General features: G+C 37.2%; 2 long non-coding RNA genes across 6 annotated transcripts; one reads left to right on the forward strand and one right to left on the reverse strand.

Annotated features, from left to right (window-relative positions):
* Nucleotides 1-13,179: 13,179 nt before the first annotated feature.
* LOC137210234 (uncharacterized) lies at nt 13,180-119,982 on the reverse strand. Of its 5 annotated transcripts, XR_010936391.1 has the most exons (7): nt 119,748-119,976; nt 54,181-54,307; nt 44,087-44,140; nt 41,189-41,294; nt 31,039-31,511; nt 26,447-26,547; nt 13,180-14,480 (listed from the first exon to the last, which is right to left on the reverse strand). It is a non-coding gene; the product is annotated as an uncharacterized lncRNA (long non-coding RNA). The 5 variants fall into 5 exon arrangements; XR_010936390.1 differs by lacking the exon at nt 26,447-26,547 and having other exon boundaries at nt 119,748-119,973; XR_010936392.1 differs by lacking the exons at nt 13,180-14,480; nt 26,447-26,547 and adding an exon at nt 41,549-41,684 and having other exon boundaries at nt 30,933-31,511; nt 119,748-119,982.
* A 7,595-nt stretch (nt 119,983-127,577) lies between these two features.
* LOC137210740 (uncharacterized) lies at nt 127,578-132,724 on the forward strand. The gene is made up of 3 exons (XR_010936689.1): nt 127,578-127,703; nt 131,509-131,600; nt 131,733-132,724. It is a non-coding gene; the product is annotated as an uncharacterized lncRNA (long non-coding RNA).
* Nucleotides 132,725-144,179: the final 11,455 nt, after the last annotated feature.

The following is a 144,179-nucleotide window of genomic DNA, read 5'->3' on the forward strand; positions in this document are numbered from 1 at the left end:
ATACACAGAGGGGCTCTAAAGGGCTACGGGCCTGGATGTTGCTTAGTAGACCCAGGTGGGCCTGGGGGTACTCAGTGTTCCTGCCGGGAGCAGGGTGCCCATGGTAGCCTCCTAGGTGTCCAGAAAAGTGTGCTGCCGTAGAAGTTACCCAGAGCAGAGGCCACCGCCTCATGGAAACTGCTGCACGCCTCCGCTTCTGCACGGCAAATCAGAGCCTTACTTCCAGGCATCTGTTCAGGCTGGGTGTGCCGTTAGCGACACCGCATAGTGAGATGCTGACTTTCTCCTCAGGCAGAGTGACTTCGGGTACGAGGTTCTCGAAGTACTCAAAGCACACTGTTTTCTCACGGAAGCTCACACAAGGGCCATGACAAAGTCGGAGTCGCCAGAAATGTTGTCCTGAGGCTGTTCGAGGACTCTGGAATGTAGCTCTCCTCAAGGAACTTACAGGGTGTTGCCCATCACTCAGCATACACAGAGGGCCTCCGAAGGATCAACCAACGGGTCTCGATGTGGCTCAGCAGGCCCACGGGCTCTGGAGGTACTCAGTGAACTTGGAGGAAAGTGATGCATACCCGAGAGGCCTACAAGTCCTCAAAAGTGTACTTCCTTTCACATAAAGCATGTAATCGACTAAGAACTGATGGAAACAGCTGCCTGCCTCCCTTTCTGCACGGCTACTAGAGACCTAACCTGGAGGCACGTTTTCACGTTGAGATTCCCTATAGCGCTAGAGCTTGTCAGGCGGACCACAACCGCGGCTGCAGAAGCACCTGGTTCAAACAGAACAGACTCATACTTTTTCCCGAGGCATTCTTACAGGGTTGACAGGCCTGTCAAGAGCAGGGAATGTCAGGTAGCTTCAAAGCAGCATGAATGCAGCCTTCAAAATGGGAACGCAAGGCTAGTTCCAGCAGGCCCCCGTTTCCATGGGCACACTCAGCATACACCCCTGTGGTTTCTACCAAGTCTAAAGACACACAGGTTACCCTGTGTTTCCTCCCCTGAATCAATTCCTCGAAGTAGTGTGTTCTGCATCAAGCGAACTGCCTCAACCAAGGAACGCCGCAGCTGCTCCTCTGGGCCTGTGGCTATTCCAAAGCCTGCAGTGTCACAGGAAGAGCAGGACTTAGATAAATGGCAGTTAGAACGCACGCCGACTATCTCTGGGAGTCACGGTGACTTCAGGCAGGAGCTCCTAGATGGAATGCGAAGCCGAGGGTTACTCGGAGTTCAGCTCAGACCAAGGCAATGCGTCAGACTTCGACGCCATGAGGGACGTGCCACAACGGTGTTCGTGAACGTGTGCGAGTGCTGAGGAAGTTAAGCTGCTCCCAAAGAGAGTGCAGTGCGTTTCCCTACGCTCGGCATACACAGAGGGGCTCTAAAGGGCTACGGGCCTGGATGTTGCTTAGCAGACCCAGGTGGGCCTGGGGGTACTCAGTGTTCCTGCCGGGAGCCGGGTGCCCACGCTAGCCTCCTAGGTGTCCAGAAAACTGTGCTGCCATGGAAGTTACCCAGAGCAGAGGCCACCGCCTCATGGAAACTGCTGCACGCCTCCGCTTCTGCACGGCAGGTCAGGGCCTTACTTCCAGGCATCTGTTCATGCTGGGTGTGCCGTTAGCGATACCGCAACGTAAGATGCTGACTTTCTCCTCGAGCAGAGGGACTTCGGGTACGAGGTCCTCGAAGTATTCAAAGCACACTGTTTTCTCATGGCAGCTCACACAAGGGCCATGACAAAGTCGGACTCACCGGAAATGTTGTCCTGAGGCTTTTCCAGGACTCTGGAAATGTAGCTCTCCTCAAGGAACGTACAGTGTGTTGCCCAGCACTCGGCAGGCACAGAGTGCCTCCGAGGGATCAAGCAACGGGTCTCGAAGTGGCTCAGCCGGCCCACGGGGGTCTGGAGGTACTCAGTGAACTTGGAGCGAAAGTGATGCATACCGGAGATGCCTAAGAGTCCTCAAAAGTGTACTTCCTTTCACATCAAGCATATAAGCGACTAAGAACTCATGGAAACAGCTGCCCGCTTCCCTTTCTGCACGGCTACTAGGGGCCTAACCTGGAGGCAAGTTTTCACGTTGAGATTCCCTATAGCGCTAGAGCTTGTCAGGCAGACCACAACCGCGGCCACGGAAGCACCTGGTAAGAAAAAGAATTTCATTCTTTTACATTTACCTGTCCAGTTTTCCCAGCAGCACATATTGAAGAGGCTGTCTTATCTCCATTGTATATTCTCACCTCCTTTATCAAAAATAAGTTGACCATATGTATGTGCGTTTATCTCTGGGCTTTCTATGCTGTTCCATTGATCTATATTTCTGTTTTTGTGCCAGTACCACACTGTCTTGATTATGGTAGCTTTGTAGTATGATCTGAAGTCCGGGAGCCTGATTCCTCCATCTTCATTTTTCTTTATCAAGATTGCTTTGGCTATTCGGGGTCTTTTGTGTTTCTGTACATATTGTGAATTTTTTTGTTCTAGTTCAGTGAAAAATGTCATTTACAGTTTCATAGGGATTGCATTGAATCTGTATATTGCTTTGGGCAGTATCGTCATTTTCAGAATGTTCATTCTTCCACTCCAAGAACGTGGTATATCTCTCCATCACTCAGCTTTAATTTCTTTCACCAGTGTCTTATAGTTTTCTGCATACAGGTCTTTTGTCTCCTTAGGTAGGTTTATTCCTAGGTATTTTATTCTTTTTGTTGCAATGGTAAATGGGAGTGTTTCCTTAATTTCTCTTTCAGATTTTTCATCATTAGAGGCTAGGAATGCAAGAGATTTCTGTGCATTAAGTTTGTAACCTGCTAATTTACCAAATTCATTGATTAGCTCTAGTAGTTTTCTGGTAGCATCTTTAGGATTCTCTATGTATAATATCATGTCATCTGCAAACAGTGCAAGCTTTACTTCTTATTTTCCTATTTGGATTCCTTTCATTTATTTTTCCTCTCTGATTGCTGTGGCTAAAACTTCCAAAAGTATGTTGAATAATAGTGGTAATAGTGGACAATCTTGTCTTGTGTCTGATCTTAGTGGAAATGGTTTCACTTTTTCACCATTGAGAATGATGTTGGCTGTGGGTTTGTCATATGTGGCCTTTATTATGTTCAGGTAAGGTCCCTCTATGCCTACTTTCTGGAGGGTTTTTATCATAAATATGTTTTGAATTTTTTCAAAAGTTTTTTTTTGCATCTATTAAGATGATCATATGGCTTTTCTCCTTCAATTTGTTAACGTGGTTTATCACTGATTGATTTGTATATATTGAAGAATCCTTGCATTCCTGGGATAAACCCTACTTGATCATAGTGTATGATCCTTTTGATGGGCTGTTGGATTCTGTTTGCTAATATTTTGTTATGTTTTTTGCATCTATGTTCATCAGTGATATTGGCCTTTAGTTTTCTTTGTGACATCTTTATCTGGTTTTCATATTAGGGTGATGGTGACATTCTAGAATGAGTTTGGGAGTGTTCCTCCCTCTGCTATATTTTGGAAGAGTTTGAGAAGGATAGGTGTTAGCTCTTCTCTAAATGTTTGATAGTATTTGCCTAGGAAGCCATCTGGCCCTGGGCTTTTGTTTGTTGGAAGATTTTTAATCACAGTCTCCAATTCAGTGCTTGTGATTGGTCTGTTTATATTTCCTATTTCTTTGTGGTTCAGTCTCGGAAGGTGGTGCTTTTCCAAGAATTTCGAAGTCCATTTCTTCCAGGTTGTCTAATTTATTGTCATATAGTTGCTTGTAGCAATCTCTCATGATCCTTTGTATTTCTGCAGTGTCAGTTGTTACTTCTTCATTTTCATTTCTAATTCTATTGATTTGAGTCTTCTTTTTTTTCTTGTTGAGTCTGGCTAATGGTTTATCAATTTTGTTTATCTTCTCAAAGAAGCAGCTTTTAGTTTTATTGATTTTGCTACTGTTTCCTTCATTTCTTTAACATTTATTTCTGATCTGATCTTTATGATTTCTTTCTTCCTGCTAACTTTGGGACTTTTTTGTTTCTCTTTCTCTAATTGCTTTAGGTGTAAGGTTAGGTTGCTTATTTGAGATGTTTCTTGTTCCTTGAGATAGCACTGTATTGCTATAAACTTCCCTCTTAAAACTGCTCTTGCGGCATCCCATAGGTTTTGGGTCTTCATGTTTTCATTGTCATTTGTTTCTAGGTATTTTTTTATTTCCTGTTTGGTTTCTTCAGTGATCTCTTGGTTATTAAGTAGTGTATTGTTTAGCCTCCATGTTTTTGCATTTTTTACAAATTTTTTCCTGAAATTGATATCTAGTCTCATAGTGTTGTGGTCGGAAAAGATACTTGATACGATTTCAATTTCCTTAAATTTACCTAGGCTTGATTTGTGACCCAAGATATGATCTGTCCTGGAGAATGTTCCATGAGGCTTGAGAAAAATATGTATTCTGTTGTTTTTGGATGGAATGTCCTATAAATATCAATTAAGTCCATCTTGTTTAATGTATCATTTAAAGCTTGTGTTTCCTTACTTATTTTCATTTTGGAATATCTGTCCATTGGTGAAAGTGGGGTGTTAAATTCCCCTACTCTGATTGTGTTACTGTTGATTTCCCCTTTTATGACTGTTAGTGTTTGCCTTATGTATTGAGGTGCTCCTATGTTGGGTGCAAAAATATTTACAGTTGTTATATTTTCTTTTTGGATTGATCCCTTGATCATTATGTAATGTCCTTCTTTATCTCTTGTAATTGTCTTTATTTTAAAGTCTATTTTGTCTGATACAAGAATTGCTACTCCTGCTTTCTTTTGATTTCCATTTGCATGGAATATCTTTTTCCATGCCCTCACTTTCAGTCTTTATGTGTCCCTAGGCCTGAAGTGGGTCTCTTGTAGACAGCATATATATGGGTCTTGTTTTTGTATCCATTCAGCCAGTCCATGTCTTTTGGTTGGAGCATTTAATCTATTTACATTTAAGGTAATTATAGATATGTATATTCGTATTCCCATTTTCTAAATTGTTTTGGGTTTGTCATTGTAGGTCTTTCCTTCTCTTGTGTTTCCTACATAGAGAAGTTCCTTTAGCATTCATTGTAAAGCTGGTTTTGTGGTGCTGTGTTCTCTTAGCTTTTACTTGTCTGTAAAGATTTTAGTTTCTCCATTGAATCTGAATGAGATCCGTGCTGGGTAGACTAAATTTGGTTGTAGTTTCTTCCATTTCATCACTTTAAGTATGTCCTGCCACTCCATTCTGGCTTGTAGAGTTTCTGCTGAAAGATCAGCTGTTAACCTTATGGGGATTCTCTTGTATGTTATTTGTTGTTTTTCCCTTGATGCTTTTTTTTTTTAACATCTTTATTGGGGTATAATTGCTTTACAATGGTGTGTTACTTTCTGCTTTATAAAAAAGTGAATCAGTTATACATATACATATGTTCCCATATCTCTTCCCTCTTGCATCTCCCTCCCTCCCACCCTCCCTATCACACCCCTCCAGGCAGTCACAAAGCACCGAGCCGATATCCCTGTGCCATGCGGCTGCTTCCCACTAGCTATCTACCTTACGTTTGTTAGTGTGTATATGTCCATGACTCTCTTTCGCCCTGTCACAGCTCACCCTTCCCCTCCCCATATCCTCAAGTTTGTTCTCCAGTAGGTCTGTGTCTTTATTCCTGTCTTACCCCTGGGTTCTTCATGACATTTTTTTTTCTTCTTAAATTCCATATATATATGTGTTAGCATACAGTATTTGTCTTTCTCTTTCTGACTTACTTCACTCTGTATGACAGACTCTAGGTCTATCCACCTCATTACAAATAGCTCAATTTCGTTTCTTTTTATGGCTGAGTAATATTCCATTGTATATATGTGCCACATCTTCTTTATCCATTCATCCGATGATGGGCACTTAGGTTGTTTCCATCTCTGGGCTATTGTAAATAGAGCTGCAATGAACATTTTGGTACATGACTCTTTTTGAATTTTGGTTTTCTCAGGGTATATGCCCAGTAGTGGGATTGCTGGGTCATATGGTAGTTCTATTTGTAGTTTTTTAAGGAACCTCCATACTGTTCTCCATAGTGGCTGAACCAATTCACATTCCCACCAGCAGTGCAAGAGTGTTCCCTTTTCTCCACACCCTCTCCAGCATTTATTGTTTCTAGATTTTTTGATGATGGCCATTCTGACTGGTGTGAGATGATATCTCATTGCAGTTTTGATTTGCATTTCTCTAATGATTAATGATGTTGAGCATTCTTTCATGTGTTTATTGGCAGTTTTCCCTTGATGCTTTTAATATTTTCTCTTTGCATTTAATTTTTGATAGTTTGAATCATATGTGTCTTGTATTTCTCCTTGGATTTATCTTGTATGGGACTCTCTGCGCTTCCTGGACTTGATTAACTATTTCCTTTCCCATATTAGGGAAATTTTCAGCTATAATCTCTTCAAATATTTTCTCAGTCCCTTTCTTTTTCTCTACTTCTTCTGGAACCCCTATAATTCGAATGTTGGTGCCTTTAATGTTGTCCCAGAGGTCTCTGAGACTGTCCTCAGTTCTTTTCATTCTTTTTTCTTTATTCTTCTCTGCGGTTGTTATTTCCACTATTTTATCTCCCAGGTCACTTATCCATTCTTCTGCCTCATTTATTTCACTATTGATTCCTTCTAGAGCATTTTTAATTTCATTTATTGTGTTGTTCATCATTGTTTGTTCTTCTTTAGTTCTTCTTGGTCCTTGTTGAACATTTTTTGAATTTTCTCCATTGTATTTCCAAGATTTTGGATCATCTTTACTATCATTACTCTGAATTCTTTTTCAGGTAGACTGCCTATTTCCTCTTCATTTGTTTGGTCTGATGGGTTTTTACCTTGCTCCTTCATCTGCTGTGTGTTTCTCTGTCTTCTCAGTTTGCTTAACTTATTGTGTTCGGAGTCTCCTTTTTGCAGGCTGCAGGTTCGGAGTTCCCATGGGTTTTGGTGTCTGCCCCCAGTGACCAAGATTGGTTTAGTGAGTTTTGTAGGCTTCCTGGTGGAGGGGACTGGTGCCTGTGTTCTGTTGGATGAGGCTGGATCTTGTCTTTCTGGTGGGTAGGTCTGTGCCTGGTGGTGTGTTTTGGGGTGTCTGTAACATTATTATAATTTTAGGTTGCCTTTCTCTAATGGGTGGGGTTGTGTTCCTGTATTGCTAGTTGTTTGCATAGGGTGTCCAGCACTGTAGCTTGCTGGTCGTTGAGTGGAGCTGGGTCATAGCATTGAGATGGAGATCTCTGGGAAAGCTTTCGCCATTTGTTATTATGTGGAGCTGGGAGGTCTCTGGTGGCCCAATGTCCTGAACTTGGCTCCCCTACCTCAGAGGCACAGGCCTGACACCCTGCCAGAGCATGATGACCCTGTCAGCCACACAGCTCAGAAGGGAGAAAAAAGGAAGAAGGAAAGAAAGAAAGAAAAATAGAAAAAAAAGAAAGAAAGAGAGAAAGATAAAATAAAAAATAAAATAAAATAAAATAATTAAAAAGTAATAAGAAAAAGAATGAAAGAAGAGAGCAACCAAACCAGCAATGATAACAAGTGCTAAAAATTAAATTAAAAGAAAAAAAACAAGAAATGGTCAGACAGAACCCTAGGACAAATCATAAAAGCAAAGCTATACAGACAAAATCATAGAAAGAAACATACACATACAAACTCACAGACAAAACACACAAAGCAGCATACACATATACACTCAGAAAAACAGATACAGAAATACACACACACACACACATACAGACACACACACACACACACACACACACACACACATATATATATATAATAAAGGCAGAGAGCAGCCTAATCAATAATCAAATCTACATACTATAATAAATTTTAAATACTAAACTAAGATGAACATAATACCAGAAACAAATTAGATGCAGAAAACAAACCCCAATTCTACAGTGGCTCTCAAAGTCCACCTCCTCAATTTGGAATTGTTTGTTTATTCATGTATTCCACAGATGCAGGGTACATCAAGTTGATTGTGGAGATTTAATCCACTGCTCCTGAGGCTGCTGGGAGAGATTTCCCTTTCTCTTCTTTGTTCACACAGCTCCTTGTGTTCAGCTTTGGATTTGGCCCCGCCTCTGTGTGTAGGTCGCCTGAGGGCGTCTTTCGGGAAGTCTGAGGTCTTATGCCAGCATTCAGTAGGTGTTCTGTAGGAGCTGTTCCACATGTAGATGTATTTCTGATGTATTTGTAGGGAGGAAGGTGATCTCCACGTCTTACTCCTCCACCATCTTGGAAGTCCTCTTCTATCTTATTTTTTTGTCTAGTTGAATGGTTGCAAGTAAAAAAAGTATTAATTTCTGACAAAAGGGTTATTTATATAAATCTGTCTTTTTTTCTAATTGACTCTTTATGTAAAACATGGAGTCATTACTATTATGCATTTATTAGTACCTACAACTTTTTATTATGAAGTTATTCACTTAATTTTATCTAATAAATTGTGCTTTGTATTTTTACATTTTAGACAACACTTTTGTCACTCATTCCTAATTTTGTAGTTGTTCCTTTTATCTTTCTCAAGAAAAATTCCTGAATTTCTCTCAAACAAAAGATGTATACTAGTCAGTGTTCTCCAGAGAAACAGGACCAATATATGTCACTTCTCTCTATATTAATCTAAAGGTGGAAGACGGAAAAAAACCTTTACAGACACACCCATAAATAGTATTTAATTAGCTATGTGTGCATCCCTTGGCCCAGACAAGTTGACACAAAATTAACCATCATAGACATACTGTGAGCATATATGTGCATTGAAATCCAAAATGGAAATCCTTTACAGCAGAGGTTCACAGGGGTTTTCTGTAAAACTACAAAAAAAAAAAAAAAAAACCCAAAACAAACCACTTTTTTTTCTGTTCAGTATTTAAGGTTTTGCAGAAAGAATTCAAAATTGAAGATGATATTTATGTATTTATGTAAGAGAGAAAATAAATTTCCTCAAAATTTAATAAAAGTTGAATAAAATTTTGTAATACAAGTTTACTAATGAGAAGAGTTCTTTTCTTAGGGGATAGCATTCCTTGAATTTGGACTCAGAGTTAACGATCCCTATCATCAAAATCATTTGCAAACTGCAAAATTTAATGATGATCTTTTATAAGATTTTACACCTTTCATCTTCGAATATATGTGTCCTGTCACACATCATGCCTAAAAACACTGAGTTTTAACTGCATCTCATCAATTTGCAGTGCACCAAGCATCAGTGCAAAGCGATGCAATCAACACACACACACAAACACACACAAAGTCTCTGAGGCAAATATTCAACCAATGTAGCATAGAAACAACCATAGACAATCCATAAACAAATGGGTATGCCTATGTTCTAATAACTTCATTTATGGACACTGAAATTGGAATTTTATATATTTTAATTCATGACTAAATATTATTATTTTGATTTTTAAATTATTAAAACTGCAAAAAAATTACTTATTTGTGAGTAGTACAAAAAAAGGGGGATGGCTGTATGTGGCCAGTGGGCTGTAGGTTACTGACCCCTGATTTAGAAATAGAGGAATTTCTAATGAATGCCTAATTTTTAAAATCTCTTGTGGGTCATTTGCTATTTTTCTCATATCTCTGCTTCTCTCTGATTTTCATTTCCTGATTCTGTCTACTTATCCAACTCCTCATCCCCTCCTCAAAATCTTTTCCCTTTCCCTCCACTTCCTTCTTAATTTCCTGATTTCCTGTCCTTCATGTTACCTATGCAGTGTACGTTTCATTATGACCTTGCCCCTACTCTTCTTCATAGAACCTTTTTAGCTTTATTGCCCCATTAACTCATTTTTTTCTAGGTCAATATACCAAGAGAGAGAATTTGATTGATCTCATTGATGATTTCATCATACCCATGTCATTCATAAGCCACACATTTGCCTGAGAACTGATTGCCCTTGGATCTAGAATACATCCTCAATTCAACCAGACATGCGGAAATGGTGATGGGGGTCCTGCACCCCTAAATATGTCCATTTCTTGAACATGGACATGTGCTGGACATGTCTGCTTAGAAGGAACCTCATAGTGAGACACACATTTTGAAGCTTGATTCGTCCTAAGAGCCTTTTTGTTTCTTTATACTTACATGTTAAATCTGAGTATGTACTTTCATTTTAAATGATCTACATCACTTTGATTTTAAGTGGGATTTTTCAAATATTTGATGGCTTAATTCAATCTTAGTATTTTTGTCTTTTAATGGATTTTCTGACTTGAGTCTTAGGTCTATTATTTACTCTTGCAGACGAATTTTATAATCATCTTGTTAACTCTCATGAAATTTCATACTGTGATTTTAATTGTAATTGTTTTTAATGTTTTTAGAGTAATTTAGAGAGAAGTGAAATTTCTTACGAAATTTTATCTTCTCATCCGGAAACATAATAGAACTTTTTATTAAAGGCTTTTAAAATACATTTCACCAAAACTTTGTATTTTTTTATATTGGGTACGATTCTGTGGTTTATTTTGATTGTTATTTCTATTTTAAACATGAGGTTTTAACTATAATTTTCAAAATTATTTACAAATTATATATATGAATTGCCATATACATATATGTATGGATTTATATTTTTTCTAGTCATAATAGTCTAAGACCTCCAGAGTAACATGTAATAATAGTAGTGTAACATGCCTCTTATATTTTTTTCACTTTAATAGGAATGCTTTTTATGTTCATTCATTTTTTTATTATTATTCAACAAAAACTTTTGATGTTTGCTATATACTAGAAAATGTCCAAGATTCTTGGGATATATCAGTGAACAATACAGACAAACAGCTTTGAGCTTTTTTTTTTTTTTTTTTTTTTGCTGTACGCGGGCCTCTCACTGTTGTGGCCTCTCCCGTTGCAGAGCACAGGCTCTGGACGTGCAGGCTCAGCGGCCATGGCTCACAGGCCCAGCCGCTCCATGGCACATGGGATCCTCTCGGACCGGGGCACGAACTCACGTCTCCCGCATCAGCAGGTGGACTCTCAACCACTGTGCCACCAGGGAAGCCCTAGCTTTGAGCTTTTGATACTACACTCTAGTGAGGGAGACAGTCAACAACAAGCATAATAAATAGGTAAGCAGTATAGTATCTTAGACATTGATAAATACTGCTGAAGAGAATTAAAAGTAGGGCAAGGTCTAGGGGTTTGAGAAAGAGGAAATGAGTAGAGGGGCTACAGTTTTAAATAGTGGTCACAGTAGATCTGGTGGAGGAGGGATTTTAGTAGAGGCATAAAGTACAATTTCTAACATATTTTCTATAGTCATTGGTCTATTCTGGTTTCTCAATTTGACCTAATTTGATTTCAGCATTTATGTGTGTCTGAAATTTTTTTCATATAATATTATCTTTCAAATTTATTCACAGCAGATTATAATTAGTAGCCGCATGGTTTCTCAGTCTCTTTCAAATCACAAAACTAATAGCCTTTATAAAAACCTGGTTTACATAGAATGTATCTTTGGTCCCTTTAAAGCACTGGATTTAGTTTTCTTATATTGTTTCTTATATATATAATTCTCAATTATAAATATTTTATATTTGGTTAATTGTTATCTTTATTATTAATTACTTTAAACACTTTTCATGCCTGTCATTTTTTTCCAGCTACTTGAATGGTTTACGTAGTTTATTTTTTCTAAAATATTTATTTAAATATAGAGTAGAAGCTCTTAATAATCAATATGAGAACAAAACTAATATGATAGCATTGGATTTTACCCTTTAGAATAAAATATATATCCATGAGTCCATACTGATATAAATTATCAAATAAGAAATTCACACATATTTTCCAAGAAGTATCATTTGGCCACATCTCTCAGGTTTACATATAAAAATATCTCTTATTGTTCTTTAGTTTTGTTTTTCTTTTTTTTGAAACTGAAACTCTGAAAATATTGCTAGATTTATTTGGCTAAAATGTTTTTCTGTAGCTATTTTCATTTTAGTTTAACTGAAAGTTTGTCTTCTTAGAGTTCTCTTCCCTTATAACCAGGCTTTATTTTCAGGCTCTATAAGTCTTTGGGAAAAGTCCAGATCTTTTCTGACCACTTTATGCAAGGCATATTACCGAATTCATAATCATTTTTTTATGGTCCCAATCCCCTGCTGCAACCAGTGACATAAGTTTAAACTGATATTTCTCTCACATCACTGAAGAACAGAATTGGCTCTAAATGCTGACATATCCTGTATAAGAAAAAAAGAAGTAAGCAAGTAGAATCCCAGAAGGAAGAAATAATTAAAACCCATAGACCTACATAGTAAGTTACTTCAGTCACAACAACAATTTACTGTGTTTCTTTCCGTTTTTTTGTTCACATGTTCGCGTGTGAACAGAGTAAAAGGCCACCCATTTCTGCTGCACCACATTTACTCACAGCTTAACTGAAGACAAGATTAATTCTGTAGCAAGGTGGTGATATCACCATTAACAGAAGGTACACAAATTCTTTAAGCACTATAACAAAAATATCAATAAATACTAGTGTCTGAGGCATGTAGGACTGAACAGATTTGTCAAAAAAACAAAAAAATGATAAATAATTTTTCTCAATTTTTACAGACTATTTTCATCAACAACTGTGAGGCCAAAGTGGCCAGAAAATTCACTAAAATAAACTGAAAATCAACTGGGAATCAAATGTGTTGTTAGAATACGTGTAAACAATAGAAAGATTAGTTAAATAACTCTGTGAGACATTTTGTAAACGTGTGAGACAGTTTGTAAATTTAGTCTTAATATTCACAGGGGTCTTCAATAAACATTTTTTGTTGTTATTAAATTAGGGCAAATAACCAAGTCATCAAGAAAGTAGAGAAGGCATTATACTAAGTGAAATAAATCAGAGAAAGACAAACAGTGTATGGCCTCAATTAAATGGAATCTGAAAAGAAAAAACTCATAAAAAGGCATCAAATCAGTGGTTGCCACATGTGGGAGCTGGGGTGTAGGGGAAATATTTGAAGGTGGTCAAAGGGCACAAACTTTTAATTATAAAATAAAAAGTCTTAGGGATGTAATGCACAGCATAATGATTAAAGTTAACAATACTGTTTTGTATATTTGAAAATTGCTAAGAGAGTAAATCTTAAAAGTTCTCTTCACAAAAAAAATGTTGCAACTATGTGAGGTGACAGATGTTAACTAAATTTATTGTGGTAATCATTTCACATTATATGCATGTATCAAATCATTATGTTGTACTCTTTAAACTTATACAATGTTATAGTCAACCACAACTCAGTAAAATTGGGGAGGGAGGGAGTAGAGAAAATACAGAAGCTATCACACTATACCCCCCCAAGAATCAGTGATACAATTAAAAAAGGATTGAGACATTCATTCCCTCTATTCTCTTTTTGGGTGGCTTTTTTTTCCTTTAAATTATATGCAGGAAATGTAAGAAAACATAAGATATCCACTTAACAGAGTTGTATATGAAACAGAAAAAAGATGATCCTTCTCCCATGAATGCATGTTAAATGTGCTTGAGACAAATGCAGATTTTTAGGTCCAAAAATTATCTTATGATCAATTTTCCTTAAGAAATAGTGATATCTAATTTGTCAGAGTTTTACGTTGTTAGGGATAGTAATGATTCTGCATTTGTACAAGCTGGGGGTTAATCCATGCATTTTAATTGTTAGGACAAATAAAAATTTGTATTTATTACACTCATTTCAGAAAACAAATTAACAGTTGAAACAAAATGAAATATTTTAAGCAAAGGATTTACTTACATCAACTAGAGAAACGCAATTATATTTAAACAATAATAGAATTAATGTGAAAATAGTGCTAAAGAAGTATCTTTGCAACTAATCTAGGTAGGTTTGAGTATTGTAATCACTGCAACTGTGTGTCCTTGTGTCTTTGGAGCCCTTCTAGAATGTAGACTTCCACCAGTTCGGGCTTGGCTTCATTCTGACTGGCCCACACGCTTGAGATCTTTCTGTATACACAGGATAGATTCAAAAGAAGTTGTACCAAGAGGAAAACACACTGTGGAAAACCTCTACTTGCAATTGTTAATGTACTAAAGTGACAGAAGTACAAAGGAGAAACAGTTCATAGATTGACACATAATTCAGTAGGAATGGAGAACATGATGTGAAAAGAAGTAAGCATCTAATATATGCAAATGGAGCCCTTGAAATGTTTCAAGGAGAATGTAGAATACAATGGCACATTTTGAGATGAAAAACAATCTCCGCGTATACCTCCCTCTTTTCAACCCCACTTCTTTGCTCTCTGCTTCATGATCCTCTGTCGGATGCCTTCTCTGCACCATCAGGTCTCTTTCAGGGGTTCATCTGCATTCCTATGATTCTCCCAGGAGCACCCTGAGAGCCCAGAGCTGGCAGGTGGCAGGGGACTGAAGCCAGAACTGTTCCACATGCAGCTAGCTGGAAAAGGGGTTAGCATTCATCTCCTGTGTTAAGGGAAACAGAAGGCCAACAGCTAAATATGGTCTGGGTTTGCCTAAGCCTGTGATCACCTGTGGCAAGGAAACAGTCTGAAAAGGCAAAAAACAGTGAGGTTCATCACTACTTGGCCTAACAATGTACATATTCATAATAAAATCAATTTAAAATTCAATGCTCCTTGATAAAGTTTCACGCATACTAAAATTTAACCAGTGCTGGATAGCACTTTACAGTTTTACAAACACATTCACTTATTTTATGGGTCATCATTATTAACCTACTTAAAGATGTAAGTGAAGTTCAGCCCCAGGCAGTAAACCACAATGTACTTGAGAAGCAGTCATTCAGCTTCCTTGTCACCTCACTTCTCGTGTGATTTGTTACCTGCTTACCATGTGATGGTCCTCTGTCACATGCAAGGAATTCAGGGACAGATAAAACACAGCCCTTTTTCCTTGAAGAGTTTACAGTGCCCCAGGGAAAAGAAGAGACGTTGACAGTACTTTAGAATACTGTGTAATATGAAGCTGGCCCAGACAGAGGGGAAGGAAGCTCAGGCACTATCAGAGGACAGATGTTACTCATAGCAGAGTGCATGTGTCTCCAGGAGCAAGGCTTCAATGAAGAAGTGTTACTTGACCTGAATATTAAAAGGCGATTAAAAATTAATAGGTGTGGGCTTCCCTGGTGATGCAGTGTTTGAGAGTCCGCCTGCCGATGCAGGGGACACGGGTTCGTGCGCCGGTCTGGGAAGATCCCACATGCCACGGAGTGGCTAGGCCTGTGATCCATGGCCGCTGAGCCTGTGCGTCCGGAGCCTGTGCTCTGCAACGGGAGAGACCACAACAGTGAGAGGCCCACGTACCACAAAAAAAAAAAATAATAATTAATAGGTGAATGAGAAGGATTGACAGGACAGGGAGATGATGAACCTATAAACATATGCACTGGTGTGTGCTGTAAGACACCCAATTCCTGGCCACAAGAGCACAATAGCAATTGTAGGTTTGGGATGAAGTTGGAAGGAAGGAACAGGTAAGATCAAAGAGGGTCCTATCACAGCTAGCAAGGATTTCAGGTTCGAATCAATATGAACAGACTACTTCTCATTTTAGAAAGACACCTTATATTTTATTTATTTATTTTTTTAGTACTCAGTACTTAATTTTTTTATTTTTCAAAATTTTTATTGAAGCTGATTTGCCATGTTGTGTTAGTTCCAGGTATACAGTAAAGTGATTCAGTGATAAATATTTATACATATATTCTTTTCCATTATAGGTTATTACAAGATATTGAGGATGGTTCCCTGTGCTATACAGTAGGTCCTTGTTGTTTATCTATTTTATATACAGTAATGTGTATCTGTTAATCCCAAACTCCTAATTTATTCCAACTCTCTCATTTTTCTTTGGTAACCATAAATTGGTTTTATGTCTGTGAGTCTATTTCTGTTTTGTAAATGAGTTCATTTGTAGCATTTTTTTAGATTCCACATATAAGCTATATCATATAATATTTCTCTTTGTCTGACTTGCTTCACTTAGTATGATAATATCTAGGTCCATCTGTGTTGCTGCAAATGACATTATTTCACTCTGTTTTTATGGCTGAGTAATATTCCACTGTATATATGTACCACATCTCCTTATAATTTAAAAGAAGGATGGCTTTTAGTGAGATAAGACTCCTCATAGTCTTACAATGAAAGTTAGCATTAAAAGGACTACAGGGGTTAAAAGAAGACATATCCTTTGGTCCCAAGCAATTTACATTTGATTTAAAAAGCAATTTATGTATTTGTACATGCAAGCACACAATCTAGAACAAGAGCAAAAGTAGTATTAAATCTATTAAGTGCTATTAAACTTGTCTGAAATCATTAAAGAAAGCTTCAGAGAGGAGTTCAGCTATAAATGTTGCTAGGATTGTCACTGAAGAGACGAGAGAAAGAATATTTCAGAGGGCAGTATAGACTATAAAAAGCATAGAGTGGAAAATAGAAATTAGATACTTGTAACAAAAGCCCAGGACCAGATGGCTTCACAGGAGAATTCTATCAAACATTTAGAGAAGAGCTAACACCTATCCTTCTCAAACTCTTCCAAAATAGAGCAGAGGGCGGACCATTCCCAAACTCATTCTATGAGTCCACCATCACCCTGATACCAAAATCAGACAAAGATATCACAAAAAAAGAAAACTACAGGCCAATATCACTGATGAATATAGGTGCAAAACTCATCAACAAAATACTAGCAATCAGAATCCAACAGCACATTAAAAGGATCATACAACATGATCAAGTAGAGTTTATCCCAGGAATGCAAGGATTCTTCAATATATGCAAATCAATCAATGTGATAAACCATATTAACAAATTGAAGGAGAAAAACCATATGTTCATCTGGATAGATGCAGAAAAAGCTTTTGACAAAATTCAACACCGATTTATGATAAAAACCCTCCAGGAATCCAAATTGGAAAAGAAGAAGTAAAGCTGTCACTGTTTGCAGAGGACATGATACTATACATAGAGAATTCTAAAGATGCTACCAGAAAACTACTAGAGCTAATCAATGAATTTGGTAAAGCAGCAGGATAAAAAATTAATGCACAGAAATCTCTGGCATTCCTATACACTAATGATGAAAAATCTGAAAGTGAAATCAAGAAAACACTCCCATTGACCATTGCAACAAAAAGAATAAAATATCTAGGAATAATCCTACCTAAGGAGACAAAAGACCTGTATGCAGAAAATTATAAGACACTGATGAAAGAAATTAAAGACGATACAAATAGATGGAGAGATATACCATGTTCTTGGATTGGAAGAATCAACATTGTGAAAATGACTCTACTACCCAAAGCAATCTACAGATTCAATGCAATCCCTATCAAACTACCACTGGCATTTTTCACAGAACTAGAACCAAAAATTTCACAATTTGTATGGAAACACAAAAGACCCCAAATACCCAAAGCAATCTTGAGAACGAAAAACGGAGCTGGAGGAATCAGGCTCCCTGACTTCAGACTATACTACAAAGCTACAGTAATCAAGACAGTATGGTACTGGCACAAAAACAGAAAGATAGATCAATGGAACAGGATAGAAAACCCAGAAACAAACCCATTTCCATAGGGTCACCTTATCTTTGATAAAGGAGGCAGGAATGTACAGTGGAGAAAGGACAGCCTCTTCAATAAGTGGTGCCGGGAAAACTGGACAGGTACATGTCAAAGTATGAGACTAGATCACTCCCTAACACCATGCACAAAAATAAGCTCAAAATGGATTAAAGACCTAAATGTAAGGCCAGAAACTATCAAACTCTTGAGGAAAACATAGGCAGAACACTCTATGACATAAATCACAGCAAGATCCTTTTTGACCTACCTCCTAGAGAAATGGAAATAAAAACAAAAATAAACAAATGGGACCTAATGAAACTTCAAAGCTTTTGCACAGCAAAGGAAACCATAAACAAGACCAAAAGACAACCCTCAGAATGGGAGAAAATATTTGCAAATGAAGCAACTGACAAAGAATTAACCTCCAAAATTTACAAGCAGCTCATGCAGCTCAATAACAAAAAAACAAAACAACCCAATCCAAAAATGGTCAGAAGACCTAAATAGACATTTCTCCAAAGAAGATATACAGAGTGCCAACAAAAACATGAAAGAATGCTCAACATCATTAATCATTAGAGAAATGCAAATCAAAACTACAATGAGATATCATCTCACACCAGTCAGAATGGCCATCATGAAAAAATCTAGAAACAATAAATGCTGGAGAGGGTGTGGAGAAAAGAGAACACTCTTGCACTGCTGTTGGGAATGTGAATTGGTACAGCGACTATGGAGAACAGTATGGAGGTTCCTTAAAAAACTACAAATAAAACTACCATATGACCCAGCAATCCCACTACTGGGCATATACCCTGAGAAAACCATAATTCAGAAAGAGTCATGTACCAAAATGTTCATTGCAGCTCTATTTACAGTAGCCAGGAGATGGAAACAACCTAAGTGTCCATCATAGGATGAATGGATAAAGAAGATGTGGCACATATATACAATGGAATATTAGCCATAAAAAGAAATGAAATTGAGTTATTTGTAGTGAGGTGGATGGACCTAGAGTCTGTCATGGAGAGTGTCATAGAGAGAGTGAAGTCAGAAAGACAAAGACAAATACCGTATACTAACACATATATATGGAATCTAAGAATAAAAAATGTCATGAAGAACCTAAGGGTAAGACGGGAATAAAGTCACAGACCCACTAGAGAATGGACTTGAGGATATGGGGAGGGGGAAGGGTAAGCTGTGACAAAGTGAGAGAGTGGCATGGATATATATACACTACCAAATGTAAAATAGATAGCTAGTGGGAAGCAGCCGCATAGCACATGTAGATCAGCTTGGTGCTTTGGGAGCACCTGGATGGGTGGGATAGGGAGGGTGGGAGGGAGGGAAATGCAAGAGGGAGGAGATATGGGCACATATGTATATGTATAACTGATTCACTTTGTCATAAAGCAGAAACTAACACACCATTGTAAAGCAATTATACTCCAATAAAGATGTAAAAAATAAAAAACAAAAAAACCCTCCAGGAAGTAGGCATAGAGGGAAATTACCTCAACATAATAAAGACCATGTATGACAAACCCATATGCAACATCGTTCTCAACGGTGAAAAATTGAAACCATTTCCATTAAGATCAGACACAAGACAAAATTGCCCACTCTCACTACTATTATTCAACGTAGTTTTGGAATTTTAGCCACAGCAATCAGAGAAGAAAAAGAAATAAAAGGAAACCAAATCAGAAAAGAAGAAGTAAAACTCTCACTGTTTGCAGATGACATGATACTATACAAAGAGATTCCTAAGGATGCTACCAAAAAACTACTAGAGCTAATCAATGAATTTTGTAAATTAGCAGGATACAAAATTAACACACAGAAATCTCTTGCATTCCTATACCCTAATGATGAAAAATCTGAAAGAGAAATTAAGGAAACACTCCCATTTACCATTGCAACAAAAAGAGTAAAATACCTAGGAATAAACCTACCTAGGGATACAAAAGACCTGTATGCAGAAAACTAGAAGACACTGCTGAAAGAAATTAAAGATGATACATGCAGATGGAGAGATATACTGTGTTCTTGGATTGGAAGAATCAACATTGTGAAAATGACTCTACTACCTCAAGCAATCTACAGATTCAATGAAATCCCCATCAAACTACCAATGGCATTTTTCACAGAATTAGAACAAAAAAATTCACAATTTGTATAGAAACACAAAAGACCCCGAATAGCCAAAGCAATTTTTCAGAAAGGAAAACAAAGCTGGAGGAATCAGGCTGGCTGACTTCAGACTATGCTACAAAGCTACAGTAATCAAGACAGTATGGTACTGGCACAAAAACGGAAATATAGATCAATGGAACAGCATAGAAAGCTCAGACATAAACCCACGTACATATGGTCACCTTATCTTTGATAAAGGAGGTGAGAATATACAATGGAGAAGAGATAGCCTCTTCAATAAGTGGTGCTGGGAAAACTGGACAGCTACATGTAAAAGAATGAAATTAGAACAATACCTAATGCCATACAACATAATAAACTCAAAATGGATTAAAGACTTAACTGTAAGGCCAGATACTATACAACTCTTATAGGAAAACATAGGCAGAACACTCTATGACATAAATCACAGCAAGATCCTTTTTGACCCACCTCCTAGAGAAATGGAAATAAAAACAAAAATAAATGGGACCTAATGAAACTTTAAAGCTTAGGCACAGCAAAGGAAACCATAAACAAGACGAAAAGCCAATGCTCAGGATGGGAGAAAATATTTGAAAACGAAGCAACCGACAAAGGATTAATCTCCAAAATTTACAAGCAGCTCATGCAGCTCAGTATCAAAAAAACAAACAACCCAATCAAAAAATGGGCAGAAGACCTAAAGAGACATTTATCCAAAGAAGATATACAGATTGCCAACAAATAAATGAAAGGATACTCAACATCACTAATCATTAGAGAAATGCAAATCAAAACTACAATGAGGTATCATCTCACACCAGTCAGAATGGCCATCATGAAAAAATCTAGAAACAATAAATGCTGGAGAGGGTGTGGAGAAAAGGAAACTCTCTTGCACTGCTGGTGGGAGTGTAAATTGATACAGCCACTATGGAGAACAGTATGGAGCGTCCTTCAAAAACTAAAAATAGTACTACCATATGACCCAGCAATCCCACTACTGGGCATATACCCTGAGAAAACCATAATTCAAAAAGAGTCATGTACCACAATGTTCATTGCAGCTCTATTTACAGTAGCCAGGACATGGAAGCAAACTAAGTGTCCATTGACAGATGAATGGATAAAGAAGATGTGGCACATGTATACAATGGAATATTACTGGGCCATAAAAAGAAATGAAATTGAGTTATTTGTAGTGAGGTAGATGGACCTAGAGTCTGTCATACAGAGTGAAGCAAGTCAGAAGGAGAATAACAAATAGCGTATGCTAACACATATATATGGAATCTAAAAAAAAAAAAATGGTTTTGACGAACTTAGGGGCAGGATAGGAATAAAGTCGCAGATGTAGAGAATGGACTTGAGGACACGGGGAGGGGGAAGAGTAAGCTGGGATGAAGTGAGAGAGTGGCATGGACATATATACACTACCAAATGTAAAATAGATAACTAGTGGGAAACAGCCACATAGCACAGGGAGATAGTTCAGTTCGCTGCTTTTTGTCTACCTACAGGGTGGGATAGGGAGTGTGGGAGGGAGATGCAAGAGGGAGGAGATATGCGGATATATGTATATGTATAGCTGCTTCACTTTGTTATAAAGCAGAAATTAACACACCATTGTAAAGCAATTGTACTCCAATAAAGATGTTTAAAAAAATACATTGTTGTGCTTGCAACCATGAGAAAATCATTGCAGCTGGAAAGATAAGCGACAGATAGGTGCAAACCCTGCTTGGTTGTCATAATAGGACCCCAAATTTCTCACCAATAGGAACTGCAATGTTAGCCTGTCTGTGAGAAAGACATGTATTTCTTCAATATTTCATGAAAATATTATCGATATTTTTAGGCATGATCATTACAGTCAAAATTAAATTCAAAAAAAAGAGAGAAAGATAAGGATAAAGATTAAAAAAATTACGAACGCTTTTTATTTTAGAGTGGACGTGACGTACAAAGCAGGTACTATAGCAGTTAACTGATACTTATAACTCTAAGACCATTCAGGATATATGAGGAATGATGGGAAATAGGCATAGGCAAATGTTTGGCAAAGATGTTTCTTCAAATTCTCTGCCTCCAAACTGATGATTCCTCCCCTGTGAAGACATTGTTTACATGCAAAGCCAGAGGTCGTAACAAAGGTCAACTGTGTGCCGTGCAGTTATTCAGATTTTATATTCTTTCTCGCTCAGTAGCAATACCACTGGCTGGATATAGGGATAGAAATGTGCCTGAGGTTTTGATTGACAGGTTTGGAGCTTGGTTTCCCTTGAGGAATTCTCTTCCTATAAGTCTTTGTTTTCCTGGCATTTTACACATTATACCATAATGCTCATCAGAAAATTCATATCAGATCTAACTACTGGCACTTGACTGTAAAGTTTTATATTTAAAAGATGCTGTTTGGCTGTTTACAATATACAAATGCCAGTTTATTTCTCTGGGAAGGGTCACAGAGAAAAAAACAGTAATTTTCTTTCACTGACATCAGGGGAAACTGCTTCCTGCTAGATCAATGCATAAAAATTCAGTTTTAATGACTTTGTAGTACCTTAGCCCTGACATCTGTATATTTAGAAATGAGTGTGCAAAACCTTCAGCATTTTAAAAATGAAAAGAAAAAAGTGATTTAATTATGAGTAGTGTATACAATATTATGATTATTATTGCTAGAGATAATAACACCAAGAGATGGTCCAAAGACAAATGAATACATATTTTTCCAATTTTTATGTTAATAAGGTAATTTAAGTAAATTCAAACCTGGTATTCTCTGCAGAGCAGTACATTATTCTCTATACACACAAATAATTATGAAAGGATTAGTCAGTTGTAGGAATTTATTACGTATAGTATTCTGCCTTGATTTATCATTCAATGAAGTATTAAAAGGCAGCTTATGGAGAAAGGAATATTTCAAATTATGGACTTATAAATACTCTGCAAACCATTGCTTTTGATGAACTGATTTCCTGATCAGAGCAATCTTGTATAAATTTTGATCATTTTATATTTTTTCCGTCTGTATTTCTTTCAAGTTCAAGTCTGGATAGCTTGAGTTTGTTGCTTGTCCCCCATTAAATTGCCTGAACTCTATCTCAAAGCCCGAACCATGCTTATGTTACATAACACCCAAGGGGAAATGTGTTTCCTGTGGGGACTCAGTTAAAAAGATGCCTTTTCCACATAAAGATCTTTAATATTTCTGAAATCACATTTTCCCTGAATGTTAAAATCTGCTTTCCATTACACTCTAATGGTAAAAGTTTTTGCATGGGCATCTGTGGTCCAAAGGTTGCCTCAGCAGGGTCACATACAGTCTCTCAAAGTAAACCTGAGGAGCCGCTCACGAGGCCGGCCCACCAAGCCACCCTCCGCAGAGGCAGTAGCAAGCTGGGCTGATCAACCACCGGCACAGATCAAACCACCAGCATAGGAGTTCTCACTGCGCTGCAGCACTTCTTAGCAAATGGTTTGTAAGTAAGTCCACATTCCCAAAGACAACACATTGAAAAATGTATATGTTTAGGAGTGAAAGGTGAAGAAAAGAAAGCCAGTACATGAGGTACCTAGAGCTGTCAAATGCATAGAGCAGAAGGAAGGAGAATGGTTTGCAGAGGTTGGAATCAGGAGGGAAGAAGGGAGAAATATTGTTGACCGGGTACAAGACGGGACGCTGAAAAGAAATCTGGAGATGGATAGTGGTGACTTGCACAACCATGTGCAAACTTTATGTTATATACATCTCGCCACAATTTTTTTTAAAGACTTGTTAAAAACAACAAAAAAGAAGAAAGCAAATAAGAGATAGTCATAATGATTGCACTCGATCAACTGCTTAATTTGTATCTTACCCAAATCTAAAATGTTATTCTTTTGTTTGTTTTTCATAATTGTCCAAGTTGGTTCCCCTTCTGAGGTGAGAAAAATAGTGAATTTGCTAATGATTTCTCTCATAGGCATCTATATCTTCTGCATTTTTGAGAACCTTTTACAAGTCCCTAAGTTGCTCGCACAACCCTCAGACACTGTGATGCTTCAGGCCCTAGAGAAGGATGCTAAGTGTCTACCATGTTTGCGGTCTCAAGGTACCATTCCTTATAAAAGCTCAGGAAATAGCTAGGTGGCTTGCAGAACTAACCACCATGACGGTTCTCTCTGGTTGAGGGGTTGGCACTTTAATTTCCTATGGTGACAGTTTCCTTTGCTGAGAGCTGCAAGGTGTCAGGACCTATGGTTTCTAAAACCTGGAGGACTGGGCTATGGCATATGCAGTGGAAATGCTGCTCCACAATCCAGATAAGTAGACCCACTTCTTCCTGAGTGATGTTAGCTGTCTACACCACAAATGGAGCCATTGAAATAGTTAGATATTATCTGAACTCATTAATATTCTGCTATGAAGTTTGTTACTAGGCAATTATGATTAAAACAGACAAATCTTCAGTCTCTTGAAAACTATGCTTAATGACACTTGCAAGTAGAAATTTGTTTCTTCTATTTATGGACAAATATTAAAACCAGACCTTCTGATTTTCAAAGAAAATCAGCCATAATGCAATCACACATATGTAAATATTAAACATATACATAAACCAGAAAGACAATTCATGTTTGATTGTGGCAGGAATGGATTATGATTCTTTTGTAATCTTTCCTTGGAAAAAATGATTATCCAAAGAATAAATTCACAAGTTCTAATTTTAGTTCCTCTTCATCATCAAGAGAAAAGGTGATTAACTATTTAGCATTCAGAGCTCCCTATGGCGTAGTTATCATGCCCATTACTAAATGAGGAAAAATCACTCAGAAGGATTAAATAAAATTGCCTAAGCACAGCTAGACAGGAGCACAAACAGGATTCACGCTTGTGTCCGACTTAAAACATATTCTCTTTTACTTCCTTATGTTTCCTCTCAATCAATAATTATTAAGATTGTATTATATGAAGGATACTGTAAAGGGCCTTCATAGGCTAGAAACAAACATAAGCTCCTGTCTTTCTGTGGATTAACTGATAGAGCAAATGTACTGATATAGTGATGCAGTCTTTATATATGTAGAAGAGGCCTGATCATTAAGACTAGAATGTTCCAGGGAAGTCTTCAAGTGAAACTAGGAAAGGAGCAGGTGAATAACTCCTGACTGGAGAGAGCATGTTCATAGCTGAGCAGGTCAGAGAGCTGCTGCCTTGCATCCTTCAGAATCATCACAGACACAAGAAACACAATCTTACATGGAGTGGATAATAAGTAGATAGTTATTGAATTAATGGACAAGAGGACTAATTAATAAAGTCATTTGGCTGGAGTAAAAGTTTTATGTAGAAAAATAAAAGCAAAGATAAAATTAGGAGGATAAAGAAAGGGAGCATGTAGAATGGTTTCACGGCAAGAATATGGGCTTTGAACTCTATCCTCTAGAAAATGGGAGAGGTCACATAAATGGGATGATAAAAGACAGAGTGGATATGTTGTCTAGGAAGAATTGGAAGGGGAGAGATTGGTGAGAAATAGACAATAGCCCAGGTGTGAGATAATGAGAACCTGGGCTGGGGGGATGGGCAGTGGGGAATTTACAGGATTATCTTTACTTGTGAATAATGGAAACCTATTTCAAGAATAAGTATGGCAAATATATTCCAACAAAATGGATAAATCACTGTTAACAAATTTCTCTTACAATTGAAGATAAAAAAAAATACTGGTGTGAATAAATTTATTTAAATTTTAAGATGTATATTTTAAAGCAGTTTCATTATTTGACTGATATTTACCATTCAAATAATTAGTTGTCCATATCATTTTGCATATACAATAACTCATACCCAATCTGCTGACAAAACCTTATGGAGTCTACACTGAAAAACTGCATCAGCCTTTTCAATTAATTTAATAAGGCACTTGCTCTTCACATTTTAAAGAAAAAAATATAACAAAACCCTAGCCCAAGAAAATAATCTTTTGCTTGGGCATTTGTAAAATAAAAATTAAAAAAAAATAATGAACATCTTTTGGCTTTCTCTAACTCTTTTTTACTTTGAAAGAGAACAATAAGAAAAGTCCAGAATTGTAAGTTCATCCATTATTTGGACTGAATATAATTTCATCCTTAAGTGAGTATTGTTATTAATCCTGGCCTCCTACTATAATCAAAATAAAGCATATTGGTTACCTGCTAGGAGTCAAGTCTGACGCCACAGTACAAGTGCACTGGATTGTTCTTTGGGCACCCAGGGTAAACTAACACCCAAAAGTCATCCCAAGTTGCCCTTCAAAATCACTTGCAGCTATTCGTTATTTAATCCCCACAGCAATGCTTTTGTGACAAAGGTCAGGATCTCTTTGTAGGCAACCAGGTGGCTGAGGCAAGTGACACAAATGTCAGAGTTTTAGGGCTTCATCCAGCAGCTCAATTTTCATCTCTCTGTTTATTAGACCAAAGTAATAAGGCTTAACCCAACTATGTATTCAAAATGCATCATCTTAAAAGATAGATGTCTTGACTGCAATAAATTTTTTTAAAACCAAAAAATAAATAAAGTGATGTTTCATACAGCTGGGGAGTTTGAGTTTATAGAAAAGTATTTGTTAACACAATAGCGATCTTAGCATTAAGAGCTTATATTTCTTAAAAGCTCTTCAGAGCTTAGAATACTCACCAATACACTGGGACGGATCGCGTATAAACGAGCCTACTTCCTACTTTGTTCATCTTTTGTTTTAAATGTTAATCCACAAAAGAAGCAGAGTGAAGTGTTTTCTATGAGAAAAGTATAAAAGCTGAGTTTATGAATATAAAAAATAAAGACTAGTATAACAACCAGCCCTGAAATAATGGGAAATGGACTGCTGTCAAAAGAACAAGAAAAAAATTAGGAGAAAAGACTGGATTTTTCTACTTTTGATGTGAAAAGGAAAGGGCTGCTTATTTTCATCTGTTTACCCCTGGACTCACCTCTCCCCAGATACGTCGATTCTGAGTTTGAATATTAAATGTCTATCAATGTAGTAGAAATAATGAGATCTATTTGTCTATCTATTTATCTGTCTGTACATATACATTTATATTCAAAACATACTATCATTTGATACAATCATTTTTTGAAATGTCAGTGTTTCATTTTATATAAAAAGAGATACAAAAAATTAAGTAAATTAAAGAAGGGTCAGAAATAATGTGACACGATAATAGTGACACAAAGGACCCCTGGGAGCCATAAAGAACCTTTATCTGTTTCTAAGAAGCCTGCGGCTTGGTTATTTAAGATAAATACTTGTCTCTGCTCTCTTGATCTGCACATTCACAAAGCAACAGACTGGGAAGCAACACGCCAACTATCAAGTTCTTTCTTTGCTGCTTAGTAACAGTATACCTTTTGCACAGCCATTGAAATTTTCTGTACCTCAGTTTAGTCATAGGGAAAATCATGCTATAAACTTTCATTTGTCTTCCATCTTTAAGAGTAAGGGAGAATAAACTAAAATTAAAGAGATTTTTCTTTTCTTAAGTTGAATTCAGGAATTTTTCTCATAGCTAATAAATATATTTTCAAGCACAAAGGCCAAACTCCAATGGCAAACACATTATCTAACCTTGTATGCATTGTCAGATATTTCCAAGGAGAAATGCAAGCATGTGTGTCTACTGTGTGTGTGTGTGTGTGAGCGTGCATCTGTGGTATTTGTCCACACCGACATATACCTGTGAATACAAACTAATATTACAGCATATTGAATACTATAGGAGTAAAAAATCTATACCTCTCATATAAATATTAAGTGTCTTAATTCTATGGGATATTCTATTGGGCTTATAAAATGTATAAGATGTAAATCACAGAATTTCTCGAAATGCAATAGTTCTAATTTGAAAGTGGTTAAAGTCAAAACTTTACAAATGGGCCTGGTCTTACTCTACAACAAATGGATTACGCAAAGACATTTAAGCTCATAGCCTAAGGGTATAATCATCCTATTGAGAATAATATCTTTTTAAAGTTGACTGTCCATGACTTGATCTATTTAGCATTGGGAGGAGAGATAAATTAGGAGTTTGGGATTAATATATACACACTACTATATGTAAAATAGATTACCAAAAAGGACCTACTGTATAACACAGGAAACTCTACTCAATATTTTGTAATAACCTATAAGGGAAAAGAATCTAAAATATATATAGATATAGATATAGATATAGATATAGATATAGATATATGTATAACTGAATCACTTTGCTGTACACCTGAAACTAACACAACATTGTAAATCAAATGTACTTCAATAAGAAAAAAAGATATAGAGGTGTCTGTCCCATCACATATTGTGAGTTTTACAGCATTACAGAATCCTGGGTGGTGCCAGGGCCTAGCGGGCAGAGTCACAATAATTTCCGAATTACTTAGATTTGAAATTCCAGAAATTCTATTAAGTCAGAAGTGAGAAATGTGTGAGTCCTCTTGACCACAAAAGTATTCAATGAAATATATCACAGTATTTAAGAGAGAAGGTCCTAAGCCTGCTTGCCTTAGTTTCAATGCCAACTCTGACACTTTCTGACCAAGTGCCTTGGACAAGTTATTTAATATTTCTGTACCTTGGAAGTCCTTGGTCACTATTGAAAAGGAGATGACGGTAGTCTTTACCTCATAAAGTTTGAATCTTCTATGTGTTCAGGAAAAAAAATCACTAGCACAGAGGAAGCGTATGAAGAATGTCTGATGTCTGTTTTTCCACTGAGTGTCCTTCAACAGCCTCTGGACAGTCCTGAGAACAAATAGCTAAAGCTCTTCTCTTTGATGTTGTGTTTTATGGACACTACTTTCTACCTCTTTAGTCTGTAGTTTTCTGTGACAAGCTGAGACTTGATAAGATTTCCAGGGCTTTATTTTTCTCCACTTGTGATGAGGGAATTAACTCATTTGATAAAAGTTTAATGAATAAATACTATGTGCCTGAAACTATGGTAGGTACTGTGGATGTATGAATGCTGTATCAGGTGAAGTTACATGCTACAAAGAAAAACTGCAAAAGTTAGGGAGTGTCAGTTTTCCAATGAGTTAACATTTGAGAAGAGACCTACAGGAAGAGAGCGAATAATCCATGGGCGTATTTGAGCCCTGAGTGTTTGAAGGAAAAATAACAGTAAGTGCAAATACCCTGTAGCAAAGTCATGCTTGGTGTGTAGGGCATTGCAGAAGCCAGTATGTCTAGAGCAAAATGAGGAAAGAAGAATGATTGTGAAGCTCCAAGACATGGGATCATGCAGGCTTTTGTAAGAAATGTGGCTTTTACTCTCAGCGCATTGAGAGCATTGAAGAACTGGAGTAGAGAAATATCATCAAACATGGTTTACAAAAAGTGTCTTTGATGTGTTGCAAATAGATTGAAAGAGGGCAAGAGCCAATGCAATTAGAAGGCTGTTGCAATAATCCAGGCAAGAAATGATAATATCTTGGATGAGGATAGTAATGATTAAGATGGTAAAAGAATTTGTATTCTGAGTATACAGTCCTTAGGGACAGAAACAAGGGTGTTTGTTCATAGACTGGATATGGGTTTGAGAGAAACAAGGAGGTTATGGACAACTGCAGTGTTTTTGGTATGAGTATAAGGGAGGATGGAGTTGACTTTAATGAGCTGGCAAAATTGTGGGATGGGTGGGGTTTGGGGAATCAGAGAGAATCAGAAATCTCACTGTGAATTTGTTTAAATGTGAGATGACTATTAGATACTTAGTGGGAGTATCAAGGAAGCAGTGAGGTACACTGTCAAGATTTGGTTACTCTGGGAATAAGATCCAAGGGGTAGACTCATCATTGTCATGATGTTTTGGATGTGCCCATGACTTTCATACATTGACAACATACTGCTGGTCATTTGTCTTGTACAAGTTAGCATGATGATAAATAACAGAAATACCTTTATGTCCACCCCATCCAACAAGGCATCAATAGAGTTATAAGAGATCATCTCTGAAAGTATGATGGGCAGCTGCATGGTGTGAAGCAAAGGGACAGCCTTACCAATTCTTGGTACCACTTTCCACCACCTCTCCACATTTAGACATTGTTTGCCTTACATTGTATCTCTGAATCCACAGCTCACTGAATTTCAATCTCAAACACAATAAGATGTATGGAGTGATTACTGACTCCAAGCAGAAGGAAAAAAATGACAAGTTTTGACTATTCAGTTTAGTTAGAATAGTAAGTGAAGTATGAATGAAGTATTTTAAACTACATACTACAAGATGAAGTATTTTAAACTACATACATTTTGTCCGTCTAAATGTGTTTCTTCCATTACCAGTTCTTACTTTTTTCCTCTGACCTACCTTTGCTTTTAATGTTTTTCTAGTATGTTTTAAGTACATTTAACTATATGGGAATGGAACTGTGTTTCCTCCTGAGAATTCTGATGCCTCATTAGCTGGGTTGATTTCATACACTGCATTAATGTGCTTGTTATTACAAACTATAAGATAAAAGCATGTTTTCGTTTTTATTTAAAAGTTCTTTCTAAATATATACACACATTCATATGCAGCACCTGCAAGCATTAGAATTGCTACACTTCGTATTTCATACATTTTCCTTTTTTCTGGTGTACCTGTTCTTTGTCTCATTTCATTCTATACCATTTATTTTTAATTAAGGATTCCTCTTTCTACTCTAGATGGCTGACTCTAAATTCTTCAACTTTTCAAAACCCACTGAACATTTACTAGTACACTGGGATCCATTCTTTGGAATGTTTCTAAAACAAGGCATGTTCTATGCACCAAATCAAAATACGCATGCCACTGTCCCTGTACCTCCAAACCTGTTTCTGATTACTGATCAAAATTCCCCTGTTCTTCATTAAAGGCTGAGATTCTTTTTAAATGCTTATTTATGGCTGCCTGGTCCACAGGGGCAGACTATGGATTTAATTGCCTACAGCACCAAATCTCTTTTAACATTTGGCCAACTGAGCATTAGGTACCTTGTTGGCTGGGGGACAACACGTTCCTACTTAGTGTTTGGAGAAGGCAGCCTCAATCCAATATTCTTCATTTATTTCCAAGAACTATTAACGCTAATGAGCATTACATCCACACATCAAGAAAAGATACAAAATAGAGTCACTGCTTCTCAGACTTCATTAAGCTCGGTATTGCTTTATTCAAGGGGCAGGTGTCTAATTTTACAATGTTCCGTAAAGACAGATGAAAACAAATACACTGTAATTATTAAAAAGTATTGCTTACCTCTTTAGTTGGTAGCCCCTATTCAGATACAGCTGTGAGTTTGAAAAGATACTTCTTGGGGTTACAGGAAGAGATAATTAAGTGTGCTACAACAGAAAGCAATTCATTAAATGACAATGAATTTTATTTTCTCCTGATACAAGTAAAACAAGCAGGTGTCCACATTAATTTTGTATCTTCTTTTGTGACTGCAACATACCACAAAAGGTTTTCACTTAAATTTAACTTTTGTTACATGATTCATATTATATTGCTTGCTGTATGTGTTTAAATGCTTTAAGCTCTGCATCTACAATATAAAACTTAAAAAAAGCTTTTCCTCTTGGAAATGTCAGAGTTTTTTTTCCCCCCTAAATCCAGAGTATGTTTTCAAGGTCTCTTCTAAAATGATAACCTTCATATGAGTCACAGGAAGCTAAGAACATCTCTGGATTAGTCTGGCTTCAGTGAGGTTAAACGCAGCAACAGTATGCCTACAAAGAGATACGATAAGCAGTTATAATGGGTATCACTGAATACAGCACCAAATATAAATCAAAACTAACAAATGCCCACCCCCACAAACGCTCTCAAGTTCAGTTCCTTGAATTTAATTATTATAGCAAATGGTAATATAACAAGAGTGTCTACTGTCAGGAAAAAAAAATGTTTAAAACAGATGTGAACCATACAAAGCATATGTAAAACACATGTGATCCACAGCGAGGTCACAGGACCCACTGACAGAACACATGTGGAGTACATGAACCACATATGGACACATGTTGCAAAATCACGTTTCTGTTCAATGCCGAGACTCATATCGTATTCTAAAGAAATCAGGGGCTCTTAAATAAACTTTGTACTTCTTAAGGTAAATGGATACATTTTTGTTTAAAATCCCTTAGTGTAGGCAGACAAGGGTCCTCAAATCTAATACTGGGCTTGAAAGTACTCAAATCCTTGTTTCACTCCTGTTTTCCTATCCCAGGGTGATTCAGTTGATTATTCTCAGGGAATGAAGATTTCTTCCTTGCGCACAGCTAATTCTTTGAGGATGCCATAGCTTATAATGAAACCTAAGCAAACAGAGCCTAAGTGTGTGAACTAGGAGCAACTGTGGTTTGAATGGGCTTTTTCTTTCCTAAAACACTCAAACTAGCAAGGCATTGCTGCCTTATCTTATGTATCTGGAATAGAATTAAAATCTTCTATACTTACAAAAAATCATCAGCATAAAAATTCCAGAATAACATTTATTTTATATTATAATTTGGGGGAATAAAATATTAACCATATAATTTAAAGTGAATATGAAAAGTCTCATATATACATGGAAATAAGCACAAGTATATCATTTTCTAGTGTGAAAACAGTAACAGTGCCTTATGCATAGGCATTAATTTAATTAGACTCAATATATTATTTCATTTGGTCCTCCTCACAGCCCTGAAGAAATGTAGTGCAACTAGAATTCAGTAAGGCAACTACATGGTATTTAAAAAGAACCTAAGAGAGTGGCATGAACATATATACACCACCAAATGTAAAATAGATAGCTAGTGGGAAGCAGCCGCATAGCACAGGAAGATCAGCTCGGTGCTTTGTGACCACCTAGAGGGTGGGATAGGGAGGGTGGGAGGGAGAGGCAAGATCCCCCATATATGGGGATATATGTATATGTATAGCTGATCCACTTTGTTATACAGCAGAAACTAACACACCATTGTAAAGCAATTATACTCCAATAAAGATGTTAAAAAAAAAAGAACCTAAGATATAAGAACAAATGAGAGAAGTAAAAATTCTTCTCCCTGAGCTGTTAAACTGTGGCTTCCAACAAGTGATACACTTTTTTTGAGGTTCAGTTTTTAATACAGAAACATGGGGATTATACAATTGCTAACTTAATATGCTTGTTGTAAATTACCCAACTATTATATGCAAAATCATATTGTAAATGCAAAGATATTACATGTATAGGTGTTAGCTACTTCCGCTGACAATTTACATATGAGAAACACTGAGATTCAGAAAGGTAAGCTGATTGTCACATGACTAGTAATTAGTAGGCCTAAGATAAGAAAATAGATAGTTTTGCTTAAGAGTCCCCCATTCTCTTCCAAAAGGCAAAGCTAAGCAGAATATATTTCTCATTAACAGGACATTCATTCTACTTCTACCTCAATAGACAAGCATTGATATCACAGATAATCATTACTATAATAATGCCACATTCACATTTATAGCATTTTACATTTTCAATGTAAAGCATGATCCAGTGAGCATTTGTCTCTTCCATTTCAGGGAAATTACCTCCTTTCTAAAGATTACTAAATTAAGGTTCTAAGAACACAGTAAATAGGTTGCTTGAATTTGTATGCTTGTTAAGAAACAACATTAAGAATCTAATTCAAGAGATGAAATTCGAAGTCCAGTAATTATTTTCCATTAAACTAAAATTTTAAATATATAATTGGCAGGCTCTCAATATTGTGTTTTTGTATAATTATATCCAAAACAGTGTTTCTATTGATGCTGCTATTAAAAATGAGTGTATGATGGAAGAAAATCATGGCATTAAGGAGGAGAAATTTTACCACTGAATGAAATGAAAGATTTTACTTTCTTATTGATTTTGGCAAAATGCAGTAGACTATCCAGCATGGCCTGAAAAGACAGAGCTCCAAGCTGCTTACTGATTTCAGATGTATCCGTTACCTACTGTTTATCGTTGTTTTTGAAAGTGTCATTCTATTATACCTTAAGATTTTATAAATATGTTTCTTAGTTACATTTTTTAGCTGTAATTTCTTTGTTAGCATGACTTTCCCCTTTAAACCTGGCTCACTGCCATCCACACTTCAAGACAGAATTCTGATATCACTTCTGTGAACCCTTCCTGGAGGATCCTAGACAGAATTGTTTCCATCTTTCCATTGTACTTGCTGCATTGTGTTACAGTCGATTGTTTGCATGTCTATGTTTTATCTCTGCTAGTCTGAAAATTCCTCAAGAGTGGAGTCATTATTTTTATTAACTTTGTATCCACAGTGCTTTGTAAAGCTATTTAAAATGGCAATTCTGAGGAAGTAGAAAATAAGTGAATGAATGAATGAATAATATATTGCTGCTTTTCCTTTTTGGAATTAGTTGACTTAGAGGCTTACACACTCAGTTCAGGTGCAATGTCTTGGCCAGCCACATACCGTACTAAACTATTTCCACCCTAAAAGAAAATATTATAATTCAAATAGCCACTGGAGTTTTGTTCATTCCTATTAAATTGTCTATTTATGAAACATCCCTTCAAATAATCAGCGAAGTAGTGTGCCTCTTCTTTTAGATGATTCTATATTACACGTATTATAATTTTTCATGAGACACTCCCCCTGACACTAGAAAGAATCTTTATGTCAGACTAACATAGAGAATTGTAGACAATATCACTAAACTGGGTCTGGAATTATTTTTCTGGATTTTGACACTAGATTATACACACACTTTTATCATACGCTGCATCTCCATTGGAAATACAAAAAAAAGGGGTAATATTTTGTCATTCCAATTTGCCACCAGCCATTGACATTTCTCTATTAGAGATGTGGAGCTGAAAATGTGAGTCTCACCCCTTTTTGTCTTATCTTAATGAACCACAGGAATGAGAATCACTCAATATTTTGGCTGTACACTCTCTACCATGTGCAAGGCAGACACAGTGTCAGCCAGCCCTCCAAAGGGTATGCAGATCTCGCATGCTTTCACATTTGATCAATACAAATCTGACAGTCTGCTACTTAGTTTCTTTCAAGGCTGAGTCTCACACATGAAAACAGGAGTAAGGTTCTCAACTCAATCAAAACTGATTGTTCTATTCCTCTCTTCCCATCTAATCCTCTACCCATCTACGCACATCCACGAGACACAAATATGACAAATATGTTTTAAAACCCTTTCTTGTATGTAAGGTGAGGTCCAAACTACTTTTGTACACAGACATGGTTTGTTCAATCTAGACTCTTACCTATCTCATCATGGTTACCTTTAACCACTTTTTTTCTGCCCCTTGTTATTCACCTTTATTCTCCAGCCACATGAAGTTCTTACAGCTTTTGAAACGTGATATCTACGTGATTTGCCTGACTTGTCCTATCTCTACCTCTGCTTGTAAAAATTCTTACTGATCCTTCAAAAATCAACTGAAATATCATAGAATATCTTCCTTTTCATGCTTTCAGAGGACATTTTACTACTCCTCTGGAAGAAATTGTCACTTTGTAATAAAATTATTTGCTTATGCACCCTATTTTGCACAAGATTGGTGAATTTATGAAGGTAATATCATATGCATATTTCCTATACCTCTACATTCATCCACTGGTTAAAATAGTATATGGTAAGAGCTTGAAAGATTAAAAGAAGCAATGGAGGGGAGGGAGTAGATGATCTTATTTCAAAAGGAGCCATTAATGCACACATCTCAAAACAGGCTTCGAAATCAAATATAGAATTTGTCCTTCTTAATCTTTAGGGATTCTTTTTTAGATAAGGATGCACCTGAAGACAAGGAATATACTGTGGATTCTGAATGTCTGTTTCCATCTTATAGAGCAGTTGCTTATAGAGCATCTTATAGAGCAGTTTCCCCTTATAGAGGGGTTTTAGGTACCCCGGTTACTGCAACAGTTAATGATTCTTAACTTCTATTTTTATTATGACATGATCAGCTCCCAATATTAGACCAACTACTAAAGCCAATAATACTTGTATTTATCATTTTTCTTTGTGTTCTTTATTATCAAAGCTGATTTATCACTGAATTTTGGTTTCCTTATGCAATCAGGAGGGTGGACCCCATGAACACATCTTGGGATGATATCAGCCAAATCTAGCATAACATGCAGTCACATCACGTATCTAATAAAAAAAAAGAAAAATCAGGGGCTTCCCTGGTGGCGCAGTGGTTGAGAGTCTGCCTGCCTATGCAGGGGACACGGGTTTGTGCCCCGGTCCGTGAAGACCCCACATGCCGCGGAGCGGCTGGGCCCGTGAGCCATGGCCGCTGAGCCTGCGCGTCCAGAGCCTGTGCTCCGCAACGGGAGACGCCACAACAGTGAGAGGCCCGTGTACCACAAAAAAAAAAAAAAAAAAAAAAGAAAAATCAATACTGAGCACGTGAAATATACAAGTTGCCCTGGAAAAGAGTAACTGTCGGAACAACTGTGAGATCTTAATTAGTATAAGGAAATCTTGAAGAACACTTACGAATAGTTAAAGATTTATTTGTGTTATGGTTTTCTAATGATGTGGATGCAAAATATAGTGTGAATGTGAAACAGTTTTGATCTCTGAGGACCTCGCAAAGATAGGACTATCCTCCTAAAGAGACAGAATAGTGTGTAGTCTCCATACTGCGTGTTACATCTCAAGAGAACTTTCCAATGTGCCCCAAATAACACATGCATACATACATACACACATACACATACACACACACACACACACACACACACACACACACACACACACGTACACACTCACTTGGACACTCCCTTTATTTCTGAAAGTCACTTTGAGGTTTTAGTTTAAGCCAAATAGGCTAAGTGCATTTCTTAAAATCTCAAAAGCCCAGAGGAGAAGTGACCTTTAGTCCCTGGAAGGATGAATGAATTTATGTTTCAGAGACAATTCTGCTTAGGGAGCAGGGCTGAGAAAGGGCATAACAGGGATGGAGGAAGAACAGGTGAGTGGCAACTCCGTGTACCTCTATGTAGACCAGGTGGCACGTCACCCTTGTCACAGTTTTGTCATTGGTAGAAGGAGCACTCTCCTCTATTTAGAATTATCAACCCTGAGAATAACAGGAGAATAGAAAATATCACAGTCAAAAAGTCTTTTCTCCAAATCTTCCCAGCAAGAAGTTGGGGGATAATGATTTTCATACAAGTCCTATAGGTGTTACAGAATTAAATCTTCTTTCAATGTGTCATTCTTTCTCTTATGGTGACTAACTGCCCTCTTTCTTGACTGAAAACAAATATTTATGGCCCTTCCATTACTAACAGAAATATTTTTAAATTACAAATACAGCTCTACTAATGGTCTGTTGAAGGCCATACCACATGCCAGTATAATAAAATTTCCATTTTAAGTCAAATAAGACTTGTTAGAATGTGAGAAAGTTGTATTTCTCATGATGGCATACAAAACAATTTATTATTAATCATCAGATGCTACAGAACGAAGATCACAGAAGAAAATGATTTATTATAGGGGTAATATATTTGGTTTTATTTTTTTCTTCTTGTTAGTTTTTCTGATGGCGCCCCTTACCAAGGGCATCTAAAAATGTCTTTTCACTACTGAGAGTGGTACTATTCTTATTTACTTATTAACAATTTTACAAAGTTAAGTGAACATGGGAAAGTATTGTTTTAAAGCAATTTGTGACAGAAACTTTTGTCCTTACATTATTCAATGAGCTTAATCCATTTGGTTTATCTCTCTCAAAAGAAAATGCATGTCTTTGGGTATTTGGAAACTGTGTCTAAAAATTGCCTTGTGTTTAATTTTTTTTATTTTCTTTTAAAACTATCTATAAAACTTATCATGTGATTTAATTTCACTGGAATTTATTTGTGAAGAAATACCAGACTTCTTAAAACAAACCTGAACTCCCTTTTCTCCAACACACACACACACAGAAACACACACATTTGATAATATAAACTTTTTGATTTTGAAATCTACTCTGTTATAAATCAAAGTACACTGAATAGTGCACAGAGTGAAGTAGGTCAGAAAGAGAAAAACAAATACCGTATGCTAACATATATATGGAATCTAAAAAAAAAAAAAAGGTTCTGAAAAACCTAGGGGCAGGACAGGAAGAAGACACAGACGTAGAGAATGGACTTGAGGACGCGGGGAGGGGGAAGGGTAAGCTGGGACGAAGTGAGAGAGCGGCATTTACATACATGCACTACCAAATGTAAAATAGATAGCTAGTGGGAAGCAGCCGCATAGCACAGGGAGATCAGCTAGGCACTTTGTGACCACCTAGAGGGGTGGGATAGGGAGTGTGGGAGGGAGAAGCAAGAAGGAGGGGATATGGGGATATAAATATACACATCGCTGATCCACTTTGTTATGCAGCAGAAACTAATACCACAATGTAAAGCAATTATACTCCAATAAAGATGTTAAAAAAAAAAACTACATGTGCATTTAATTGTGCCTCAAATGTGAGACTTGTCCCCCCCACACACACCTAAGTCTGCTGCCCTATATTGTGAAATACATAAACAAAAGATTTAAATCACTTAGACTATATCTGGCCTTGTATCTACATTGTTGCACAACACATTCCTAAAACCAGGAAACACTAGTTTGTGAAAACACCGCTTGTTGTAGTATTGTTGCCTTTTAATAACCTCGGCAGTCTTCAAAGGATGTTCATTGGGTCTAAAATTAAAATTGATTCACTTGGCTAAAGTCTGTTCTCTTGGAACACACTGGAGTGTTCCTGATGCCTGTGTGTATATCTAAACCTATTTATAATGTAAGAGGATGAGCACGTAGCAACAGAAGTTTTATCTTGATATCATTTGATGCTACCATGGTTTGTTCAAAAGTATTCTCATAAAAGAAGTTGCAAGAATTATTTTCAGGACCGTGCATGGAAATGAGGCACATAATTCTGACTACAGTAGTGGGAGTGGTGTGTTTAATTCCACCCACACACCCTTATTAACTGAAAGCATTATTTCCAAGCTGCAAGACTTCAAAATCCTGGTTCCAGCAGCTATGCTGTCTGCCAGTATCCCAAAAAACTTTATTTCCCTAAGGTTTCCACAGTATGACATATTTGGATCATGTTCAGTTCTTACCTTCCCCTGTGTACATTTGTTTCATGTATTTTAATTGTTCTCTTATCTGCACATAGATATTAATTCCAGAATGTACAAATAGGCACCATTGTGATTTCCCCACCACACTTTATATGATAACATCACTTATGAATGCTATTTACAAGTTTCCAGGCAGACATGGGGTTGATCTAAACTTGTGGGACAACAGCATGCAGATATCTGCTTTCAGTTTGTGTGCATGTTTCCCCCTGTTATTTTCCCTTTTTTATGACTGTATTAATTGTTAGCAGAAGTCTCTATGCAATGACTGAGCAATCCAGCAATGGAATGTAGCAGGTGAGAAATTATTGTTTTGCTTCATCTGAGAAACGTGTCGATACAGCCTAATTCTTATGTCTTGGGACATTTGTGTAGTGATTCGCCACTTAATTCTCAGCATGTGGGCACTAGCTGACCACCGGGACATGAACTGTCCTAACATTGATGTTTTATCGACCTATTTGACACGATACTTGCAGAAATGATGAATCAAAAACTAACCCATCACTAAGGGAAACGGGACATGTGGGAATTGGTATGTTGCACCTCACTGAGTCTTAAGGCATTAAGGCTAAGGATTAATCCAAAGAGGCCGTGAAGGGCATCAAAGCCATACCCTAGCCTCATGCCTCAGTGAGTTAGCAGCAGAATGGAGAGCAAAGGGCCCTGCGGTCTAATCCAGAGCATTGACTTACTATTTGGTCAGGTTTATTTCCATAAATTTCTTTTGACACACAATGCGATACTTCTTTCATTGAAAAAGAGAACTTTAAAAAAGTATAAATAAAATTACTAACCACTTAAGAATATGGTTTCAAAGGATATGAATAAAAGCCATAATTTTTAAAGCCTGTAACCATGAGTAATCTAGGCTGAAAGACCCTGACAGAGTTACAGTGAGACCAACACTGAGGCTTTGAATGTAGTCAATTAAAGGAGATGGCATGGGTCTTTAGACTGAGATAAAGTGTAACGTGAACTAGTCGATGAAGAAATAACATGACAAGGAAATGCCTCTGAACCCTTCCTAGTGCAACATAATTGCTACTGTCACCTCTGCAAACAGTTCAGGTGAATATACAACTTTCCACTGATCTAGAAAATGGATGGAATATTCAGTTTCTCTCTCTCTCTCTCTTTCTCTCTCTCTCCCTCTCTCTCTCTCTCTCTTTTACATGTTACCAATTGTTTTAATCCTAATTGCATTTTAGAAACATCCAAGAAAGTTTTAAAAATACTAATGCCTAGACTCATCCAGAGAAATTGAGGCAGAGTCTCTAGAGGTGTGGTTGAGGCATGGGTATTTTTAAAACTCCCCATGTGACACCAATGAGTATCCAAACTTGAGAGAATTTTGGAGGTTCTAATCAATAGCTTACTCAGTGTAAACAGCAGCATGAGATACATGAGTATGTTATGTATCTATGAACAAATTCCCAGAGTAGATTACAAGCTCCCCCCAAATAATTTGTTCCGTAGTAATATTAAACAGTCACTGCAAACTGCTTAGTAACTGTTTGGGGTTTTTATTTTGCCTTCTTTCGTTTTCCTTTTCTTCTCAACCAAATCAGAGGGAAAATCCCTTATGCTTTCTAAAAACAAGAAAAAACCAGATTGATTGACAATACTACACTTATGTGTACATTTATTTATAGGGAAATGTTTCTGCATTATGCTACTAAGTGACAAATGATTGTCCACACGGGTCAATCTTCTTTCCTTTATAGAATACAACTCTCAGCATCCATCTATAGAGTCAACTGCTATCTTCACTCACTGTTAAAATAAAGAGTCGTTCTTTTTCTTGCCTCTGTCCATACAGGCTGGCTACATTTACTTAGTACAAAAGATGAAAATATAGTAATGTAGCAAGAGCAATAAATGATGGCTGCTAATCTTTGGCCTCATGCACACTCCCACAAATGTTCACTCAGAAAGTGTTTAAGAAATGTTTCCTGAGTGCCATCAGGTGCATAAGAGAAGATCATGTTGGATTCCCTGGAGCTTCTCCATAAATTTATACTCTGAGTAATTTTGCATTTGTGGAAAGCAGATGGTAAGAAGGGATCAGACTTGCAAGAGATCTGTTAACACCTAGGAGCTTGAGAAAGAAAGGAGAACCTTCAAAACATGATGTAGATCTGATATCCATGGAAGGACAGAGGAAAGGAAGGTAGAATGAATAAGAAGAGTCTCAGACTACATTGCAGTTCCAAGAAAGGTTTGGCAAAGCCATTGGGGCATCCTAGAGCCAAACTCACCTGTTGGGGCAGTCTTGTATTCACAGGAATGGCCCGCTTTCTTGGCCACACCAGGCTCTGTCCTGTGCTGGTAACAGTAACTGGAGCCATCAGTCAATCATGATCCCTGTAATAGGAGATCTGAGTGTCATGTTTCTAAGGTTACCCCAGTCCATCCCTGTGCTACATATATCCATTTCTCCATGATGCTTGGTGGCTCAGCTCCACCGTGGTTCGTATGGGCTTATCTTCCCAAAGAGAACCTTAAAAGTGGAAGGTTAGTGAGATGAATAACAGTCCCTCTCTTTGCAAGTGGTCTCAGGGCTACAACTGGTACTCATCCTTGCCCTTTCTCCAGTACCAGTTCTAAATACAACTGACCTGATAAAATGGATCAGAGATCATCTGAATGTGCAGAAGTTGCACTACAGGAAAGGAACTTTGAAAGGATGAGACTTGGAGCTTATGTAGGGTGGCTGGCACTTCTGATGTTCCTCCTCTCTGAGAGGTGGAGCAACTGAGAGAGAGAGAGAAAGAGATGAGAGACTTGGACTGTACAGCATAAACAAGTCCCCTTTATGCTGCTTCTAACTGTAATCAAATGGCTCTGCTCTGGGGGAGATAAAAAAGTGGAGTCCAGATTTATTACATTAGAATGCAAGCAAATGGCACTTGAGCAATGCATAATCTGTAATTCCCAAAGCCTGTTTACCATCCAATTATCCTTCCAGTGGTCCCCAACCTTTTTGGCACTAGGGACCGGTTTCGTGGAGGACCATTTTTCCACAGATGGGGGGGGGGGTCAGGCAGTAATGCGAGCGATGGGGAGATGGGGAGATGGGAAGAGCAGATGAAGCTTCGCTCCTGCTGTGAGGCCTGGTTCCTAACAGCTGCGGACCAATGCCAGTCCATGGCCCGGGGGTTGGAGACCCCTGCTTTACACAGATTTCTGGTAATCTTTGCTTGGAAAGCTGTGACACTGCAGAAAAATGGAACTATTCACAAAGCCTTGTTTCGCACCATCACTTCATCTTGACAAGGTGACTCAAACTTTCATTTCTGAGGTTCTGAGCTCTTGTCAATTAGACAGCTCTTAGGCCAAGTCTTCAGAGTATGTTTGGACACTATTACCATGGGTCCAGGGAGTATCAAGGGGTGTTCAAGTATGTCACCTGTGTTCCATATGGTTTCCTCCTTGACTGCATATTGTAAAAACAGCCCTAATCCCTCTTACTGATCAAGATTGATTACTCCTACCATTATGGTGACTTTTCTGTACACCTACTGATCGTCCCAATTTTCCTGGAACTACTGGGGACATGGTGCCATATAAAGCATGTGCTCTGATTTAGTGCAAACACTACATCTGGAAGGACAGCATTCTGTCCATTCAGAGTTTGCCTCCAAGGTGGTGATTTATCCATGTCTTTAGAAAGCCATTCTAAAGCCAGAAATTGTGTTTCCAAGTCAATGGGTCATGACTTAGCCAGTCTTAAACTCCAGACTCCTTGATCAACACCATTAAAATCCAATTCCAGGGTTGCTTCCTTGACTCCTTCTTGTACTCACTAGCTATTTTTGCAATTTCTCCAATATGTAATCTCTTTTCTCTTTTATCAGACCTTGTACATCCTTAGCCAAGTTATGCTGAGATTTAAACTAGTCCTCAGCTTGTGGGCCAGCAAAAGTGGTATTGGAAGCTACTGAAAGGTCACAAGTCCCTTATGGTAGACAAGCTTTTGCAACGTCTTCCAAAAGGAGAAGTGCTAGCTTTGGATGAAAAAATGTGGGACATCTCTTTAAACTCATAGTGTTCAGGAGTCTGCAGAGTCATATTCTCAGACATTCCTCCAGAAGTTCCATCCCTACTTTCAGGTTCAAAGGTGTTAAGATCTGCCTTGTCAGGGTATTCAAATATCTCTTGATCTCCACTCTGACAGATCTTTGGTATACTGCTCAGCCTTTACTGTTGGAGGTAAGGGCTGTTTTGTAAGTTACTAAAGAGGTCTCTAACTGCTTGCTAATTGCCCTTTGTTTCTCATTATCCCTCCACAAAGAGTCAATACAGATTAGCAGTAACAAACAACTCTGCTCTATTTATAGTCATAGTTCCCACCATATCTTACAAACGCCAGAATCACTTACAACTTCAAGGATATTTCCCTCCACAAATTTATTTCCCTGCATCTTAAACAGGGAAATATTTAGTTAGTGGGTAATCATCTTGTGTTTGGAACTGTCTATGCCCCAAAACTAGTCAGAATGATGTACTTTTCACCAGCACAGTAGATAGTGAATCAATCTCAAATCCTCACTTTACCACCAGTTTTCTTGAACTATTCTATTTTCCATTTACATTAGTGTGGGTTCTCCAAGATGCTGAAGTCAATATGGGATTAGAGATGAAAGTGGGATGGAGGGGCAGCAGAAGAAAGGGGAAAGAATCTTCAGCTTATGATATAAATATCAATCTCGTGTAAGAAAATGGTGATTGGAATGAAGGTTATTGTAGGACATGTCGCAGATTACAGTACAATTTGAAGAATGCTGGGGTTGGGTAGCTGAGTGCTCTCAAGACAAAGTTGTGCCTTGGAAGAGCCCTGCTTTTCACTGAAATGGGTGCACCTTAGGACTTCCTCTGTGCTCGGTCATTGGCTAGGAACAGGACATAGAATATATGGTCTCAGTGTTAGTGCAGTGGTGAATCCACAGGGGCAGCAACTAGTATCATTGGACAGTTATGTTCCTCAGAGCATGAGATCTGACTGGTCTATTTTCATAAACACCTCTACATGTAAGTCTAAGTAAATTGTATTCAGGTAGGTTCCTGTTACCAAAACCAAAGAAGGAAATTCAAAAGATGCCAAGTAGACCCTAATATTGATTTATACAGGAGAACTCCATGGGAAATCAACTTACCTCTTGCACTGAGAAGAATCAACACCATCTCTTGGTGAGACTTCTGGGATCACACTTAAAAAAGAGAGAGAAAGAGAAGAATTTCACTTGACACATATTGGGTTCAAGGTACTGGTGGGAATCTGAAAAATATTGAAAATGTCCAAAAGAGTTGGGAAAGTAGAATGCAAGCTGGATAGACAATTTAGGAAAAGTAATTCCAATTTTTATCCTCTAGGTGCTTTAGTGGAATGCATAGTAGATATAAAGACACAGAAGAATGATGTAAATATAGTGTGTGTGTGTGTGTGTGTGTGTGTGTTTAAGGCATGATTTAGCATCACTAATTTAATCTCATGAATGCCAATAAATTAAAAGTTGAGATGCAGAAAGTGGCTTGAGAATACAAAAATAACACTATAGTTTATTTTTTAGTTCCATGAATTGCTTATATGTGGAATCCTAAAATAAACTGTGTTTTCAAGATGCCCTCAGGCTACATCCCTCAATGAACATATTTTCAAAGAGAACAGATACAGAAGTATCACTTTTAAATTCTGATCTTGACAAAACATTGTGAGTAAACATAGGTAAAACATACCCAGTATTTCTGTTTTAAGACAGCAAATTCTCTTTATAAGACATGGACACACATATATGCAGATATAGATTTATCTAGATCTCTCTCTATATATATAAGAAATTATTAAATAAAATTATACATTTGAAATAAGAGCATTAATTCATGAAAATCATGCCAAATACATGAATACAAAGCTTTTCAAAACTTTTTCAGTCTTAGAGCAAATGTAAACTTCAAAAGTTTCAGGTATATAAATGAAAACAGCCAAGCTAAAAGGAAAAAAAAAGAAGCCGGTTAAAAGTATCTTCTCAAACATTCTAGGGTGCCCCAGGATGAACCATTTAGAAAGCCAAGATCAGAGCAGATCTCTGAATGTAGATCAAGTTTTATCAAAGCCAACTACTTGGTCTGCAAGTGGAACAAAAGACATAGTTTAACAAATGCAGAAATAATGAGGGTTTCAGATTTCTAACCGAGGCTCCAAAAGATATACTCCAGTCTAAAATATCAAAGCATGGGAGTTCACAACTGAAACTACTATTGCCACATAGAATTTCTGCATACCATAGGCAGAATTTATAAAAGCAAAAATTTCAGTCACTTCCTCTTTGTATTTCTCGAATGAGAAGAAAATATATGCTAGATCTAGCCTACAAGAAATTTGCAAATTTCAGTATTTATGTTGGTTGACCAAAGAAATCTGTTGATTCTATGGAAAATTAAAGTCATTACTCTCCCACAGATTCTCAAGATGCTAAATTTCAAAATACTGGCACCAGTCACCAAAAGACCATATTTCAAGGTTGCAAATTTGAAGTTGTGTCTTGGGTGATGGTAATACGTTACAATGAAATATAAAAATGCATATAAATAATAAGGATAACTTAATTAATTATGCAAAACTTTTTTTTGAGATCTCAAAATAACTTCAATCACTTTCTTGTCCATCTGGTTCCAAGCATATGAAATAGAATCAGATCTATATCATCATGAATTCATGTGCTTGATCTTCTATTTGTTATCTAGGTGAGTTAATTCATATAAATCTCAATTTCCACATATTAACATTGAGAATACTATTATTACTCACCTTGTAGTTAAGATGCAATAATAAAACTAAACCACAGTGGCTTACTGGATGCCTTAAAAATGTAGTCAGTACTATATTGTTATTAATACCTTCACATTAAGTATGTAACAATTTGAATGTTCAAATAATTATATAATTACTTCTTTATTAAATAAATATGCATTTTCAATGTATTTCCATTATGTTGTCTTTTGATTGCTGAATTTTTCTTTTTTAACAATTAAAGCAATAGTTGCCCAGATTGGTTCCAGATGGTGGAGTAGAAGGATATGCACTCACTCCCTCTTGCAAGAGCACCAAAATCACAACTAAATGCTGAACAGTCATCAACAGGAAGGCACTGGAACTCACCAAAAAAGACACCCCACATCCAAAGACAAAGGAGAAGCTGCAGTGAGACGGTAGGATGGGCACAATTACAATAAAATCAAATCCCATAACTGCTGGGTGAGTGACTCACAAACTGGAGAACAATTATACCACAGAAGTCAACCCACTGGAATGAGGGTTCTGAGCCCCCATGTGAGGCTTCCCAAACTGGGGGTCTGGCAATGGGAGGAGGAGTTCCCAAAATATCAGACTTTGAAGTCTAGAGGGATTTGATTGCAGACTTCAACAGGACTGAGAGAAACAGTGGCTCCACTCTTGGAGGGCACACACAAAGTAGTGTGTGCATCAGGACCCAGGGGGAAGGAGTAGTGACCCTATAGGAGACTGAACCAGACCTACTTGCTAGTGTTGGAGGGTTTCCTGCAGAGGCAGGGGTGGCTGTGGCTCACCACGGGGACAAGGACACTGGCAGCAGAAGTTCTGGGAAGTACTCCTTGGCATGAGCCCTCCTGGAGTCCATCATTAGCCCAACCAAAGAGCGTGTAGCCTCCAGCACTAGGTCACCTGAAGCCAGAAACCCAACAGGGAGGGAACTCAGCCTGATCCAACAGCAGACAAGCAGATTAAAGTTTTACTGAGCCCTGCCCATCAGAGGAACAACCAGCTATACCCACCACCAGTCTCTCACAACAGGAAGCTTCCACAAGCCTCTTAGATAGCCTTATCCACCAGAGGGCAGACACCAGAAGCAAGAAGAACTACAATCTTTCAGCCTGTGGAACGAAAACCACACTCACAGAAAGACAGACAAAATGAAAAGGCAGAGAACTAAGTACCAGATGAAGGAACAAAATGAAACCCGAGAAAAACAACTAAATGAAGTGGAGCTAGGCAACTTCCAGAAAAAGATTTCAGAATAACGATAGTGAAGATGATCCAAGACCTCAAAAAGAATGGAGGCAAAGATCAAGAAGATGCAAGAATTGTTGAAAAAAGACCTAGAAGAATTAAAGTACAAACACCTAGAATAATTAAAGAACAAAAAAACAGATGGACAATACAATAACTGAAATGAAAAATACACTAGAAGGAATCAATAGCAGAATAACTGAGTCAGAGGCATGGATAAGTGACCTGGAACACAGAATGGTGGAATTCACAGCAATGGAACAGAATAAAGAAAAAACAATGAAAAGAAATTAAGACAGCCTAAGAGACCACTGGGACAACATTAAACGTACCAACATTCTCATTATAGGGGTCTCAGAAGGAGAAGAGAGAGAAAGGACCCAAGAAAATATTTGAAGAGATTATAGTCGAAAAATACCCTAACATGGGAAAGGAAATAACTACCCAAATACAGGAAGTGAAGAGAGTCCCAGGCAGGATAAACCCAAGGAGAAACATGCTGAGACACACAGTAATCAAACTGACAAAAATTAAAGACAAAGGAAAGTTATTAAAAGTAACAAGAGAAAAACAACAAATAACATACAAGGGAACTTCCATAAGGTTAACAGCTGATTTCTCAGCAGAGACTCTAGAATCTAGAAGGGAATGGCATGATATATTTAAAGTGATGAAAGGGAAGAACCTACAACCAAGATTACTCTACCAGCAAGGATCTCATTCAGATTCGATGGAGAAATCAAAAACTTTACACACAAGCAAAAGCTAAGAAAATTCAGCACCACCAAACCAGCCCTACAACAAATGCTAAAGGAACTTCTCTAAGTGGGAAACACACAGAAAAAAAGGACCTACAAAAGCAAACCAAAAACAATTAAGAAAATTGTAATAGGAACATACGTATCAATAATTACCTTAAATGTGAATGGATTAAATGCTCCAACCAAAAGACACAGTCTCGCTGAATGGATACAAAAACAAGACCCATATATATGCTGTCTACAAGAGACCCATTTAAGACCTAAGGACACATACAGACTGAAAGTGAGGGGATGGAGAAAGATATTTCATGCAAATGGAAATCAAAAGAAACCTGGAGTAGCAATACTCATATCAGACAAAACAGACTTTAAAATAAAGAATGTTACAAGAGATAAGGAAGGACACTATGTAATGATCAAGGGATCAATCCAAGAAGAAGATATTACAATTATAAATATATATGCACCTAACATAGAAGCAGGTCAATACATAAGGCAAATGCTAACAGCCATAAAAGAGGAAATCAACAGTAACACAATAATAGTGGGTGACTTTAACACTTCACTTACAGGAATGGACAGATCTTCCAGACAGAAAATTAAAGAAACACAAGCTTTAAATGACACAATAGATCAGAAAGATTTAATTGATATTTATAGGACATTCCATCCCAAAACAGCAGATTAAATTCTTCTCAAGTGTACATGGAACATTCTCCGGGATAGATTACATCTTGGGTCACAAATCAAGCCTCAGTAAATTTAAGAAAATCGCAATCATATCAAGCATCTTTTCTGATCAAAACACTATGAGATTAGAAATAAATAACAGGGGAAAAAAGTAAAAAAACACAAACACTTGGAGGCTAAACAATATGTTACTAAATAACCAAGAAATAACTGAAAAAATCAAAGAGGAAATCAAAAAATACCTAGAGACAAATCACAACAAAAACATGATGATCTAAAACCTAGAGGATGGGAAGTTTGTAGCAATACAATCCTACCTCAAGGAACAAGAAAAATCTCAAATAAAAAACCTAAACTTACATCAAAAGGAACTGAAGAAATAAATGCAATAGAAACAGAGAAAACAATAGCAAAGATAATAAAACAAAAAGCTGGTTCTTTGAGAGGACAAACAAAATTGATAAACCTTTAGCCAGATGCATCAAGAAAAAGAGGGAGAGGACCCAAATCAATGAAATTAGAAATGAAAAAGGAAAAGTTACAATGGACACTGCAGAAATACAAAACATCATAAGAGACTACTACAAGCAATTTTATGCCAAGGACAACCTGGAAGAAATAGACAAATTCTTAGAAAGGTATAACCTTCCAAGACTGAACCAGGAAGAAATAGAAAATATGAACAGACCAAACACAAGTGCTGAAATTGAAAATGTGACTAAAAATCTTCCAACAAACCAAAGTCCACGACCAGATGGCTTCACAGGTGAATTCTACCCAACATTTAGAGAAGAGCTAACACCTATATTTCTCAAACTCTTCCAAAAACTTGCAGAGGAAGAAGCACTCCCAAACTCATTCTACGAGGCCACCATCAACCTGATACCAAAACCAGACAAACATACTACAGAAAAAGAAAATTACAGACCAATATCACTGATGAACATAGATGCAAAAATCCTCAACAATATACTAGCAAACAGAATCAAACAACACATTAAAAGGATCATACACCATGATCAAGTGGGAGTGGGATTTATCCAAGGGATACAAGAATTATTCAAAATATGCAAATCAACCAATGTGATATACCATGTTAACAAGTTGAAGAATAAAAACCATATGATCATCTCAATAGATGCAGAAAAAGCTTTTGACAAAATTCAACACCAATTTATGATGAAAAACTCTCTGGAAAGTGGGCATAGAGGGAACCTACCTCAACATAATAAAGGCCATATATAACAAACCCACAGCAAACATCATTCTCGACGGTGAAAAACTGAAAACATTTCCTCTAAGATCAGGAACAAGACGAGGATGACCACTCTTGCCACTATTATTCAACATAGTTTTGGAAGTCCTAGCCAGAGCCATCAGAGAAGAAAAACAAATAAAAGGAATACAAATTTGGCAAGAAGTAAAAGTGTCACTGTTTGCAGGTGACATGATACTATACATAGATAATCCTAAAGATGCCACCAGAAAACTAATAGAGCTAATCAATGAATTTGGTAAAGTAGCAGGATACAAAATTAATGCACAGAAATCTCTTGTATTCCTGCACACTAACAATGAAAGAACAAAAAGAGAAATTAAGGAGCAATTCCATTCACTATTGCAACAAAAAGAATAAAATACCTAGGAATAAACCTACCTAAGAAGGTAAAAGACCTGTGCTCAGAAAACTATAAGACACTGATGAAAGAAATCAACGATGGCACAAACAGATGGAGAGATATACCATGTTCTCAGATTGGAAGAATCAATATTGTGAAAATGACTATACTACCCAAAGCAATCTACAGATTCAATGCAATCCCTATCAAATTACCAACGGCAGTTTTCAAAGAACGAGAACAATAAATCTTAAAATTTGTATGGAGACACAAAAGACCCCGAATAGCCAAAGCAATCTTGAGGGAAAAAACGGAGCTGGAGGAATCAGGCTGGCTGACTTCAGACTATACTACAAAGCTAGAGTAATCAAGACAGTATGGTACTGGCACAAAAACATAAATATAGATCAGTGGAACAGGATAGAAAGTCAAGAGATAAACCCACGCACGTGTGGTCAACTAATCTATGACAAAGAAGGCAAGGATATACAATGGAGAAAAGACAGTCTCTTCAATAAGTGGTGCTGGGATAACTGAACAGCAGCTACATGTAAAAGGATGAAATTAGAACACTCCCTAACACCATACACAAAAATAAACTGAAAATGGTTAAAAGACCTAAATGTAAGACTGGATACTATAAAACTCTTAGAAGAAAACATAGGCAGAGCACTCTTTGACATAAATCACAGCAAGATCTTTTTTGTCCTACCTCGTAGAGTAATGGAAATTAAAACAAAAAATAAACAAACGGGACCTAATGAAACTTAAAAGCTTTTGCACAGTAAAGGAAACTGTAAAGAAGACAAAAAGACAACCCACAGAATGGGAGAAATATCTGCAAATGAATCAATGGACAAAGGATTATTCTCCAAAATATATAAACAACTCATGCAGCTCAATATTAAAAAAAAGAAACAACCCAATCCCAAAATGGGCAGAAGACCTAAATAGACATTTCTGCAAAGAAGACATACTGATGGCCAAGAGGCACATGAAAAGCTGCTCAACATCACTAATTATTAGAGAAATGCAGATCAAGACTACAATGAGCAATCACCGCACACCAGTCAGAATGGCCATCATAAAAAAATCTACAAACAATAAATGCTGGAGAGCGTGTGGAGAAAAGGGAACCCTTGTACACTGTTAATGGGAATGTAAGTTGATACAGCCACTATGGAAAACAGTATGGAGGTTCCTTAAAAAACTAAAAATAGAGCTATCATATGACCCAGCAATCCCACTACTGGGTGTTTACCTAGAGAAAACTATAATTCAAAAAGACACATGCACCCCAATGTTCCTGGCAGCACGGTTTACAATAGCCAGGTCATGGAAGCAATGTAAATGCCCATCAACAGATGAATGGATAAAGAAGATGTGGTACAATGGAATATTACTAGTCATAAAAAGCAATGAAATTGGGTCATTTGTAGGGATGTGGCTGGACCTAGAGACTGTCAGACAGGGTGAAGTAAGCCAGAAAGAGAAAAACAAATATTGAATATTAACACATATATGTGGAATCTAGAAAATAGTACAGATGAAACAGTTTGCAAGGCAGAAGTAGAGCCATATATGTAGAGAATAAAATGTAAGGACACCAAGGAGGGTGGGTGGGATGAACTGGGAGACTGGGATTGACATATATACACTAATATGTATAAAATAGATAAATAATTAAAACCTGCTGTATAAAAAAATAAAATTCAAAAATTCAAATTAAAAAAAGATGAAGAAATCCTTTAAAATAAATAAATAAAGCAATAGTTGCCCAATATTAATGTGAGTAAGAGCTTGTAAAAACATGGATTTTGCATCTGTGAACCTGCATTTTAATGAAGCACCACAGATAATTTTATATAGGTTCATTTTGGACAATACTGACATAATGATTTCTAGGAATAATTTACATGTAGTGCTATAAGTGGTGTTCAATTTCAAATGAAAAGCTTTTTGGATTTTGCAATAAAATAAATCTGTTAAGGAAAGAATGTTTGTATCCCCCCCGAATTCATATGTTGAAGCACTAACCTCCAACACGATGGTATTAAATGGTAGGGTCTTTGGAAGGTAATTAGCTCTATATGAAGTCATAAGGATGGAGCCCCCATGATAGGATTAATGCTCTTCTAGAAATTGGACAGGCACAGAGCTTCCACAGTGTGAGGACACACTGTGAGAATTTGGTTATCTGTAAGCCAGGAAGATGGTCATCACCAGAACCCAACCATACTGGCACCATGATCTCAGACTTTCAGCCTCAAGAAGTGTGAGAAATTAAATTCATGTTTTTTAAGTCTCCTAGGATATTTTGTTATGACAACAAACTGAATAATACAAACCCAAATCATCCCAAGCATTTATTTGACTTAAACCATGCCCTCACAATGAGATATTACTTCACACTTGTCCCAACAGCTAATCATCAAAAGGTCTACAAACAACAAATGTTGGTGAGGATGTGGAGAAAAGGGAACCCTCTTACACTGTTGGTGGGAATGTAAACTGGTGCAGCCACTATGGAAAACAGTACGGAGGTCCACAAAAAACTAAAAATGGAAGTACCATATGATCCAGCAATTCAACTGCTGGATATATATCTGAAGAAAAAAAAATACTAATTCAAAAAGATACATGCATCCCAAAGTTCATGACAGCATTATTTACAATAGTTAAGATATGAAAGCAAAATAAGTGTCCATCAACTGATGAGTGGATAAAGAAGATGTGGTGTATGTATAAAATGGAATACTACTCAGTCATGAAAACAGAATGTAATTCTGCCATTTGCAACAATGTTAATGGACCTAGAGGGTATTATGCTTAGTAAAATAAATCAGACAGAGAGAGACAAATACTGTATGTTGACACTTATATGTGGACTCTAAAAAATAAAACAAATGAATATGTATAAAAGGAAATAGAAACGTATTCACAGATATAGACAAACTAGTAGATACCAGTGGGGCGAAGGAAGGAAGGAGGGGAAAGATAAAGGTATGGATTTAAGAGCTACAAACTACTACATATAAAGTAAATGTGCATCAAGGATATATTGTACAGCACAGGAAAATATAGCTATTATTTTGTAATAACTTTAAATGGAGTATAATCTATAAAATATTGAATCTCTATGTTGTATACCTGAAATTAATGTAATCATCTATACTTAAATAAAAAATAATAAAAAAGGATGTGACAATATATAAAACATGAAATACTTATGACAGAATAATATAAAATGTATACTCATTTCTGACATATTAATTTGGTTTATCTGTCTCCATATCTTTACTGCATGGTTTTTTTTCATTTTTTTTTTTGCGGTACGCGGGCCTCTCACTTCTGTGGTCTCTCCCATTGCGGAGCACAGGCTCTGGACGCACAGGCCCAGCGGCCACAGCTCACGGGCCTAGCCGCTGCACGGCATGTGGGATCTTCCTGGACCGTGGCAGTAACCCATGTCCCCTGCATCGGCAGGCAGACTCTCAACCACTGCGCCACCAGGGAAGCCCTACCCTAAGATTTTATCACAAATTGCTAATGAAAATAAAGCTGTTAGTGGAGTTTCAACATGCATAGGTAAATGAGAACACAGAACTCCCCTTTCGCATGCCCCATTCTCCTCCTTCTAACTCCCTATGTGAACTCACTTTGTGCCAAGACCAAGAAGCTGTGCCCCAATAAGAACCAAGCTGATTTCCTCACACTGACTGGGGCTATTGCTCACTTAGAAGACTTGATGCTTAATTTTGATAAGCAACTAGAAGACCATGGAGACAACGTATAAAAATGATTTGTCTTGGGAGAAAATACTAAAGAGGGTTAATGTGCTGTTCCACATGTCTAACCTCCTGGGATTAAACCACAGACACCAAGATCACCAAGTGTACTTGGCAACAATGCGCTAAAAATGAAAAAAAAGAAGCATCATACTGTTATTGTATTCATTTTCCCCCAAGGCACTCTCTGAGAAACACCACACCCTCTAAGGGAATTGAGAACAGCTTCCTTGTGGGGTAGGTTATATAATATATATGCATCTTTTTCCAAGCAGTTAAATCATATCCAGCTATCAGCACACCTTACTTAAGATGATTGTAATGTATGAGATTAAATGTTCCTACCTGATTGGAAACCTTCTTGTCCTCAATTCATTGGCTGTACTGGAGTTTTTTTCTTGGGTCAGACCTTCAGACTTCTACCAGAAATCATTCCTTTGGGGAAACCAGGCCTTCCCAGAAACTCAGGAAACTGAAATGGAGACAGCAAGAGAGAAGGAAATTATTTGGACACATAGACCTCAATGGTTTGGTTTTAAGTAAACGTCCAAGCAAACATCTTCTAAATGGTATAATAACTTTAGGGAAGTTCACGGTTTGTAAGTTTGTGTGCTCATGAACTGAACATATTATGATAAGAGTGCAGGCTGCATTTTGTGTCTTCAACTCAAGCAAAGGCTTCAAAAAAGGCCCAGTTATCCTTTGTTCATCAAGACACAAAGAGAGGGCAAGAAGGGCAAGTTTCTAAGTCTTTTTCTTTACAATTTACTTCCTTTCTTCAGTCTTCATCAAGATCTTCAGGAAATTAAAAAAAAAAAAAAAAAGATCTTCAGGAAATTAATTTTACTAAAGTTAATTATTCATAAAATAAACATAGGAACCTGCAGAAGACTATTTCACAGAGACCTGTAATGTACAATATCCATTGCATACATGCACCATGAGCTTGTCTTTTCTAGCACTGGCATACACAAAACTCTGTGTGTGTGTGTGTGTGTGCGTGCGCGCACATGTGTGTCTTTTTTTGTGATGGAGCCATAGGGAGAAAATAAATCTATTGGCTGCAATTCAGTGATGTAGAAAGATTTAAGGGTAAAGGAAAAGGCTACATCAAGTGAAACAATAAAGTCATGAGGTTGTGGTTCCATAATAATAACAATAGCAGTCTTCTGTAACCAAGGGAGCAGGCTCCTCAAATTATAGTCACACCTGTTAGACCATCTGCCCATAAATTACACACTATCATTAATGGAAAGCAAATGGCACTGTCTCTCCTTCCCTTTATCCATTGGCCATCCTCATATAAACTCTTTTTCTCTTCAAGGTCATGCTCTTTCCTATCTGTTTAAAAATATTAGGATTTAGGAGGAGTGATACGTAATGTGCCGTGCCTTGGTACTTGTACCAGTGACGGCTCTGTAAGGAGCACTGGGTCGTTAGGAGGCTATCAATTGAATTCCCCTAGAAGTAGAACCTGAGGAAATAATTTGAATGCAAACTGTTCATCTGGGAGGTGCTTCCAGAAAACTCAGAAGTGGAGTGGGAACTGAATATGGAGGCATGGAAGGAAGCCAACAGAGGTGCATTACTGAATAAATTACTCCTGCAGGGAACTGCTGCCAGTACTTCAGGGGAGTTCTGTGAAACTCTACAGAACATGTCTCAGAGTTATCCCAAGAATCGGTGAGAAACTTGAAGTATTTATCTTCCAGTCCCCTCTGTCCTTGGTTGAAAGCTACACCCAGATACATTAACTCCTGCACACTTCTGGCCTGCTCTAAGGTGGATAATTGCAGGTGGCAGCATGATCCTATCAGCATATACTGGAATGATGAGTGCTGGGGAGATATGAGTGGAGCATTGAAACCATCTAATACAGTCGGGGCAGGAGATATTAATTATTGGCTTGAAAGTCCAAATGGATAACCTTAAATTCCTGGGTTTATGGTTTTACTTTGAGGTATTTAAGCATGATGTATGAGTAAAAATTTCCTCTATTAAATCAAGTTTAAGATCCTAAGTCCCTAATCTTCTGGAAAACTGTGGGTATCTTGTAACGGATTTTTGAAAAGTAACATTCTTAAGAGTTCAAATTGACCATTCATTCATTCAAACATTCATTCATTCAACAAACATTTATTGAACACCTGAAGTATGTTATGGGTTAAACTAGGCACCAGTGTTACTGTTACTAAAATCATTATCGTGCCACCTAGAATTCAATGTATTGTGACACTCAAATAAGAAAATCCATAGTTACTGTAAAAATTATTACAGAGTGCTATAGGAAGACACGGTAAGACCTTAATTCATGCTGTGGACAGTAGTATATGGGCGATATCAGTAGGGCTTCCTGTAGAAGGCAATTGAAATGGATATGTAATATGAATGAAGGGTGAATTTTTGAGGAAAAGAGAAGATAAATTCATGGTTGCCAGAAAATGAATGGTTAAGGATCAGTGCAGAAAGGAGTTCCATTCATAATCAGTATAAGAAATGCTCACTGGGGCTTACCTGGTGGCCCAGTGGTTGAGAGTAAACCTGCCGATGCAGGGGACACGGGTTCGTGCCCTGGTCCGGGAAGATCCCACATGCCGCGGAGCAGCTAGGCCCCGTGAGCCATGGCTGCTGAGCCTGCGCGTCCAGAGCCTGTGCTCCGCAACGGGAGAGGCCACAACAGTGAGACGCCCGCGTACCGCAAAAAAAAAAAGAAAAAAAAAAGGAAATGCTCACTGGATTGTAAGAAAAGAAGACAATGGAGAGGGTGGTAGAAGCCAGATCATGCATGGTCCATGTATGTATAGTGAGTGCTATGGTCTAGTCTTTGTGTTCCCCTCCAAATTCATACGTTGAAATCTTAATTTCTGTAGCTGATAGTATTAGTAGGTGGGGCCTTTTGGAAATGATTTTGGTATTAGTGCTCTTATTAAAGAGACCCCACAGAGCTCCCTAAGCTCTTCTGCCATGTGAGGATACAATGAGAAGTCTGTGATTCAGAAGAGGGTCCTCATCTGACCATACTGGCACCCTATTCTTGAACTTGCAACCTCCGGAACCGTGAGAAAAAAAATTCCTGTTGTTTATGAGCCACCCAACCTGCAGGATAATCTTACAGCAGCCCAAAAGGACAAAGAGAGTTTGGATGTGAGATTTTACTCCAAGAAAGATGGGAATCCGTTGAAGGATTTTACCTGGTAACTTAGAAGAGAGAAAAGTTTCATAACACAATCAGGTATTTTTATAAGAAAAATTTGTTTCTTTTTTAGAAAGATCACTCTGGAAATACAGTGACTAGATTTTTGGAGAAGTGTGATGGCAGGCCCGGATATAGAAAGATGAGTTAGTAGTCCATTAATATAAGTCAAACAAGAAAGTGGATATAAAAAGTGTGAATTTGTGGCTGAGAGTTCTTTTCTTTTAGTACTTGAAAAATGTTATGTCAATGCTTCTGACTCCATAGTTTTAGACAAGAAATATGCTGTCATTGGAATTGGTTTCTCAATAAGTGATGCATTGTTTCTGCCTGTGCACTTTCGAGATTTTTTTTGTCTCTACTTTTCAGAAGTTTAATTATGACGCGTCTTGACAAGGATACCTTTGCGTTATTCCTCTTTTGGGTTTGCTCAGATTCTTGAATTTGTGCTTATGTCTTCTAAAATATTGGGAACTTTTTAGTCATTATTTCTTTGAATACTTTGTCAGTCCTACTTGCTCTCTTCTTTCATTCTGGAACTTTGATGATATGAATGTTAGTGCTTTTGTTACTGTTTACAGGTTCTTGAGATCCTGTTTTTTCTCCCATCTCTACCTCTCAGTCTATTTTTCTCTGTACATTTGGGACATTTTATTGATCTCTTCTAAGTTCATGATTCTATGCTTTGTAATCTCCACTCTACTCTTGAGCAAAGTTTTTTGATTGTTGTATTTTTCAGTTCTACTGTTCTCATTTGTTTTTATTCTTATAACTTCTAGTTCTTTGTTTACATTTTCTATTTTTCCCATTTCTGTCAAGGAACACATAATTGCTAATTGAAGCATTTATGTGACAGCTTATTTAAAATCCTTGTCTGATAATTTCAATAGATGTTTTATCTCAGTGCTGGTGTAGGTTTATTGTCTTTTCTCATTTATTCTGTGACTTCCTGGTTCTTGGTGCCATGAGTATTTTTCAATTGTATTCTAAACATTGTGAGTTATTATATGACTCTGTATCCCATTTAATTTATTATTACTTTTTAGAAGGAAGTCATCCTACTGGAGGTGTAGTATGAGGACTGAGGGGTTACATACAGATTTCCATTGGGCCCTACTGTCAATACCCCAGCAAAAGTGGGCACTTACATTACCTCACTGAAGACAGATCAAGTAGAAGTTCAGCTATCCTATTGGCCCTTCTGACACCTTCCCCCCAAAAGTGGGAACATTAATATCATTGTGTTGCCTTTTAGTAGGAGTGGAAGTTCATCTCCCCAGTACATTTCTTGACACCAGGGGAGGGGAGAAGTGAAGTGTTTGCTGTCCTTCCTCCCACTTCATTCCTTCTTGTTGATGCCGGATGTGGGTAGAGGGTCAGCTACCTGCTGGCCCCACTGACACCAGGGTAAGAGGAAGAGAACTGCCAACTAGCCCTGCTTGTGCCATCTCATTCTGTCTTACTGCCTCAGGACGGTTATGGGGATTCAGCACCCCATTGGGTCTCACTGACACCATGTGTTGGGGGTTAGTGGGGTGCCTACTCCCTCCAACCTGTAACATCCTTTTCTTATTGATGTCGGGGAGAGACAGAGGCTAAGTCCCACCATTGGACCCCACGACTGTGTGAGGGCAGCCCAGTGTTAACTAGCCTGTCAGGCACCACCTTTGAAAGTCTCTTTGCTAATGCAAAGGGGTGGAGGCTCAGCTCACCATTGCACCACACTGAAACAGCCCTGGTGGCGAATCAGAGCGCTGCCTCTTCTGGAGGGCAGGAGTGGGGTAGTGTGGAAGATCAAATCCTAGCTTGGCCCAACTGAAACCACAGGACATAGGGGACGGGTGCAATATTCCACTGGCACTTGGCTCGAGTAGTGTGTATATTATTGCCCAAATGGTTTTCTGTCTTTGGCAACCCCTTTCCTCATACCTTGGCTAGGGGGAACGGGGGTTTTGTGTTTTCTTTTTTGAAGCGTTCTTGTCTGTTGTTCTGTTGGTGGTTATTGATTGGGGGTTCCTGTAATACCCTCTCCAGGATGTATGGGAAGCAACAGGAAACACAGGGGACTCATCACCATGTTATTCCTCAAGTCCCAAAGTCCCTAGTTAAGTCTGCCTTCTCATTTCCACCTTTCAGTGTCTTCCTATGTTTGTTTGTTGTTATGTTCAGGGTTTTAGTTTTAAGTGGAAGAGCCTGGGAGAAATGGGCTACTTCATCTTCTTGGAAGCAGAGGTCTGGAGGCCTACTGATGTTACAAAGCACTGCTGACTGTAAATTAAAATTTGATGATATACACCTTGTCCTTTAAGAATTATTCTGCTAGATGATGTGGCTTCCCAAAGTAGCTACAATTTGATTTTCATACTTCTAAAAGTCAAGTGTTTTGCTGGAGTTGAAAGTTAAAGATAAGCAAGAGATGAGGCTAAGATGATCTATGTGGTAACAGATTAAAGTTGGAAACATCAATATACATTCATGTTTAGCTTAATATTGCTTCATATTACCTTAATACACATGGTTATGTAGAGAGATACTTATAGATATGTGCATATACATGGGTAATGTACACACATACTATCTCTTTGCTCTGTCAGCTGAGAAGACCTAGAAGCAATGACATCCGGGCAGCAATTAGCACACCCCACACCCAGATCCTGCTGTCTAATACTGTTCTCCACTGAAAAGACCTAGTTATCCTTGAAGAAATAGCTGATTCTAGGACTGGGGCAGTAAATATACAAGATTTATATACAAGACCATCTTATAGTGTCAGAAAGTTAGGAAGTTCCAAAAAAATATATAGGATGGGGATACCTCAGAGTGGCACACGAGCCACTGAACTGAAGAGTTCACAAGGGTCAGGACTAGAGCAATTTGAGGAACAAAGTAACTAATGTAGAATTAGATTATAACCCAAAGTATGAAATAAAAATCCATGAGTTCTTCTGATATAAATAAATAATTGGATACATAAATAAATGCGGGAGAATAGATAAATCTCCAGTGCAAAAGAATTCCAAATAGTTTATGTAGTACTCCACCTTAAGCATAACTCCCTATTCCTTAGTTGTGGGCTGAGCATATTGACTTCCTTCCAAAAAGTACAATATGGAGAAGGGAAAACAGTCATTTTACAATGGAGAAACCTGAAAAACACTACCTCAGCCTGGTGATCAAGGCCGACCTCAGCATTCATAATGCATATTGATACTTTGTACACTTGATGTGATCTGACAAAATAACCCTTCTACTCTTGTGGTCTTCCTCCCCAAAACACATAATCCCAATATTATCATGAAAAAGGCATCAAACAAATTCTAGTAGTGGGCATCCTACACAAACCTAACTATTCAAAATTGCCAAGGTCATGCAAGGAAAATCTGAGAAGCTATCAAACCCAAGAGGAGCCTAAGAAAACATGGCAACTAAATGCAATATGATGTTTTGGATGAAATCCTGGAATAGAAAAAGGACATTAGGTGAAAACTAAGGAACTGGACTAATGTATGGACTATAGTAAACAATAATGTATCAATATTTGTTCATTGATTGTAACAATGTAACATACTAATATAAGTTGATCATCATAGAGGGAAATGGGTATAGTGTATATAGAAACACTTTATACTATCTTCTCAATTTTTCTGTAAAATTAAAACACTTCTAAAAAATAAAGTCTACAAAAATGTTGTATTTTCTTGTTTTATGATTATGTGCCTGTATTTCCTAATAAGTATGTAAATTTGCTTTGCCTTCCTTGATACTGATATTAAAGAAAATACTAAGTAACTCTGAAAGAATTTGTAACTCCAATTTAACAAGCAATAATTCTTGGTATTAACTTTTTAGGAGAACCCACTGAATAAATCAAAGCAAATTGTCTTTAAAGGCTGAATTTCTTTTCAGTGTTTAATCTTTTATATGATTAATGCATACCACAAGCATGGTTCTGTTTCAAAGGGCAGAAAACATTGATTGTAGACAATGTCTAAAATACAGTGAAATATTAATGTATGATGCTATAACAACTTTAATGTATTTTATGTTTTCAAAATGATGAATTGTTATTTCAGTCAATAAAGTATTCACTTTTATACATTTCCTACCCACCTTTTCCCAGAACACCCACAAGGAAATGATACTATCATCTGATATTAGGTTCATCAATTTAAATTGGAGTTTTTGGTAGCTGTGGTTGCCAATGGTACTGGAACGTGTGATATTTTTACAAATCCTCTCCATGGCAAAATCTGATCTTCACAAGGTAAATCACAGTAGATGCCTAAAGCCAAATGACATATAGCTTTGTAGCTAGATTACCATGCACTTTACTTAGAGGCACAAGAGAATGTAGAAAAGGCCATTTCTCCTTCTGTCTTTTTCTGCTCAAAGGTCACTCACCATCTTACTTTTTTTCAGCCATCTCAGAAGTTTTCCATAAATTTAGACTATATAATGTCACTTAATGTGAATGTAGCTCAACATTCTGTTTTAGTACAGCTAATCTCACATTATTTTATTGGTCCTAAATATGTAAATCATCAGCAAATTTTTGTAGTTAACTTTTTTTTTTTTGATGTGGACCACTTTTTAAAGTCTTTATTGAATTTGTTACAATACTGCTTCTGTTTTATGTTTTGGTTTTTTGGCTGTGAGGCATGTGGGACCATAGCTCCCCGACTGGGGATTGAACCCACACCTCCTGCATTGGAAGGCGAAGTCTTAACCACTGGACCGCCAGGGAAGTCCCTGTACTTAACTTTTAAAAATAATTAAAATAAGCTATTCAACACATTTTTCCTTAAAAAAAAAAAAAAAAACAATTCTTCTTAGGCTGGCCCTGGGCACATACATGACTTTGACATTTTTTCCATGGACTATTTTCTTATCTGTTCTACTGTGTCACATTTGTTCTACCTTCTCAAAAAGAAGCATTTAAAAATTCATCTACGTGTTCATGCATCGATACATTTATTAAATAAATCTATTGAACACCTACATACGGCACAGAAGAAAAGGCAGAAAACTAATCTGGGTTGCACAGAAAGTAATGAACTCAGTTAAACTTTTTTGTGAAAACAGGTGTTACTCAATCTACTGGAAATTACATTTCATTATGGGGACTCACAGACTCAAGGAAAACCAAGACCTAAATAATAATAAAGTAATAAAAGCACTAGCCATTTACTTAGTGCCTGCTTGTACCTGACTCTGAAACTCTAAAATCATTACGGATGTTTTGAGGATTGTCTGATATAATTGTAATCTCTATTTTACAGATGAAAATAACAAGGTTCAGAGACATTAGGTTACTTGCCTAAAGTGAGGTGGCCCAGACACTACAGAATTGGAAATTGAACCTTAGACTTCATGATGCCAAAGTCTGTGCTTTTAATCACAATGTGTGTGTGTGTGTGTGTGTGTGTGTGTGTGTGTGTGTGTGTGTGTGTGTGTGTGAGAGAGAGAGAGAGAGAGAGAGAGAGAGAGAGAGAAAGAGAGAGAATGTGTTTAATAGAGAACTTCTGAGAAATGGCAAGAAAACTGCCAGGTATCCATAAAACAATAATTTAGGAGCTTCTTACTATACAAATAATTGTTAATCATATGGCTGAACTAAGGATCTCTCTCACTTTTGAACTAAGAAATCAAAAGCTTCCAGAAGTTGAGTCTAAATTTTACACTTACATAAGATACTTCATACAGAATGCTAAAGTATAATAACAAAAGAGCTCTGAAAATACTGGAAGCATTCATATTAGTATGATTTCATAATGTGGATAATAGAGGATTTAAGAAATTGGCAGATACAACTGCAGACTCATTTGTTATCATTCCTGTGAAGGGCAAGATAAATGAATAAAATGAGAAAAATGAAAAAAGAATGGCTAGCAATTTTAGGTAGTTTGCTTAATCTCCATACTAGGAAAGACTAAGCAAAAAAAAAAAAAATCTCGAAATTTTATTTTGAAAGCACCTACAAGTGTATATGGTCTTTTTATACCAAATAACTTGGAATTATGAACTGTCAAATAAGTCTAATCTTCTCTGATGATAAAATTGCTGAGTTTATTTGAAACTATGAAATGAAAAATGAGGTAATAATCAGAAATTCTTAAGAAAAGGAGTAGACAAAACAAAATTATAAGAGTTATGTTAAAAAATATTTTGAAACAAATATTACATCCCCATTACTGGTACAGAGCTTTTAAAACCTTATTTTGGTTTTAAGTTTTAATAAATATTGATATGTTTACATAATTACTGTCATAAGGAAGACACAATTTTAGGTCAGCTTTCTTCATCCTTTCTTTATTAAGCATTATTCTATTTTGCTCCATCATCTTGTAATTATAATATAGTAACTGTGTAATTTTCTACTAAGTGGATATAATTACCTAAACTGTTTTCCTACTGTTAACAATTAAAGGTGTTTCCAATTTTTTGTTATTACAAATGACATGACAATGAGCATTTTTATATAATAATTTTCTGGATTATAAATTATTTATCGGCATAAGCTTCCAGAATTAGAATTAATGTGTAAAAAGCTATTAACATTTTTATCTTGCTAGACATTGCCAAATTACTTGTCAAAAGATGGAACCAAATTATATTGCAAAAATCTTTGCCAACAGAAGACATTATATATATAATTTTTGATTTTGCTAAATTAATAAGTTGGAAACCTATGTTCCATTTCTTTGAGTTCTTTGATAACAGAGTGCTGCTGGAGGCTGGGAGGGCAGCCATGTCCATGAAGGCTCCCCAGAGTTGGAGCGGGGAAGTAGAAAAAGGTAAAAAAAATACTAATTGTATTTCCTCGATTGTTATCTCTCACTCTTTCCTGCCTCTGTGTAACTTATATCCAGGTAGCTGGAGAAAAATCATGTGGCAGGGCAAATTGGTATTCCAATAAATTAATAATCACCAACTTCAAATGGATTTTCAAGACTGGAAATATTGCTCTGACTTACAGTAAGTTCTTTCTAATTCTCCTTAAGGACTATTTTCTTAGAAGCTTTACCTACCCTCCTCAAATTTTCCTCCATCCTCTCTACTTCCTTCACTCTGAGCTGGTGAGGTGCTTCATAACTCATTAAGAACACAGAAGTCGTAAATAGTCCACTGCCAAATCCGTTAATTCATTAGCATTTGCATTGATCTTTGTATTCCCTTTCACTACAGGAGTTAAAGTTAAAAGGCCATGTGCACTACAGATAGCATTTCATTTTCTCTCATCTTCTCAAGTACTTCACAGCACTGCATTTTCTACAACCCATCTACTCCTTATGAATGATTCTTGCCAAAATTCAACCTCATTCTAGACTAGTAACTCCAACTTAAAATGTTAAAAACTATACGTGTAACATGAAAGCCTCCCTCCTCCCCTAATCCCTGCATATCTTCTTTAGCCAATTCATGTCTGAACTTTTCAAAATTGTTATCTTCATATATTGTTTCCATTTCCTCATGTCCCATTTACTCTCTAATTTACCTCCACCTGACTTCTCTCACCATAATCTCTCTGCCCACTGTCCTGAAATTTTACTTATGAAGGTCACCAGCGATCTCCATGTCAGCATAGCCAATGAATAGTTTTTGTCCTATTTCTAGGCTCTTTCCTTCTTTAAAAAAGAAAAAGAAAAACCCTTTTTTTTCTTCTATGCTTTTACACTCGCATCAACTTCTGTCCTGGTATATTTTACTGGCTTTCTGTGTTTAATCTGATTTCTAACATTCTATGAGTTTCCTTTATCTTCAGTGGAATAAACCACTATATGAAGGATTATTCTCAACAGTTAGTTCTCATAATAACAGTACTAGTAGCAGCAGTCAATACTTCTATAATGCTTATCATGTGCCAGACACTATTCTAAGACACTGTTTAAATACATATATATAGACACACACACACACACACACACACATATATAGTTTTCCTCCTCAAAGGTGTATGAAATAAGCCTATTATTATACCATGTTACAAATGAGAAAACTGAGGCAATGAGAGGCCAAGGTCACATGATCAGTACTTGGTGAAGCCCCGCCTGAGTTAATGCTGGAACTTTAGAGTAGACAAGTTAAATAATGTCTCACAGATTGGCCTTAAAACTGAGCAACATTTAGTTAATGACTTGTGAAGTATCAGAAAAAAAATGGAACATTTTAAATTGAATGGGAACTACTAAGTTATATATCAGTAACTAAGAATGACTCTTATTAAATGAAATTATTTTTCATTATTCTTTTGAAAGAAGAATATTCTTGTGTTAGTGTTTTACAGTTTTTTTCATTCACATATTTATTCATTTATTAGATACAGACTTCCTACACACCTTCTATGTGCCAGTGTCTGCTGCAAGCCTTGGAAGTTTCAGTGGTGAGCAAAAAATTACAAAGTCCTTGCTCTTAAGCAAATGTCCACTGGTGGAGGAAAACAGAGTAAACATGTACATAAATTTTGTACAGTGACAGAAATACGACTGGACAATGGGATGGAGAGGCACTGAGGAGGCAGGTCTCTTTGGTCAAGATACTAGTGGTGGCGTTTGAACCGAGACCTTAATGAACAGAGGGAAATTGGTCTGGGTAGAAGGATTAGCCAATCTAAAGCTGGGAGAGCAAGAAATAGAGATTGTTGCATCTGAGGGACTGAAAAAGACAACTGTGCCTCGAACCCCATGAAGGTCAGGGAAAGATGTAGCAAGTGACCAGAGCACATGGCCCCTGTGAGCCTGGCTAAGTAGTTGAAAACTTAATCTCTTTACAATAGATAGCCTTTAGAGGTTAGAAGCAGTGCAATAATAGCATCGGATTTGTGCTTTTTAAAAGACTACTTTGACTGTTGAGTGTCCTACAAAAGCAAAATACTTGTGTCTCTGTGAAGTGCAGATAGTAAATTTTCAAAAGCCCAATGAGCTCATAAGCAGTTGGTTTACTAACTGTAATCATTTATCTTAACTAGACTTCATTAATATAAGCTTGGTGACCTTGAGGTACTGGGACATATTAGATTAGGGCAACCCAACTATTTTCAAATAGTGTGATTTGAAAAATTCTTGAAATTGTTGGGGTTCAGGAAGATTATTTTATTGCTGGGGCTGGATGGGAAGTTTAGAATAAGAAAAGAAAGTATGATGGCTGGCTTCCATCTATTCTCCCTTTCTGTGGGAGAAATGATGGTGGGGTGACTACTTTGCTGTTGACCCAATGCTTAAATTTCAGAGCTAGTTCAATCCAGTAAATATTTGCTGAACAACTATTATATGTTAGGCACCTAGCTGGAACTGGGAATATAAAGAGAATAATTAATAATAAAAGCAGGTATTACTAACAAGACACAGGCACTGTGCTAATGCTTAACATGCACCATCTCAAGTTACATTAAGTTACACACTAACCATATGGGGTAGGTGCATTTATTATACCATTTTCTGGGTGAGAAATCTAATCCCTTTAAGGGGCTTAAGTTATTCTCCAAGGTTACACAGCTAGTTAGGGGCATAGGCAGTACTTGGACTCAGGTCTGGTATCAGCACCAATTCTCTTAGCCATTATGCTCTCTAAGGACCTTACTTGAGAAGTTCAGGATTATACATATATGGGTACAACCAACCCTAAGACCATCTGGCAAAACTGGCTGCTTGAGAAGTCCTGGATTTATGTAAGATGCTCTTGGAATGGAGAAGATCGTGAAGGAGGGTCCCCAAAACACACTCTCTATACTAAGGGGCAACAGAAGAGAGAAAGAATTAGCCTACAGCAGTATGATATTGAGGACCAAGAAACAGTGTTTCTCTCTTTTGTGAATAGTTATTAAATTATTTCTACTTCAAAATATCAGAAAGAAATCACAGGACTATGGACAGTTTGCGAGCCACCCTATCTTAGAGTGAATCCTGGCAGGTGTAGAGCTCATAGTATGACCCTGGCACCTAAGTGTAGTTAAGTAAGCTTTTATTTTTCTTCAACCTTAAAGCAAAGTAGCTTTCTGATGGGTATAATTTAGGAAAGTCTTCAAAGAAAATATTTAAAGTCCACTATCTCAGAGAAAAGCAATTTTGCAAAAGCTCTATCAGCAAAAGCAAGGCCAAACACAGCAATTATTTAGTGAGACTTGTATTGTTATGTCATTGCTCATGTTGTTTCTTTATGCATTTACCTGGAAGAAGGCTTTTAATGTTCAACAATTGTCAAAGAGATAAAGACCCACACTGATGTGTCAGAAAGAGCTTTGCCCTGGAATTAGATCAGTTTAGGTTTGGCTACTTACTAGAATTAGGTAACATTCTTAATCTTTCTGAGCCTGTTTCCTATCTGCAAATAGGGATAACACTATCTATTACAGAGGGATGTGGTTAAATTAAATGACACATGTAAGTGAAATATATCCTTCCAGACTGAGAACATACCTAGTAAATGTTAAGTGATCTGCAAATATTCTGCTTTCTTGAAATGGATGAAACCTGTTATCATGATTTTAACCAATGGTCTAAATATCAACACAATATTTAGTTAAAAGTTATATTTGTTCTTTCACTGTCCATCTGCATTTTAACATATTCTAACATATTCTCTTTGATAAATTGTGTCAATATTAGTAACATTTGTCATTTAAGCTATTACTGTTCATATGTTTAAAATATTTCAATGTGATATAAGTCATTACTCAAAGGGATGCCTAGCTGGCTTTGCCAAAGATTTATTTTAAGTAAAAAGAAAAGACACATTTTTCATTTTCACCAAGTTTTATTGAACAGTGTATTCATTAGCTGTATGAACTTTCTGGCCAACCCAATACAGTAGCCAAGACATGGAAACAACCTCAGTGTTTTTTTGTGGATGAATGGATGAAGAAAATGGGGTGCATACAACCTACTATTATTCAGCCATGATAAAGAAGGAAATCTAGCTATTTGTGACGACATGGGTGGATCTGGGGGGCATTATGCTAAATGAAATGTCAGACAGAGAAAGATAAATACTTTATGATCTCATATGTGAAATCTAAAATACTGAACTCATGATAGAAAGAATGGAATGATGGTTGCCAGAGCTGGGCGTTGGAGGTGAGGAAAATGAGGGAAGACGATCAAAAGGTAAGAACTTCTAGTTGTAAGACAAGTGAGTAATGGTGATGTAATGTACAGCTTGGTCACTACAGTTAACAATACCGTATTTTATGTTCGAAAGTTGCTAAGAGAGTAGATCTTCAAAGTTCTCATCACAAAGATAACATTTGTAATTATGTGAATTAAGGTTAACTAAACTTATTGTGGTAATCATTTCACACACTATATATATAACAATCATCACATTGTACACCTTGGACAGATACAATATTATATATCAATTAAATCTCAATAAAACTGGAAAAATTTCATTTATATTTTAGCATAAATATATCAAATTGGGTTTCTTGACAAGATGAGTAATAACTATAGATAAAAGGAAATAAGATATTGTTGTTGCTGTTGTTTGCTTTTCCAGAGTGCAAAACACTAAAAACGGGGGAAGTGAGTATGGGCTTGCAAATGCTGCTCCATGGGCCCTAATGCTGTGATACAGACATTTAGTCCAGATCTGAAAGAGAACTTGAGTCATTTCAAAAAATCTGCAGAACAGTCATGTTCAAACATGAAGAGATGAATAGATATCAGTAAATTCTTTTCCACACTGCAAGCAATCTGCCTTCAGCTTTCAGCAAAACCTCAGTTTTCGGGTTATGAGGGTAACAGTTCTGAAGCAACCAGTATGATGCTTAAACACCAGTGTTTTCTCCCCACGATGAATAAGTTTTCAGTCTCCCCACCAGTGCCCATCCCTTCTCCCCTTAATGTCTTGGCCAACATTCAACCATCAGCCCAGAAAACCCTTTCCCAGTTTCATTGCCTGTACATGACCACGTTATTTCAATCACCTTGGCACATTTATACTCCCTACTTCCTAAGGTAGGTATTATATATATGAGATTTTAAATAAAAGAATGCCTGTAAAGTACTTAATGCTCAACTCCTAGCACAATATGAATATTCCGTAACTGCTGACTAGCATTATTATTATATCATTTACATTAAAACTAATCTGTACTTTCTTTCACACACCCATGTTCTTTGTCTCCAACTGGGGTAAAGGAAATAAATGAACACTTATTATCTACAGTGAGAGCATAGAATGCAGTGTAGGCTATAGAATTAGTGGTGTTCAAGCCTGAAACTGACCTGGATTTGAATTCCAGACCTCTCACTTACTTAGACTTTACTACGCCTCAGTTCCCTTACTGATAATTAGCGATAATAGACATTTCAGGGACCATGGTAAGGATTGAAAATATTATAATGTTTGGATCCAGAAAGGTCATTCATTACCTCATTTAATGGAAACTGTTAGATAATCTGATTGAGTTTTGAGAATCTGATAACGGCTCTGCATCCTTTTGCTAAAAATAGATAGGTAGATAACTATTCATAGCATTTTGCATATAATTCCAGGGCTTTGCTAATATGAAAATCAAAGGCTTTAGTTGGCACAAAGAACTCAGAGAAATTGTTATGGGGCAAGAATTATAATTCTTCTTGAAATATAGACTATCATCCTGGAGAAGAAAGAACAACATTTTAATGTGGTCAAATTTGGGTCAAAACTATGCACTTCCATAATGGTGTTTCTACCAGGTCTTGATTTGACTGGGATTGAAATTTCTGACGTTACTGTCCCCATCACAGACTTGAAGACCTGGCAGACAATCAAGTGCAACCTATAGTTAAAGGTCGCTCATCTAAAAAAATGGGTATGTTACTACCATTCTGACAAGAGCATTATGAAGATTAAGAAAAATCACAAATAAACTCTCCTAACACTTGACAGCCAAGTAATACATCTTTCAGCTCTTTCAATTCTTTTTCCTTCTTACCTTATTTCCTTCCCTGCTCTGAGTTCTCACTGTGTTTCATGTCCCACAATGCTGAAGTCATTGTAATGCTTTTACTCAGAAATCTCATTTAACATTTAGCATAGTAAATAAGAAAGCCTAAGAAGTGATTCAGGTAAACTGCCATTATTACATCATTCTGGTAACCTGATTTGTCCAGAAATGTAACTATGTGATTCTCCTTTACTTCTAGTTGCTCACCATTCATGGGCACAAATTGAGTGTATATCAGATATATTAAATTCCTGGAAAATTATCTGTGGTGTGATTTGGGGTTCTATTTGTGTACTATAGCTTTCCTAAAACTAAACTATTATCATTTCTACCCCTCTTCTGTCTGAAAATCCTCAAAACATAATTTCTAATTAATAGCTATACTAATTGGCATTATAGTCATTCTTTTCTGCTTTTTCTCTGATTATAAGTATCTTCTGACTCTTAAGTCAATCAAATGGGTTCTCTACATATGAGGAAGTTCAAAGAGGAAAATAGGAGGAGTAGGGTAAGAAGACATTCACACATAGAATCAGTGGAAGCCTTAGCAGTAACAGAACTAGTGAACTTAGAGCTAATTAATTAGCAGTCAGGAAAATTTTGTCATGTGTTGTCATTAATTGGTCAACTAGGGTAATTAGGCTTACAAACAATAGAAAGCAGAGGGGAAAATCTATTGGTTCTGCCAGCTTCTCCTGCTTGTTATCAGCGCAATTTTCTCCTAGTTTATGAAACGATAACAGTTCGCTATTAGAATTTAAATGCCATCAATATAAGATACGGAGATATGTGAAGCCTACTACACTTTCTTCGTAAACTAGTACTATAACATCATAAATTCCACAGTACAATGATTTAGTTGAAAGATAAAATTCATGCAGAGTACACTATTTGTTTAAACTTCAAAAAAATCAAAAAGGATTGCTATATCTTGGCACACTCTTCTTTGTAGAATACGTTAGAGCCGGCCTTTTTTGATTAAGAGCTACTGTTCTGTAGAGAACACTTTTTTCATATTCATAATCATCAGGCAAATCAAGGATCTGACTTCCTTAGAATCAGTGTTTTTTTCCTCACTTCTTAACAAAGAACAGAACAGCTGATAAGAAAACTAAAATCTCTTTTTTATTGATGTATAGATGATTTACGATATTATATTAGTTTCAGGTGTACAACATAGTGATTCAATATTTTTATAGATTATACTACATTTAAGTATCATAAAATGATGGCTATATTTCCCTGTGCTGAACAATAAAATCCATCTTTTGTTAAAAAAAATAGCAAATGATGGAATGTTAGAAAATTAATTTATTTCCCATGAATAATGATCAATAACTATGGGACACTGGCCCATGGAAGTTAAGAGGCTTCTTTTTCCATGTGATTCTGAATACAAAATGTATCCATATTCAGGAATCGTTTTCAAAGTGAATTTTTTTGGTACCTTAATAATCATAATGGGTAGTAAGAGCAATTTGTTTTAACACTTATGTAGATAAGTGTTAAATATAAAATGATAAAACATAGGGTCTTTTCATTTTTTAATTTTAACTCTGTATATGAGACAAAGAAAACTAACTGCTTTCTATCATACTGTAGTTTTTGCTCAACTACTACTACCAAAATTCTTGAAAGATAGTATTACCTGTTTGTGTCCTTTCAGAACAACCCCCTTGCATACCAGTGCCATAAAAAAATCAATAGCCTTGAGAGACCTTTCAAGGAAATCATTGTTATTGATTCATCCCTCAAATATGACCTAATTTAGCAACAAAAGTATGCTGAAGTTTATCGTTTCTTCTCAGTGAATTAATAACTCTGGAAGATTTAAATGTCTTTTCCTAGATGACAGAGGTGGCTTCTATACACATACACAATGGACACATACACACAAATAACATCCTGATATCCATTTTACATCTGTAATTCCACTCTGAATTCTCCCTGCCATTAACCAACTCAAATGCCCACATTACTCAACTCCTTTCCCTTGCTAGATGGATTGGGTTCAGGAAACAGGAAGCAATTTTAATGTCCTCTTTAGTAAACCTACACCCTATTTATGAACTAAGAAGAAATAGCTTTGGTTTCTATTTTCTGGTATCTTGAGCCTTTCATATGATTGCATGTCTCCAACTATATAGCTTGCAGAATTAGTATTATGATTAGAGATGCAGAAAAGTTTTGATGCCTAAAAATGTCTTCTCATCTACTAACTCATGGTTGGCACTCAACTCTCATCCCTTTATCTCTGAATCTCATCCCTTTACCTTAGATCTTTTTTTCCCATTAAAATTCAAATACTGGTTGTGCTTTAAGATCATAGTCATTTTTACCTCAGCCTGAATGATCCAAAAGCAAGTTTTGATGATGTGTAAGAGGGAAGAGAACTTGAGGGCATAAGTGTTGTGCAGAGGGTATTAGGGAATAGAAAAGACAGAGCAATAAACAGACTCACAGGGGAAACTCAGAAAGTGGAGCTTGATGAAACAAGCAAACATCACGGCTTTGCTAAGGTCTATTCTAATTAGTTATTATTCGTGTGTAAAAGTCTGCCTAAAAAGCATAACCTATGAGTGATCTGTGCCCCTGCATATTACGGATGTATAATATAATTCAAACAGTGCAAGGAACACACTGATTACCACATGGCCTCAGCCATGCTCCATTTTGTAGTCTGCCCACCTTGAGCATCAGAAAATGGATTGTAGAAATCTGGTTCATCTTATTTTAAACTTCTCATTCCCCAAATTTGAAATAGTATTTATTTAAAAACTACGCTCTTTAAAAAGATCGCAAGAACACTATAAAGTACTCATTGAAAAGAACCTAACATTTACAACTGTAGTACATTATGTACAATTTATTGACTATTTCTCCTGAATACACATTTATGTATTTCATAATCTAACATTTATATTAAGTATAACTATAATATGATTCTGGTGTCAACCTTGACAAAGCTGGTGAAATCCTTTGCTACAAAAATATGTCTCTGCCTTATATTTTTGTTTCAGTATTAGTTTCCACATTTGCCAGCAAGATAGTTTTCATCCTACTAAACTAATAGGCCACTTACTTGAATACTGGATAAAATACAAATTGCAGAGAATTCTCCATTTCTGTCTATAATTTAAAAAAACTTCAACTAAAAGTGCAAAGATTTTATCAATTTCTGTAACTTGCTCTCTTCCTAAACCTACTTGCTTCTTACATCAATATTTCAGTTTCTGGTTTTAAATAACTGTGACTCTCTTTCAATGTGTTCTCTGTTAAAGGCTTTCTCTCCCTTTAGAATTGTTAGTAGGAGAAGTGGTTGTTTTTTTGTTTTGTTTTGTTTTTTGCGGTACACGGGCCTCTCACTGTTGTGGCCTCTCCCGTTGCAGGGCACAGGGTCCAGACGCGCAGGCTCAGCGACCGTGGCTCACGGGCCTAGCCGCTCCGCGGCATGTGGAATCTTCCCGGACCGGGGCATGAACCCGTGTCCCCTGCATTGGCAGGCGGACTCTCGACCACTGCGCCACCAGGGAAGCCCAGAAGTGGTATTTCTGTGAGAAGAAAACAGCATCTTCTCTACTACTCAGCTGTCAGGACTACAGAGCTACATCCTCAGTTGTATAATCAAAAACCTGGCCTGGCATCAACCAGTGGGATTGAAAACCACTTTTTCAATTCCTTGCAATTAAAATATTTACATCAACTTCTCTTTGTTTTAACAATAGCATATAGAACCCAGTGTGGGTGTGGCTCATGATTCTGCTTCTCTCACTCACGATCTTAGACTTCTTGCTTCCAACTTCTTCATGAATGTGCCTTTAGCAATTGCTGTGGGCCAGGTTTGTTTACTGCTACTGGTTTCCAACAGTTCAATGCCCTGAGGCATCTCTTGAAAGTATTTCTTTGCTACAAAGTATTTCTCTCCCCTGCCCTCACCCCACTCTCGGATTCTGTTGCTTATTTAAGGTTTGCATCTGTAAATAGTCCTTTGGGTTTGTTTCCTTGGTGGGCTGGCTGTCTTCCAAGATTTTGTTGTTAATCTTGTCTGACATTTTAAAGATGACCTTTTGGTGTTGTTATAAAACTTCTCAAGAAAAGGAAAACAGAAGCGCTCATCTAACCCTCTTCTAAAGACTATGCAAAAAAGCCAGTTGTTTTAAAACATTATGCCTGGTGATATAAATGGCTGCAGCATATTATATCTGCACCTGCATGTTTTTAACTTCCAGAAACTAAAAATCAGCTCTGCAACATGGAATCAGACATGAAGAAAAAGCAAAGAAAAAGCCAGTATTGAAAATTTGCTGCCTGATACGTGAATGTATTGGCGAACAAGCCTGCTACTTCTCATATTTACATAAAGACAGTAGTCAAATGCCCAATGCAGTAAAAGAAACAATTCTTCTATGAGAAAAAAGAGTGATGCTACTTAGAGTTGATGAACATGAACTTTAGGAAGTTTAGAGCTGAAAATAATCTTGGAGGCCTCCTTTTATAGATGAGGAATATGAGGTCTATGGTGGTTAAGTGAATTGTCCAAGCCAGAGATGGGACTAGGGTCAAAGTTGAGGTCTTCTGCCAGGGTGTTCAGCTTACTCTTTGAACTTGCTGGGTGTTTACATATTGCGTCAAGAGAGCCCATACGTACTGGATTTTCTTCCATTTACTAATAGAAGCAAGTTAGTGCCTTTACAGGTATTGTAGTATCAAATCAGCCCATTCAGTCAAACTAGTAAAAATTACTCAATCTAGGAGTCCCAAAGCGACAATGCTTTGTAGGCTTTTTCTTTTCTTTTTTTTCCACTGGAAATGGGAATTAGATAGATAATGCATGTTTGTGTGTATGTATGTATACATATATATATATATACTTATATCTTGTTCAAATTTAAAAGAATACAATTTTTTATAGTCTAATTATGTATGACATAAAAATAGAACATGTCGTTAATCAAATATATTTGTAGTATTTATTTTTGTAAGTAACTTCCTTTATATATCTATACAGTTTTAAAGATAATGGGAGGACACAGAAATATTATTCATTTTCAAGCTAACACTGATAATGTTTTGTAAGTGCCCTAAATTATGTAAAGACTAAAAGTTCCATTGTTCTATCTATTCTATGGAAAGTGGTTGATGTTTAGCTATGAAATAATGTATCAATCTCAGGAAACAATTCTTAGGTTAAAAAACTCATTTTCCCCATGATGTCTTTTCACAAAGATTTAATTCAAAGAATTTGCCTTTGTAAGATCTCAATCACTTTTCACCATTGTTCCCATGCATGTTCCTGTTAAGGGTGCCTGATTCTGCTGCGAAGCAACCTTGCAGTCTGGTTGGGGCATGATGATGAACTAATAATTATTTTCAATATGTCTGTTTGGATAGGGTCTTTGTAAGAATATCGTGACACTTTTGTCTAAGAGGCTGTGTAAGAGGGTTCTTCATTTCAGCTTACAGTTCTACAGGAATATAAGTGATAGAATGATGTTTTCCAGAAGAGTTGGAAGAATGTCAGGAGTACACTAGAAAAGCACTTGGTCTTACTTCCTCCCGGTATGTTTTTCTAGAAAAGGGTAAAAATCAGTCAGATGACAAGTCAAGAAATTTACCAAAGGATTTCAAAGAAATATGAGGAACATCAGTATTCCTTTTATTGACTAGATTAAATTACTGATTTTTCCTTCTCATCCCAAATTCTTAAGAAAAATCGTCAAGCCATATTATGTTGAAAAATAAGTCCCATGTAAGCGAGACACGGGTATTTGAATTTTATCAGGCTTCCAGATAAAACTAAATTGTTGATTAAATCCTCTCCATCCTGCTTGCTCTTGTCCCAGACATCCCTCTCCAGTTCAGGAATATCCTCCTTTAAATAGCTTATTTAACCATATGGGGCTGATGCCAGAAGCCTTAATATTTTCTGTACGGTATACTGGGATATATAAGGGGACTACCATCATATCTCTAGCATGTAGTGAGAGTTAGTAAATAGCATTCCCAGTGTGTATCTGGAAAAACAGAAAGGTTGTTCCTTTAAACAATCTTTTTTGGTGATAAAGCAAAGAATCAAAGGTATTTCATTACTAAAGAATCAGAGAATGTCTTAACTCTAAGAGAAGAGCACTTCTAATGTCATCTCAATATCCATCCAATCCAGAAGCAGAGCTGATGGTGCTACCAAGAGACAGAGTCTCCTTGTGGTGACACCACCTTCGAAAGTTTTGGAAGTTACCCCCAAACATCACCAGTTTTCTTTACAACCTTGCTTGTCTCTAGTATTTAAAGATACATCTGATACTTATTGATTCTGTTTATATTTTGAGGGTGATCCCTTCTTAGGGATATCATCTCATATGCAAAGTTAAAAGTATTGATCATTGTTCTCTCCTAAACTTAAACTATTATAATTTATGTTCAAGGCAGTCAAGTTTAATAGCTTTATGACTTGGGGCCATAAAGGTGAGTGTTTAAATCTTGGTTCACTGTTTGGTAGGTGGTATATGGCCACTCCAGGTATGTTTTCTTACTTATAAAATAGGGTTTGCAGTGCTTTCTTCACAGATAAAGGATTAAATTTGATATGCTAACATAGTGTCTACCATATGGTGTACATTAAATGTGAGCCCTCTTTCCTTTCTCCACTGGGTGTGGCCAACTTCTAGTTTTCTAGGATTTACTAGAAAATTTCATACCTTCTAGGAATATATGGCTTCTGATCATATTCCCTTACCATCTTCATTTTACTAAACTAAAGACTCTTCATTTTTTTGTAATTCCCACATTCTTATTTCCTATCTCAGCTACTTTTCTGTTAATTTTTTAGAATTCAGTTTATTTTAGCAGGCATTAATTGAAGTAAGGGGAATTACAGTAGGTCCTGTGGTTACAAATGTAAACAGGACCCCTGTTCTCAGGTACCTTATAGTCTAGTGTCAAGAGTAGTAAACAGACAAAAAATTGCAATTTGACCTGATAAATTCTGTGATATTGGTAAGCCTGTGACAACACAATTGAAATATCTAAATCAGATTAGGGAGGATGGGAGATTAAAGGTAAAGGAGCTTGCCGTACTTATAGGCTTTTCTCTAGAGTTGGCAAACATCTGTAGCTGTGTTCAAGGTTTAGATTGACCAAGACAGCCTTAACATTCCTTTCAGCTTAATAAAACTTTAGACAGGTTTCTTCCTGACTTATAGGCCCTTGACCTCCCCTTATTTAGAACATTTACTCTAAAAAACATACAAATTCTTTTTTCACCCCTTTGACACATAAATCTTCTTCTAGTAATCTTGCCAGATTTACAACCCAGGAATGTCTTTCTCAAGGACATGGGAGCCATTTTTCAAAATGTAATCATCAAGAAAGATAGCACCGCATCCTCTGTGGGAGGGCAAGAGTCTAACTTCAATAAGTGCTGATTAGCAAACACAGATGGCCTAATCACATTAACCAGTCTCCTCCTAATGTCCTCCAGTACCAGTCCACTAGCTCACTCCAGAACTGATAAACTCTCCCACCTTTTGTTTCAGCAGAGTTTAGTCTAATCTCTCTCTCCAATTGCAATAGTTTTGAATAAACTTTCCCTTGCCTGTTTAAGTCTGTCCTTGGACAGGATGCATCCAGGTTTTGTACAAGGGGAAAAAACTGATTTTTGCCAAATAATCTACTCACTGATGCCTGGCACTTGGTCAACTTTTGTAATTGCTGATTAAAATAAGTCCATCATGTCAAGGTCTAGGGGGAAATGTTTTCAATGGCTCTAAACACTTTGAGCAGTGATAAATGAAATCTCTGAGTTCACCATCTTCTAACTGGAACTAGAATTATTTTTCCAAAAATATATTTCTTTACACTTATGCACAAAATGAGCCTCTGCCTCAAAGAGACTGTGAGTAGGCTCAAGTATCCATTCGTCCTAAAAGCTTTATACTCATTCTTTTGGTATTTCAATTATCTCAAGTGTTCAGAATCATGAATAAAGTTGGGAGCAATTCATGAGGATGTTAATCAACTATAAATTACTCAACAAGGGCTCCCCTTATTATACTCTCCATGAAGCTCTCTAGAGGATCAGCTCAGGTACTGGCCTCATGCGCAGTCTAGATTGAGAGAGGATTTCAAATAATTGATGGTTTTAGCCAAAATTTTGAATTCTAAAAATGGATGGAAATTTGGAAATTCTAAATCAATCATAACAAATTACAAATTATCATCAAGAAAGACTGCATAATAAAAATTTCTAAAGGTTACTGTAGAAATGAAGCTTAAATTCAAATTTAATTCTAAGGTAAATAAAAATATGTATTCCATTTTCATTTTTTTCATTATAAAATGTATAAAACCAGAATTTTCCTTCTAATGTGCACATTTGGTGTACTTGCTTTTTCTTTCCAAAAAAGGTTTCACTAACTTAAGGCCATATACAACATATGGCACCTTAGAATTAAGGAAATATGGGAGAATGATTTTGATTACCTCCTCATGCTACATGAAAATTCATTACTTCAAACTTTCTTGGACAGTTTTTAAAAAGATGCCAGTTATCTAACTCATACAAACACCCATATACATATGTACATCTTTCTTGTTGGGGAACAGACTTATATTAGTGTAAATAAGTGGTAATTAAAGTTAATGTGTTCATTTCATATACTTATAATTTAAGATATAGTAGAAATTGGTTTGAACATGATATATACCTTTTTAAAATATATTGGAGACTTATATAACCACCTCACAGTGCCTATATTTGTCCATTATGAGGTTTAGAATATACTTTACTACTTAAATGAGTTGAGTATGATATTTTGTAATTATACCTTTGCTTTTATCATATATTGTGGATGTAGAGTCTTTGGTCAGAAACATACCGTCTATATTATAAAAAAAATTTCTATAGTTTCATTATAGAAAAATGCAGTGTTCTTTTAATATATAATTTAACATGAAACTAGGACAGATTTTCAGCAAAAGAAGGGAGCTGCATATATTTGGCTTTTACTGGCAGGCCTGTTTCTGCCCAGTAATTACCCAGTCTTTACATACATGTTACAGTTCAGGGCTTTTAAGGAAATCCAGCTTTCTTTGCTCTCTGATCTTTTCTTCTCACAAAATACTTAGCAAACACATAGCTATTAGCTCCATATGAAGTGGTTGTATACATCAGGTATTTTTCACAAGCCCACTTAACCAAGGTGCCAAGTAATTTGACTAGAATCCAAACCAAACCAGTTGAAGAGCTAATTGTGCAAAAATTCCTGTAACACACTAGATTCCAATGAGCCAGTTTTATTAACACTGCATCACTTAGCAAACTCAGATGGGGTCTTTGGGTCTTTATGTTGAGTTTCTTTAATTGGCAAATGCTTAAGAGCACACTTTACTTATTTATTTATTTATTTATTTAAGAATCATCTTTTTTTTTAATTTATTTATTTTTGGCTGCGTTGGGTCTTCATTGCTGCAAGCGGACTTTCTCTAGTTGCGGGGAGCTGGGGCTACTCTTCGTTGCGGTGTGCGGGCTTCTCATTGTGGTGCCTTCTCTTGTTGCAGAGCACCGGCTCTAGGTGCGTGGGATTCAGTAGTTGTGGCACACGGGCTCAGTAGTTGTGGCTCGTGGGCTCTAGAGAGCGCAGGCTCAATAATTGTGGCGCACGGGCTTAGCTACTCCGCGGCATGTGGGATCCTCCCAGACCAGGGCTCGAGCCCGTGTCCCCTGCATTGGCAGGTGGATTCTTAACCACTCGCCACCAGGGAAGTCCCTAAGAGCACACTTTAAATGCAGTTACACAATGAGATCATGATAAGAAATGCTATAAGAATATAGGCATAGAAAAAAAAAATAAATCATCACTCACATATGCCCTGAGCATTTTCTGCTGAAGAGAGAATCTGAACTCCATAATGAGGGTACTAATATATTACATGCTTCTGATAGTAAGTTCTTATCACTTGAGAAATATCATTAAACATTATATCTGTGCAGCTTAATCCTTCTTAACTTGAAATACCTTTAGAAATAATACTTTAACAGTTTGAGAAAATTCAGCTATTACATAGCTATTTATCTAAATATTTATGTGAGATAATTATGAAAGCATTCTATTAATAATTTTATGAAGACATTGTAATAACAATTTAGTCTTAGAATTTTAGGGAAAAAAAAGACGAATAATGGTACTTCTAGTTCAAATTGTACAAATGAAAATTCTGAAGCTAAGTAAATTGGGCAAAGTATGTTGCTGTTTCATAAGTTAATTAAAGTAAATTTATTTATTAAATTTTTAGTTTTTTATATTTTCATGGGTTTATAACACATAAGTTTCATGTGTATAATATTATATTTTGACATTTATGTACACTATGGTGTGCTCACCACCAAAAGGTTAGTTGTCATCTGTCACCATATTGTTGACCCCTTTACTCATCTTGCCCTCCCTCCACCCCCTTCTCCTCTGGTAACCACTACTCTGTTCTCTGTATCTATTTGTTTGTTTGGTTTGTTCATTCATTTTGTTTTGCTTGTTTTTATATGCCACATATGAGTTAAATCATATGGTATTGGTCTTTCTCTATCTGATTTATTTCACTTAACATAATACCCACAAGGTCCATCCATGTTGTCCCAAATGCCAAGATTTCATCTTTTTATGGCTATTATTCCATTGTAAGTGTGTGTGTATCTTCTTTATCCATTCATCCATTAGTGGACACTTAGGCTGTCTCCATATCTTGTCTATTCTAAATAATGCTGTGATGAACACAGGGGTGCATATATCTTTTCAGATTAGTGTTTTTGTATTCCTTGGATAAATACCCACAAGGGGAATAGCTAGATCATATGATGGTTCTATTCTTAATTTTTTGAGGTATCTCCATCTCATTTACCATAGTGGCTGCACTAATTTACATTCCCACCAAAAGTGCACAAGGGTTCCACTTTCTTCACTTCCTCTCCAACACTTGTTATTTCTTGTCTTTTTGATAATAGCTATTCTAATGGGTGTGAAGTGATATCGCCCTGTGTTTTTAATTTACATTTCCCTGATAATTAGTGATGTTGAACTTTTTCACGTGCTTGTTGGACATCTATATACCTTCTTTGGAAAAATATCTATTCAGTTTCTCTGCTCATTTTTTTATTGGATTGTTAGCTTTTCTGTTGTTGAGTTGCATGAATTCTTTATATATTTTGGATATTAAATACATGATTTGCAAATATCTTCTCCCATTTGGTAGGTTTTCATTTTGTTGATGTTTCCTTTGTTGTACAGAAGTTTTTTAGCTAGATAATAGTCCCATTTGTTTAGCTATGCTTTTGTCTCCTTGCCTGAGGAGACATATGCAGAAAGATATTGCTAAAACCAAAGTCAAAGCGAATACTGCCTATGTTTTCTTCTAGGAGTTTTATTGTTTCAGGTCTTACATTGGAGTCTCTAATCCACTTTGAGTTGATATCTATGTATGGTATAAGATAGTGGTCTAGTCTCATTCTTTTGCGTGTGGCTATCCACAGAAACCAAATTTAGATGCTCTCCATCCTTTCATCACATTTTAAACTCATTCAGATTAATCTGCAAAACTTCATCAAGAGGTTTGAAGGTAGACAACTTTTTACTGTCTAGCTGATTTTTAAGAGTGATTAGGGCAGAGTTATAAATCAAATTACTGCAAAAAACGTCCTGGCTAGTCCATGTCAGTCACTTTCCTAAATTTCAAGGTTATTGACTGATCAACTTATCTTATGACTTTAAATTTGAAAGCCTCAAATTAGCAACAAGTTTTCATATGATTCAGAGCAGTAGGGGTTTTACAGAATGATTCTGTTAAATTAACATTTTCCTCATTTGAAACACAGATGATTAAGATACATATTAATTTATTCAGAAAAGTCATACATCTTTTCAATGGAAAAAGTCTTCCCTTTTGTGCTCCCTAGGGCTATTTGTGTGCAAAATTTAACAAATATTGGTTCAAATCTTTTTTTTTTTCTGATTCAAAACTTCAGCATGAATGATGATTAGTTGGATGGCTACCCAGACAGTAATCTCCTCAAACATTTTTTAACCCACTTGTACGTTCTACATGAAGCAGCAGCTCAGTAAATGTTGAATGAACGAGTGGACAGATTCCACTTACACAGAAGACTGAATTCCTCTTTTAAGAATCTGAGGTTTAATTTTGTGGTCAAATGTTCAGAAATGTAAATAGAACTCAAAGTTCCATTTGACTTATAACATGACTTCTGTCCTCAGCAGGTGGTTAAAAAGGTTAGTTCTACCAGTGGCTTCAAAAAACATCAAAAGGTGTTAGCAGAAACATGATATTTATGGTATATATTTGATTGTTTCAAGAACTGAGTGAACAGGTATTACTTGTAAGGGCAATGAGGTGCCAGTTTCAATGATAAGGCCTGAACTGCAGGGGTTTCACACTCAGCCCTGCTACTTGTTAATTCTGGCTTAACTCATTATGCTTCCTGATGCTGCCACACAGCTCCTTATTTTGAGGTAACAGGTGATTTGACTACGCTTTTTTGTTTGTTTTTCTAATGTTACACAGAAAGCTAGAGTCAAAAATTTGTGTGTAGTCTGAGAATGATACTTTGGATATATTGCTATTTTTGATAAGCCCAGATTTACATGTTTACCTCGAACTGGAAAAAAATTGCTAACTAGAATTTCCCCCATAAAAGTAATTACTGACAATGTCTTCCTCCTTAACCACATGGACCTATATCAAGGCTGCTTATTTGTGCAAGATACCAAAGTTGTTACCACAGGACTATTCTATCAGAAGTAGATTTTCTGCCAGTGGGCTGGGCCAGCTTTTGCAAACTACAGGAAACCTGGGTTCATAAAATAACCTAAGGGACACTCCTGATCTAAACTCAAACAGAATGGGGTTAATACATAAATCCTTGCAGGAAGTTTGGACACTGAAAAGATCTGTCACTTAGGATGGTGATTCAGCTTAACAAATGAGGCAATGAGACTGATGGAATACGCCCTTTCCAAGGAAAGAGTTACAATGATTTCTATTGATACTATCAGTATTTCCACAGTCCTCTGTTTCCAGGAGGTTATATATAGTATCACAGAAGAACCCTGAGAACAGATAATCAAGCCTTTATAAAGAATCAGAGAAATATATTAAATGTCTCTTAACAAGGAGAATTGAACTTTTTTACTTATAATAACCATTATTATCATTATAGAATATTATATTGTTCTTAATATTTTATTATTAAATAAATAATTATTATCTGCAGGGAAGGCAGATTGGCATCACATAAGTGTTACGTCACTGAAAACTAATCAATACACACACAAAAAAAAATGTGTTAAGGCTACACTAGGGAGTCTCACTTCTGATCTCAAGGTTATGCCAGTTTATCCCAATTTCTCAACAAAACTCTTTATCAAACTTATTGTATCTTATCCCTCACTGTATCAGAACTGTTTCAAAAGGGATCTTGTTAGTCATTTTCCTTAAAAAAAAAAAAAACAGAGAAATCCAAGTCATGCCTTTTCTATGAAATCTTTGGAGGTTGCTATGACAAGGTTATTTGTAGCTCAGCCCACAATTCATATTCTTCAGCTTTTACCCAAAGTAACCTGGTTCTGCTTGCTAGGTATCATCTTCTAAGACTCCAAGAGATATTGCCAAAGTTTTCTCCAGAGACTGGGATTGGAAAAATGATGGCATTAGTAAATGCTGAACTTTAAAAAAATCATTTCTATTCTGAGCACCCTAACATAGTTATCTTCATTTTGCATAATACTTTTTTTTAAACAAGGATGTACATTTTTACATGGTTGCAATTATAGGAAACACAGGGTTTTGTGTTATTCCTTCACTATTTCCAATAACGAAAGCATTATTCATGTATTATGATTGGGGGATTATTTTCATGTTAAAGAATACATGATATTTAATGGATACAATCTACATTTAATTTAGTCAGATCCCTATTACTAGCTATTTGTCTTCATTTTTTTCCTTATTACAGACAGATTCACAAAAAACATTATTACGAATATTTTTTTTCCTCTACAGAATTGTTCCTTTAGAATGAGACAGGGGTTATGGTTTGTTTGGCTTGTGTCGACAGTATTTATAAAAGTGTAAATCTGAATGTGTTTAGGTGAGGCAAGTACAATAACCTGTATTCCCCATTGCCTTCCCCCAGGCCAGCATTGCACATTTAGATTACTTGCTTGACCCTCAAAGCATTTGAATTTTTGACTCCTGGATTACTGGGTCAAAGGTGTAAGTATCTTTATGACTTTCAATAACAATTATCATTTAACTCTTCTAAACCAGTTATACATGTATTTCAATGTCACCAACTTTCATTTATTGGAGTACTTTCCAAACGTTAGGTGCTGTATAGGCATTGGGGACACAATGATGAAGTAAGACAATGCACAGGGAGTTACAATGCAGTGTGAATTAATAGAGCTTAGAATAGGGTACTAAGGGAACCCATAAGAGGGGCAGAAACAAGTCTTCTCCAAATCGGGTCATTACATGGGGAAGTGGTGGCAAGTAGAAGAACGGAGGAAGGAGAGAACTCCAGGCAAAGAGAGTACCACATGCAATGGCCTGGAAAACATAATGCAAGCATATTTTGAGTATTATGAGGATGTAGAGGGTGAGGTTAGTGTTGAAAGACATAAATATATATGAAAAAGCATATATATATGTGATTTTATGACATAGTCATCATTAGGTATCATTTAATAATTTTTTGTCAAATTTATTAACTATATAAGCATGTTATACATGTAAAGTAGATTTAATATGCATCGCATCTAAAAAAATCCAATTCCTGACGTAATCAGCAGAATGAAAAGTGACACAGAGATTAGAAAACTCCCCAGCACTTGAGAGAAGAGAGGTTTGTGCGGTTTGATGGCAGCACAGGCCCATGCGTAGGATAAGGGGAGGTGATGGAGCCGCAGTGATAGGTTAGAACAGTTAAAGTGCCTGGAGGGCCAGGCCAAGGAGTTCACTTTGTATTAATTCAATGGTCAATGAAATTACATAGCAATTTTAGAGGAAACAAAATTATAATTAAAACTGTAGAGGAAACACTAATTCCTTTCACTAAAGCAAAATTCAGAACATCCTGGTGTCAGCACTGGAAAACAATCTCCAGGTAATTGAAGCAGGAAAACCACATCCATTTAGGGGATCTCTCATTTTCATTATGACTGCTACCACCATAACAGCCTCTAGGCTTCCATTCTAACACTTTTGTCCAGGTATGGAGCAATCAGAAACATCTTGCTTTGTTTCGCTTTAGTACAAATGATATAGAAAAGACATCAAAAGAATTTATTAAGTGATAAGAGAGAATAACTGGGAAACAGAGTGTGTATGAAATATATAAACAGTCTAGTTTACAAAGAACTACTTTATTCTTTATAGAACATTATTAGCCCATAGTCCATGTTATTCTACATTGGACACCAAGTATCTGTTAACCCTGTGAAATAATATGTAAGACATTATGTGCATTTATATAGTCTTTGTATAAAGGATGTGATGGAAGAGGACCTCTATGAATAGATAGAAAAGAAATTCTTGTAATTGTCTCTTATGCAAGCCAAAAGCGGATGGGGTAATTTGCCAGAAATAATACTATAAGGAATATAAGTAATTTGGTCCAAGTACACAGCTCTCTGGGTTGTAATATTCAAGAGTAAATTTTAGAATGTCTGGAAGCAGAGGTCTTACCCAGTGTTCAAGACATATGAGGTGTCTGAGAATTTCTCTGAAATCACACTGCACATCTTGTGTACATGCATGTGTGTGTGTATATTTCCTGGGGAGTCTTTAAAAGGCTCATAAGCTCTTTTATGGCACTTCTTCATTTCACTTCTGTGCTGGGCCTCCCCATTTATGAAAGCAGAAGTTTCAGCCTCTGAGACTTTAGGCACAAGTCAGCAGGTGGTGACAGTTTCTCTTCCAACACTGCATCTTTTAAGCATTCTTAAGAAAGCAAGCAGCCATCAGTAATGAACATCATTCAGGTGACAGTTCATGACGTATGTATGAACTGTATTTGAGACTAAAAGATGGGGAAGAGATGGGAAGTGAGTAGACATGAGACTGTTATAGGGCTGAGGAGAAAAGTGGCAGAATCTAATTATGATGGGATGAGTGGGAACACACAAATGAGGATGGGCAGAGGATGCATATCTTGGTATTTGGTATATACCACAGGGTTTTTTTCACCAAGTTGTCATTCTGTGTTTGGAAAACAAAATGGGGGGAAAAATGAAATCAAAGAGTAAGTCAGTGCTTGGCATATAATAGGAATGTAATAAATTTTGGAAAGACTCACACTACCATGGTGAAACTTTTCGTATTAAACATATATTTAGTATTAAACATATATTCATTTGCAGAACAGACAATAGTTGGACTTTTATATTACTAATGCTTACAATATTTCAACTTCTGGTCATCTTATACAAGTTCATTAGACCACTGATCGTTGTTGCAATAGAGTTCTGAAAGTTTAATTTTGAGATGTGAATGAGAAATGAGGTCATGGCACAGATGAAGACAGGCAATGAAACTATAAAATTGGTAAGCTTGGTCTATGAGAACCTATATGAGCAAAGAATCTGAAAAAGAATAGATATATGTATATGTATAACTGAATCACTCTGCTGTACACGTAAAACTAACACACTGTAAATCAACTATACTTCAATAAAATTAATTATTTTAAAATTAATTAATTAAAATTAAAAAATGGTAAGCTTGGTGAACTGTAGTTGACCTTGTTCAGCAAAGTATAAGTGGGCACTGGTTCTGGAGGATACAGGAGTGGTTTGAATAGAGAGAGGGCCAACTTTACTTCCTAACAGTAAGTTAAAATTAGAGGAATACAGAGATTATAGAATAATAATCAGAAAGTGGCATAAATGTAAGAAGCAGGCTGGCTCTTCTTACACTAGAGAAAGAGAAAGCTAAATTTGTGGTCGAGATGGTAAGGGAATCATTTGAAACAATCGAGATTTCAGTTGAAGTGAAGAGGTCAGAAAATATTAAGGATAAATAAAGCTTAGTTTATTCATTAGGAACATGGAAGTTAGAGTTAGTAAAAACCAGTCTCAAAATGGTAATTCTCTAATTTGATAATTCTGAACTAATCAGAAAAAAATATGAACTATAGTGCACATTAAGTCAATGTTGAGGAATAATGATGTATTTATTTGAGTACAATTCAGTTGTTATTTTACAATGCTTTAACAAAAGTACACATTAAATACATAGAATTTTATATGTACTATACTATATCTATAAGTATACTTTTTAGCATAGAATATTACAAAATTATCTAATCACTTAAAAGAAAATAGTATTTTCCTTCTCACAAAGTTCTGAAATTAAAGAAAAATATTATGAAGATATAAACTATTCACTGAAGTTTCTGAAATAATCAGAAAGCTTGAATCAAAGAGAGATTACATTTAAGAAGGATGTGTTATTGTTTAATTCAATGGTTAAAGAAATAGAAAAATTAAATGGGAACACTTTTCTGTTAAACTTTCCCCTCTGGCGGCTGGTATAAATAAGGGAGCTGGTATCGGACCCTCCATTTCCCTTGAACAGGTGTTAACTTCTTCCCAGAGTTTAACTTCACGGTTAAGAGCATGGCCTCTGGGCTCAAATCTTTTGTGCCTGAATCCTAGACATGTCACTTGTTAAGTGTGCAACTTTTGGCAAGTTTCTTACTTTCTCTAAGTCTCAATATTTACCTGTGTAATGTGGATAATATGTGTGAGGGTTAAATGCCACTGACAAACGGTAATTGGTGTACATTTAAGCGCTCAATAAATTTGGCTATCAGGAGGAGTTTGGACATAGAGGGAGATGGTAGATAGATTAGGAAGGGAAATGTGAGAATTCGTTTAGAATGAACAGTTTCGAGGAAGATAACAACTGAAGGGGGGGGTCTTCCTTCCCATTCAGCTGCTAGAAAAAGAGGTGTGTTTAACAGGACAGAGAAAACAGGTTGAAAACTGGTGGCCCTGTGGCCATTGGAGTAGGGGAAGCATGTTAGAAGTGTTTCACTCACAGACCGAAGAAGCTAAATACTACACATCCAACAGAGCTGTGGATATCTATCTAAGTATGTCTGTGGGTCTATCTGTACAAAGTTTCTCTTGAAAAGTCAGCAAGCGCTGTGAAGCTAGAGCTCCAATCCTCTCTGACAGTTGTTTAGGGGAGGGGCAGCAGCAGAGAAATCTCAGAGTGTAAGACAATCTACAAATACCTGCAGGGACATACATTACTACTTTCCACTTTCCTCCTGGTATCAGAGCTCTCAAAGTAGTTTATACCCTTTCATTGCCTTATTCATTCCCTTCATGCATCTTCCACAATCAGGCTTCTGTTTCACATTTTTTACTTCATTTTCCTCTGTAATGTTGTAATTGCAAAAATGAAGTGAACTTGCCTCAATCCTCTTCCTTCTTGTCCTCAATGAACTATAAACTGGTAAATATATATCTTTCTCTTATCTAGAAATCCACCCTTTAGGGTGTGAAATCCTACAATGTGTAAGACAAAATTGTTCTCTTATAATTAACTGTGTATATATAAACCTTCGCATTCAGTATATACATTTATTATATTCAGTTGTTATTCATAATATATTTATTCATATATATAATATATATTATATATATATTCATATAATATATTCATAATATATTTATTCATATATATATAATGAATGTGAATATCAACTTTGTCCCCTTAAATTTAAGCCCTCCAGGTAATAAATATTTTTGTCTTTATGACCTACATAGGTCTCGAACACATATTCTTCCTTTTTTTCTTTTTCTTTTCTTACAACCTTTTCAAAATGCAGTAACCATTCTTAGCCCAAGAATAGATTTGACCTGTAGGCCATAGTTTGCTTACTGATGCTTTAAAATAAATAACTCTGAATTTGAGAAAAATACAATAAAACTCAACAATTAGTTATTGATGTTGGATATGGTACACTCTAATGCAAGTGAGCGACAACAAGCACTATGGTGAGAATATGCTTATCAGTTCCCAACAAATCTGAGGAGTGAAGGTAAGTTGTGTGAAAGGAAAACAGAAATGGAGTCATTATTGGTAGGGAGCGCTCTCTCAAATGGAGCCTCTGAGGAAGCCACTGCGGAAGTGACTTAGGCACATCTCAGCCGAGATGGAATCTGAACTTTGACTACCTATTGCTTTGACACAGGCATCCAGAGCATCTGCCCACGTTCCAGAAACTCAAGATACTTATCGGACCCTTACCCTAAAATAACTTGTGACAGAGAATCCCTTAAGGACAAATATTTCCTTTCCTGCATCAGAGTCAATCATAATGCCTGCCAGACAGCTTTAACAACCTTGTACCTTTCATCTTTATAAGTCCCTGACTCTTTCTCTTCCATAAAACATCTTTGGGTTTTACCTGAATCTGTGTGTCCAGGATTGCAATTATTAAGACCCCAAATACAACTTTGTTCTCTGCAGCCTCGATACTGATTATTGTTCGACAGTTGGGCCCCATAGTTTACGAATAAGGGAGACAAGTTCTTATCTCTTGGTTCATGCCTCTGATCTCCTCTTTTTTGTTCAAATTAAATGTTATTTCCTAAGAATGACTGCCTCCTTATATGGAGATAAAGTTCTAATTTTCACCTTAGATCTAGTCATGTGACCAAGGAATTACTTTATTCCTTGGTCACATGACAAAGGAATGAGAAAATATACTCATTTTCTCAATCTCTTATGGACTGCTTTCACTTTGATCTGGCAAAAATGTTACTGTTGAGAAAATTGTTTCTTTTGCCTGTTAATTTGATCCCCTCAACCTTTTCTTGTACATTTTCTATGCTACATTTAATCAATTTAAATTACTCACAGTTGATTTCCAGGCCTACCAATATACACTTCTGCCTTTCAATACTCACTCACCTTGTTTCTTTGCATTTCTCTTTTCTGTCATTTTTGCTCCAAATTGCTCATATTTAAAAAGTCCTCTTGCAATATCATGCATAATTCACATATGTGAGGAGGAACAGCTGTAAAATCTTTCTGCCAAGGCATATACTCATTCACAATGCCCAGTGGTTTCTCAGTTGTGTGTAAGATTTTTCTGCTGGGATGCGTCTTTTATCATCTTCAAACATTCATGACTCAGCCACACATACTAGCTTCACAGAGTCTTCCCAGCTATAAAGTTTAGAACAAGCTTCGAGTCCCAAGTATCTGCTATGGTCTGAATGTTTTATACATTGAATTCCTATGTTGAAATTCCTATGTTGAAACCCTAATGCCCAATGTGATAGTATTAGTAGGTGGACCTTTGGGAAGTGCTTGAGTCGTAACAGTGGAACCATCATGAATGAAATTAATGCCTTATAAAAGAGGCTACAGAGAGATCCCCTGCCCTTTCTACCATGTGAGGACACAGGGAGTTGGTGTCAGCTTATGAACCAGGAAGAAGGTCCTCACCAGAAGGCAAACATGCTAGCACCTCAGTCTTGGACTTCCCAGCCTCCAGAACTGTGAGCAATAATTGCTGTTCTTATAATCTACCCAGTTGGTGGTATTTTGTTATAGCAACACGATTGGAGTAACATAGCATCTTTCTACCCTAGAGGAATAATTCCTAGACTAATTACCTAGTAAAATTTCTGCATTACCTCAACATACACCAAGTGATGCTGGATGAGGTGAAATCCAGAAACAAGGTTGCTGAAGAGTTTTGTCATGATCTACTATCACATACTATCACATACCTCAGAGATACTACATATTTACTCGTGTTAGGAGCTTCACATGGCAGTGGTTTTCTTCATGGCAGTGTGAACACCAGCATCACTGCTACTTGCTACTCCTAAAGAAGCTTGAATGCCTCACTCCTCTTCCTTGTTTCAGAGCTATTCCAGTTTTCACTTGGCTGATCTTCAAGCTACGTATCATAAGTGCCCATTCTCTTGATTTTCAGGAACACTCATTACTATTATATCCCTCAAGGCAATTTTAGAAGTTTAAAGCAATGAAGGGTAGCTTCTTATGATAAGAAAAAAGAATAAGGTGGATTGTTGTTCATTTATTGATCATTTATGAGTAGCTGTCATATGCCAGGCATTGGGGCATTGTGCTTTTGATGTCAGAAGCAGTCCCTGCTTTCAAGTGGTCTCTGGTAAAGCTGGGAGGGGTTTCAACTGGACAGAATAGTATAACATAATGAGTAGATATGTGCCAGGATAGGGTGCCAGGGTGGGAAGGAGGACACAGAAAGAACGAGTTTATCATGAAATATTTTTGAAGAACAGGACACCTGATTTGTGTTTTGAAGGAAATGTAGAAGTGTGAAAGACAACAAAAAGGTTTCAGAAATGAACATTCTAGGCAGAGGCTACAGCAAGATTTAAAAAGTAAGAGGGCACAAACCACAGAGCTGATCTCCCTGTGCTATGTGGCTGCTTCCCACTAGCTAGCTATTTCACATTTGGTAGTGAGTGTATATATGTCCTGTGACCACCTAGAAGGGTGGGATAGGGAGGGTGGGAGGGAGACGCAAGAGGGAAGAGATATGGGGATATATGCATATGTATAGCTGATTCACTTTGTTATAAAGCAGAAACTAACACACCATTGTAAACCAATTATACTCCAATAAAGATGTTAAAAAAATAAAATTAAATTTTAAAAAAGACAAGAGGGCATAAAGAGCAATGGTGGTTCTAAAGAACTGCCAATAGGTAAGTATGACTGGAGTATAAGATCATTTGAGCAAGTAATGCAAAAGATACCAAAATTTGCACTGGATAATCTAACGTAAGGATATATCACCTTTCTCTTTTTCACTCTAGAAATATTTACTGAGCGACTCTTATGTGTCAATGATGGTTGTAGGTTCTGCAGGGAAAAAACCATGACTCTACCTGCACGGAATTTGCATTCTACCTAGGGAAGAGACAGAAAATAAACCAATACCAAAATACTGATGTATTGTTTGGCAGATGGGAACAAACATATGGAGAAAAATATATCAGAGATGGAATAGAGCATGTGTAGGTTAATGTGTGCACCTGCATGGGGATGCACAACAGTTGTTTTTTATAGGATGATCAAGGTCTCACTGATGTGGTGACATTTGACCAGAAACTGGAAGGTAGTCATATCCTATCTATTCTCATAACCTCTAGTATCATATTCTATTTATATGTGTATGGACTACTTTTCTAGAACATTTCCAGAAGATGAAATCGTAAATGCAAGGGCCTTTGGATGGGAGAACATTGAGTGTTGAAAGTACAAGGTAAGAGGCTGGTGTTGCTGGTGTGGAAAGAGTGAGAAGAGCAGTGGATAAACTGGAGAGCTGGTGGTGGTGAAGGGGGTGCAGAATAGATAGGGCTTTTTAGAGTCTCTTTAAGTACTTGTTCCCTTGTGGCTCCCCACCTCTTAGACAGAATCAAGGAAATGTCTAGCCCCAGGCAGTGGAGAATAGGCATTTGGGAGTTTTCACTAAAGAGTTAAGCTTAAAAGCCTAAAATCTTTATGGACAGAGAGAAATTTTGCTAAATTTCTTCTTTACTACATCAGAGAAATAGATGGATAAATCCAAAGAATTTTCCACAAAGGGAAATCACCATCAGGATTTGCATTTTTGTTTTGTCTTGTTTTTTAACAAGAGGGAAGGGAAATTACTGTTACTATTTTGAATCTGAGAAAGACTGGGGTAAAGAGAGGTTAAATGGCTCATTCACTGCAAAGCTGGGCTTAAGAGTAGGACAGTCAAGAGTGTTCTACGTGATGCCCTCGGCCAATCACTTACTCAGAGGAGGGCCAATTACTTTTTTTCTTAATTAAATTAAATGAATTTATTTATTTATACAGCAAGTTCTTATTAGTTATCTATTTTATACATATTACTGTATACATGTCAATCCCAATCTCCCAATTCATCCCACCACCACCACCCTTGCCCTGCTTTCCCCCGGTGGTGTCCATACGTTTCTTCTCTACATCTATGTCTCTATTTCTGCCTTGAAAACCGGTTCATCTGTAACATTTTTCTAGATTCTACATATATGTGTTAATATACGATATTTGTTTTTCTCTTTCTGACTTACTTCACTCTGTATGACAGTCTCTAGGTCCATCCACGTCTCTACAAATGACCCAAGTTCATTCCATTTTATGTATGTACTACGTCTTTTTTATCCATTCGTCTGTCAATGGGCATTTACGTTGCTTCCGTGACCTGGCTATTGTAAATAGTGCTGCAATGAACATTGGGGTGCATGTGTCTTTTTGAATTATGGTTTTCTCTGGGTATGTGCCAGTAGTGGGATTGCTGGGTCATATGTTAATTCTACTTTAGTTTTTTAAGGAACCTCCATACTGTTCTCCATAGTGGTTGTATCAATTTACATTCCCACCAACAGTGCAAGAGGGTTCCCTTTTCTCCACACCCTCTCCAACATTTGTTGCTTGTAGATTTTCTGATGATGCCCATTCTAATTGGTGTGACTTTCAATACGCTTCCCTGGGGCACTAGTGATGATCTTCCCAATAGCTTGGGCAGCTTGGTGAAGAAGATCAGAGGCTGACTTCATTCAGCTTTTCATAGCTCTCCATCTTTCTACTTCCTAAATTCCCATTCCTTTTACTTGAGCAGTGGTTCATCAAGTAAGTAACAGCAGCAGAAGTTTCTCCTAGAAACTTGTTGGAAATGCAAATTCCCAGCTGAGGCTCCGGAAATCATTGTTTTGACAAGCCTTCTGATTCTCGCTAAAGCTTCAGACCCATTGCTCTCCTGATCTGAGACAGAGGGAGAGGGGGAAAGATAGAGAAAGCCCAGGAAAGAATGCTGGAAAGTAAATTCAGATAGCTTTTTACATGGGGTTTTTACTGTGGTGACTTACAAATGGTTGAAAAACACCCACAAATTGAAACATGTAGCTACTTTAAGGACTCTAGCAGAAATCAATCTTATTCCCCATCTATTACTTAATAGGTCATTTCCTCATAGGGATGACTAACAACAATTCAACAGAAAATGCTTTTTATATTTAAATAACACTTTCTGTTCCAAGATGTCAAAATGTTTGACAAGTGGTCAAAATGCAGCTCACTAATATTCTCAACCCCATGGTAGTAAATAACCCACCTCTACCATCACTGCTGTTTACTGGTGATTTCTTGTCTGGGGAAGTTGAAGCGCCTTCGTTATCTCTGTAGAAAGTCAATGACTAAAGGAGGAAACGTCCTTCATCCTGGTTCCCATAGGAAACCAAATTGATAAATTACTCAGTGACTTCTATTATTGCATCTCAAGGATAGTTAACAATGCTCATCAAGGAAAAATCCCAAAGAACATTCTTGCCCTATCTCTGATTAAGCCTGATTTTGGAAAATCATCTGGCTCTATCTACATTTAATTACAATATGAATGCTACTTAATTCCCTATTACTTCTGATTACACAGGATCAATGCCACTTGAAGAGTAAGAAGCAAAGATTCACTACATTGGGGTCTCCTTGACAGCCAAGCCTGTGTCTTAGTCATTTTGACTCCCTAGTGACCAGCCTGGTATCTGGAATAGTATATGCGATCAGTAATTATTTCTTGAATGTATGATGTATGAATGAGTCAAGATATTTTTAGAGTTGGAGTCATGGATCAAGAGGAGACAACGTGGTGTAAAAAAAAAACTACTACATTCTCAGAAGCCGGTGCTGCAATGAATGCTAATAACCACCTGACAATATCCTCTGTCATTGCAAATAATGTGATACCAACATCTACTAATCAATGAAAAAAAGACTTTCAGAATTCAAATTTGGATAGGATTTTGAGCTGGGGATTCCTCTCACCCACCTTTTCCTATGATAAAACTTGGAACTGTAGTGTCAACAGATAATATGCCAGTTTTTCATTTAAAATTGGAAAATATAATTTCGGAAGCATGAAATAAAACTGATGGGCAATTACCAGAATTTCCATCAATGTAAAAGCTTAATTTCTAAAATGCTGAAGGTTAGTTTATCAAAATACTGAAATTGCCTCATATCATAAGTCAAAGCACCCTCTCTTTACTAAAATAAGGAGCTATAAAGTTGCACAATTACTGTCAATAATTTGTTTACTTGGTTTGAAAAAAGTTGCTTGTTTTAAATAAAACAAAGTTCAACTGAAGTGACTATATATCATCAGTCTTGTAAAACTCCTTGTGTTAGACTTCTTCTGTCCCCAAGATGCCAACCATGCATATTAAACTGACTCTTGTTTTTTGCGTATGATTTCTGTACATCTTTCCTCTTTGAATTTTAATGTTAAGTACCCTTTCTTAGAGTGTGGATTGTAACCACTCTGTTTAAAACTCTATCACCAGTACCTAGAACAGTGCCTGTCACATAAGAAACACTTAATAAAGTTTCTAAATTATCTTGATTAAAATCCGTACTCATCCTAGCTTTAAGCACATGAAGACAGAAATAGGTTCCAACTGCATAAGAACACGTGAATAATCGAGAGTAAATGTTAACTAAAAGTACAAATTATCTGTTGATTAAAATACAGAACATGTCTGAGATTTGGAATTACTTCCTAATAACCCTGAGTCAGAGCTGTGGTAAAGGCTTACTGGGGGCATGTTACCATTTTCTGAGTACATACTCAGAAAAGGAAGAAGTTGATGAGAGAGCATGCAAGATTTTCCAGGCTCAAAATGGAACTTGACTCATCTGCATGGAAACATCCAGCGAAACACAGAAGAGCTCACTCTTCTGCTGGATTAAGCTCACCCTGGTGAATGGAATGGAACAGAAACAAGAGACTGAGGTCTAGGTTTTGAGGATCTTCACTCCACTTACCTGCTTTCACAGAACCAGGCAACGGACAAGAAGAAATGTGGAACTGTTGCTGTGTACCTCTAAACAAATACAGTCACCCTATGTAATAGAATGTGTCATAAATCTGACCAATCAGAATAATTCCTCCTTTCTTGGTGGTGTAGCTCTAATAGAAATGGACAGAGCTGGGCTCTCAGGGTGGGAAGGGGGGGGTTTCCTTCTGTTACAGGCTCTAAACTTTCTTCAATTTTCCTATGATTTAAGCCTAACTAAAATTTATGGACTTTTGAAAAAGAGTAGGTACTAAAATTAAATAAGCCGAGAGTGTTGAGGATGAAAAAAATGATAACAAATTTAAGAAAATGTAGAATTATTACTATGAGAATTACCAGAACTGTGTTTGTTCCAAATATGAGCCTGATATAGCATTTTAATTATGAATAGAATTAAACAGAAATTCACTTGCTGTCTCCATCTGATAATATTACCAGAGACTTCCCTTAAGGAAATTTAAAATTATTTATTCCAGGTAAATCTCTACAAGTCCTTAATTTCAACCTTATTATAAGAAATAACACACAGTATCAACAAACTGGCAGAATTTTGACAATTCTCCTGCCTCCCTCCATTCCACCTTCTTTTCCTCTTTCCCTCCCTCCCTTTCCCTCCTCTTCCCTCACTCCCTTTCTTTCCACAAAGCAAGTAAATGGGTATATAGCAAATAGTAGGGATCACACGCTTTCATTACAGGGGTTGGGAATGTGGACTCTCACAAAAACAGACTTGATTTTAAATATTGTATTTGTGCCTTACTAGCTGTGTGACCATGAATAATTTAATCATTCTGTGCCTCAGTTTGTCCGGCTGTAAAATAGGTGCAAAGAGTACCTACATCTTAGGATTGTTGTGAGGGGGGATTCCAATTGGTTTTAAAACAGTATTTAGCACAGAGGAAGCATAATAATTATTATTTTTCACTTCTCTGAATATATAAAACATTTAGTATTGGGATTCATAGTCTCAAAATCTAACACTCACTGATGTGAATATCTGATTAGCTAAATGAAGAAAAAATTGTTATAGTAATTATTTCTTTAGTTTCTCGTTTTGTTTTTTTAACTGAAAACCAGAATCACAATTTCTTGGTGTTATCTGTTATCAATGAACAGTAATAAGACTATAATATTATTTTTGATAAGGCACTGAATATTTGAAATGAAGAAAACTAAGAAATAGTAGTAAATAAACCTTTTCTTTTACTAATCCCAAGTGAAAGATGAAATTAATGATGATATATATGTGAAAACTCTGGAGAAGTCATACAGAAAGAACCTCCACTACTTGAGACACACTTGAAATTCAAATGACACTAAATGACTAATTCGTAAATCAAGAACCCTTCACTAAAATTAAAAACACAAATGCTTTCTTTTTCTTGATTTCTTGTAGGAAGTGAAAGAGTACTCGGTAGGTGTCAGACTATTTTAAAAAGCAGGTTATAGAGATGATATTTCAGGAGTGTAAAAATACTAAGGCAGATCTCATAAATGATTGGTATATTATTTAATTCAGGTTAGCATCAGAATTGTCAATGTTTGTTTATTAAGCAATGCAACCCTTTAGGTAGGAAGCATGGTTCTTTGGAGTAGTTGATAGACACAAAATACACAAACTGGAATATGGTGAAAAAAACAGACAGTATAGATATTTTAAAATTAAACCTAGGAATTATTTAACATGGCCATTTCTTTGGGTTGAAGAAAGAAATTCATATAGATTTTCCTGGTTCAGGCTCCAGTGAGGACTATAGGCAAATTTGTAACTAAAGCAAGATTCAGACCTATTTCCATTTTTGTGCTTACCTCTTAAATATGTCCAGTTCCTACAGCATAGAGGAAAGCACTAGATTGGCCATGGCATGAAACAGGTTAGAATTCTGGCCCTGCCACTTAATAACTGTGCACGGCTTAAATGGGCAATTTGCTAAACTTCATGAATTTCAATTCCCACCCTCAAACTCCCCACCCTGGGCAAAATGAGTATAATCCTTTTTCTACCAACTCTAGAGAGTTAGGATGGTCTGAGGAGAAAATGTATACAAAAATGCTTTGAAAATTATTTAATGCTTTAAAAATATTATTTATCATTATTATTTCAAGATGGGAAAACTCCCCCTCCTCTAATATATTCAGTTTTTTATGGCCAGCTAGATCTTCCAGAAAGCTACATAAAACCTGAACATTTTAACAACACTCGGCAATGTTTAGATGTTAAAAAAAAAATTATCCAAACTGGCACATTTCTTCTTAAACAGTTCTAAAAGTAGTACATACATATTGCAATGAATTTGGGAATACAGAATAAGAACAGGAGAAAGTAAAGGTCACCCTGACCTGACTCTCTTATTTCTTGAGTTAACCATTGATAAGTAATTTTTAAATTTTCTTTGGGTCTTTTTTCTCTATGTGTGTGATATTCAAAACCAAGTTGTGAATATGCTGTATTTATTATTTAACGTTCTTCTCTTCTCACTTGACATTTTACAAAAAACAATTTTAATTTGTTAGTTTCTGTATTGTTTCCGATTCTAAGCATCATAAAATACTTAATAGTGAAGGTTACCTATGAGCTATTATGTAAAAAGTAGTTCAGCATATATAACCTAAATAAATATATTAGAAATTCATATGCTTGAAAGCAGTGATCCCCAACAGTTCTGGAGCTAGGGGCCGGTTTCGTGGAAGACAATTTTTCCACCAACAGGGTGAGCGGGGGAGGATAGTTGGTTCAGGCTGTAATGCCAGCGATGGTGAACCATGGGGAGCAGCAAATGAAACGTCGCTAGCTCGCCCGCTGCCCACCTCCTGCTGGTCGGCCGGGTTCCTAACACAACCAGGGGGTTGTGGACCCCTGCATTAAAGGATATCCCTATGTTTTTATGTGATTGACCATTTCAAAAGTTTCATAGACAATTCCAATATTTATATTTAATTAAAGACCATGAAACTTTTTTTAGTATTTTTAAATAAAAGATAGTTAAAGATTACTTCATTTAAAAGCTGATAACAAACCTCTAGAACACTTCCTTCTGCTTAAGTGAGGTGTTAGATAAAAAATGCACTATAGAAATATAGATTATACTTGAGTTTAAATAAAAATCTGAATAAATACTATAGAATTGTTATCTCCCCTTTATTCTGTTAATAATTGGTAATAGGAATATTATGGAGAATGATTGAAGCTTGATAGTCATATGTCAATTACCAAGATCACATTTGTGTGGTGCAATGAATTTGCAAAGGTAGACTATCAAATATATTTTATTGTCAAAGGTGGTCTGCCAACTGGCAAGTCATTTCATAAGTTATGCTCTAAAATATATCATTTACTGATACCCAAGAGACATCTCAGTATGTCATTAATAGTGCAGAAAGCCAGGGATATTTTTGTCTTTATAATTAATTTGAGACAGCAGCTAATAAAAACCAGAATAATAACACTAATAACCTTCAAATTCATTTTGACCCTAAGCTATAGCAATCTCAACAGAAGTTAGTATATTTACATACCAAATTAAAATTCCTAAACTAGTATTACAATTGATGCAGTGTTTTTTATGAAATACTACCTGTATAATATTTCATTAAAATAATAAACTGAGAACAATATAGAAATGTCATAAATATTTGTGTCCGACAAAGGATTTAGAGGGAATTTCTGGTAGTATAAATTAATACATGATTAATCATATTACTTTTATTTATATAGCATCCAAACATACACATCTTATATGCCTTTACCATCAAAAGAAATATATTCCAGAATTAATTTTAAAAACACTGCTTTTACTGTGCTTATGTTTTCTAGTTGAGAAGTCTGGACTTTAAGCATTTTTAAATTATAGAACTAATCAGAAAGCAGGAGGAAACCAACAATACAACTGATGGCATTTGTTAATATAAGCCTTTGTGTAAAATTGTTATGAAACTAAGAATGGAAAAAGAATAGAATTATTAATCAACAAATGGCTATTTTAAAAAATCTAGTTAATAGTATACTACCTGGGTTATTCTCTTACTTGAAAAAATTACAGTATATTAGGTTGTCCTCATTTGGAACTATGTAGCTGCCACACTCATGTTTCTAGTTTTACTAGAAGAGTGCCTTTTTTTGGTATAAGCGTAAGAAAACAAAAAAAACTGGAAAGTTCCATAGGGCAGTTTCCTTCCTCCCTCTCTCCAACAGAAAAAAATAAGAAATACTGTACCTAACCAACAGATCTGATGATTCCAAAAGGGAAAAGTCTCTATTCTGAGACACAATTCAAGTCAGAACATTCCAAATTAGGATTTTGTAAGACACTGGAAAATTATGGCATGAAAAATAGAAGACTATTTCTAATGCACTATAAAATGTATTCCTCAAAGCAAAAGAGCTAATGGAAGGCCAGAGCACTTAATGGATAAAATATAATCAAATGAAACAGAAGCATGTTCCAAGCTGAAAGGCAACAATATCACTATTCTCACATAATTGGATAGTAGTTATAACCCAGTAAGATCAGGTTTAAAAACATTTAAATATATATAAATACACATATGTATAAATCACATATATAGTGCCTGAAGTAAATACATATTCGTATTCATATATTAAAGAATCACTTTGAAATTTTAAAAATATTTTTTTAACTATTGAAAAATAAACACCTAGTGAAAAACTAAGTTTTCTTTGCAAAAGTTGATTCTGGAAACACAGATTCTTCAAATGCTTCTCCAAGAACTTGTCTGTTTATTTTAAATATAATCAAATAAAAAAATAAAAATAAATAAATATAATCAAATATTTGAAATAGAAGGCAAATGTTCATGAAAACAGACATATATACATGCATATATATGCATATATATATTTACACACATAATTGGCTAAATATAATTAATACATATAATACACATAAAGTACAGATCTTCCTTAACTTACTCTGGCATTGCATCCTGATAAACCCAACATCAATTGAAAATATCACAGAATGCAACAGCACATTAAACAGATCATACACCATGATCAAGTGGGGTTTATTCCAGGAATGCAAGGATTCTTCAATATACGCAAATCAATCAACGTGATACACCATATTAACAAATTGAAGGAGAAAAACCATATGATCGTCTCAATAGATGCAGAGAAAGCTTTTGACAAAATTCAACACCCATTTATGATAAAAACCCTGCAGAAAGTAGGCATAGAGGGAACTTTCCTCAACATAATAAAGGCCATATATGACAAACCCACAGCCAACATCGTCCTCAATGGTGAAAAACTGAAAGCATTTCCACTAAGATCAGGAACAAGACAAGGTTGCCCACTCTCACCACTCTTATTCAACATAGTTTTGGAAGTTTTAGCCACAGCAATCAGAGAAGAAAAGGAAATAAAAGGAATCCAAATCAGAAAAGAAGAAGTAAAGCTGTCACTGTTTGCAGATGACATGATACTATACATACAGAACCCTAAAGATGCTACCAGAAAACTACTAGAGCTAATCAATGAATTTGGTAAAGTAGCAGGATACAAAATTAATGCACAGAAATCTCTGGCATTCCTATACACTAAGGATGAAAAATCTGAAAGTGAAATCAAGAAAACACTCCCATTTACCATTGCAACAAAAAGAATAAAATACCTAGGAATAAACCTACCTAAGGAGACAAAAGACCTGTATGCAGAAAATTATAAGACACTGATGAAAGAAATTAAAAATGATACAAATAGATGGAGAGATATACCATGTTCTTGGATTGGAAGAATCAACATTGTGAAAATGACTCTACTACCCAAAGCAAACTACAGATTCAATGCAATCCCTATGAAACTACCACTGGCATTTTTCACAGAACTAGAACAAAAAATCTCACAATTTGTATGGAAACACAAAAGACCCCGAATAGCCAAAGCAATTTTGAGAACGAAAAATGGAGCTGGAGGAATCAGGCTTCCTGACTTCAGACTATACTACAAAGCTACAGTAATCAAGACAGTATGGTACTGGCACAAAAACAGAAATATAGATCAATGGAACAGGATAGAAAGCCCAGAGATAAACCCACGCACATATGGTCACCTTATCTTTGACAAAGGAGGCAGAAATGTACAGTGGAGAAAGGACAGCCTATTCAATAAGTGGTGCTGGGAAAACTGGACAGCTACATATAAAAGTATGAGATTAGATCACTCCCTAACACCATACACAAAAATAAGCTCAAAATGGATTAAAGACCTAAATGTAAGGCCAGAAACTATCAAACTCTTAGAGGAAAACATAGGCAGAACACTCTATGACATAAATCACAGCAAGATCCTTTTTGACCCACCTCCTAGAGAAATGGAAATAAAAACAAAAGTAAACAAATGGGACCTAATGAAACTTAAAAGCTTTTGCGCAGCAAAGGAAACCATAAAGAAGACCAAAAGACAACCCTCAGAATGGGAGAAAATATTTGCAAATGAAGCAACTGACAAAGGATTAATCTCCAAAATTTATAAGCAGCTCATGCAGCTTAATAACAAAAGAACAAACAACCCAATCCAAAAATGGGCAGAAGACCTAAATAGACATTTCTCCAAAGAAGATATACAAAGTGCCAACAAACACATGAAAGAATGCTCAACATCACTAATCATTAGAGAAATGCAAATCAAAACTACAATGAGATATCATCTCACACCAGTCAGAATGGCCATCATCAAAAAATCTAGAAACAATAAATGCTGGAGAGGGTGTGGAGAAAAGGGAACCCTCTTACACTGTTGGTGGGAATGTAAATTGATACAGCCACTGTGGAGAACAGTATGGAGGTTCCTTAAAAAGCTACAAATAGAACTACCATATGACCCAGCAATCCCACTACTGGGCATATACCCTGAGAAAACCATAATTCAAAAAGAGTCATGTACCAAAATGTTCATTGCAGCTCTATTTACAATAGCCCAGAGATGGAAACAACCTAAGTGTCCATCATCGGATGAATGGATAAAGAAGATGTGGCACATATATACAATGGAATATTACTCAGCCATAAAAAGAGACAAAATTGAGCTATTTGTAATGAGGTGGATAGACCTAGAGTCTGTCATACAGAGTGAAGTAAGTCAGAAAGAGAGAGACAAATACCGTATGCTAACACATATATATGGAATTTAAGAAAAAAAAAAATTGTCATGAAAAACCTAGGGGTGAAACAGGAATAAAGACACAGACTTACTAGAGAATGGACTTGAGGCTATGGGGAGGGGGAAGGGTAAACGGTGACAAAGCAATAAAGAGGCATGGACATGTATACACTACCAAACGTAAGGTAGATAGCTAGTGGGAAGCAGCCGCATAGCACAGGGAGATCAGCTCGGTTCTGTGTGACCGCCTGGAGGGGTGGGATAGGGAGGGTGGGAGGGAGGGTGACGCAAGCGGGAAGAGATATGGGAACATATGTATATATATAACTGATTCATTTTGTTGTGAAGCTGAAACTAACATACCATTGTAAAGCAATTATGCTCCAATAAAGATGTTTAAAAAAAAAAAAAAAAGAAAATATCATAAATTGTAAATGCTTATACTACACCCAATCTACCAACCGTCATAGTTTAGCCTAGTCTACCTTAAAGGTGCTCAGGACACTCACATTAGCCTAAAGTTGGGCAAAATCATCTAACATAAAGCCTATTTTATAATAATCTGTTGACTATCTCATTTGTTTTATTGAATACTGTACTGAAAGTGAAAACCAGAACGGCTGTTAAGTGTGTCAGTTGTGATCCAGTCGCTGAGTGGGAGGCGTGGCTTGCTGCTGCTGCCCAGCATCACAAGAGAGCATCATGCTGCTTATCAGCAGTCTGGGAAAAGTATAGTTTCTACTCTAAATTCGAAGTATACTTTGAAAAAATTCAAACTATACTTTCTACTAAACGAGTATCACTTTCGCACCATGGTAAAGATGAAAAATCGGTAAGTCGAACCGTTGTAATTCGGGGAATGTCTGTATATAAATTTTTGCATAATATACGTGTATGCACATGTATATTTAAAACAGGAATTTAGACTGTTTGCTACAACTCATCTTAGAAGCAGACTATGCCCAAAATCTATGCCTCAAGCCTTTGGTGAATAGCTAATGAATTCAGTATTCAAACAGGGATTAAAAATATTGATTTGGAAATTCAGGACAAACTTACTACTAAAAATGTTTTACACTTTTTACTTAAAAGAACATAGTTAGGTACACATGATTAGACTCTACCAACTGAAATAAATTATTGCCGATTTGGCTAGAGTTGTTGATTAGCACAAAATTCTCTCTTGTGGACAACTATGGCTTACATATTAAATGGAAGGCTCTAGGCAGTTTTTGTACTTTTTTCCTTAGACCTAAATGGTCCACATAATGATAAAAAGTCAAATAAGAAAAAAATGTAAAATTATGTGCTTTTAAAGCCCAACAAAATGGTTATCATACTAAAGCTCGTCTGTATACTAACAGTGTAGTTTTTAGAGGCAGGTGTTTCTGGTACTAAAGTTTTCACGTTAATTGAGGCTCTATTTTTGCTTTCAGTTTAAAGGTGTTGCTAGTGATTGAATCTACTCAGTAGTGCACATTTATGAATAAGACTCTGAATATTAATATTCTTACATGTACTCTCTAAATTCATTGAGATTCAGTAAAATAGAAAGATATCATATACCAAGAAGATTCCTTTGTATATGGTGTACAATGGAGTAACAGATTAATTTTCCTTTTGGGACAACTTAATGATATTGATTAACATTAAAAAACTTCAACAGTTACACATGAAAAAAAAAGATTGGGGTACAAGGCAGATAATTAGTAGTATTACCTTTAAAGGCTTTTGTTAGAGGAAGTGAATGTTAACGACTCTTTATAAATTAAAGTTACCCTCTCCCAGGAACTTCAACACTGTATCAGAAAAAAATAAAATAAAATTGTCAACTATTGCTTTTAAGAAAGGGAACAATTCCCATTTTCTATAACATTACTTCTGAAATCAACACCCTAATTCAACAACCTTCATATCATTTCTGATAATGAGTCAGTGAAAAGAGTGATTAGACAAATGGTACAATTCAGAAAGAAAATAAGACGCAGAAAGAAATTCAGAAAGAAAATAAGATGCCAACTGAGTTTTCCCAGGTCATCCAATCAACTCCTTGCAGAGTTAAAAATAGAAGCTAAGACTAATTCCCACAGCTACTGCCAGATCAGAGCCTGACAACTTTGCATTGTGGTAGCTTCAACATCTCCTGCTACTGGGATTACCTGCATTGAGACATCTTCCTATGAGGTTCAGTCATTTCAAGGTTTGGTTTAAAATGGAGAGGGGTAGGAAAAGGTTCATAATTTTAGGGAAAATCTGTGGTAATGAGATCTCATTGTAAACTGCTCACGAGAATTAGAAAGATAAAAATTGGAAATATTTACTAACCCTTACTATGTCTCAAACACTGCAATAAGTTCCCTTTTATGTTATCTTCTTTCATCTTCGCAACAACCCTGTGATTTCCCTGTTTTAAATATCCAGAAACAATTCACAGTGGTTAAGTAACTTACCCTAAGTCATAGAGATAGAAAACAATAGAGGTAGGATTCAAACTAGGTGAGGTTCAAAGTTCAAATTCACTTCCTGAAAAACATGATTAGAACATAAATGGTAGCCAAAACTCCCCAAAATAAATTTAAAAATTAAAAGAAAGAGAGAAAGGAGGCGGGGAGGGCCTAGTGATCTGCATACCTTAAAAATAATGTTTAGAACTTTTTGATTGATCTTAAAAATGACCAAAAGCTAGCTGCCTTGGAGCTCTAAGAATAAAATTATTAACAAACTAAACAAAAAACATTGATTTTTATACTCACTCACTTTGAGATCAACCCAATTGCTTTCCTTTCATAACACTGTACTGCCATTTGATTTCATTTTCTAGTATATTTATTACGGGATAATTTAAAGACAAGTATTTTGCCTAACAGGTTAATGATTTTTTTTTCTTCTAAACGATGACCAAATGCCAATCCTCCTCCCCTTATTCAATGGACTAATTAGTGTCAGATCATTTTAGTGTCATATTTAATTTCTGTGGTGAAATAGTGATTTCACAAACCCTGTGAAGATGTTACACATCCACTCTAATATGCATGCAGGTGGAAAAAATTTTCAACTGATGTAGATTTTGCTTTCTCTATGATTGTATTCTTCACAATCAATGAGATAGAAAAAGACATAGAGATAAGAGAACTGTTGCCTAATATTTTCTTATTAAAATCTGTATCTTGGGCTTCACTGGTGGCGCAGTGGTTAAGAATCCGCCTGCCAATGCAGGAGACACGGGTTCGAACCCTGGTCTGGGAAGATCCCACATGCCACAAAGCAACTAAGCCCATGCGCCGCAACTACTGAGCCTACACTCTAGAGCCCGCGAGCCACAACTACTGAGCCCGTGCACCGAAACTACTGAAGCCGGCATGCCCTAGAGCCTGTGCTCTGCAACAAGAGAAGACACCGCAATGAGAAGCCTGCGCGCCACAACGAAGAGTAGCCCCCGCTCCCCGCAACTAGACAAAGCCCATGCACAGCAACGAAGAAACAACGCCGCCAGAAATAAATAAATAAATAAATAAATAACTTAAAAAAAATAAAATCTGTATCTTGCATTTTCAATTTTCTAAAAGTTCAAATCCATTGTGGTTGAAAAAATAAGAGTAATATCATATGTTTTCTTGTCCTGGGTAAATGGACTGTGCTTGGTTGAGTGTCTTTTTTTTTTTTTTTTAGTGCCAAAATTTCTTTTTTATTATTTTTATATCTACTAGTACTTATTTGAATTCTACTCACTGTTGTTGTTGTTTTTCATCTTTATTGGAATACAATTGCTTTACAATGGTGTGTTAGTTTCTGCTTTATAACAAAGTGGATCAGTTATACGTATACATATGTTCCCATATCTCTTCCCTCGTGTCTCCCTCCCTCCCACCCTCCCTCATCCACCCCTCTAGGTGGTCACAAAGCACCGAGCTGATCTCCCAGTGCTATGCGGCTGCTTCCCACTAGCTATCTATTTTGCATTTGGTAGTGTATATATGTCCATGCCACTCTCTCACTTTGTCACAGCTTACCCTTCCCCCTCCCCATATCCTCAAATCCATTCTCTAGTAGGTCTGTGTCTTTATTCCCGTCTTAACCCTAGGTTCTTCATGACATTTTCTTTTTTTCTTAGATTCCATGTATATGTGTTAGCATACGGTATTTGTCTTTCTCTTTCTGACTTACTGGTTGAGTGTCTTGAACTGCTCAAACTTTAAGGTCCATCACCTCTAATTTCCACCTTACCAAAACCTCAGACAAGAAACAGGAGAAAGGGTAGTGCCATCCATAATTCATTCCCACCACACCTACAAAAATAATCACAAGGAGCTTGTGTAGAATACCAATTCTTTTGTATTAGGAAGGCAGTTTTCAAAATTAAATGGTATTGGTTCATTTGGTTGTTTAATAAATATCTTGCAAATGCCTGTAATAAAGCCAAATACTAAACTGACCATTTAAGTTGCAGAGATTTTTACGTTCTTGATATTTTACTATTTTAAAGTAACAGTTTACATTTGAGTGCTTACCATAATATATGATACCAATAAGCTCCCTAGAAATCTAAACATTTATAAAATACACCAAATGCTACCGTTCCATGTCTTGCTTTGCAATCCTGGATTGCTTTCTAATATGGAGATGATGTAAGAAATATAATCTAGATATCTCTTCTACGGGATCACCAGCCATGTCTCAACTAACTTTTATCAGTGGAGACTCTCAGGACATACATATTTATTTATTATAAAACTCTTCGGTACTGATCATTAGGTAATTCTGGTAAATGTGGGCGCGTAATAATAGTTAAGAATGTCAGCTCCATTTCATTTCAGCTTGATCCACTGCAGGAAAGCACAAATTAGATGAAAGCAATTTCGCCAAGAACAACTCACTTCCTTGAGATGAGAGATAAACTTGGATGAACAATGATTTGTCACAATTTATTTTTGAGGGTAGTGGTTTAAAAAAAGTGCTAATGTAATCTTTTCAGAATGAATCCTTTTAAAAATGCATTAATTCTCCAGTGAATATAGCTTATAATTAAAAATCTATACATATAATTTTACTTTTCTAAATTTTTACATATGACCATACATAACAAATAATGAAATCTTAACATCTTCGTAATCTTTAAAATTTGACGCCTTTAAATCTGAATTTGGATTTGCTGAGTCTGACGGATTATTCTTAGTGACTCTATTGGGTACCACCAATTCAGATTCAACATTATTTCTGCAAGTCTCAGAAGCATTAAGTTTTGTGAATGGATAGAGGGTATTAGCATCCTGGTTGTTTTTCACTACATTGAGATTACCAGAGAACCTGAGTGTCAAAGATCATGGAGAGGAGTGTAAGAAATGGCACTAAAGGTATCACTGACTTCTCTCTATTTACTCAGATTCTGCAGTATACAACAGAAGGAACAAAACAGGTTGTGTTGCCGCTACTGTTGCAATGACCAAGGATCCTCAGTCTCATAGCCATTGCAGTCTATTGTTTAAGATGTGAGCTTGTTGTTGCTTATTCAGGCAAAAGTCAGAATGCTTATTTGTTTTATGTCTGCTTTTTAATGAGGGTTTGATTAGACAGCAATAAAGACAAAAGAAAATAGGAGAAATGTTTATTAATAGGTCCCTCCATCCCTATCAACCAAAGAAAAGGCATACCTTAAAATATTGTTGTGAAATGTCTAGGGTGTGTCTGTCTGTGTTCTTGCAACCCTTCACCTTTAAGTAGCTTTTCAAAAATATGTTATAAACATGTTGCTTCACCCTTGCCCTTTTAGCCTGTTAATGTCTAATTTAAGTAAAGCAGGATGCAATCCCCAGCAAGTTATCTCTTTCTGCTTTTTGGGACCATGCAAATCAAAACAGTCTTCTTCTAAGGAGGGTAGTGAAAAGTTTTGCCAATTGTGTTCATACTTCAGCTATTCCAACATTCTTTAGTTTAGCTGAAATGAGACATTCTCATCTTTGGGCTCAAATTATTCTGTTTCAAAATAAATTTTAAAAGATACTCTAAAGAGAAACTAAGAAATAAAATAAAATAAAATATTTACCATAATGCAGGTACATAAATATTAACTAAAAATAGTTTTAGATTAAAAATTAATCTTTTTTATTTTAAAAATTAATCGAATTAAAATTTCAGATTAGGCTGGATGGAAATGATCCATTGCTGAAGCTTAAAAAAAAAACTAGCTATAAATGTTACTAGTTTTCTACAGTGTTGTTACAAGACTTGACTGACATCCGTGATGTACTCTGTAACATTTTTGAAATGATGAAATGTGTGATCCAGAGACTTGAAATATTTCAATACTTGTGTATAGGAATTTTCTTCCATGAACTAGAAATGAAAAAAGTGAGAATGTTTCCTTGCTCAAATCACATTAAATGGATTCCCTTATATTACTTGCATTCATTTTTAAGATAGTCATAAATGGTTACATAAAATACAGGAATACTATCTGTTGAAGAAGTTTATGGTTTTTATAGTCAATGTATGTATTCCAATTATAAATGTTTCTGCATAATCTCTGACCCAACAATACCATTCCACGTCACTCCAAGAATTCTTCCATCAAAAGTAAAAGCTCCAGCACATAAAGACATGAACCTCTATGTCCATTACCACATTTCTTGAAATCATAAAACTGTTTGGAATTTAATAAATGTTTATCAATGGATTTTGACTGAATGAAATTATGGCTCACTCATAGTACACATAACTGAGCATCTACTAAAGGTAATATGGTAGTGATATATGCTAGATATCATTAATATAATAGAAACACAATGTACTAAAAGTGTTTTGCAACTAAAAACCACTATACATTGTGTGGTTTTACAAAGCAATGAAATGCTGATACATGCTATAACATGGATGGACTTTGAAAACATTATGTTAAGTGAAAGAAGCCAGACACAAAAGGACAAATATTGTATGATTCCACTTATATGAGGTAGTCAGAATAGGCAAATTATAAACCCAGAAAATAGAATAGAGTTAACCAGAGTCTAAGGGGAGGGGAGAAATAAGGGGTTATTGTTTAGTGAGTACAGTTTCTGCTTGGGATAATAAGAAAGGTCTTAAAATGGATAATGGTAATGGTTGCTCAACATTGTGAATGTACTTAATACCAATAAATGATACACTTAAAATGGATAAAATGGTAAATTTTATGTTATGGGACATTTTACCAAAATAAAAATATACTATAAAATAAAGTAAAAATTTACCTCTTACTAGGCATATTATGAAGTTTGCATAAAATTGCACTTATTTTAGGAGCTTATATGGTTATTACCATATTTGGGGACATGTAAAGAAATCAACAGCTTAAGTAGTCCTCTTGAGTTCTTTCTCTCCATCTTTCCAACCCGGTTTTTTCTAGATTAATGGTTTTGTCACGCCTCTCTTTGAATACTAGCATCAGTAGGAATGCTAGCTAGTGCTGGTTTCCTTAAGTATCAGCTAAAAATTTTAATGTATTTTTATGCTGGTAATTGTTTTAGAACCTGGGAGGGATGTCATTGTTTTCTTAACTTGGCAAAAACAAATATATTACTGTAGACAGCATTACTAGAAAGAAATAGTAACTTTGAAGTAGACATATGTCCATCCTAAGAAAACTGAATATATTTCACAATAGACCACACCACTCAACTGCTGGCAATGTTCTTCTACATACTTGGCAGTATAGTACTCTAAGTCTGAGAACTGTTTCTTTTTTGTAAAAATGGTTTTGATTGGAAAACCCTGAATAAATCATTTGGCATGTGTAACGTTTAGAGCTCCTTCTGGGATTCCTTTTCCATGAATCAACGTTCTTTGATTCACTCTTCTCCTTGGCACTTGCTTCCTAGTCATCTCAGCAGCCTTTGTGCCAGTGCTAATGAAGACCTCCCATTTTAGGTCCAAAAGCAGGGAGAACAATAAAAGGAGAACCTCATTTCAAGTACCAGAAATGTCTGGGCTATAAAGGACACACATATTGTCAAAGTAAGTCCTGAGTGGGGTGACATCACCAAGGTCATTCCTGGCTCCGCACCCCCCCCCCAAGGAGGAACAACTAACAATTATTTGGAAACAGGACACTATTTGAGAGGATCCTAGAACATGGAGGTGAGGCTGAAGCACCCCCGTGCACTACAGAGACCAAGACAGACTGCATTAGAAGGGTGAGAGAAGGAGCTACACGTTGACCACATTGCCCCTCCCCCAGGCCAGTGGAGCACGATGGGTGAGGTCTCCCCTGAACCTCTGGTTCCTACAGTAGGAGAAGAGAACTGGGGGACAGCAAGCACCACCACTAGCATTGGGGTTGCTTTGTGGGAGCCACTGCTCTAATCTGCTCCACTGGGATTGCAGGGAAACCTGCAGGGTTTGACCACTAAAAGTTGGACTGTGATGAAGGGGGAAGGGGCATGCAACAGCCAGCACATGGATTGTGACAGATGGAATTCATACCTGCAGTGCCCAAGTAGTGATCACAGCTGGCATCTTTGCTTATCTACAGAGCCAGGTTGGCAGGGCACTACAACCAGGGAACTCAGCAGGGTACAGATCCACCTGATATGCATCTGGCCCTTGAGCCTGGTTTGCCCATACCCAGGGAAAGAGCAGAGTCACAACCCACCCACTGTGGAGAGTGTCTTCTGGCCATCTGACCGAAAGGGCTGGCAATAAATCCTGGAAGCTATTTGGCCCGGTCGTGGTCCAGCCGCTCCAGCCAAGTGGCAGGCAGCCAGAGCTCATCACTGGCTCTGGTACAAAGCAGAGCCAGTACCAGGTGTGGAGGGATCCTGTATCATGCACAGGCAGGGAGATTAATTCATATCCAAGGCTGAGAGTAGCTCCCAGCTCCTCCCAACTGGGGAGCCTGTTTGAGAAATTAAGAGTAGCCTGCAGTGGCCCCTCCTCATCCCACCCAGGCAAAGGAACTGGGACTAGCCCCATCCCATCTGCTGTGGATGTGCTGCGGTCCATCTGACTAGAAGGTTTGGTGACAACTCCTAGAAACTGTGCGGCCCAGCAGTGCTCAAGCCTAGAGAAGGGTAGGCAGAGCTGATAGTCTGCAAAGCAAAGCCAGTGGCCTTGTTCAGCCACAGAACGTGGGGTGTGGATCAGCTTGAGTTAAGACAACAAAGAGCTTTACTGGCTTTAGAGCTGCTTCTCCTGCTGCACCCAGGCAGGAAATCTAATTCATAGCCCTACTCATCACTGAATACAGCCTTCAGCATGTCCAACTGGGGAACCTAACCAGAGAGCATGGGAAGCTGTACAGCCCATTAAACAGCCCTAGATACAGTGGCACTTGAACAGACAGCACAGCCTGTGGCCTCCCCCATCTGCAGGGCAAAACCAGTGTCCTCACCTGACCAGGGAATTAAGTGCACACTCTGGCCTGATATGGGTTCCCAAACAATGAACTATACAGGCTCTGGGTCCTGGCCAGAGCCAGGTCCTATACAGGCTCTGATTCTCTGCCACGAAACTAATTCGTAGCCCCATCTACTACTACTACTGAATATAATACCCAGTAAAGTCTGGAGGAAGAGCCCAATTACTCAAATATGCAGATACCAATGTAGAATCAAGGATCACAAAAATTAGGCAAATATGACACCACCAAAGGAAAGTCATAAAACTCCAATACCTGACCTTAAAAAAATGAAGATCTATGAACTATCAAAGAATTCAGAATAATCCTCCTAAGGAAGGTTAGTGAACTACAAGAAAGCGCAGACAACTAAGTGAAATTAGGAAAACAATGCATGAACAAGACAAGAAGTTTGACAAGGAAATAGCAACATCAAAAAAACAGGAACACTAGATTTTAAAAATACAATAACTGAACTGAAGAATTCAATAGAAAGTTTCAAAGGTGGATTCGACCATGCAGAAGAAAGAATCAGCAAACTGGAGGATAGGACATTAGAAACTACCCAGTGAAAGGAACAAAAAGGAAAAGAATAAAAAGAGTGAAGAAAGCCTATGGAAATTATGGCACACAATAAACTAAACAATGTTCATGTTATGGGAATTCCAGAAGAAGAAAAGAGAGAGAGAAAGGGAAAAAAAGTATATTTAAAGCAATAATGGATGAAACCTTCCCAAACCTAGGATGAGAAATGGACATCCAGATCCATGAAGCCCAATCAAGCCCAAATAGGTTGAACTCAAATAGGGCTGCACCGAGACACATTGCAATTAAATCATCAAAAGTCAAAAACAAAGAAAGAATTTTAAGACCAGCAAGAGAAAAGAGAGAAGTTACATACAAGGGAACCCTGGGATGCTTGGATACTCACATGTAAAAGAATGACATTGGACCAATATCTTATACCACTCACAAAACTAACTTGAATTGGATTAAAGACTCAAATGTAAGACCTGAAACTATGCAACTGCCAGAAGAAAACATAGGAATAAAGCTCATTACATGGCTTTGGTAATGACTTTTTGGATATGACACTGAAAACACAAACGACAAAATAAAAAATAAACAAATGGAACTACATCAAACTAAAAAGCTTCTGCACAGCAAAGAAAAACAAAATCAACAAAGTGATTGAAAAGACAACCTATAGAATGGGAAAAAATATTTGTAAACCATATATCTGATAAGGGTTAATATCCACAATAAATTAAATATTCAAACAAATCAACAGCAAAAAAAAAATACCCAATTAAAAAATGAGCAAAGGACCTGAATAGACATTTCTCTAAAGAAGACACACAAAAAGCCAACAGGTAAATGAAAAGATGCTCATTACCACTAGTCATTAGGGAAATGCACATTGAAACCACACTGAGATATTACCTCACACTTGTTAGAACAGTCATCCTCAAAAAGTCAATAGATAACAAATGCTCGTGAGGATGTGGAGAAAAGGGAACGCTTGTGCTGTTGGTGGGATTGTAAACTGGTAAAGCCAATATGGAAATCAGTATGGAGGATCCTCAAAAATTAATACTAGAACTACATATATCTAGCAACTCCACTTCTGGGAATATATCCAAAGAAAATGAAAACACTAACTCAAAAAATATCTGCACCCCCGTGTTCATAGCAGCATTATTTATAATAGCTAAGACATGGAAACAACCTAAGTGCCCATTGATGGACAAATGGGTAAAGAGGTTGTTTTATATATTTATAGATATATACATATCATATGTACATACACACACACACTGAAATATTATTCATCTATAAGAAAACAAAGAAATGCTACCATTTGAGACAACAGAAATGGACCTTGAAGGCTTTATGTTAAGTTAAATAAGTCAGAGAAAGAAAGACAAACACTATATGATCTCACTTATATGTGGAACCTAAAAAAAAAAAGAAAACAATCGTAGAAAAAGAGATCAGACCTGTGGTTACAGGAGACAGAGGGTCAGGGGAGGGGAAATTGTAGGAAGATGGTCAAAGGTACAAGCTTCCAATTGTAAGATAAATACATACTATGGACATAATGTACAACACGATGACTATAGCTAACACTGACGTGTGATATATATAGAAAAATCGTTAAGAATAAATTCTAAGCATTCTCTTCACAAAAAAGTATTATTTGATCTCATTTATATAAATTTTTATATTTGTGTGAGACAGAAGAACAGAATACAAAAATGCAAAAAGAAAAGTTGTAAAGTACGAAGCTGCTTAGGTTTATATCTCAATCTATAACAGATAACAATTTGTTTAATTTTAATAGGTACAAAAATAAATATTAAGCATAGAACAAGCAAAAAGAAAAACTGAGCCCAGCGTAGATGTCCTTAAAGCATTTGCAAAGGAGGGCTTTATTACGTCTGTAAACACCTGCACTTACAGGCAAAATTCTATGTGTGTGTGTTTTGTATGTACTAGGGGAGTGGATGCATAGCCTTTATTGAATTATTCAAGGGGATGTTAAGACCCAAAAGTTTAAAAAGTGCTGGAAAGCCTGATCACAAAACAATTTTAAACTACTCTGATTATGTTTTTATAGTTTTCCTTCACTCGTTAACACTTCAAAGAACAGCATGTTAATGTGGAAAGAATCTCTGCCATTTAGGTAAGATCTCTGAGTCTCAGTGTAAAATTAGCATATAGTAGAAGGATGAAATTATATACCATAGATGAAAGTACCTAGCAGAGTGCTTTAAAACTAGTACTTATTTATGCAAGACATCTTCCCCTGCTTACTTGTTTTCAGTAGAATGAAAGCATACTGAAAGCTGGTACAATGTCTTCTTTAATGTTTTGTTTTGTAATGCTTACTATGCTGTTTGATGCGGATGAGCCAATATCCACTTAAGGGCATGTAAGCTCACAATAACTTTTGTTGAACATAACTGTTTGAATGTACTTTCACTATACTATTATATAGGGATTTAAAACTAAAATGTACTTGCACACATTATTTAGAGCCTAACTTGGATATTAGAGTAGGTGGATATACACCCCCGGAAAATAATAGCTAATTTCTTCACTAAAATCAAATTGCTGAACAACTACTTGGAACATACAGAGCTAGGCACTGTATTATGAGTTGCAGGTAATAAAAAGTTGTTAGTCAAAGACTCTGCTCTTTAGGGTTATTTTAGAACAGCAAATCATGTTCAAACTAAAGGACAGACCAAAATAGAAAGTGCCATAGGAATTTAGACAAGGGAGAAACACATCTGAAATGAGAAAGAAGGTGGGTATGGGGAAGGGCTCATGGAAGAGGCAGTGTATGATGTGAGCAAGGTTTCAACGTGCAGCAGGGTGAGTGAAAGGAACAAATGAAGACATATAGTCGTGATATCATGAGGCACAAACTACAAATAAATATCACTTGTTCTAGGCTGGTCATGAGGTAATTTAAGGGGATTAGTGAGAAACTAGATAAAGAGATATCTCTTTATATATTACTTATTATAATACTTTTGAACACAAGTATTTAATTAAAAAAAAGAACAGTATAGGGATAGGAGATAGGAGGTACAAACTATTATTATAAAATGAGCTATAAGGATATATTGCATAGCACAGAAAATATAGCCAATATTTTATAATAACTATAAATGGAGTATAACCTTTAAAAATTGAGTCACTATATTTTACACCTGTAACTTATATAATATTACACATCAACTATACTTCAATTAAAAATGCTATTTTAGTGAATAAAACACTAAGCAGTAAAATTTTTAAAACAGAACTTAGAAGAGAACTTAAAAATAAAGACATAAAAAACAGGTTGAGGGCTTCCCTGGTGGCGCAGTGGTTGGGGGTCCTCCTGCCGAGGCAGGGGGCGCGGGTTCGTGCCCCGGTCCGGGGGGATCCCACGTGCCGTGGAGCGGCTGGGCCCGTGAACCGTGGCCGGTGGGCCTGCGCGTCCGGGGCCTGTGCTCCGTGGCGGGAGGGGCCTCAGCAGTGAGAGGCCCACGTGCCGCAAAACAAACAAACAAACAATAAAAACAGTTTGAAACAGCGCAGAAATCTGGCAATTAAGAGGCCATTGATAACTTTCAAAATAGCACTTTTTCTACCCATTCTCAGTGGAGGCAAAGCCTTATTAATCCTACTATTTCTTTTTCTGTTTTTCAAAATCTCAGGATAAGTCTATTTCAATTGTAGCTAATGGCAGTAATGCAGCACCAGAAAATGCCTTTTGTAAGGAGAGGGCAACTTTGAATCCTAAATCGGTACTCAAGTCTTAAATTACTGATAACACTGACCACCCACCAGACTAAATGTTGTTTTTTACGTGATTGGAAAGCAACAGATTGATTTCAATTCTGTCTTGTGAAATCGACAAAAAAGTTCCTACAGTTCATTTAGCATCTAATAGCGTACATCCTTCTATTTGGTATTACTCCTCCTTAACACGGGGCAATTAATTTTTCCTTTCTCTGGGAAATTTTTTTTTTTTTTTTGGAAATGTTTTTAAAAAAGGAAATAGAGTCATAAACCAGTTTCGGTTAGGAAATCAACTATTTCTACCTAGGGCTTTGAATTTAGAAGCTTTCCTCAGAAATTGTTTAAATATAAGGAAGTCCAAATTCAGAAATACCTTAAATTTAATTATCTTAGTTGCACTAAAATAACAAATTATATTTTCTATCTTGTTTTCTTTCTTCCCCAGAAGGTTTCTCCAACCCTAATCCATAACTTAATGCATCCATCTCACCTATAAAATCACTGGCAGGTATGATGCCAGCTTTGGCGGCTCCAGTCCCTTAATCCTGTCCCATTTCTTGCCAAAGAATTCAGTTTCTTCAGAAACCAACTAACAGACATTTCAATTTCTAACCATCATTAGTATATTTTCATGTACTAATACTCAACATAAAAACACCTTTTAAAATTACAGAAATTTTTACTGTACTTAAGATCAATTGCGCTAACCTGTATTTCATAAACCTTGGGCTACTTTCTTAAAAATGAATTATTTTAATATGTTTTTCACTTATTATTCAGAATAATTATTCATATAATTAAATATTTTACAATTAGGTAAGAAAGGTGGAAAATAGTCTTGCTATTCTTGTTCTTTGTTCTCTCTTCTAGTTGGTGTGCCTGAGTCAAAATTTTAGAATACTGAAAATTCAATATTTCAAACCCAAACCACATTTAAAGATAATAAAAACAACCAGCCAAAAAAATTTCGGTCCAGAGGTTTGCATGGTCCGGGGAACAGTTCTTTGAGTGGGCCATTTGGAGTGGGATTTGCCCACCCTCCTCCACTCCTTCTGCCTCATGTACTGAAGATAGAGACAAAGAAACCAACTCAAATCTTTCCAAAGTGTATTTATAAATATAGAATTTATAATCAGAAAAACAATAATGATATATAATAGAAGTAACATGATTTTTCAGAACCAGTATCTTGTCCTAAAAGCAATATTTAAAAAAGAAGGTAAGGGGCTTCCCTGGTGGCGCAGTGGTTGAGAATCTGCCTGCTAATGCAGGGGACACAGGTTCGAGTCCTGGTCTGGGAGGACCCCACATGCCGCGGAGCTACTAGGCCTGTGAGCCACAACTACTGAGCCTGCGCGTCTGGAGCCTGTGCTCCGCAACAAGAGAGGCCGCCAATAGTGAGAGGCCTGCACACTGCGATGAAGAGTGGCCCCCACTTGCCACAACTAGAGAAAGCCCTTGCACAGAAATGAAGACCCAACACAGCCTAAAATAAATAAATAAATAAATAAAAAGAAGGTAAGAAGGTTAGCTATAAACCCTGGCCCTCTTTTTCATTGATCTCCTATTTTAATTTGTTAAAATAAAATCCATGGCCTTTTGAGTCAAACTGTATCTTTAATTTCAGATTTAAAGATAACAAATCTCTTTTTAAATGGAATATTGGCACACAGACACCACGCAGTCTGGCTTATTGCAACTGTTCTCTGTTGGTGAAGTGGCACATTTGCTATCCCCACCATAGCAATCTTCACCATTACACAGAATATCATTCAATTGTACATCCCTAGGTGGGCAACAAGAATGGGCACTTGAGCTCAGCAGCAAGGTGTTTGTGGGGAAATCCTAGGTCAGAACCCCTAAAAGGGGAGACTAACATGAGGATGCCCAAATAACCTGAGGTTTACCTTGGCCACCTCCCCTGGCTTTCTGACTGTCTGTGGGAAAAGCCTCTCTGGAAACTCTTTTGAGGTTATTGGGGGAATCCTAGGACAAACACACTGCTTGCTTTTGCAGGAGGACTTGCCCCATACCCTACCCAGCTAGGTATCTCACAACCTAGCTGGACTAAAAAAGCTTCAAGAAAAACGGGATAGACTGACATTTGCATTTCTACTTCCACCTATTCTTATGCACGTGGAGCAAAATATGTAGGTATAGCCCTCTTTCTCACACCCCAACAGATTCTGCTGTCCTCCAAACCCATCTGGTAGCTGCAGTGACTACAATGAAGGGAGTTATCGGAAACCATGTTGGTACTGGGCTTAAAGGATTTTTCATGCCATGCATTTGGGGGAAGGACACAGATAATAGTCCAAACGTGGTATAAGGCAATGCCCTTTCTGGGTCCTTGAAAAATCAGTCACGGAACAGAGGTGGTGGACAGGAGGTGACAAGAGCTGGCTTGTTAATGGGCACAGCATCCCCGGAGCGGGGTGGGGGGGGAAATCAATGAAATGATTGACAAGAGAAGATGGTAAATGAACGGAGAAGTGGGGACAAGTGCTGCTCAACCCAAGCTGAACTCCAGGAGGTAAGTTTCTCCTCTAATTTGAGATTCTTTCTAAAGGTTCAGTATTGAAGTGGGTGTTTGACGTTGAGATGTGCAGACCCATTCTGATAACTGGAAAGGGAGAAGACTGAGGAAGGCAAAAGGAGAGGGAAGATTTCCGATTACTTCTCCAGGCTGCTGACAAGAACCTGCTGCTCGCAAACCAGAAATTAACCAAGCGAAGGTTGAAGGTAGCAACGTAAAAGTGCAACTCAAATTATTTTACATTCTGAATCCTCTTCAATACCTAAGCGAGTGTGGCATAGCAATGGTTGATTATCTTAAGATTACAGAGGCTGACCGCCTGCTTTGTTTGCCCAGTAACACCGCTCCTCCAATAATCTCAAGCACTTGGCTGATTAACATTTCAATTTCAATTCCAGTTGTTGCTCCTTTTCCCATTGCAGAAGGCGGCAGGGATATTCCCCGTCTTCCCTCTGTATTGCAAACCCCATTACTCACCAAGCAGAAAGCACCGCGCAGTGTGGCCGACGCTAATAATAGCCGGGCTGCTTACCTTCTCCGGAGGGATCGAATCAGCGCATGTCCCCGGCGCCGGCTGCCCCGGGGCCGCAGTGCCGCCGCGCCGGGTCTGTGCGTGGTCAGCTCGGCCGGCCCCACCACACCTGCAAGCTGCAGCAGCTGCTTCCGCCGCCGAGCTCCGGCCGCAAGAAGTCATCCCCCGCGCCGGGCCGGATCGCCACATTCCGCGCCAGCCGCGGGGGGAGAGGGACCTCTACCGGCTTCGGGGACCGGCTCCTGGAAACTGCGCTCAACGATCGCTACCCTTCCCGGTTTTAGGGTTATTTTCTAGGAATGCTTTTATAGAAGAAGCGTCGCCGGCTGGTGGACCGAGAGAGAAGAGCCAGAGTGACTTTCTCTGCAGAGCTGCTTTCCTCTGAGCGCTCCCCTGTCACTCCCGCGGCATGGACAGCTCCATTCCGCTGTTTGGGTTTTCCACCCTCTTCATCTTCCTTATCTGTGCTGTTCATTTCGCTGAATTTGAGAGTGGGATTAGCTTTTAAGATATCATTCAAACACTCCGAAAATATTTTAAATTGGCGACTAGTTTTTCTAAGCCCCTTGTAGCAAGCTCCACTTTCCCCCAACACACATACACACACACACACACACACGCACACGCGCACACACACACACACACACACACACACACAGAGTTACTCGCACGTACACACCCAGCCAAACCACTCACAATGATGAAAGCTGGGACCTCTCGCCCTCTTGCCTATGTAATGGAAAAGGAAACTCCCAAAGGAGTGGGGAAGTAGGACCGGCTAGCGAAAGCACTCGAAGAAAGAGAGAGGGGTCGCCCCAAGATTTTGTTGCTGTTTAGTTGTGTCCTTAGTGGACAGATCTAACCCTAACCCAACTCTAACCTCTAACCTCCTGGCCCCGCCCCAGGTGGAATGGCTGGTCTGATGACAGCTGTAACATTTGGAAACCAAGAAGCTGAAGCCACATTAACAGATGGCTGCATCTCTTTCTTTCCCGAAGGATTTATCAGAATTGGCTTTAAGAATAATATTAGTGTATACGTATATAATAAGCCCTTTCCTTCTCTCTTTAAATTGGCACCAGCTATTAACAGGTTTCTCTCTCTCTCTCTCATCTTCCTCCCTCCCTCCTTCCCTCCCTCCCTCTCCTAAGCTGACCAGATCATCAGTTTCCGGACTTAAGGGGGAAAAACGGCCAAGGGTGTGCTCTCTTTACAGCTGAACCAGGGTTTATTTTCCCAGTGTTGAGCCATTCCCAAGTAGAGAGGCTCTTTAACACTAAGGTTCTCTGTGAGTGCACTTCACATTCAGCTTGCTTTTGGCATTGCCCATCACTAGGTCCAGGCCAGTTTTATCCTTGGATTTGTCCAGCAACCTAAACAGTATAATTGCACAAGGCCAAGGCAGTACTTTTAATCTAGGAAGAGTTCCCAACTCTGTGTTTAGCAGTTCCAAAATTAGGAGGTAGTGTAGCAAACAGTTTCAGTGTACTGAAAGTGAAAAGTAGAATGGTTGTATGGGTACAGAATGTTTTTAAGTGTATTGGTTGTTTACCCTTGTGATCCTCTCGCTGACTGACAGCTGCGGTTCCCTGTGGCAGCCCAGCATTAGAAGAAGAATATCATATTGCATGATAGCTGAGAAAACATCAAAATTCGAATTAAAGTTTCTAATGAATGTGTATTGCTTTTGTACCATAGTAGTCAAAAAATTTTAAGTTGAATCATCGTTAAGTCTGGAGGTGTCTGTGTGTGTGTATGTATATATATATATATATATTCGAAATTCTAAGAGTATAATATATAATGAAATATAATATATCCTACTATATATATTATGCTAAGAATATATATGTATGTGCATACATATGTATGTATTTATGTATGCATTATATATATATAATATATATATATATTCTTAGAGTGTTCATCTAGCTTAGACCCTCACTCTGGATTTTCTGTTTCGTTGGAAATAATCTATAGTTCCAGATGATTAGTTAATAACACAACACAGAACATTACTAATTTAAAAAATTAGTTCCTTTTTCAAAGTCACTGTTTTTTTAACAAAAAATGTAAAAAAGAAAAATGAGTTTGAAGACTTCTTTGCTGTGGGCTGACTTTTGATATAGGCATGGAGATATGTTCTTGCCATCTCTTTGTTTCATAACACGTTTTTAACAAATATCTTTCAAATTCAAAGCCACATAATCCAGAAGTATGGAATAATAGTGGTATAAGTATGATTGTATTTGACTGAACTGCACAGAAAGCAATACGTTCACTGTTGGATGTTGAAAAGGCACCTAAAAATGGTAGAGTATCCATTAGTCCAGAATAAATGTGGGATTTTTCCAAGGATATACCTAGCACAGAGGCAAGCACTTTAAAAGACATTTTCCTGCTTGTCTGCTCTAAATAATTTGCATTATCTTCAGCATGATGTCAATTCAGGAAATATTTACACCTACAAAAGGGTAATGTAGGTATAGATAGATTCCTATAATTTTATTTTAATCACTTCATCTTTATCAGCTTCTGGAAATGGAAATTTTTGCCTGGATTACATTAAGTTGTATAACTGTAGAAACTAATGATAGATATGGTTCAAAATCCTTTTGAATAGACTGTCTTCTATATGGACAAAATCATACATGGATTTTGAAATTTGAAATGGAGATAATACTGTTAATTGAACTGATGCCCCTCATCTCCAGATGAAGAAACCAAGGAACAGAAAGGTTAATACTTAGAGCTAGTTGACGGTGATGCTGGACTAGAATCTAGGAGGACTCTTAGGTAATTGTCAAGTAGTTTTTGTTTGTGTACACATTTTTTTCCTTCAGAGAAATAAAACCAACACATTTTGTCTGCCGAATAAAAATAAGAGGATCCTAATTTCAGAAACAAAATCCAATTTTGTATTACTCTAAATATAATATATGGGGTTTTTCCCCCTCTAAAATTTTCATCAAAGATGGAAAATACTAAGATATACTGTGTTTCTTATTTATCAGTCTGTATCTTTATCTATTATAGAAGTGAGAAAAATAACATAAATTCAATAATAAATTTGTAATTAGTAACAATTTATTGATGTCTTTTAGTAAACTCCTGAATAAATATTGTTTTATTTCAATTTTACAATATGATATTCATATGAGAAAAACAAGATTTAATACGTGTATGTATAAGTATAAACACATACATATATACATATATAATCACACACACATATATACATATACAGTATATGCATATATGCACATACATATATACATATACCTCACACATATACATATACATACATATATTTTACTTGGGTACACACAAAAATATATATACACACGTAAAATATCTATTATTAGCTACCTAATATTCGTAAAGTAGTTAGAGCTTTTAATATCTCTAAGGCTCTCAAAACAGTATCTGGCATACTGTAAGCATTACAGATGTGCTTCCTTTAAGTTATGTATGTAGTGTATACAAAAGGATAAAAAAAAGTCTCTACAATAGCTGCAGCAATTCAGAAAATATTACATCTGTACCAGTCAGTAAATAATAAGTAATGAATGAGTGGTATGGAAAATAAGTCTTGTGGAAGTTTAGAAGATGGAAAAATTGCTTCCAGATGAAATTGTCAGGGAATACTTTACAAGAGAAGCAGGATTTGAGCTGCACTTTGAAAAATGGGCAGGATTTGGATGAACAGAGCAAGAAGGGTTGGGTTGAGAAGTGTTGTAACAGAAGTAAAGTGTAAAGGCAGAGTTTAATTTTCATTCTTCTCTGCCTCAGGGTTGATGAGAGGAGATAAATATATTTAATCATGAAGCCAACCGGGAAGTCTCCTTTCTCTCTTTCCCTGACTTTTGAACTCTCTCCTAGTATCACTATATTTTTCAAAACAAAGATCCCTGGAAAATTCTCCTTTCTATTATACTCCCTGGGACAATGATATGTTCATACCTGTTGCTTTTAAAATAACATATTCCCATTGTTATGATACAATTTTATATTTACAATGTTGAAATGAAAGCAAGTGTGTGTGTGTGTGTGTTCTTTATAACCTGGGTTTCTCTAGTGCATAAAGAAACAAGGAAGCTGTACTTCTTTTTTCTGTCAGAGTAGAGTGAAAGCTATCCTCCTTACTCAAGCAAAATAGCAAAGTATAGCTGGGCATCAGAAGCTGCAGAGCATACCGTGTTTCATAAACTTCACGTATGAGTAATATTCCGTTGTCTATATGTGTCACATCCTCTTTATCCATTCATCTGTCGATGGACACTTAGGTTGCTTCCATGTCCTGGCTATTGTAATTAGAGGGGTGGGAGGGAGAAGCAAGAGGGAGGAGATATGGGGATATATGTATATGTATAGCTGACTCACTTTGTTATAAAGTAGAAACTAACGCACCATTGTAAAGCAATTACACTCCCATAAAGGTGTTAAAAAATAAAATAAAATAAACTTCATGGAATTCGGACCACAAGAGAGTGGCTATGGAGATATTTCTCTCCTCGGAAAACAATACTCTATTCTCCATCTTCAAACAGCTCTGTTACCTATATCATCTTCACTGGCAGGGGACACACTCTTGTATATATTGACTAATGAAAGGTATGTCAAGTAAGGACCTCCAAATATATACTCCTCCATAGAAGTAATGAGAACACTGGCAAAAACTGTCAAAATCAATATTTTCAGAACCCTGAAAATTAACCAATGATTTTCAACAATCCAGGGAATGATTATCCAAGAAAAATGGTTGAATCTTTAAATGAAGAACAAGCCTTGTAGGGCTTTAACCTGCTCTATCCCCCTGTCCTTAACTCTGTGGTAGTCCTGAAAATGGAACAGCCTTACAACTACTATAGCTGGAAAGCCACCAATCTAGCAGCAACTTTTGAGGGAGCAGAATCAATTTGAAGTATCCCAAAAGCCCCCCACACATAGAATTATTACTATTTGACTTACCTGGCAGGTCTATGAAAAGCTCTATTCTCATGTCTTGGTATGATCTGACAGAGTCCTTACCTTGTATGAACAAGCCTATCTACAGGGAAAGTTTCAAGGAAAATTAATGACAATTGTTTAATGTCAATCTGTCTGAAGTAACATTGGGACTAATAAGAAGTTCACCAAACAACCTAAAAGGAAAAACTGGGGAATAAGATGTCAAAATGTTGCAGGAAGGGGAACCCCTTCCAGGGCCTGAGAGTGGGCTCTTGTCTAACACTCAGAAATTAATTGTCTGAGGAGACACACGTGCTGACAAAACAAGAGACTTTAGTATAGGAAAGGGGCACCGGGCAGAGAGCAGCAGGGTAGGGGAAACTAGGAGAACTGCTCTGCCATGTGGCTTGCAGTCTCAGGTTTTATGGTAGGAGGGTTACTTTCTGGGTTGCCTCTGGCCAATCATCTTGCTTAGCCCATAGTGTGACTCAGGGTCCTACCTGGTGGCACGTGCGTCTCTCAGCCAAGATGGATTCCAGCATGAAGTATTCTGGGAGGTTGGCTGTCTCCTCCCTCTTTTGAGCTCTCCCGAATTCTCCCGGTTAATTTTCAGCACCATGTTCCTTATCTGGACTTCCTGCTGTGACACAACTCAGGTAACTGGCCCTGGTCAAAGTGGGGGGGTTTCAGTCGGTGATCTCCTAACAACCAGAGGCTTTGAAAAACTTCAGCATATTTTGGGAAAATGAGAAGATCACTTTGTATGCATAGGCCTGTGCACACAAAGGCTGTGTACATTCCTGGGAAAGGCCCCAGAAGGCCCTAAGCTCTCCTTTCATCTGACCTGGTAATTCTGCAAAAGCAGAAGTGAAGTCTAAGGTGGAGTTAGAAAATGTCTGCCTAAGAGTTAAAGGTATGCCCCATACACATAGAGAGACCCTTGGCAAAAGTTGGGATATTTAAAGATATTTAAAGAAATCTGTTCAGTCATTAGCTGACCATCAAGCTAATTGAGTGGTGACTTCAGTGACCAAACAGGAAAGTAATATATACATTATAGAATTAGTACAAGAAAGTCACTAAAAAACAAACAGCTATAACAACAAACTTTGAGTGGGAGTTCTGATTTCCTAAACTGATACATTAAGGAAACTCTAAAGGTTTCAATACAAATTATGAGACATGTAAAATAATGAGAAAGTATGGTGCTCACACAGGAAAAAAGTAGTCAACAAGAAGCTATAATATATATGTTTAAAAAAAAGAACTAAAGGGAAAGCATATATAAAGAATTAAAGGAAAGAATGAGAACAACGTGTGACCAAATAGAGAACACCCACCTGCAGCCCTCTCTAGGCTTCCTGTTCGACCTAAGAGGGAGAAAATTGAGAAATACCACTGAAAGTCATAGGCAGGGATACAGACTCACCAAAAGACCAAGACCTTACCATACAGCCATAGAAAACTTCCTCTCCCACACACCTTACCACCACATCATTTAAACTCCTGTATAATAACAGGAAATACAAGTGAAAGAACTGCATGTCTCAGACCTCATTTAAGAAGTATCTAAGGAAACCTGAAGATTACAGGAGTGACAAAAACAAGGATATCAGAGGAAATTTTAACCTCTCACTCCTACAGCTAGAGCAAGCAGTAAGCACAACCTAAATCTCAGTCAGGTAAACTTAAAACCTCACACTAGAGGCCAATTTATCTCAGTTCCTTTTACCCAGTACATCATTTCCAGCCTTTAACAAAAATTACAAGAAGGACTACAAGACAAAAAACAAACAACAACAACAAAAAACACAGCATGATAAGATGAGCAAATATCAGAACTGGACTCATATTTGGCAGAGATGTTGGTATTATCAGACAGGGAATTTAAAATAACTAATAAATACGGTAAGGGCTCTAATGGGAAAAGTGGACAACATGCAAAGATGGATGCATAATGTAAGCAGACAGAGGGAAACTCTAAGGAAGAATCAAAAGGAAATGCTAGAAGTCAAAAACACTGTAACAGAAATGAAGTGTGCCTTTGATAGACTCATCAATAGACTGGACACAGCTGAGGAAAGTATCAGCAAGTTTGAAGAAATGTCAATAGAAAGTTTCAAAATTTAAATGCAAAGAGAAATAATAATGAAAAAGAACAGAATATGCAAAAGCTGATGGACAATTACAAAAGGTGTAATGCATAATGCATAATGGGAATACCAGATGGCAGAGGAAGAAAGGAATGGAAGAAATGTTTGAAATAATAATGACTGAGAACATCCTGACATTAATGACAGACACCACACCACAAATCCAGGAAACTCAGAACAGAGGGAAGAATAAATTAAAAAGAAAAAAAAAAAAGCTAGGCATATCATATTCAAACTTCATAAAATTAAAGACAGAGCAAATCTTAAAAGAGAAAAACACCTTACCTATAGAAGGACAAGATAAGACTTATATAGAACTTTTATTCAGAAACCATGCAAGCAAGAAGAGACTGGAGTGAAATATTTAAACTTTGAGAGAAAGAACCCAAAGATCTAGAATTCTGTACCCAGAAAAATTATCCTACAAAAATGAAAGAGAATTAATTTTCACAGACAAACAAAAATTGGGGAAATTTGTAGCCAATAGACCTGCCTTGAAAGAAATGGTAAAAGAAGTTCTTCAGAAAGAAGGAAAATGATAAAGGTCTGAAACTTGTATCTACATAAAGAAAGAAAGAGCAGCGAAGAAATATGAGGTCATGTTGGTAATTTGAAATCAGCCACAATGGAAGTATGTACATTTGCATGTTACTAATCAGCCATACAGCTGCAATTAACATTCCCAAATAGTTTGTTAAACTTTTACCAACCCCCCATGTGATATCAGCCTTATTTCTTTTTTTTAAAAGGTGATCATCTTTCAGGACAAAACATGATGAGCTGATAATTTTACTTCAAAGTCTGATTTTATCAGTCCTGTTCCTGGGACTCCATCTCCAAATTATGGCAATAGGTAATGGGTTGCCATATTTATAATTCAGTAATTAGTTTCTGCCTTTTTCCTTAGTCTTAAGTTTTAATATGTTATTGTTTTTGTTATAATTATTGTAATTGCTTTTCTTATTTTCCTCCTCCTTCATCTCTTTCTTATTTTTGTCTTTCCCTTTTATTATTGTTTCTTCAAGAGACAGTGGTATATATGTGGAGATACTGTATCAGGGACTGTCAGCTATATACATTTTTCAAACAGAATTTCTCCCTATATCTTTTTAAGCATTTATTTTTATCTAAAAAATACATTCACATTGTACAAACATCAGAAACCATAAACTATAGTGAATATATTCCTCTTTTGCTCCCAATCTCTGCCCAATTAACTTCTATCCTCTCCTTCTAACAGGTAATTCTTATTATTACTTGTTTTTTGCTTCCTACACACTTCATATAAATTTTTAAAATGTGTGTCCTGGCAAGTTCAAATATCTATTTTTTTCTCTCCCTTTTAAAACATGAATCCTAAATGCTATATTGGATACCACGTACCTTGCTTTTTCACTTACTATATTTTGAGATATTTCCATATAAGTACATTAAAAGTTTATGTTTTGTACATCTACATAGTTTTTAATTGTGTGGATAAAGCGTGAACTACTACTCCTATAGTTTTCCTTCTCAGTAATCAACACTATCTTTTCATTTGCTAGAGTCAGACACTTTAGTGTCATATTTGACTCTTCTCTTTCAAATTCCACATCCAGTTCTTCCACAATTCTTGTTGGCTCTACCTTCAAAATATATTCTGCATCAATTCTTTTCTTACTAATTTCACCAATTCTACTTCTATCCCAAGCTATCACTGTATTCCTTGACATCTTTGAGTATCACAGAGCCCCAGAAGCTTATCTGTGAGTTCCTCTGCTTTTGCTAATATGCTCCATGCTCAGTGGGAAAGACTTCACACCCAGGTAGTTCCCCTGTTAACCAGACCAGCTGTACCCCATCTGGATCTGAACCTAATATATTTTACTCCTCTGTCAGTCTGCAAAATTATTCAGACAAACCAATCACATCCTCAAGATGTGAACTGGAATGGGAGTGGTCCACTTGTCTCTGGTTACTACAAAGTCTGCCTTCAACAGCCCCTGCTGATTCTTGTAACTCTTGTGTTGCCCTGCATAGTGTGTGGAGTCCTCCTCTCCCAGGTTATGAGTATGTTTGACTAATAAACTGCCGTCAATCTCATCTGTTCAAAGTTGAATGTCATATCTTCAGCCATTTTGTACTATTTAGGGTATGGGACTCATCCTTCACCGGTGGCGTGAATAGGATGTAGTGAGAACAATCACCATCTCGTTCAATTTTCTCTTTCATAACTATCACATTCCCCTCCCGAAGTCTATTTTCAATACTGCAATCAGTGTGTTGAAAACATGAGTAATATGTATTTTTTTTTTTTTTTTTTTTGCAGTACACGGGCCTCTCACTGTTGTGGCCTCTCCCATTGCGGAGCACAGGCTCCGGATGCGCAGGCTCAGCGGCCATGGCTCACGGGCCCAGCCGCTCCGCGGCATGTGGGATCTTCCCGGACCGGGGCACGAACCCGTGTCCCCTGCATCGTCAGGCGGACTCCCAGCCACTGCGCCACCAGGGAAGCCCGTATGAGTAATATCTTGAAAACCCTCTACTCTAACCCATCCAATGGCTTTCCATCTTGTAGAGTAAAAGCTCAAGTCCAAACAGAGCTTACAAAGCTGTACATATTCTAAGCACGCTATTGATCATTGACCCACTCATCTACAGCTCCTGTTCCCATTCAATCCGATCCAGACACACTTGTCCTGTGCTGTTCCTTCTTGGTATGTTTCCAAAGATGGGCCAGTGGCAGCAGGCCATTGAGCTCGATAGAAACCACAGCAGTTGTTTAGATCTTAGATCAATAGACTATTTTTTTTTTTTTTAGGGAGGAGTATTTTATCACTGATATTGTTTACACTTGTCAGTTCATGAAGATAATAAACATTTAATCAGTCTTATTATTGATTTAAGATGTTCTGTATACAATGCACAACTTATTGACTACAACCATGGTGAACTACTTCCACTGACCACACCCTCCTTTGCATTTTAGGGTGTTTGCACTGGTATTCCCTTTACCTGAAATCTCTCCTCTGAGTTTCATATGGCTTATATATTCACTTTTATCAGGCCTTTACTCAGATGCCATTTTCTTATTAAGGCCTCTGTTACTACTGTGTTTAAAATGGAAATCTTATTCCCATTCTTTACGTGATTGACATGAAATAGGAAAGGTTTCAAATTCAGAATAAAATGTTTTGTAAATATTTATGTTTTCTCAAAATTCAGATTGGTTTTATTCTACAGCTCCAATTTTATACCCACTTCTAAGAAATCGTAAAAGACAAGCATTTTTATAAAACATTTGTGTTAAATCCAAATGGCTGTCAATTTACTTACATACCTCATTAGACACAAGTTAACCTTCAGAACTTTAACTTTAGAAATGAAGCTGAGATGAGACTATGTGAAGAATAAGGTATGTTTTGCCTCTCCTTCAAGAATTTTGATGCCACTTTCTATTATGGAAACTCCCAGAATGTATTGATACTGATAATTATGATGATAATAATTGAGTTAGTTACCATAGGCTAGATACATTTTTATATACTTTATTGAATTGTTGTAATAATACCATGAGACTGGTATTATTATGTCCCTATTACAGATGAGAAAAATGAGACCAGAGTTATCAAGTCATTGAACTAAGGTCACCCAGCTGGTAATTGGCTATTAGGGTTTTCACTTAGGTCTACTTCCATCAAAAGCCCTTGCTCTTAAATAGAGCACTATGCATCCCCTTCGTGGAAGCAAACATACCAGAAGACCGAAAGGTTTGTGTCAATAATATTAGAATATTAGGATGGAGTAAACGAGAACACATCTATATTCAGTTTAAGGTGGAAAAACAAAAAGTGAAATCTTTTGTTCATTGATTTGGGACTAGCAGTGCAGGGGTCTGTGAACTATAGTCTATTTATTGATGATAGGACCTACAAATGTTAGTCATTTGGCAGGTAGAAATACAGCTCCTGATCCAATGTTAATGTAATAAATTTAAATGCTACTAAACATTACTTTGGTAACTGCAAACCAAAGGTCTGCAGTCATTTGCATGTAATGTATAAATAAGCATTTTGACTTACATGTTGTCACAAGCATAAATTCAGTTTACTCTTTCTAAAAGCCAGAACTTGGCTATGAACATTAAAGATGACTTGTATGACCGTGTTAATCTTTCCACCTCATATTTCAATTTTTATGAGAACTTTATTACTAAATAATATATCTCCATGCTCTCCTTTTGTAGCACTACTGCCCATTACTTGCCTAAACTATACTCTGTCATTACTTTTAGCAGTTTTATGCCTCGTATACTGTACAGCCTGTGATGATTGTCTTTCTAATAAATTCTTCATCACTTTCAATATAATCATCTGCATTGCAGCTTCATTAATCTCCTTTCATTCAAAGATCCAGGTAGGCAGCATCCCGCTGAGTAAAAGGTTTTAAAAAACTTAATTGGGCCACAGGAACCTGCTTCTGGGCTTTAGTCAGTGTCATGAAATATTGCAGCTATTAATATAATACTGGTGGCTTTTGAATAACAGATTAATTAGGAACATCCTTATGTAGAGAAATAAATGGAGTGTTCATGACATGATTTTCACTGCAACAATAAAATGCAAAAACTCAATACTCAACCAAGTTTAAACCTATCCTTGTTACCTTGATGTGTGCAGGTTTTGGAGACTCAGAAACACACTCCTGCCAGAACCTCTTCATTTAAAATTAACTCATATACCTGTGGCTCCATCTACCACAGTAATTGAAGGTAATGTACTCACAAGTTTTGCCTTCTATCTCAGCTACCCTAGTTAATTATGGTCATTGTTTGGGGCAGAATCCCTTATCATCTAAACTGTGTGTGAACTGACAACCAACACTCCTCTTTCTTTTCCTTCAGGGAGTATCTTGATGATGTTTGGGGAGAAGGCCAAGACTACCATAATCTAATAGACAAATATTCTGAAATTATTGACTGTCATAAATGGGAAGGGTGATAGTATCTCCAGCTCTAAATTAGAAAATCCATGAAGAAGAAAGAAATTCCATTGATGGGGGAAAATCTAGGAGTGGGTAGGTACTGGCAAATCAGATGTGATAATATTTGGGGGTAAACCCAAACTGACCAAATGATCAAGGGGATTTTTCATTAAAAAATCAATGCATGGTATGGATATATATACTGAGTTTTAATATCTGCTTAAGAGGTGACTTGGTAAGGAAAATCCCATTTAGATTTTGTAGAGCTTAACTAAGACTTAAATAAGAATTTAAAACTAAGAATTTTAAGAATCTAACTAAAAAAGAACTTTAGCCAATTAGGCTATTATGTTGTAATTTTAAAATGTGAGTGTGACACCAGCAGTCAATTTGATAAGTAAATCATGGCATAGTTATGCATAGAATACTATAAAAATGAGAATGAACAAATAATATCTCTGTACAAGAATATGGATGAAGATCACAAATGTACTGCTGACCAAAAGGAGCCAGACCTGAAAAAAGATATACTATATTATTCCATTCATATAAAGTTCAAAACCAGGCAACGCTGATTGACTCCTTCAGCCCCAGATCCTGGAAACCGCTTATCTGATTTCAACCCCTATACCGTAGTTTGCCTTCTATAAAATGTCATACAAATAGAATCACATAGTGCTTAGATTTTTGTATCTGGCTTCTCTCACCTACAATAGTGTTTTTGAGGTTGATCCATATTTTTGCATATATCAGTAGTTTGGTTCTATTTATTGCTCGTTTAACTCTGTCTCATTGCTGAGAATCTTATCGTATGGATGTGCCATGTGTTATTTATCTATATATTTACCTGTTGATGGATGTTTGGCTTCATTCTAGGTTTTGGCTACTATGAATAAATCTGCTCTAAACATTTGTGGGGACGTGTGTTTTCAGTTTTCTTTGCTAAATACCCAGGGCTTGGATTGCTGGATCATATGTTTAACTTTTATTTATTTATTTATTTGTTATTTATTTATTTATGGCTGCACTGCTTGGCTTGTGGGGTCTTAGTTCCCCGACCAGGGTTTGAACCCACGCCCTTTGCAGTGAAAGCGCAAAGTCCTAACCACTGGAACTCCCGGGAATTCCCTATGTCTCTCTTTAGAAGAAACAGCCAAACTCTTTCCCAAAGTGTTACATTTTGCATTTCCACCAGAAATGTATGCGTTCCAGTGGCACTTCACCTTGTAAACTCTTTGTATCACTTGTTTTTCCTTTGTGTGTTTGTTTTTTTAAGCTACTTTTTAAGCTGTGTAGTGGTATCTCATTGTGGTTTCAATGGAAATTTTCTTAATGAGTAAAATTATTTTAAGCATATTTTCAGGCAATTATCTGCCACTCACATTTCTTCTTTGGTGAAATATCTGTTGAAATATTTTACCCATTTAAAAAATTGTGTTGTTTGTTTATTATTGTGGGAAATGTTTATATACTTTAAATCAAAGTTATTTAATGGATAGATATATGTTTTGTAAATATTTTCTTTTTTCCCTCTTTGTTGTTTTATAAACTATGGCCTTTTTTCTAATTTTAGTACTAATAATTTTTTTTTTTTTTTGCCGTACATGGGCCTCTCACTGTTGTGGCCTCTCCCATTGCGGAGCACAGGCTCCGGACGCGCAGGCTCAGCGGCCATGGCTCACGGGCCCAGCCGCTTCGCCGCATGTGGGATCTTCCCGGACCGGGGCACCAACCCGTGTCCCCCGCATCGGCAGGCGGACTCTCAACCACTGCGCCACCAGGGAAGCACCACAAATATTATTCTTGTTTTGATCCTCCCTCTCCTCTCACCACTTAAAAAGCCAAAAGCCATTCTTAATTTGCAAAACTAAGCTGCACAAAAACAGATGGTGGGCTGGATTTGTCTTGCAGGTCGTAGTTTGGATTCTGGAGTTTTATTCTGACATCTGCACTCTTACTCAAGTTGTTTCCAGTGCATGTCTTGTCTTCCTGGCTTTCTTTCACTCTGACCCTCTTCAACAGCTCTTCTATTCTTATCCCTTCCATTGAGTTCTGCCCACACCTTTTGGTGGATCTCCTTCACATACTGACTTCTAGTGGCTCTGCTCTTTGTTAGCTGGAGGACCTTGGGCAAATTATTTAATATCTCTTAGTCTTAGGTTTCTCACCTGTAAGATGGAGATAATACTAGTACCTACCTCAAGGTATTCTGTGTGTGTGTGCGTGCGTGTGTGCGCGCGTGCGCGTGCACACACACACATTAAATGAGATAGTGCATATAAAGCACTCAGCACAGTGTCAGATATACTAAGTGCTCACTAGTGTTATTTAAGTTATTTAATGTTACTTAAGTTAAGCATTTATGTTGTTTAAGTGTTTTGTATGTAATAGTTTTGTTCCTTCATTTGAAGCTTCCCAGATGCTAATGTTTTTCTTGTGTTCTCACAACAATAGCCTAGGGCTCTATTTAAAGCAGGTGCTATAAATATTGAGAGTACAAAATGAGTTAAATTTAAGAAAGCTAAACATTTCCAGAAATAGTTATATGGAAGGTAGGAGTCATAGCAGCAGCCCAGGCCACACCTACTGCTGGAAACTATAGGGCAGGCTTGTATGGCATTCTCAGGCTCTCAGTATGGTGCCTCTTCAAATTCCTGTTCAGCTGGGGAAAGGTTAAGCGCTCCTTGTGGGAGAGGCAGACCCACCCCCCTCAGCTCTTAGCCCTTGACAAGAACACTTCCCGTCTAGCCCCAAGCTTGTTCACCTCCCCCAACAAGTCAAACTCAGAGGCTAACCAGATGCCCCACCACCACCACCCCTTCTTACCAGGCATTTAACTACCACCTTTACACACCCTTGTGGGATCTTACCATCTCCAAGTGACTTTTTAACCTATTCCTCTCAACCACATGTCACATTCTTCATGGAAGGAGTTTCGATGAATACAGCGTTTTCTGTCTGGTTACATTTCCTATGATAACTCAGCGCTTGCCTGCCTCTTAACCCAGCTCAGTGTGCACTGATCAGGTTGCTATTGGGTTTTGGATAAAAACCTTTGCTCCTTGGGAAGGAGAATTGCAGTGTCTGTCTTAGATTTAGTCCTCTGGTCCGGCATAGGGAGAGAGGGATCTGAGGCAGAGTTGAAAGTGTTTCAGAAGATGCTCTGAGAGATACTATGGTAAACTGCTGTTTGGATATAAAAGAGGGACACTGGATTGGGTGAGAGAGGCATCCTCTGCACTTCTGGATGGTTCTTCTGTGCCTGAGAGCTTGCAGGGTGGGTACAAATGTGCCACTCTGTCTGATGGAAGGGGACTGACAATGGGCTTCAGAGGCATGACAAGGTGCCCTCATGCAAGTTTGCACAGAGAAGGCCTTGTCCACTGGGCATGAAACCTGGTAGTGGAGAAACCACTGGTGTGGAGAGTGTGTGGACAGTAGGAACATGGACTTTGGTGTCAGATGCTCTACCACTTAACTAATAATTGTGGACTATTTCTCTGGAAATCGAGATAATACTTACTATATAGGGTTGTTGAAAAGATTAATACATGTAAGGCATGTGGTAAGTGATGTTAAATTATAAGAGACATGGGTCAGTAACATATGAGATATTACTGGCAATGTGACCCCAGTTGAATCTATGAAGAGTGGTCTGGCGTTTAGACACATGAGTCACATATGTTTCCATGTGCCTTGGGTGGCCATGAAATTAAGTGGTCTTTTTTCTCTTTTAAAAACCACATCCCTTTAATAGAAAACTACAGCAAACACCATGCAATATGTGAAAAGGACCACTTATTTATTGTCACTACATGTCAAAAACCAGCTGGACCATTTTCTTGTAGCAGATGTTTGCCAAATTAACTTTGGAAACAGAATTCATGTAGGGTATTTCTGTTAGCACAATGAATGCAACTAGGACACATACAGATAAATTTTTGAAAACATTTTTCAGGAAATGTCAATACCCTCTTAATTTAAATGTCAATACCCTCTCAGGAAATGTCAATTTCCTTTCAGGAAATGTCAATACCCTCTTAATTTAAAAGAAATTCATTTACAAATGATCTGCAATTCAGAACAGCTTTAAAAATTTGACCATGAAGACTTAAGAACATTTAATTTATGTTGTTTGTGGTAATGGTAATTATTAAGTGTGATAATGTGCTTTATAATAAGAAATATATATTTGGTCATTGTCCTATTCCTGGCACAGAGCTCCTAAAATCCTCGGAATTTTCTGTGAAGAGAGCAATAAAGGTGTCTTTTGTTATGTTAATGAGGTTGCTTTTGAAAAGCTCCTAAGGATGGGGGCTGGCTGCCAGTGGAGGCAGCTGTGTGAACAGAGGGTGGAAACTTTCAGCCCTGCCCCTCAACCTCCTGGGAGGAGAAAGGGTCTGGAGACTGAGTTGAATCATCCGTTGTCAATGATTTAATCAATCATGCCTATGTAATGAAGCCTCCATAAAAACCCAAAAGAGTGACGTTTGGAGTGCTTTTGGGTTGGTGAACATGGGGAGACTTGGGGAGAGTGATGTGCTTGGCGAGAGCATGGAAGCTCCAGGCCCTTTCCGTATACCTTGCCCTATCTATGTATCTCTTCCATCTGGCTGTTCCCGAGTTACACCCTTTTATAATAAATCAGTAATCTGGTAAGTAAAACATTTCTCTGAATTCTGTGAGCCGCTCCAGCAAATTAATTGAACCCAGAGAGGGGTTTATTGGAACATCCAATTTATAGCTGGTTTGTCAGAAGCACTAGTGACAAACTGAACTTGCATCTGAAGTGCGGGGCGGGGGGCAGCACTCTTGTAGGACTGAGCACTTAACTTGTGGGATCTGATGTTATCTCCAGGTAGATAGTGTTAGGACTGAGTTAAATTGTAGGACACCCAGCTGGTGTTGGAAGACTGCTTGGTGTGGGGAAAAAACCCACACAAATTGGGTGCGGAGCCTTATTAAGAAATAGAGTTGTCTTCTGTTGATTCATAAGGAGTGTCTAATTCTTTTTCATTCACAAACAAGCTGTGCCAGGACCTGGGAATAAAAAGTCTATTAAGAATTAGCCTCTGCATAAATTGTAGCAATATTTTTTTGGATCTGTTGACTAAGGCAAAGGAAACAAAAGCAAAAATAAACAAATGGAGCCTACTTAAACTTAAAAGCTTTTGCACAGCAAAGGAAACCATCAACATAACAAAAAGATGACCTACTGCATGGAGGTAAATATTTGCAAATGATATGACCCTTAAGGGGTTAATATCCAAAATATACTAAGAGTTCATACAACTCAACATCAAAAAAAAAAAAAACTGATTAAAAAATGGGCAGAAGAACTGAACATTTTTCTAAAGAAGACATACAGATGGCTAACAGGCACATGAAAAGATGCTCAAAATCACTAATCATCAGAGAAATGCAAATCAAAATCACAATGAGGTATCACCTCACACTTGTCAGAATAGCTCATCAAAAAGACCACAAATAACAAATATGAGTGAGGATGTGGAGAAACGGGAATGCTTCTACACTGTTGGTGGGAATGTAAATTGGTGCAGCCACTGTGCAAAACAGTATGGTAGTTTCTCAAAAATCTAAAAATAGAACTGCCATATGACCTAGCAGTTCCACTCCTGGTTGTATATCTGAAGAAAACAAAAACATTAATTCAAAATGATATATGCATCCCAACATTCATAGTGGCATTGTTTACAATAGCCAAGATATGGTGGTAGCACCCTAAGTGTCCATCAACTGATGAATGGATAAAGAAGAAGTGGTAGATATACACAATGGAATATTACTCAGCCATAAAGAAAATGAAATTCTGCCATTTGCAACAACATAGATGGACTTGGAGGGTATCTCACTTAGTGGAGTAAGTTTGACAGAGAAAGATAAATACTGTATGATATCACTTATATGTGGAGTCTAAAAAATAAAACCGATTTACAGAGAACAAACTAGTGGTTACCAGTTGGGAGAGGGTTGGGGGGAGGCATAAGATAGGGTAGAGGATTAAGAGGTACAAACTACTCTTTATAAAATAAATAAGCTACAGAATATATTATACAGCACAGGGAATATAGCCAATATTTTGCAGTAACTATAAATGGATTACAACCTTTAAAAATTGTGAATTACTATGTTGTACACCTGAAACTTATAAATCAACTATAAGTTAAAAACAGAAAGAAAAAAAAAGAATTAGCCTCTACCCTCAGGGGTCTTTCAGTCTAATTGGGAATCAGGTAAAGTAACACATCCACTGTGGTAAAGGGCTAAGATTCAGGTGTGCCTTGTGTCCTGTGGAAGCCCAGACTGAGGGGCCAGGGAACACTTCTTGAAGGGGTGCAACTTGAGAGATGAGGGAAAGTTTGCAAAGCAAAAAGCATGCAGGGCCTTTCACTCAAGCTGACAAATGCAGAAAGCAAGTGTTTACCTAGGGAAGCCTGAGCTCTGGCATCCTGAGTTTCCACCACTGTCCACCATTACGAACTCTGAGACCTGGCAGGCTTAGTACCTTTCTAAGGTCTGGCTACTTTTCTGACCAATGGGGAATTGCTCCCAGAGCCAGGTGATCACGGGGCATCTTTTGGCCGCCTCTGCAAAGACCGCCCTGGGCAGCAGAGGCGCGTAGGAGCTCCCTTCTGGGAGGCGGTGGATGTTCTCAGGCGCTAAGCTGGTGTCCGGCTGGGCTAGGCGGAGGACGGGTCCGGAGACAGCGCCCGCCAGTCTCCCAGGCAGAGAGCACTCCCTTAAGGCCCCAGATGTGTGTCAAATCAGAGGCCTGACCTCAGGCCGAAGCTGCAGGACAAGCAGACGAGCCTCCCGACCACAAAGTCTGGGCGCCCAGCGGCTGCTCCGCACAGGGCCCTGGAGCAGGTGAGTCCCAGCACCAGGCCCGGAAAAGCTGTTTCTCACGTCGCTACAGCCTTGTGGGTCTTGGGCATAAGAGCCCCTTGGTTTTCAAAGCTAGACGTTTGGGGGCTCGCCTCTCAGGTGCAGGTCTTGGAAGTTGGGGTACCTGGTGTGGGGTTCAGATCCTTTGCTCCTCGGAGACACTCTGGCTGTTGAGTTCCCTCCTGACTGGGGCGGGGAGGGGGCGTGGGGGAGGAGTAGGGGTGGCGTTTATGCCGAGACTGAGTCCCAGCGCTTCCCACGTGCTGCCTGTGGGCCTTCTCCTTGGACCCATTTATAGAAGTTGCTCAGTTTTTAGGTTTTTTCAGAGGAAGTTGTTCTATTTGTATCTGTAGATTCAGTGTGTGTGTTGCCATCTTGAACCTGAGTTTTAAACGGAAGTACTTAATCATATATTTTTTAACAAAGTCTATAGTAAATCAATATTTCTGTCTTCCTCCTGAACAAGATTAGTATTTTTAGAATGCTTTAACTTCGTTTAAATACTCCTCCCATGGTCTGCTGTGAGAGGCTTTTCCATCTTCTGTGCCATTTTTATCTAGTATTTTAATTCCATTTTGTTTTTCAGTACAAAAAAGTTATCATTTATGTATTTTTTTAAAAAGTAGACTATTTTTTAGAGCCGTTTTAGGTTCATGGCAAAATTGAGTGGAAAGTATTGAGAGTTCTCATATACCCCTTGCCCCCATCCTCATTATTTTTATAGTCAGTTCTTACTCAAATTTACCAACGGGTATTCTGGTTTTTTGCGTCCCATTGCTCCATGCATCCCATACCTCCCTTCTGAATTTATTTCCATTAATGTGATGTGAACCTTTATTATAATTTCTAGGAATGCAAAATAAATATATCTGTAGTTTTTCAGGGGTGAAGAACTTCTAGTTGTTGGTTCTGTGGGCTGAGTCATTAGAATTCCTGTTTTTTTTTTTTTCATAATTTAGGTGAGTGAAGTCATCTACATGGATATTCTTTTGAGAGTACCATGCATGCCTGGGATGGGAGACCTCCCATGAGATGTTTTTTTCTGTTTGCCTCTGTCCACACTCAGTAGTGTTCATGAGTCCCCCATCAGTTTTTGTTTTAAATAATTTTAGACTTAACAGAAGAGTTGCAAAGATAGTACAGGAAGCTCCCACATACTGTTCACCCAGCTTTTCCTATTACTGTAGCCCTTAGCAAGCCTACGATTGGCCTTCAGCAATTTGTTAAACATTTCTAGCTCAATTCTTCCTAATGGCTTATATGGTGTCCAGAGGTGTTTGTCCCAGCCAGGCAAAGGCCTGGGTCCTGTTTCTTCCTGTGGATGCCTGTTTTTCCTCAGATTCTGGGTTGGTTATTGGCTCCGTGACCTCCGCTTTCTGATGAGTTCATGAAAAATTGTTAATTTGCCGTTTGTCTAGCTTGTTCCTTGTTGTAAGTGTGAGTGTGATGCTTTCCAAGGCTATGTCTCCAAGTGGAACCAATTTTGGCGTTACTTTCTTCTTCTAATTTCTGTACTGCTCAGGTGGTGCAAATTTGGGACCTGCACTGGCGGCCAGCGCAGCTTCAGTGCTGCTGGCACAGTTGGCTATCCGTGTGTTGCAATCCTGGGTTAGTAAGCCGAGATCCTTTGGTCTCTGCTTATGGACAGGTAGGTGGGTTTTATTTTGCTTTTTTTTTTTCTTTATTTTTGGTTCTACCTTTGTAGAAAATTGTGGTTACCAATGACTCCATGGGGATTTCCCTGAAGATAGAAATGACCTAAAAGAATACCTTTTCTTTATTTAGTGTTTTCTGTTTTCTAAGATACATGGGGGCTTCCCTGGTGATGCAGTGGTTGAGAGTCCGCCTGCCGATGCAGGGGACATGGGTTGGTGCCCCGGTCCGGGAAGATCCCACATGCTGCAGAGCGGCTGGGCCCATGAGCCATGGCTGCTGAGCCTGCGTGTCCAGAGCCTGTGCTCCGCAACGGGAGAGGCCACAACAGTGAGAGGCCCGCGTACCGTAAAAAAAAAAAAAAAGATACATGGACTGCCTATGCACCTCTGTGGCACTTTCCATATAATCTGATCTCCATGTGATTTTCTTCTATTTTTTTCTGCTTCCATTTGTTTTGCATATATTAGATTGGAATCACTTTGAATAAAGAGGACATAATTTCTACTCTTGTACACCATGTTAGTGCTGAGCATGTATGTTCATTCAGCAAATATTTTCTGATCCCCTGCTGGGTGCCACAGACTATTCTAGGACCTGGGTGTATAGTGGGGAGCAAGAAGAAAATTTCCTCGCTTTTTAGTATTGTGAGGAGTCAGACACAGAATAAATACGTAATTACCAACTATGATAAAGAAAAGTACATGGTGCTCTGAGACCTAGTTTATGGTGGGGGCTCAGAAAGACTTGTCTGAGGGAGTGACTTTTAAATTGAGACTTCCAGGCAAATAAGACTTATGGGAAGAGTGGGAAGGAACAGCATCACAGACAGCGAACAGCATATGCTAAAGTATTTTGGTGGCAAAGAGTGTGGGGCATTCAGAGAACTGAGCAGTCAGTGAAGCTGGAGTGAGTGAGGAAATGAACCTGAAGGAGTGGTCAGAGGCTGGAAGATACAGGGTCTTGAAGGAGTTGATACTTCATTGTAGTTTTGGCAGCCATGGAAGGGTTTTGCTCTAGTTTACATTTAAAAACATTACTCTGGATGCTGGGTAGAAGACTGATAATAAGGGAAAGAGAATGGGAATAAGCTGATAATCTGGGTGGTCCGGGCAAGAGAGTACAGTGGCCTGAACAAGGGTAGGAGCAACAGGGATTGAGGGAAGAAGGACTCGAGGTACAGTCTGGATGTGGAAGGGGCAGGACTTGATGATGCTGTGTTTGGGGGAGGGGTAATTGGGAGGCAGAGGAAAGTATCAACCAATGCTTTCAAGCTGATTTATTCACTTCCTCTGCCCACTCAAACAAGGGAAGAAAATTGTCATGTGAGTCTCTTTTTTCATGATTTTCACTGAGCAGAAACCTGCTCTATAGCCACCTAAGTCTGGTTTGTCTTACTCACTGTGTTCCATTCTACATTCTGTCTTGTCTAGTGGGATTTTCATTCTCAACTGGATTACTAGCTGTTTGGGGGTGAGGCGGGGCAGGGGGAAGGACTATGTTGCTTTCATCTCCCGTCCTATGTAGCACTTAGCACAGTCCTTTGCTCAGATGCTGAAAATCATTTTTGAAATATACATTTCTTTTGAGCACTTTATGTTTCTTCAGTTGGACAAGAAAGATTTTACTTTCCTTTGGACTTAACCCTTCTTTCAGTTTCTAGTCCATTGGTAAACTATGGTGCACGTGGCATATGGATTATAAATTCAAGTTAATTTTTCCTCTGCTCTTTGCTTTTAATCTACAGTAGAATCGAGTTGCTGGACCAGCAAAAAGCCAAGTGCTTTATCCAAGCCTGGTATTTGTATTTGTGAGGTGAGCTACTGAGAAGCACATTGAAGCATTTTGCACATATGTTTTTCTCTTTTGCCTCTGTGGTAACACATTTTCCTAGCTGTGCTTTGGATTTTTCCCATTTCAGTTTTGAAATTTCCACATGGGGTTTAGCCACTTGGTGAAGTGCTCTCAGCTTCCCTGCTCACCATCAGGTTGGCTTCAGCAGTGAAACCTTTGATATCTTTCTGTTTTTCTGAGCTTGGGTTTACTGCCGCACTTGCTGGCCTCTGGCTTTATTTCTTTCCCAGTATTTTATAGTTGTAACGTATGGGCTTTTCCTTTCAACAGTTCTCTGTCCTCAGGGAAGCACTCCGTCTTGTCTGTTCCATGGTTTTTGATTTTGACTCTGTTGCTACCCAGCTGTGACTATTGCAGCTTGAATCACAGCACCCCAGAGCATGGACCACTTTTCTTCAGTTTGCCTGTTTCTCATCTTCTCTGCCCTGACATTGTTTCAGACATAGTTTTTAATTCGGTGGAATTTTTCTCATTATTTTATTTCTTAGTTGCTGATTCCAGTCTGTCTCTTTAAAATAAAGCCGATTCTGTTAATTTCTTTCTTTCTTTCTTTTTTTTCTCTATTTGGCAATGTGGAGATTGCCACTGCTCTTGACAGCTGCTTTCCAATATGTCATTACTCAGCCTTGGAAGTAATTTTAGAATGTTGTGTGCCCCTGACTGTGGAACACCGCATTACCAAGGTCCCGAGTGTGGCACATCTGAAGGTGGGGGTGACCTGAAGAAGAATCTGTGACATTCGTACAGTGCCGTGCAGTTTACAAGGGACCTTTAAATCTGTGGTCTTGTTTAGTGCTCACAATAAGCCTAGGAGTGTGGCAGGGCATTATAATTTCCTGTTTTAAAGTCAAGGAACTTGAAGATCATAAAGTGAAGTGTTTTCCCAATGTCGCCTAGCTAGAAGGTGATGGAGCCAGACTTTGAACTTATGTCCCAACAGTGTCTTTATAATATAGGAACTTTTCAATATCATTTAAATTTCAGGCTGGGATAATCAGGGTAGATTTCAGGCACAATTGGATTCAGGAACTCAAACAATGTTATCAGGGCTGAGTCTTGCTCTTGGCTCTGCCTTCCTCTGAGTTAACTTTCTCTTTATCCAGGCTCTTCTTTTGGGGAGCACTGTGGCTTCCAGTAGCTCCAGACTAATATCCACCAATCTGGGGGAAAGGAGAACATTCGTCTCCTGCAGAAGAACAGTGTTTGCTTTGCATTGTCCTTCATTGAGTTAATGTTTATCTCTGAGTCAATCACTATTATTAAGAGGGTTGTGATGCTGATTGGACAGACCTGAGTCCTGAGTCACATGACCTCTCCTGCTGTTCAAGGTGTGATCAACTGGGCTTAAATCATGTGACAGGAGAGTGGGTGGGAAGCGGTTCCCTAGAAGAAAATTGAGGTGTTGTTACCAGAATAAAAGTGAATGCATGTTGGGCAGACAAGACATGAGATGTCTTCTGTGCTAGATATTTTCCATTTGCCCCTCAGGTCTGCTCACCGCTCTGCTCTGTGCCCCAGGAATCTAACTTGTATAAAGTGCTTTGATGCACTCCCTTTCCCTCAAGTTTCCAATTACGTTTAGCCAGTGAAAACCTCTGGCAGGAGATTAGAGTCAAGGAGAAGAGTGAGGGAGGGGTATTTTTTCCACCAAGCCCTGCCCTGTGAGGCTGCCCTCTGAAGCTGAAGGTTACAGCTCCTGCCAGGCAATCTTCTTTACTTGGCTGGCCCTGTATCCAGTTCTGCTAACTGCTTTCCTTGTTCGTTCAAGCCTGGAGTGGTAATACCCTGGGGTATTGTACAATCCCTTTTAGTTTCCCTACCCTGTGCTCACACTTTTGTAAATGGTCCCTTTGTTAAACTGTCCTCAAGTTACTAAATTTCAGTGAGCCATACCTTTCCTGACAGGACCTGATTGACCTCTACAGGTAGGAAAGTAAAAACTCAATGCATCCAC

The sequence above is a fragment of the Pseudorca crassidens genome, chromosome 17 (genome assembly GCF_039906515.1).
Source record: "Pseudorca crassidens isolate mPseCra1 chromosome 17, mPseCra1.hap1, whole genome shotgun sequence".
NCBI lineage: Eukaryota > Metazoa > Chordata > Mammalia > Artiodactyla > Delphinidae > Pseudorca > Pseudorca crassidens.